Genomic DNA, 129,644 nt, shown 5'->3' on the forward strand with positions numbered 1-129,644 from the left:
AATGTTAAACGTCCATGTGATTCTGGTATTTGCAGATTCCAGAAACTCTTCCAGAAAAATAGTGTAGACAGGTCCCTTTAGCAGGAATTCTCAAAGTGAGTTCTTCAGTCTGTCACCTGTCAGGTTACGGAGGTAGTCTGGAAGGAGGTTTTTAAATTTTTGACCTATGTATGATGGTTTTTTTTGGAAGAGGGCTGTTCTGTGTTTTGGAAGGGTAAACCTTGAGGCATGGCGTTTGGCGTAATAGAGGACGTCCATGTGAGTCTGCAGGTGTAATTTGTCTACATGTAAGATCGCTTCATAGCTGATGTAGAGTGCAGGTACTGTAAGTATGCCTAAAGTCTGGTAGGCCTGTCGGCAGCTTTGCAGCAGCTCAAGGTTTGCAAGGGTCCTGAATGCCTTCTTTTGTAGTACAAGCACTCTCTTACGGTTCCCCTGATTTTGAGGCTATATCTAATGTGAGACTACTAATGCATAGTAGGCTACTTTTGTCGCTTCCAGAGTGCCAACCCATTTGATACGTTTAACAGCGTAGATACCTGTACTGATATTTCTACAAATGTCGTTTATGTGATCTGTCCAGGTGAGGCTGTTGTCTAGAGTTACACCTAAAACAGTCTGATTAAGCACTGATATATTGGGGATGCTTGCGGGTTGGACTTTTTTCTTGCTAAATTGCACTTGTGTAGTTTTGTCAGGATTTATCACTGTCATACTACTGTCACATTTGTTGAAGAAAATGGCGTTTTGTAGAGAAGAAACAGAGTTATTGTACAATTCTTCAGCTGAGCCATTTCTTATAAGGAGAGTTGTATCGTATGCATAAATTATGCAGCTGGTACTGTTGTTTTGAATTAGAGCTGAGAGATGTTAGTCAGCAGAATGAACAGATTGGGTCCCAGCACAGATCCCATTGGGACTCCTCTTGCAATTGGTTTAGGGTATAATCTGAACATGCTAGTGAGGCTAGATGACATATGCTGAATCTCCATAACATGTGTTCTTTCTTTTAGGTAGCTGTCAAACCACTTGTTTTCTAAGCCTCTTACTCCCAAAAAGCTGCAAGTGTTTTTGGAGATAAGGTTTTGTCCCAAACAGTCGAAGGCCTTGCTATAGAAATAATGCAGTTACAAATTGTCCTTCTTGTATACTGTAAATTATGGACTAGAATAGAATATATCTTTATTGAACATATTCTTAGAGAATAGAACAAAGGTCAGTGTTTATGTCACAATCAGTGTATGTAAATTACAAAAGCGCTTGTCCTCCACTGAAGGTACTCCTGGACACTGTAGTATGGATGCTCCAGCAGCCAGCTTCTTAAGGATGGCCTTGAAGTTCTTTGTTCTCTGGAAGCTTTCTTAGGTAGTCAGGTAGATTGTTAAAGAACATGGCTCCTTTATACGATGGTTTTTTCTCGAACAGAGTCAGATGATGAGGGTCAAGGAGGAAGTTGTTTCTATGTCTGGTGTTGTAGGGGTGGATGTCGCCAGTTCTTGCGTGCCCTGTTTTTGTGGCAAATAAGATCGTCTCTAGGATATAGAGTCCTATGATCGTCAGTATTCCTAGATGTCTGAAAGCTGCTCGGCATGAGTCCATTGGTCCTAATCCACTTAGAGTCCTGACAGCCTTTTTTGTATAACGAGCACCCTTTTAAGATTTCCAATTGTCGTACCTCCCCAGGCTATCAGTCCCATATCTGAGATGACATTCAAATAGGGAAAGGTATGCTGTCAAAGCTACTTGAGGGCTACTGATTTGTTTTATTCTTCTCACTGCATACAGGCTACTATTAAGTTTGTGGCAGAGTTGATTGATGTGAGGTTCCCATGAGAGGTTTTGATCAACAGTTAGACCAAGGTACTTTCCTGATTTAATTGTAGTTATTTCTGGGAGCCCGTCATAATTGGTTTGGGTTAGGTGTAAAGACTAGCTGTTGGGTCTTTGAGTCATTTAAGACTAAATCATTGAGGTGGCAGTATTGCTTAGCCACATTGTATGCAACAAAAGAGTCTATATCTAGCTGAGATTTGTTCTTATTTTGCTAAAATCAAAGCTGTGTCGTCAGCATACATTACAATTTCACAGTGGTTTTTGGAGATAATTGGGAAGTCATTTGTTTAGGAGAATGTACAAGACGGGTCCAAGCACGGAGCCTTGAGTACTCCTCTGCTTACTGGTATTGGCTTGGATTTTACTTTCGTCACAGTGTTTTTCTCCAAGTAAGTAAGTTCTACTACTTGTTCCCTGTTGCTCAAGTAGTCTGGTCTTAAACCAGTCAAGTTCCTTGTCAATGACTCCAAGAGAGTGTAACTTTTTCAGTATGAGTTCATGGTCAAGGCAGTCAAACGCTTTACTAAAATCCAAAAATATGCTTGTTGCAATTTTTCCTTTTTCCAGATTGTCGATGATTTCTTCAATTAGTTGAGCTATTGCTGTTGAAGTTGATCTGTCTTTTATAAAACCGTGTTGTCTAGGGGTGAGAAGATCGTACTGCTTGAGGTGGCTCAGTAGTCTATTTAGTATTACTCGCTCCAGTATTTTAGAAAAAGTAGAGATTTAGGGAAATTGGCCTGTAGCTGGTGGCTTCATTTGTTGCTCCCACATTTGAATTTCGGATAGATTTTTGCGAATTTTAGTTCATTTGGAAATATTCCTTGTGAAAGTGATTTATTTAATGATGTGAGTCAGTGGGGTGATTATTTCGTGTTTGCACTGTTTGATCAATTTTGATGAGATCTCATCCTCCCCTGCTGATGTGTTTTGCTTTTAAAGAGTCAATGATTTTTCCAATTTCTTGTTTGTTGGTTTCAAAGAAGGCTAGGTTTGGTGTTTGAAGTGTTTGGTTGTTATTGTTTGGTGCTATTACAGGTGTCGATGTTCCATTTCTGAGGAGTGTTCGGGTCAGCGACTGTAGCAAAGAAGTAATTTAAATGATTGGCAATAGTTATTGGAGAGGTCAACGATTTCTTCCTCTATTTTTAGGCATTATTCTAGTGGATTTTTTGAAGATTTTTCTTTTCTTTCATTATTTATTACATTCCACACAGCTTTTGATTTGTTGTCCGACTGTTCTATGAATGAAGAGTTGCACTGTTTACGAAGAGTTTTGAGTTTTATATCATAACATTTTTTCCTTCGAGCTGTTTCTTTTTTGTCATCAGGGTGGCCAGTAATGATTTGTTTATTCAGTGCTTTCTAAGTATGATAATTTTAGGGCCTGACTTTCATTGTCCCATATATTTTTGTAGGGGTTTTTCTTTTTCTTCTTACTATCTTGAGTGGACATGCTACTTGTTCAATGCAGTTTGAAAAATTCCACTAAATGCTTTATAAGCAGTTTCCACATTCTCGGTGAGAGTGACTTTAGTCCAGTCTTGGGATTCCAGATTGTGCTTCAATTCTTGCACTGTTTCTTGCATTAAACTGTCTTCTTTTTGTTTGGGTCAGTGGCTGTTTCGTAGAATCTGTGAGGAATCGTACATAGTTGGGCCCGTGTGGTCTGAGAGGCCTGTCTGTGTTATTTTGGTAGCTATTTCCGTTTCTTTTATGTTCGTATGCATATAAAATTTATAGAGGTCTGGCTATGATTTGTTATTCTGGTTGCGGGTAGATGAAGTCTGCTCAAGCCATGGCTAAGGAGCATTTCATCCAGGTTTCTTCTGTCATTGCTTTCAATAAGATTGTCTACATTCACGTCCCCCACACCAGTACCATGTCATTAATGGCTACAATTTTGTCAAGCTCAGCTGATAAAATGTCTATTGCATTTTCTAAGTTGCTGCAGGGTGGGTCTGTAGACGCTTAGCAGTTGTAAAAATCCTTGTCTCAGCTCAATTTTCAGGAGCATCGTTTCACAAATGAGTTCCGATGTATTGCTTGATATTGATACTACTGTAATCTTGTTTTTTAGTCTTAAGCTAGCAAAAACAGCCACTCCACCTTTCCGGTGTTGCTGTCTGGTAAAACCTCACCTAGTAGACTGTAGCCAGGGATTCTTGTGTTTTCCAACTTTTGACTACTTAAGAAGCCCGTGTTCTGTAAGAATTATTAAGTCTGGATTAGAGCTGTGTAGGAAGTGTGTCAGTCTCTCGATTTTGTTCTGAAGGCCATCAAATGTTTTGGTGAGCAATGATAAATTTGTGTTGTTTACTTTTTCCTGTTACTGGTTTTAATATTTGTACTATGGTTTTCACAATCTTTGTCTTGGTTTTTTCTAAAAAAGTGTGTTGTTGGTTTTGGAGCTTGACCTAGAAAAGCTGTGTGAGCATTGGTTACTTGCCTTAAGTGTTATTTGATGAGTTGTAGAACTAATTTGCATATTCCTTTTAAAGAATTCTATGTGTTCATTAAAGAAATCCTCTGTAGTCTGACTTGAAGGCCTTATGATGGCTGTTATTGGGGGTGATAGTTTCTTTGTAAAGTTTGCAGTACTGGTTGAAAGAAGGATGTTCTTTGTTGCTGTTGGAATGAATTGGTTGGGCTATTTCAGGGATGGGCTCACTGGGTAGGGTGCTCAGCCTGGGAGATGGATGCTTTCGTCTTCTGCACTTTAAGGGAGGCAATATATTTGGCTTTGGGATTAGTTTTGTGTTTGTGCCTTGGTATTTTCCTTTCAGAGGTTTTCTTCTTTGCCATTTCTAATTCTTAATAAATTCGTGATGGATGCTTCTAAGCTTGAGAATTTCTCTTCAAGTGAAGTGTGACTTTTTTTTAAACTGCCAATTTCTAGGAGAAGGGAGGGTGAGGGTGAGGTGGAAGGGGGGAAGGAGGAGTTGGTCTGATCAGTAGAGAGCTCAGTTTGGGTTTTCTACATTGCTATGTTGTGCTGTTGTGTGATTTCCATAAGATACTTGCGTTTTCAGCATTGCAATTTGTTTCTTTTGGTCTTTAATTTTTTATTTCGTACTCAAATATCACTTCAGAGAGTTTTTTGTCATTTTTCTTCAAAAATATCCTGTCTTCAATCATGCATTGTTTTTCTTTCGTTAGCTGTGTGATGGGTGCTTCAAGTTCGGATATTTTTCCTTGTAGTGACTCCATATTGGATATATGTTTTGATTCATTGTATTCCAGCTCCTCTATTTTGCTTCAAGGCTATTTAATTGGGCTAGCAGGGTACAATTTTCTTTTTTTAAGAATATTGTTTTCATGTAAAAGTGCAGATCCTATTTTAGCTGCCATTATTAAACTTTCTCCACTATTTTGCTCCTCATTTTCAACAAGACTTTGTTTCAAGTTCTTTAAGTGAGTCACATTGGGGAGTCATTTTGATGTTTGAAGTCTTATTTGAAGAAACAGGAGTGGATTCTCGGTTTTTCATGTAGGGAGTGAAAATCCACACAACTGCTACATTTCCAAGTTGTTGAATGTGTTTTTGGTCAAGTTTTTAAACTCTTTGTTTGAAAGACTCAACCAAGCTTATGGTGGCAAATAAAGTTGATGTTCCCTTTTGGAAGCCGTGTTGACAGTCGGTAATTAGGTCATGTTGTGTAATATGTGTCATTAACCTCTTCAATTCAATCTTTTCTATAATCTTTGAAAATGTAGAAATTAATGATATGGGTCTATAATTTTTGGGATCAGTTGTTGGCCCCTTTTTGTGCTTGGGGTATACCTTGGAGATTTTTAGTTTTGTAAGAAATTGGCCTAGGGAAAACAATTTATTTATGATTGATGTAAGAGGTTGAGTCAATTCTTCTGCGCAACGCTTCACAGTTTTTGAAGACAATTCATCTGTACCACTGGATGATTTATTTTTTAGGGTGTGTATTACTTGGTTTACTTCTTTCCATGTTGTGGGAGTCAGATGAACTGGTTGTATTAAAGGGGTGTTTAGATCCTCTCCTACTCTACAATCTCCCAATTGTTGGTTGTTTTGCTGTATTGTCAGTTCTGCTATTTGAGTAAAATAAATGTTTAGTTGATCAGCTACCTGAATAGGGTTGTCTACCACTCAATTGTTAATGCATATCTTAGGAAAGGTTTTACTAAGTTGTTTGGCATGGCTCTCTGTATTTATTAGGTCCCATACAGCTTTGGACTTGTGTCAGATTTTCCGGATATCTTCATTTTGTTGCAGTGCTTTTCGTTTATCGTACACCTTTTCCATATTTACCATAGTTTCTTTGTCTTGAGCCTTTCAAGTTATTTCATTTAGAGTTCTTAAGTAGGCAGCTTTCATCTCAGCCGATTCTTGGTCATAATAGTGAATTGGTTTACTCTTTTTTTCTTTGTGAGGCCAGGCAATGTCAAGGGCAGTTAGCAGTACTTCTTCAAATATATTGAATGCTGCCTCTGCATCTTCAGCATTGTGGACAGTATCCCAGTTTTTAATGGAAACCAGTGACAAGCTGGTTGAGGTTTCTCCTTCCCACTTGTCGCCGTAGAGTTTGTGTATTGGTATAATTTTTACTACAATCCACGCTGCACATTTGAGCTGTATGATCTGATAAGTCCAGTTTGTAAAATTGTTGCACTAAGGTCATGTTCTGGAATATTAGTGCATATACAGTCAATTGAAGTGCTTGTGTCAAGTGTAATGCGAGTTGGTGGTAAAGGGAGCCTTCTTATGTTTAGCGTTGCCAATATGTGGTTGGCGTGGTTGGGTTTTAGTCTATCAATATTTATATCTCCTTTTATAATAAACAACTTATTATGTGCTTGACTATGTTCCAGGATGTTTGATAGAATGTCCAAGCTAGTTTGAATGTTTACCGCAGGAGGGCGGTAAACACCTAGGAGGTAGAGATGCTTCCCTCTGATTGTTATGTGAGCCATTGCAGCCTCGAGTAGTTTTTCTTCATAGTAGCTTTTAGCTATGGTTCAAACACAAGATAAAAATAACTCAGTTCAAAAAAGTGGCATAAATCAGTGGCATAACTATGAGCTGATGAGGAGGATGGAACAGCCTCCACCAAAGCCCTCACACATCACATTATAACAGCAATCCAACCTGTTTGAATACAGCAGTTAAATATCTTACTTTGAATGAAGCCTATATACTCTATTTATATTTATATTTATTCCATACCTCCCCCCTTCAGCGTGTTATAGTCTTCAATCAGACTCATCCCCCAAAGCCAAGTGAGACATGGCTATCTAAGAGGACCATCACTTAGTGTGAGATATGGCTATCTCGTAAGAGCACGAGTTCTTGGTTGACCTAAATTCTTGACTGCTTATAGAGTAATGACTACTGGGGTTCCCTGAGGAGTCATTTGAAAAGAGCTTTAGTGAGTGGAAGTGATTACCAGAGAGCAGGGCCTATACGAGGTCATGCAACTCACCTTTTTCTGCCACATGCAGAAGTGAGATGAATTCAATGCTAATTACAAGCACCCACTGTTTTATTCCTTTCTTTACCCATTTATATGTCTACTTATTCTTAATTTTGTTTTGCTAGAGCAATGTAAAAATATTTCTACACATGTAACCAGTTAATCGTTACGCATCCAGATAATGTTCATGTAACACCAATAATGTAGTAATGCAGAACATGTTAAAATTATTTCTGTAAATGGTCTTGTTTGAAATATTTATGTCAAAAAGTCATCTGAAGTTGGTTCTTGCTAAATTGAAGCAGCACTGTCTTTCACATTTTCAGCTCATTTATCGATTTCTTAAATATTTGTTTTAAATATCATGATTTGAAGGCAATATTCAAATATGTTATAGAAATAAGAAAAAATAATATAAGGTTGTTGTCCCTTTTGAAATATCAATGTAATTAAAAAACACACACACACACGCACGCACGCACGCACGCACGCACGCACGCACGCACGCACGCACGCACGCACGCACGCACGCACGCACGCACGCACGCACGCACGCACGCACGCACGCACGCACACACACACACACACACACACACACACACACACAAAATATTATGGTACTTTTTACTTCTTATTAAAAAAAGGTTGAATACGGTTTATTGTGACAAAAAAAAGTGTCTATGGTGTTACAATCTAGCAAAAAGGTATCATTATTTTGAGTAAGACAGTTTTACATAAACAAACAATTGCATTGTATAAATGTCAGTTTATTTATCAAGTACAGACTCATAAAATGCATTAACACTTTGTACAAGATTATTGTTACGACAGTGAGAAGGCATATGCCTTGTCAACTTCTATACACATTCGTTAACACAACATTTTATCAGTTTTACATAATGAATGTACATTCAGGATCAACATCGCAACTCAATCCCAGTCACTAGACTAATGGTATAAATGTAAAAAATCTAATAATAGCGATGTAAAGCATTTTATTTTTTAGCATAATTAAGAAATTAAAAGTATATAAAGCATTCATTGTGCAACAATACAGAAATCCCACCTATAAGCAAAAACAATGACTGTTAGTTCGGTATGTAATAGAGAAAATCATGCTATACATAATACACATCTAACACTTCTTGATAGAACTTGCTTGTATTATTTGCTTGCAAGTACATTTTCTGCACATCAGTATCAGTATTTCTCGACTTCCTATCACTCTAAGAAACTCTTTTTGAGTAACTCTATGTTGTAGTAAATTAACTATTGCCTCTTGACAAATGTTAAATCTGTTGTAGCTTAAGGGAGTTTGGTGTCATTTAACAAATTTTGATACCACCCAATACTACCATTGGTTTTAAAAATGCCTAAGAAAGTTACACTGGTCACTCACATTGATGGGTTTAGTGCGGATACACTTATATAGCAAATTTCAATTATTTAAGTAGCCTTTTAGTCAGTTTTTCACAAACCTGACTTTATACGAAACCAATTATCTTATTTGAAAATTAAAGCCGTCATTTGCTAACAATGACAAATTTGAAAGTAAAATATGTTCATGTTAAGTCGAGCATATAATTAAATATGCTGAACTGAAATGTTACCACGTTCTTGGCCCACATTCACGACACTGCAAGACGCCAATGACAGTGCATGCGTAGAGTAGGAGTCACAGCGTTTGCCAACAGCTGACACAGATTTAAAATTTACAACCTACATTTGCTCATATAATTTTTTTATCAAGTTTATAAACTGTACATTTACCAAGAATATTACAGTAAAATTGTATTATTATGATTAGGAGGTTCAAAAAAAGTTGTTCATAGCGAATTTTGATTCTCAACCATTCTTAAGTTATATTAGAAATAAGTAAAAAAAACCAGTAATCTGGATACCTCCCTCATAGACATTAAACTGAATAATTAAGTATTTCAATGTAATGTCATAAATATAGAAATTAATTTGAAAAAAAAAACTTTTCTTTGGACTTAATTTGGCCAATTCTTACATTTAACCTATAATACTTTTCCAAAAGTAAACGTTTTATCCTTAAAAGAGCTGCCACAGTTTCAGCCCAAAAATACGAAAATTAAAACAGTCTTGATGAAGACCTCTAGCTAAAGCAACCAACTGTACACTATAAAGTTAAGTTGATTACAACTAATTTCTTATTTAACTTAAACACACTTACAAATCTGGATCGACATAGTGGCCAAATAAAATGAAACAAAAACAATCCCATATTTAAGAATGTTACTTACATTTAAACCCAATTTCACATTTCCACAGCTTCAGTAAGTGTTTTTGAAGTATACATGTAATACAAAAATGTCCACTAAAAATGCCCAAAGACCCATGTGGTGTCCAACACACCAATACTTAAAAATTTCAAAGTTACCAAAAGTGGGTAGTAGATATTGCCTAACTACTAAAACTAACTAAAAAAACTATTAATTTCCAATTTATTTACTCTCTAAAATATAAGTATGAGCAATAACTGTCCAATATAAAATAACTTTTGCTGAAACCAAGACTCAATTCGAATAAAAATAAATAAATTTCACTAAATTATATTTTACTTGATCCACTATTATGGAATGTCCACAATTATAGTTCAGTACATGGTTAGTAGTCCTATTAACTGAAAAATAGTCTATTCTTAACTTTCTTATGTGCAAGTACTTTTCTTTACTAAAATTTGAAACGTTAGCCAAAAGCTGTGGATACCAAACTTGAGCAAAACAAGTTTGTTGTTCTCCTAAGAAACAACCCAACGGGTCCCTATCACAAAAAACCTAAAAATCTTGTCCCATCCATCAACCAACTTCTACTTTTAACAGTTCCTTCACATACTTTGAATATAAGACACCAGAAAATCGTACCTGTAAACTCCAGCAACATTGTGAAGTACATAAATTAAAGTTCTTATTCCCAAACTCACCTTTCCCTTCAAATATATTCAACTTTATCACTTTTTATTAAATTTTACTGGTACCATTGCAACAATGTATATTTTTGAGTGGTATATTACTTATGATAAACAATCTGGCTGTAAAGTAGAATAAAATTACAACAAACTCATCAAACTAAATTCCTGTACATTAGGAAGACATTTAAAATAATTGTGATGTATTTGGCCACTATCTTGAAAATTCCTGTAAATCTAAAATTAATTAATTTACATCACATATGTCTAAAAATCAAAATTAATAAAGTTCTTTTACATTTTGTAAACAAAAGCTGCCACTGACATTTTTACGATTAAAATATACTACATTTTAAAGAAAGAGGAAAACTGAAGGAATGAATCATAACATCTGACTAACTATACAGCATCGTCAGGTGTTTTTTTCACAGTATATTTTATAAGACTGCATATATTATTTACTACATATGTAATAAACTATACAATTTTCCACAATTTATTATTGGTTTGAAGAAGTTAGTATTGTTTATTGTAAATACTACACTCGCAACTTTTCTTAATTGAGACATTACAAACCTCCCAAGTTAAATTTTGGCAAATTCAAACTTTTTAAATAATTTACTCGGATATTTCCATCAACAATCAATTAATAAACCAGGGTATACAAGTTTCTGGAAACATTTCCAGTGATTTTCAAACACAAGAAAATTAATTTTATATTAATTGTAACAAACTTTGGAAACAACTCTACCTAAAGAATAAATACATAAAAATAAAACAGAGAAAAAGAGAATAGTTTACTCAATGATATCTTCTATTGCAAAACTAAATAACTTAACAATGTTCAACATAGTCTAATGAAGTACACTATTTTTAAATTCTTTGATCTAGTGAAATGGCTGAAAAAGACATTCCTCAGATTACAATGTCTACAATAATAAAAACAATTAAAATATAATTTAATTAATTATAATTTATTATTTTCACTCAGTCTTGATTAAAATATGGCATCTGATATTGTAATGAAAAACACACTCAACATTATACTAGCATCACAGAATAATATATAATAGTAATAATTAGTATTTAATTTGAGCTATAACTAACATACAAAACTATATTGAGCCTAATGATAGAAATAACCAATTAACAAAAAATGATAGAGGAATGTGATATAATAACTTTACAAACTACAAGATTTTAGGATAAACTTGTACAAATTAGTAGTTCTGTAACAAACACTACAGTTTTTAAATTTTATAACTGTTAAATAAAAAATCAATATATACTAAAAGGTAAATAAAATACATTATTTTTAAATTTCCACTACTAACCTGATAACATCAGGGAACTATACTCATGTATTAAATTCATGTATTAATTCTAAAATGTTCATTAGTTTTTAAATAAAATAGTTTTGTTAAAGGATAACTGACCTGAAAAGCTAAAAATGAGGTGACTGATAAAGAACTTTTTATTGTATTACAAATCTAATTCATTGATTAAAAACATAAACAGTTTTAATATCACTACAGAGTAGACTAAAATATATTACATTTGATTGCTTTGGTCCAAAGTATGAAATTATTCAGATAAGAAGTTTTAAGTAAAAGGTCTTTTATTTGTCATTTTATGTTATACTCACCGGTTACCTTAAAAGTATACAATTAATTACATGAAAAATTAGGGGCGTGTGAAAAGTTTATAAAATATACACCAAAAAGAATCTAATAAAAACACGAATTATATTTTTGGTCAAGCAATTTTGACATATTATTATTATATTAGTCTTCAACTCAAAGATTAAATCATTTTCAAGTATAAATAGTTGAAAAAAATTATTCAAATACCTAACAAATAATTTAATATTTAGAGGTGATAAAATAACTAATTTTTTTACTTTCTTCAAAAATGTATTATGTAAGTCAAAGTTTGCGATGCAAATATTGGTTACAAAGTTGCCTATATCACGTAATATTCACTGAACCATATTAAATTAATTTCTGCAACATATCAGTCAAATGTAATAGTTTATTTCATTTTTACGTGATATTTTGCTTCTAATCTTTTTTTTATCAAATATAATATTGAGATTTTCTATTGAAAACACTATTGATGTTTTAATGATTGACACTGAAAATACGTCGAAGATAATACATCAGTTAAACAAAAATACTTCCTGAGCAAAATAGATCCTGATAGATAAATAGTTTCCATCCAAAAGCTGTCTAATCATTTACACATTTTTTAACAATAAAAAAATCGATTAAAATGCCATAAATATAATTTTTAAAGTTCACTTCATAAAAAACCATTCATATTTAAAATATGGGTTTGCCATTTCCCTTATTAATATATTGACAGATGCCAAATGATGACTAAACCTACAGGGTCAGTGTTTACTAAGCAGGTATGATAGTCACGCGATAGGTAGTGGACAGATCTACACAAGGGTTTTTATCTTCCTTATTGGTGATAGATCAAACTGGTTGGTACGATTTCCTTTGTTTGTTTGCATTTGGTAATAGTTTAGCATCTAAATATATTTGAATCGACTCGAGTAATTCAAACTTACTAAATAACAATATTCAACTTGGATGAAATAACAGATTACTATTAATATTCAATTCAACAACTGAGCCATTCACACACCCCTATGCAAAACTTAGTTCCTGGAAATCAAGTTATACCATCACAGTATAGGTATAGTACGAGTTGCTCCATAGTTTGTTTTTTACTGAGCCTCAAGCTATAGTCAATAGCTACAAGAGTATTTTATTCATCCTGAATATAGCATAACATCGCAACACTGATGTAAAAACAGGTTTAAAGGACTCTGGGCCAGAACCTGACTTACTCTAATTGTGTGAATTATTAATATTTATAATTCAGGATACACTAACAGTTCAATAATTTCATAAACCAAACTAAATGTGTAATGTCAATTTTTAAATAGATTTTACTCTTGATAACTCAAATCTCCAAAACACTAAATTTTTGTCACACATGGACCATTTCTTTCAAAATACCTTGATAGATAAGAAAAAGAACAAAAGGACAACTAAAAATCGTTTTAGGGTAGCATGAATATCTCCGCAATAACTTTAAAAATAGACAGGCCAAAATGAATGATGACATTCATACAAGCTTATCTACTGAAATAAAGAAAATGTTCACGATTTAGTCAAAAGGAGGTCGGTCATAAAAATACAAATCTGTTTTATCTCCATAGCTCAAAATGTGTTATTTCAATTTTTTAGCTTTCATTATATACCATACTATTTTTTTTTTTAGGTGAAACCATACATAATTCGAATTGTTAATATTCTCTTGAAATCCATGTTATCAAGAGTTGACTAAAAATTAAATTACTACATAATAATATCATGATTTTATTACAACCTTTTGACATTCTTCACCGGGTGTATAAGATCAGAAGATCACTTTTGTAAATCAAATGAATGCCTAAAACAATTTAATCTTGCATTTTACTATGTGATTACTCATTGAATGTTAAAAATAGTACAAAGTACGATGCAGTGCCTTTCCTAACAGTCCTTTAACACATTCATTGCTAAGTGGATACCCCTCTGGTGTTGAAGACGTCCTGCCGTATTGGCATGTCAGCTACTTTTGTGAGTTTTGTAACAACTTAGTACTATGTGTTCCTGTCATTTATTTTGTGAAATACAACAACAAAAATTAAATACCAAATAACATAAAGTGGAAGTGGGATACACTAAGGTTTGGAAAAGGAAAAACCCCACCAGTGTCAACATTGTCTACATTACAATGTATGTAGCCCTTTGTTCCAACGATGGCATCGAGATCAAATGAGCTCAAGGACAACCAACTACTTGACTGGAACTACCCAAAGGTCCCTCCTAGCAGTGAATGTGTTTATACTCTTTTAAAGGCTATTATAAAATCTTCAAGCTCAAAAATATATTTAAATTAATCGAGTTTCTAAAAATAAGGCTCCTCTAAGCAATAAAGAATAGTAAAATAATGATTATTTTAAATAAAACAACAGTAAACATACATTGTGAATGTAAAAGACTAATACATTTTGATTATTCATAACACATAATCTAAAATAGTTCAAAAAATCCATTTAAAATATAAATACGAAATAAATATTAAAGTAATACAGTGAGGTAATTAACTCTTATAAATATTTGTTTGTAATACACAATTAAACAACAAAACTATAATATTTGTATTGCGCCAGAAAACAATTGAGTATAATATTAAAAAACATAACATTGATCAAAAGTACAAATATATATGTTATATGTTTATTAAACATTTTCAAGACAGTGTCCATAAGGAAGAGAATCAACACTCTGAGTATAACATAAATATAACGTATTTTAGTACATTTAGGTACATTTATAAAACATATTTCATCATTTGTCCTAATAAAAAATGTACAAAACAAAAGTTGAAAGTGTCCATAACAGACTGTTTATGTACCTTATGTAAACAAGTATTTAGCAGCTTTGGGATATACTTGAGTAAACAAAACTGTGATGTGTAAGTAATATACAAAAAGTTGACTGCCCATCAATCAACATCAGTAGTAGTTATCAGGAACTTATGTAGTTTATCCCTTATTAAATTAAAATAACTATTTAAAAAGTCACATATAAAATGAAATTCTGTCTAACAGGAATAAAATTACGTGTATGTGTCCTTGTAACAGTAAAAGTCTTAAGTCAAGAAGTCAAGGTTTACTTCATTCATCTTGTAAAACCTGCTCCACGAAAACTTTAAAGAAACCAGTAATGAATATTTGCTTTATCAATGACAAAAATAAGCTCTGTATAGAAAACACATTATGTTCTGAAGCCTGGGTGACTATAATCTTTCATTTTACTAGTTACACAAAAAATGTGATAATTCGTTAAGTCAACATTATTAATTTACAAAAACTTTATGTTAGATGCACAGTACACTACTTGAATTAAGTATACTTATTTGTATGAGTACATATGCGCCTACCACACGCACACTCGTAACTTAAATTACTGAATATTAGCATACACAATTATTGGTGGTGTAAAGCCGTTGCAGAAAGTGAATTCAATTACAGCACATATTTATATAACTTTTATTTCCGATTTCTATTATAGAATACATAAATTTTCCAATAATGCTGCTTATTACTAATAATGAAATTTGATAATTGCAAAAATCCCTTAAAGGTTTTACAGCCCATGCTCGACTAATATCGTAAGAAGCAAAATCATATAACGGCTTTCTGTCTATGTTAGTAATATATAGATGAGCATTTTGACATTTTCTGACAGACACCAACATCATGTTCTTTTTTTTACTGTAAAGTAAAATTAGATAAAACAATTTTTTTTAAGTTGTACTCTTTTTTTGACTTTTTAATATACTCTTTACTGTAAACATACCTTAAGACCATTAAAAAACATTTTAACCTGAGTAATAATTTTGCAAGCGTAGGCAATGAAGGTAGTCACAGTCATAATGTAGTCTAACAGTTACATGTGGAGTCTGAACTCTACCATGAGGTTCTCCATTCCTTCACTTCTTGGTGACATCTTAGACCTTATCCATACATCATCCAAGGGGTTAGCATGGATATTAAGAGAACACAGTAACTAGTCATCTGATCAGTCACAGTCTTAAGTTAAAGGAGCCAATTATATGTTTTAACAAATCTCGGGACTCTACGGGGAATCAAGAACATTTTAAAGCCGTCATTTAAGCAAAAATTTCATATGGAAAGGAAAATCCAATTATAAAACACTTAATAGTCCCTTGTGAGCACCTAAGTGATACTTATACATGTATAACAGTTATTGAAATTCACTTACTGAACAACCGCAAACAAGCCAAACTGTACCTCACATACAGATAAACATTGGCAGTGTACTTGACTGCTTAGATTGCAGTAATAAATGCACAATGTCACATTGAGCACTAACCTGTATTGTGAAACACTTCTGGAAATCTCTTATATCAGGAGTATTCTAAGCATTCATATTTAAATGCACAAAGTAATCAATTTAAACTTTAAAAAAATTGATATATGACTTCAATGAAAAGTTTCCAAGGATTTCGGTTATAAATAAATGTTATTTTAACAACACACGAACTATACTGCAAAAATTACTGCAGTGAACAGTTATGAAAATAAATACTTAACTAATTTTTCAATATCCGATGACAAACTTGCTACAGGGAACCATAGGTTTGATCTATAACTATGATACGATAATCTATAACTTAGAACAGCATATTTAAAATTAAATATAAAGTAAAATGGTTTGGTCATCACATTTAAAAGCTACCTATACAGTATATGGTTTGTACATAAATTGTCATCGAGATGTAAAAAGTAGACAAATTATTAGAAAAGTTACAAAACACTGAGATTGTATCACCGAATGTTCTCTCACTATCTAGTCTGCGTCGTCCGAAGTCAGCTGGTGCAGATCTGCGTAGTTGGCGATTGCACGATGGAGGAATTCGTACTGAGCCTATAATAAAGGTGTAACCATTATTCAAAATTGAGTTGATTTTCACAGAATCCACATAAACATTACATTCTGAGATCCATATAGATTTTATTGTAACAACACCATTACTCAAGCGAATTAAGAACCAAAATGGAATGTTTTATTCTGGTATTTTTTAAAATATTTTGTTGTTATGTGTGTGTCACTAAATCTAAATTTCAAGTTTATATTATGATTAGATATCAAAGGTAAGTTAAACTCAACAACATTTCAAATTGGTAACAAAAATTCAGTTTTTAATGTATATTTGTTTTGGTTCTTACACTTCTTTACTCAATGATAGAAAATCATGAATTACACAGTTTACTAATTACCAATTTTACTATTGCACTTCAACAAGTTCATTAGAGTTCTTCCCAACCAAAAACATCAACTTCCAATTCAATTTCACAAGGTTTGTATTCTTTATAAAAAAAAAAAAAAAAAAAAAAAAAAAAAAAAAAAAAAAAAAAAAAAAAAAAAAAAAAAAAAAAAAAAAAAAAAAAAAAACAGAAAATAGTTGGTCATATTTCATTGCTATAAGTGCACTAAAAAAATATTAATTTGGTAGCTGTGACAAAATCATTGTATAGATATTTTTACAAGTCAGAGAAGAACAAAATCTATCACTTGTTTTTCACACATTCATTGCAACAATACATTTGTCAAAATTTCAGTCTTCCTCACTGGACAGCATAAATTTATGCAAAGGGAGGCAGATATATCTTCAGGGATATATCTTTAATACTACTAGTCATATCCTCTATCCTCTACTTTCAAATACGATGGAAATGGTAGATTATAACATGTGCTTCCAGAATTTGTAAAAACATATTTGTACTAATATTGTACTATGGTGTAAAACCAACATTTCAAAAATATCAATCACCTTACAAAAATTTGAGAAATAAACTAAAAATAAAAATTCACAATAATCTTTTACTGCCGAACAGCTGACGTCTGTGCATAGAATCAGTAGATACGCTGGTGTGTTGACGAATATAAATAGAGAATAAACAAATTTTAAGATTAATATCATTTTAAAAAACTATTTTAACACTGAATGTTTCTAAATAGTTAATTATACACAAAGAACTACAAAAACATGTTTTAGCGACCGGTAATTTGGGTACTGCCAATCAGTTGTCTGTGATTAGACGCTGCAGACTCTTGGTGATGCGCCAAAATAAACATAGAAAATACGAATTACAACCAAAATAATATTTGTAAAACTACGGTATTTTGTTAATTTGGTTATCTATCTACTTTTTTCATACAGTAATTAAAACAAAGACATGTGCCGGTATGCTCAAATTACAGGTAATTTCTGAGCAGAAAAAGTGAAATCTTTGAACAAATTTGTGCAATATTAAAGTGACGTTTTACTAAGGGTTAACATCAGAACGAAGCTGCTTTTTGAGCAAGTTTAAAAATATGTGTTACACATTAGTAAAGGCTGACAAGCCTTTTTCTGACAAGTAAAAACATGAATTCAAAAGGTCATTGAGGAGTAATATCCTCAAAATCAGCAAATTTTTCATTCACTCAGCTTGTCTCCAAATACATTTGAATGCCTAATATAAGAAATAAGCAATGACTGACATTATACACCAATTTGACAATGTCTACAGGACATTTGACTCATATTCAATTGCTTCGAATGAGTCAACAGAAAAACAACATGTAATGTATCCAGGAAACTTTTATAAAAAGTGAAAAAAATTACAATAAGAAAGTAGTTTTAGCTGTTATTTGCAAGAATCGGCTGATCATTGATCAGCAGTTAAACAGCATTAATGACGAAATTGGTGTATTTAAGTGAGGGATTGAGCTCAGTAAAACCTTTACTGTTTCGTTGTTATTTGTTGTAAACAACATAAATTTTGTATAAAAATGTTCACATGAAACTAACCCACCCGCATTCTCTTGTTTTTGAGTTATTAAAGTTTGAAAATTTTGTTGGCCGCTATTTTGAAAGTAGATGTCATATTTTTCTGAATCTTTGTATAGAAACAGGTCTTGGACTAGATTATTTCCTAAAAACACATACAGACAAACAGTCGATAAACAAAGCAACATAGGCTATACATTATATGCAATTTATTCTTAAAAAATTGACCTGACAAATCAAACTGTAAAGTTTGATAGAGTAATTCATGAACACCCTGTATAATGGAAACTACCTTTCATATTGTCAAAAACTTGCTGTCCAAAATTATATTTCCCACCATAATTATCCTACGCATAACAATATTCCAGTCCCTATGCACAGAACAACCTTGCTTCAAAACATCTTAGTCCTAAAACAGTCAGCTTTTTTTTAATGAATTGCATGACACATATATTATCTGCAGTGAAACTCTTATCTGAATAGCATAAATAATGACACTCACAAATGTCTGAATCATGCCCTGCCTCTGAGCACGTAGCTTGCGCGTCGTGGTGCACACATCGACACGGCGTTCCGTGCGCACCTGCTGCACTAGCACACTGAGCGCAACAAACATGGAGCTGCGGTCGGAACCACAGTGGCAGTGGACAACAATGGCAGAGGTGCCGGCGCCAGCCTGCGTCTGGTCTACTAGTTCTATCAGTCCCCTCGTCACCTCCGGTACCTCCCCTTCCACCGTCGGCCACCCGTTGTATTGGTATTGGGTCACCTGTTGCTTCTCCTCAGTCTGTAAACAAACATCCCCTTATTGTACGAGCTAGAGCTGGTATAGGTGCCAGGCCAAGAAGGCATTACAGGATGTGAGGAGGCAAGAAAGGGTTCAAGGTTCCTATTAACAGGTAGGTACCTCGATTATTTGGTTTGGAAATCCTTAGCTTTGGAAAGTGAATAAAACCTCATTGTGGAAAGAACATAGACTAAGACAGTCAAAACTGTTCCTTAGGATGGCCAGAAATAGGGAGGGACTCTTAGTGGGTCCGTCGAATAATGCTTTAATATTAAGAGTGCTTGACATTATGGGAGCATAGAAAAGAATTTGAATTTTGATCATAATAACAATTTTGTAAATAGTTATTTTTAGGTTTTTATCAATAAATATGCAAATTTTAACTAAATTGCCTGTTTAATAATTTTGTGTTTATCTCTTATAGCATAGTTATTGTTAAGTATTATTGCATTAAATAACTTGTTTTTTATTGCCTAATATGAAAAGGCTACTTTTATTGAACAATAATTATGTATATATTTTTTGGGCAATTTATACTCTATATTTGCCTTTATTTTACTAAACTGTATATACTACATTAATTCTATATCTCTTTCTGCGGCCTAGTGCCTACAATACCATTCCTTACTGGATTGAAATATTCACGTACAGTGACAGACCAATGAACCATTGTTTCCCGAATCAGCTGTTTACTGTACAACTCACCAACCAATCACAACGGTTGACTTATCAAGGCTCAATTGCCTACCTTGCAAGCGTAGGCACGCTTGCGTATTATACTCTCGGTCCCGCCTGGGGCACTTATGTACTCTCTAGCCACTGCTGACCATACTTACTCTCTCCCCCATGTGTTACTCTCTCACTTAAAATATTAGTTTATTTCTATTTGTTGTACATTTACATTAACATTAAAGTCAGTGCTCTGGATTGGCAATCTCTACCAGAACGTCTCTGCTCCCGGACACCCGCGTCTACCGTGCTCTACAGGACTGGCCACAGTGTTATGAACTATTCGTTTGCGGTCGTATTGTGCGTGAGTGAATCCGTGGAGGACATCTTCCGTCTTCACGCCTGCCGACAAGACAGCAGCCTATTTCCACACTTACTGATCACAACCTGGCCCTCAACAACAGCAGACTACGGTTAGGTACCTCTCATGAAAACAAAGGTAACTGTTTATTTTCTGCACTTTATTTGAATATGCACTGTTCATAAACTCATTATGTGTAACCTGGTGAACTCTTGTTAAAATCAGTGTGTTCGGCGTCTTCACTGCCTAGTGTGAAGTGGTCCTTCTTAATCGAGCCTCTAAAATATTATCTAACGGTTCTCATAACCAAAATTCATTCTTTTCAGTTATAATAAAAATTAGCTTTGAACGTAAACATATATTTTATAGTTGTCTTGGCGTTAAAGGAAAATTGTAGAGTTCATTAGCATCGTGCAAAGGTGTAATCTATTCAAAAGTTAAGGTGGAAGGAAGGATTCATAAAGTTTAATTCAAACCAATTTAGTGTCCATCAACAAATAGGACTTCTAGGAATAAAAACATTCATCTAATAATATTGCTACATATCTGCATATTAAAATGCAGTAGGTATTGGATAAAAACAAATAATTTCTTCAATATATCCTTGAAAGTAAAATTCACAGCTGATCTTCGTGGCCAGTGAGTAGATAATGTTCTTGCCACATCTCATTCTAATTCAATCAATCTCAGCTCAGCTGCCCTACAGTTCAGCAGCATTTCTTTTTTTAACCTCAAAGTCTATGTCATGTCTCTATTCTCATCTTGTGGATATGATTTGCCACGCGATAATGACTATCTTAATTGTGCTGTCAGTAATTGTAAGTTACATTACAATTGTGCGAGAGTTACTGAAATCATTGTGACAAATGGGTAATGCTCGCTGTGATACCTACTGTTGTACCTTGTGTAGAAATTTTTAAAAGGATGCTGGGAGCTTTTCAAGTGGTACTCCCACAACTGATTTGCAGGAACATTTGCAAGAAGTAAACATAATATTCCAGAGAAGTTTTATCAAAATATAGAGAAGAAAATTGAAAGGATTGTCAGTACTACAATTGAAAAACAGTTGAAGTTAAAAGTGATAAATTTAATGAATTTTAAATATCTGTTGACTTTTGTTCAGAAAAATTGATGATTCTGTTGAAAAATTAAAGTTTGTTGAAAATCGTATGAATTAAATAGAAAAACAAAACAAGGATTTAGTAGCTAAAAACTTAAAATTAGAAAATTAAGTTGAACAAATAAAAATTCAGTTTGAGGAGTTCCAGCAGTTTGGGCAGAACAGCAACATCCACATAGGTGGTGTGTATGAGTTGTCAGGTGAAAATGTTTTGAGTCTGGTATATAGTATGGCAATTGTTATTGATGAAACTATAGTCTTAAATCAGAACATCCAGGCCGCACACAGACTGCCATCCAAAAACACACAAAAGCCTCGCCCTATTGTCGTTCAATTTAGTAACCAGCAGAAACGGGACAGTGTTCTAAAAAAAAAGCAAAACAGTGCAAACTAAAGAGTACAGTATTTGTGAGGGATACACTGGAAACTATGGTGTATGTTAGTGAACATCTAACACCATACTTCAATAAACTATTCTATGAGTCAAGATTGGTAAAAGCTAAAATGAACTATCAGTACCAATGGACATCAAACTCAAAAATATTCATGAGATATTCATGAGAAAGAACAGAGACTCAAACGAATTAAAAATAGCCATCATACAGGATTTGGAAACATGTTATTGTTTTGGTTAATGCTAACTCAGTCATTGTAATCTGTGCCATCACTACTATACTTTTACTCTCATCTTTAACAACTACCACTATCTTTCTGCAAGCATTTTCATTACCTCAAGCAAAAGACTCTTATTGCCATGTTGCAGGAAATTAACAATTTTTTCTCACACGTTGTTTTGTCTCCTTTATTAAGGATTGCAGTTTGTGTTTTAATTTTTATATTTTAATATTTCTTGTTTTGGGAATCATTATATATTTTTATTTTATACATTGTTTTTTCTGATTGTAATAATGCATTTCTGTTTAAGCAAATGATGGAAATTTGATTTTTAATATGGTGTAACAGAATAATAATTTAATACGAAAAATTGGTTTGTATACTTAATTTTTATTGCGTTAGAAAATGTGTCTTAAATGTCCAAGCTGTAACTATATTTACACATAAAATTGAAGGTTAGTAATTTTTTCTGCAAATTGTTTTTAATATGTGCATATTAAATCATAATGGTTAAGTTACTAGTTTTTTTTTTTTCTTTTTTTTAATGTAAACATTTTTTTAATTATAAATAATGTGCAGTTCAGCACTTTTAGAGAACATTATTGATGTAAATCAATTGTATCATAAGAATGAGGGTTTATTATTGTGACCACAAATATTAGGAGTGTAAACAAAAATTTTGATTAATTTATTTGCAAATTTAAATTGCTTGCATGTAAAACCTCAAGTAATTGTATTGTCTTGAGGATTGGTGGGTAAGTGAGAAGGAAGCCGTTTTATATAACATAAATAGTTATCAAATATTTGCATCTCTGTGAGAAGTAGTGGTGTCATTGTTTATACACATCATTTTATAACATCGGTTCTGTGTGAATGTGATATACCTGGTTGTGATGTGGTTTTGGTCTCATGTCGTTTAAATAATATTTTTTTTATGTTTATATATTTATATATTATATATATATATTATATATTTTTATGTTTTTATGTTTATATATATTATATAATAATATTATATTAAGTTTATATTATATTATATATTATATGTTATTATGTTTGTGTTTTTATATATTATTGGTTATTATATTATATATATATATATTATATATTTTTATGTCTTAGGTTTATATCGTTGACATTTATCATTAGCAAGGGATGTTGTTCATAATTTGATGTGCTCGTTATCTAAAATTAAATGCAATAATATTTTAAATGTTTGGGTGGTTTTAATATTAACATTAAATCAGAAAATAGCCTTAGTGATGAATTTTTGGACTCAATGGCTAGTCTGATTGCAGCAACTTGTTGACTTGGGGGATACTAGAGGGCAGGGTATTTCTTCCTCATGTATAGATGGTTTAGTTTCAGGGTTTATGAAGCTCACAGGGTATCAGTGATTGAAACAAATGTAACTGACCATAAATCTGTGGTGTGTATTGTGAATTTCACTCAACTTGGAACTGCAGAAAGAATAGTTCATCATAGATATTTTATCTATTACAAACTTCTTAGTGTTAATATTTTAGAGACTGATTGGTGGGATATTTTGAAGATCACTGATGTTAATTTGGCATTGAATTTGATTTATGATACATTGTCTACTTTGATCGATAACAATAAACATACTAGTAACCTAACAAAAGTAAAAGTTAGACTCATTAAGTTCTTAGAAATAAATAGATTTTTTCTAAATTTAAATTTGGTTTTAGAGAGGGACTCAGTACAGAGCTGTCTGGCTTTACAGCATTTTTTATAAAGATGTACATAATGGTTTAAATATTTCTTGTAACAAAGTAGCAGGTTTATTTTTGGTTGTAAGTAAAGCCTTTGATACTGTTAATCATGGTTTGCTACTAGATAAATTGGAATCTGTTGGTATTCAAAGTGTTCCTTTGAATTGGTTTAAGACATTGACAGCAATTCGTCAAAATAAACAGTGGCAACAGCTATTTGGAATGTCCTACATTTTGGAGTCCCCCAGGGATCAGTTCTTGGGCCCATTTTGTTTTTAATCTTTGTTAATGACTTTTACTCTGGAAATTTCAATGGTAAGGTGACAGCATTTGCTGATGATACAACATTTTCTTATAGTGCATCAACTGTTGATGAATTATATTCAAGGATGCATGATGACCTAAATAAAATATCTATATGGTTTGCTTGAAATAAATTCTTATTGAATGTATCAAACACATTATATATGATGTTTTCTTTGTCCCAATCCAGTAATTTTGGCACATCCTTAAGAATATACTCAATAAACTGCAGCAAGGATCTATGTGATTGTAGCGTAAGTAATAAATGTAATCAGATTAAGTATCTAGGTTTGATTCTAGATGATAACTTATCGTAGAAACCACATGTAAGTTCTTTGTAAAGTCTCTACGGTCATCACTTAAGGCATTTTTCATTTGAAATAAGTTTGTCCTCCTTCAGTAATGAGATATGCTCATTTTTCTTTGATTAATTATAGGCTGGAGTATGGATTGTTGTTGTGTGGCAGTTCATATGTTTCAAATTTATCTAGTTTAACAGTCATTCAGAAAAAATTCACAGGATTGATATGTAATGATAACAGTAGAGAACATTCATTTCCACTTTTTGTTAGAAATTGTATTTTATCATTGAGATATTTATATGTTTTTAAAGTGTTGGTAATTTTTTTATATAAAGAAATAACAATGGACCTGCTATTGACAACTCTAGTTATACTACTAGATTCACTAATGAACAGTATTTGCGATTGATTACCGCTGTTCATTATTTCAGAAAAGTTTTGTGTTTTTAAGTTATAAGGTTTTAAATTTCTAAAATAATAATTTTAAAAGACATATTTTACGCTGAGCATTAATCATTTTGCTTTGATATTCATTTAACTTTTCGACTAAATGTTTAGTAAAAAAAGATTTGAGATAAAAAAAGATTTCAGAAGCAGCGACTTAGATAAATCGCAGTTAAACAATCGAACATTTGATTTGAACTTGTAAAGTTTTACTAAGCTATTAGAACTGGTCCTTTGTTTTGGTATTGCTATTACAATAATAATTTTTTTATATGATTTTTAAATGTGTTCAATAAAATATGTATTCTTTAAATGTGTTTGTTTAACTGCGATCTATCTAAGTCTGAAATCTTTTTTTATCTCAAATATTTTTTTACTAAACATTTAGTCGAAAAGTTAAATGAATATCAAAGCAAAATGATTAATGCTCAGCGTAAAATATGTCTAATATCAAAACACATACAAACTACACACATAACAAAACACTAACAACACATAAAACTACATTGATTAAACATGCTTTAAAGAGTTCATGCCACTGATGATGAAAACTTCCAGTCCACGTAGCTCCTGAACCATTAGAGATATTGAAAAACTCTCAATAGCAAAAATGTCTTATTTCTTAGAGTAAAATCTAGAAACAACATAAAAATACAGGGTGTTCCATAAAAGATTTTAAAGTTGGCCACCATATTGGAAAATGGCAGCCATCTTCAAAAAATTTGAAAGTGTATTCCTGAGTGAAACTTTAAAATTGAGCAAGTTCCCAAATTTAAAGTGTGCTAAGTCGTGTAATTAAAAAGTTAGCTATTGGATCTCACTTTAAAAAAACTCACCCCGTATATATATATCAGATTCTGATTCTGATGATTATATATATACGAGGGTCTTTCCAGAAAGTAAAGAACGATTGCGCATCACGGGCGGCGCAGTTCCCCCACCACCGCGGTAGATAGCTTGTTCGTTAGCCACAAGCCCTTCTGCCTCAGTGTGAGCTGAGTAGCGGTACCCGTGAGGTCACGTTTGCGTCTCCTGTGAAAGTTTAAAAATGGCGGCGTTAATTGAAAATCCCGCCAAGTGTGAACTGCGTAGTGTGATATACGGTTTCTGAATGCACAGAATGTTCGACCTATTGAAATTTATAGGCAAATTAAGGCAGTTTACGGTGACAATGCGATGAACGAGTCATCAGTGAGAAAATGGTGCATTCAATTTAAGGAAGGGTCGAACTAATGTGCACGACGAGGAACGAAAAGTGGAAGGCCGTCACTCGTTACTGACGAGTTGGCAGCGAAAGTTGATGGAAAAATTCAACAAAACCGTCGTTTCACTTTGAGTGGTCTAGTGGAATTTTTATTTTTTCCACAAATTTCAAGGTCGCTTTTGCACGAAATAGTGACTGAAACGTCTTGGTTATCAGAAAATGTGTGCTCGTTGGGTGCCTAAGATTCTTACTGATGTCCACAAGACTAAACGGATGGGAGCAGCTCTTGAGTTTTTGACTCAGTATGACGAAGAAGGGTGATTGCGTTTCTTGACCGCATCGTAACGGGTGACGAAACTTAGGGTTTCCTATCGAACCCCGAAACAAAGCTCCAGTCAATGGAATGGCAATCACTCGAATTCACCAAACAAAAAACAGGAAAGAAAAACCAAAATTTGAGAACACCAGGAAATTGGTGGCAACAGTTTTTTTGGGACCGAAAAGGCCTAATCCATGTGGAGTTTATGCCGAGAGGCGAAACAATCAACTCAGAGGCCTACATCGAGACCTTGCATCGGCTTCGCCGCGCTATTCAGAACAAACGACGCGGAATGCTGTCGTCGAAAGTGGTGCTGATCCACGACAATGCTCGGCCCTCATTGCAGTGCACGAACCAAAGCAGAACTCAATTCTTTCAAATGGCAAATCTTCGGACACCCTCCGTATAGTCCAGATCTGGCTCTGAGTGACTATCACTTGTTTCCAAAGTTGAAAGTGTTTTTTAGACGGATAAAACTTTTTGGGTGACGAAGACCTCAAAGAAGGAGTAATTAAAACGTGGCTTCATTCCTTGGCGGCAGAACAGTAATAACGACGGTATAGAAAAACTGGTGCCACGCTACAACAAGTGCCTTGACAGTTCCGGCGATTTTGTAGAAAAATAGAGTAAGTTTTATAAGTATTTATAAATAAATTTTCATGCTCTTATCTTTTGTTTTTATTGACTTTATAACAAAACGTTCTTTTACTTTCTGGAAGACCCTCGTATATATATATATATATATATTAAGACTGAAGGTTTGGTTGTTTGAGTAAAAGTATTGAAAACTTATACTTAGTTAGTCAGTAAAAATATTTTGTTCTTACTTTATAATGTAATTTTTTATATATTGAGTTGGATTTCTCTAATTGACATACGTTACTTTAATGGTTTAGAGTAGTTTCATTTTGTTTACAATTAAATTTGCTTGCATTTTCATATTGCTGTTGTAGAACTTGGGTTTGCTGCTTAGATTTCTTTCTTTCTTTTAATCAAGAAGCTGATGATGACTCCCACCCAACTGCAAGATATTTTTCTTATTGTGTTGGTATATTTTTCTCAAGCTGTATATTGCTATAATTACCTGTATTTGGATGAGAAAAATAAACAGATTTATTGTTATTATTATATTTATCGGGTAAGTTGAGAAAATGCTGACTGTGTATATGTGTGATGTGTATATTAGGAAATAATAATCCTACCTTGATGTTGGTAACGCAGAGCTCGCGGCGTGTGTAATACGGACAACTCTCACTCTGGATGTACTTGACCCTGATGTGATCGTGGGTGACCTCATCGTCTGGCCAGTACCTCGGACACTTGCGCAGTCCCTCCCCCAACTATAGACATAGACATCACTCACAATGTTACCATATATTACTATACTACATGTTAACAACTTAAATGTCCAAACTTTGAGGATTAGTTCTGGGGGTACAAATAAATTTAAATGACACACAGACGTAAATTCTAAAATGTTTCATTTCCCATGTTATTTTTTTATTTGTTTGTGTTTTTAACTTGAAAATCATTGGCTCAAAACACACATAGTTAGTATAACTTTGCCAGGACATTTACCTGGTCACAGCCTGTTGAAATGAATAATAAAAAACAAGCATGTGTAATCTACAACTTTCAATTTGGTCAATAAAAACTAAGGCTCAAACTTCTAAAAAAAAAACAACCTATTAGTTATTATTTTGTCTTGCTGTCTTCTTTCTTCTGGTACTCTTTACATGCCTCTCCTCTCTTTACAATATTTTTACATCCCATCAAGATCATTATCATTTTAATTTGTTGCAAGACCTGGCACTCTGCCATTTCTACTATGTACATAGTTTCTTTAACATATCTCTTTGCCATACTTTGTCCTAGTGTCTTCTATTTTCTGGTGTTCTTTACCAAACCTCTCCCACTCACAGACAAAAATGTTTTGACTAAACCTGGCTTAAATATTGTATACTCTCAAATCACTAATGTAAATTAGAAATAAGATTATAAAACCACTAAATTTTAAAAACACAGAGTAATATTTTCTATTGAACTATGTTAGTTACTGACACATGATAGAATACAATCTTGTGTCTCAAGCAATTTCTTTTCTACCTTTAAGCAGGATATACAGATGAAAACAAAAGATTAAAAGATTTTAGACCTATGTTATGTTTGCTTTATATGACCCCTAAAATTACTTTTAAACATTTAACTGCTTAATTTTTAAATTAATTTCAACACTACACACTGTGCAGAAATTGAAACAAACAAGTAACAATTTATATTAAACATGATTTTCAATGCTACCATTATTGAATTTAGTACCACTGTAAGAGATGTTTCCAGTTAGCGGTTTTTATCAAGTAACTGTGTATTAGCAGTTTTGATGAATTAATTGTGCATCAGCTGTTTTGATGAATTAATTGTGCATTAGCAGTTTTGATGAATTAATTGTGCATCAGCTGTTTTGATGAATTAATCGTGCATTAGCTGTTTTGAACAGTTTTAGTAGTGGATATCTGAATGGAAGTACTCTTCGGTAAGCTTGACTATTTGAATTTTCCCTCACATGTCAATATTGCTACAAACGCATTACATAACAGTGATGTTAGCTATTTATAAATTATGAGTTTAATACAAGAACGTTACCTTTATAATGGAATAAATCAAAAGAATTACTGTAATGTATTGGAATATGAGTCAGGGTTGCTTTCAAGATTGAGTTTTAATCAAATAATGAACTGAATGTCCACAAACAAATTTCTATTCAGTAACATTTGTCGTACCTACAACTACTCAATTTTAAACTATTAATTTCATTCATAAGATTTCCAGCATAATCACCAAACATGCAGTTCAATATGTTAAAATCTCAGCATGTTTAACTGAAATTATAGTTTTAAGCAAACAAGGAACCAATGTCAAGACTTCAATTACTTGTTCTTACTTCAGTTCCTTGTTAGATTCAAAATACTGTACTTATTAGGCATGAGAATTAGAATACGGTTGATAAAGTGTCAAAAGCTGTTACAAAGATCATTTATAGTTTGTTGATTCGAGAAATAACAATAATAATTGAGGATATTTACCATCCATTGAAGAATATTATCTACGCAAACAGTTTTGATCATGTTTACAAACATAATCAAATGAAAGATTGAAAAATTAATTGAAGATTAATGACGACTAACTCCTTTATTCAATTTTATATAACAAAGAATGAATTAAAGTATAGTATTCATAATCAACAGTACTATATTCATATACAAATAGCAACATACCATAAAACTAGAATTTAATATACATTAGTCAATAAAATAAAAAATTAATAAATAACTGAATATTGTTACTGAAGAGCTTATGCATAGCATAATATTCATCATTTGTGTACAATGCCAGGGTGACCAAGTAACATTTTAATACTATTTAAAGAAACAATACCAACATTTTTACTATGATTAAATGTTTTTGTATTAGTGTATGCAATGTTCTTCCCATATAAATTGTAAAATATTTAATACTTATACTTAATCGCATTTTGGAAAGTTCTATAACTAAATGCTGTGCTCATGACATATATACAGCAAAGACTATTAAAAAAAAGAAACTAGCTACACTATTATTAAAGTAAAAAATTGCTTACTTTGGGCAAATATTCATTTCTTACTTGCTACAATATATATATATATATATATATATATATATATATATATATATATATATATATATATATATATATATTTTTTATCAATAAATTTGACTGGAGCAATTGAGATTTGATTTGTTTTTTATTTAGTACACGTTTACGTTTGGAGAACATAAAATGCAATCATGAAAATTTCAATGTATCTTACATTATTATAAAGCTTGATATAGTCATCAATTCACTCTACTACTTATGAACCAGTCATCAGTGAGCTAGAATATGAAGTTTGGCATATAATAGGTCTTGAGGTTAAACCACCAGTAAAACGGCTTTACAAAAACACAAACCAGTACAAGCCCAGAGCTCAAGAGTCTCTGAGTCTAATCTTTATGATTCGTCTTCATGAACTCATTCATGTTCCGATTTATCAAAATTGTACACATCATATTAAATCAAAAAATCATCACTTCCAATCTCACTTATTCATCTTTAGAGTTTTAAACAGGGTTTCATTGTAAAAGATAAACTACAACTCCAGTTATCTACCTTTACATAACAATAAAAACATATGTCACTTATAATAATATTGTAATCACTATTTTAAAATATATAACTTTACATACTTCGTAAAATAACCACAATAAGGTCAAACACAGAATAATTGCAATAAATTGGAGGCCTTTAATACAAAAAAATTAAGTTTGGTATGCTGTAAATTTAATTAGAGCAAAAAATATGCTTATTAAAAAAAATATACTAAAGCTCCATAAAACTTATGAAAACATATGTAATACATTGAATACTCTTGTAACGTAACAAATCTACTCTTAGGACATTTCTTTTTAGTCTTGAACTCAATATTCACTATTCAATAAATATCCATAAATGTAATTTTTTTAGCTCACCTGTCTTAAAAAACTATTAAGACAAGTGGTTAGAAAAACGTTCACCTATATCTAATGAACATTTACTGAAATCGGCCTACATGTTCATGCCTAACTTTATACTGATGTACATGAATTACTGCAATTTGACAATCTGTTGGTTTCAGTGTCTACTTCAATAATTGTGTTGGGCAGCAACAGCTCTTGAGTTTGATATTTCCTACAAATTTAAATTAAGTACCGGTATTAATTTTTCAACAAACAGTAGCAGTTAATATTCAACTATCCATGACTATCACTGAGCTCTAGAATACCAATAACCTTAAATCGGACTGTCTGTAGAATACTTTTAGAGCTGGTAAAAAGTGCTGTAGTCTTACTATTTAATTGACTAATCACTTCCTATAATTCAATCTCCTGTCATACACATCAAATGTTTCCACAGCAGTTCATTACAGAAACACTGTGCAAAACCTTACTGCACAAAGACATTCAGATACTCTAAGTAAAAAAATTAAAATCAAATGAAGCATTGAGACTGCAACTTAATAATCGGATAGAAAAATGACTAGACCTTTGATGATTTTATTATAGTGTGTATGGTGAACCCTGCAAAAGGAATATTTTGAACAAGCCTGTTCCAATCCAGAACTGAAATTATACTAAGTATGGTATGAAATGTAAAAAAAAAAAAACATTCAAGTAGTTAGTTTTCATTTTAAGTATTGTATTACTTGAAAATAAAAAAATATATACGATAGGCAAATTAATATGATTTAAGTCCGGATTAATATGTGATTAGTCCATTTTGTCTTATTCATCAATATAGTTCATCTTGTAATATACAGAGTATCCATATATAAGATCCTTACTCAGAGCTGAGGTCCATAAGAGGAAGAATACAAACGTAACAAAGTAAAAAAGGAGACCGGTCCCCCCTACAAGAGTAGCTCCAATTTCAACTGATACAAATTTATCTTTCAGATAAATCACAATTTAAAAAAAATGAAATTAAGTTCTTTGAATTGTACCATACCAAACTTAAAATTGTCTCGATTACAGAACTGAACAAATCATGAATACAGTGAAAGCAGTGTCACTAACTTACATCTGAAAGCATGACTAGCGTGTTTATGCCTTGTTCGGATATCATTCTCCAGAAGTCGGCAACTGTGATCTCCAAGATGGGATCTTGAGTGATGATAAAGGACTCTGAGTTGTCGTATCCCTGCACAAACAACATCTGTGTCAACTGAATAAACTACTATGCCTTTAGGTTCCAACAATGGAAATAAGTTTAGTCTCAATAATAATACCTGATTAAGGGACAGACAAAGGAATGTAACATAATTCTAATTTATAAAAAAAACTTTTAAAAAAATCTATAAAAAAGTAAGCATGCTACAATCATGCTCACTTGCTGTAATTTGTTTCATCAATACCAATCAATCAATCATCTTCATTCGTTATAAGGACTCGAAGTTGTTAAAAGTCAAAATTCAGTCAGTTAAGACTAGGTCAAATCAATAATTAAAAAAAAACGCTGAGTTATATAACATGAATTATAACTTACTTTAAGTTAAAAATGATTCTAAATTATAAGCCACATAAATTCATCTTGTAAATTCATAATTTTAAGTAGCCTATGGTATACAAGATACAAAAACGGTACAAACTAAACCTTACACATTTCTAATAAATTAATTCCATATACTTTAAAATAAAAAGTAGTGGTTCTTTAATAGTGTATTCTATATTTATTCCAGCTGAGGCCAAATCATCAAGAGTTTTTTGTTAAGTAAAACAACTGCTACATTTTTAAAACCAAACCAAGTAAGTTCATATTTTAAGTTTGAATAAAAATAAAGATTAAATTGTCATGCTTTGGTTTGTTAACGAAAAGCTTTGCATAGATCTATGACTCCATGAGTGCCAAGTGCTTATTGAGGGGTGCATAGTCAATGCCACACATTTATGACAGGTCATCCCTCAGTGCCAAGCACTGTTTTGTTATATGTGTAGTGTTCCACAAAATAAGTCACAATTTTTCCAAAATAAACAATGCAATGATTTTTGTTTTATTATGTAGGGGGGAAAAGTAGAATATAACATTTATTTTAGTAATAAAATCTGTTTAAGTATTTAAACTGAACAAAAAAATACTAAAAGTTTAAAATTTTGAAATACAATAATTGTACTTTTATGAGCTTTATTTATTTGAATGCATCTTTTTTATTGTTGCTCATGTAAATAAGAACAAATGTACCAAATCTCAAAAATGTAAGTATATGTAGGGTATAACTAAGTTTAGGTTTTTATAATAGTACAAAATGTTTAAAATATACACCAGTATATAAGTCAACTCTCTATGTAGAAAATATCTTTTACCAGCTGTAACATATTAAACATTTAGTAACAGAATCGACCATAGGCACTCAAACACTTAATGTTAATCTACACAAACAAACATAAACATTTGTAAAAGATTATGTAAAAATATATAATTAATGTAACTGAAACATAAATAACATTGTTAATTAATAATAAATATTTTAATTAATTCAAAGTTATAGATCAAAAGTGTATGCCAAATTAAAAATTAAATTAAACCTACATAACCTGTAACTGTATTACCTTGCATTACAAAGGATACCATATTTCAGTAAAATGTCAAAGATTAATATGAACAGATTTTTTATTAACCCATTGGTGAATTTGCCCGAGCGTCACTCGTTGCGGGTGAGCAGGACTGAATAATCTCCCCCGAGCTGTACTCGTAGTGTACCAAACTCATTCTATTAATAATTTAGTACACATGTGCATTTTTGCCTATATCAATTCAAACATTCAGTCCTAGAGAGGTTAAGTTAATTGTTTCCTCAATGGGTTAATTGAGTAAACTACAGTCTGTTTTGGTAGTAAGTAAAAACTGACCTCAATGAAAGAAGCGTTGATGTACGTTGAATGTTCACGAGATGGAACAGGTGTGAGAATCACTCGATTCCTGTCATATGGTATAACAAATTCATTACGGTTTTTGACCGAGTTTTCCTCCCCACCTCCAACACTGTGTGATTTTCGCTCCTCCACCACTTGAATCATTTTCTGTAAAAAATTAAATATTATAAGACCATATGTTGTAGTTAAATATAACGATCATTGCCAGTGTAGTTAGTTTTAAGATCGAAACAGACATTGAACGATTCTGTATTGTATTGTAATAAAAAAATTCAAGTTTATTGAACTTTGGTAGTAAATTTTACTTAGTTTGGTCAGAAGTCAACCAGATCAGGACTGTATAAATTTGTACCAAAAGATCTGCTCTTAGCATCCTCTGCATGGATGTAGATTCTTCTATGTTCAGCTGCTTTGTTTGTAAGCTGATCTGTAAATGTATAATATTTTAGGAAATTGAATTGAATGTTATACAGGATATTTCAGACCACCCATCTATAAAATGTTTAACGGTCAAACAGTTAACTGCAGAGATTTAGTTTAAATGTATTATCCACTAAGTCATAAAGAATTTGTTTAAAGTAATTTCAACTTCTCTTAAAAATATAGAGTGTCTCAAAAGCTACTCTGGTCACATCTTCAAAATGACGATAATTACTACTATAAATGATTTCCATGTCTAGATACAAACTTAAACTAGACTCCCTAACACTTGTCTTCAGCCCTTTTAACAGACTATATGAAAGTAATTTACGCAGAATACTCATTTGAAATGAACTTGATAAAATAAAAAAAACAACTCCAATAAAACCTTAAGAAACAATTGCCATATTATTAGCCATTGGGGATAAGCAGTTTCAGCAAATGGCCAAGCATGTAGAATATTAAAGAAGAACTAACAAGAAAACTTAAGAGATTTTAACAATCAAATAAATGTCAACCAACAAAATTCATATACACACCATGTCACTAAGGTCTAAGCTGCCTTTGCCCCCTTCCCCCTTCTGGCCATAGCCTTCCTGTTTCATATGACACGTTGCAAAACCGCAGGAAGTGGCGACATTGATTTTCTTGTTTTAGTACAAAAAACATCATTGCAAACCTGGTCGTATGGACAGTTGCCGCACCCCACTTCCCCCCTCACCTTGCGGCATTCCAAATTGTTGTATCAGGTGATTCTTAGTACAAGGCTACGCGATGACGTCTCACTTAATTCCGATTGTTTACATCCATTTTGTTCTGCATTCGATTATTCTGTAAGTTTTTATTTTATTATTTTTGTACTCATCTCATCACTAGTAATTCTTCCATTACAGCTGGCAACACCGTGCTACAACCCAGGTTTGCAGTGATATGTCTCATATTAAAGTACGAGGTCTGTCCAAAAAGTATCCGACCGCCGACCAGTAGGCGGCCGTGGCGTAACCGACCAGCTCAAACCGGTTATTGGAGGGGAGGGGCGAGCCTACTCCTTCCCATATTAGGCATTGAATACGATCCGGTCACTCAGTGAGTCACAGCGCTCTGTTCCGTACAGTACTGCCATGTGTGTGCGTCGCATTTCAATATGACTGAACGTGTTGAGCAGCGCATTTGCATTAAATTTTGCCAAAAACTTGGCCATTCAGCATCAGAGACGATTACTATGATATGGAAAGTTTATGGTGATGTGTCTATGGGCGATACACAAATAAAAGAATGGTTTAGGCGGTTTAAAAATGGCCGCATATCAGTGGAGAGTGATGACCGATCTGGCAGGCCTTCAACGGCCAGAAACGCTGAAAATGTTGAATGTGTTCGTGCAGCAATTAATGAAAACCGTCGATTGACTGTCCGAGAGCTGGAAGAAGATTTAGGAATACCAAAATCGTCAGTTTGTAACATTTTACACAAAGATTTAAAAATGAACCGTGTTTCGGTAAAATTTGTTCCTCGGCTGCTGACAGAAGACCAAAAGAACTGTCGACTTGAAATCGCACAGGACAATCTGGATTTGATAAAAAGTGGGGGCTATTTAAAAAAGTTATTACTGGTGAGTCATGGGTTTATGGCTACGACCCTGAAACAAAGGCTCAAGCTTCACAGTGAAAAACTCGCGAAGAGCAACGGCCGAAAAAAGCAAGACAAAGTCGAAGCAATGTCAAGACAATGCTGACAGTTTTTTTTTGACCAGGACGGCGTTGTTCATCAAGAATATGCTCCAAGAGGCCACACAGTGAATAATGAGTATTATCTTGAGGTCCTAAGGTGGCTACGAGATGCAGTGCGAAGGAAACGACCTGAATTGTGGACAAGCCGTGACTGGATCCTGTACCACGACAACGTGCCAGCTCATTCCTCAAATCTTATTCAGCGTTTTTTGGTCAAACACGACATCAACCAACTACGACAGCCTCCCTACAGTCCTGACATAGCTCCTTGTGACTTCTGGTTATTTCCGAAATTAAAAATTCCTTTGAAAGGAAAGAGATTTAACGATGTTGAACAAATAAAACAAAATGCGATGAAGGACCTGTTAGCCATTCCGTAAAATGAATATAAGGAGTGTTTCCGGAAGTGGGAAGAGAGTTTGAATAAGGTAGTGGCTTGTGGAGGGGAGTACTTTGAAGGGGACCAGATTGCTGTTGCCACAGAGTAATGTCAGTTCATGCCAGACGTCAAGGTCGGATACTTTTTGGACACACCTCGTATCCCACTTTTGCCTGTGCTGGTGTGGTCATGACTTGCATCCTGTGCAGTGACAATGCCTAGGTTCATTTTCTCCTGTCCTGTCTGGACTCTAAGCAATTTTCCAGTATGTTTGACCCCTTTTCTTTCCCTTTTTTTTCTTGTATCTCTCATTTCATGTAATTATATCCTCACCTGACGAAGAAGCTAGATTTCAATCCTCGAAACATTGTATTGTAGATTTTGTAACATGTAACATGTCAGAAATCCCAGAATCCTTTCAAACCTTCCATCGTAATTAACAAACTTTAAACAAAGGATGTAGAATAAAGGTGATATAAAATCATAATCAGGTGATATAAAATTCATCAGCTGGCAAACAAATTGGTTTGATAGGGAGAATTTAGATTGGTAAAGACTGGAAACCAATGGGCTCTACATAAGTTCATTTAAGGTTATAATGCTGACCTGCAAAGTAACTAAAAACAACAATCTTACTGTATTCTACTGGTCAGATGAAAGTAATACCCTTTAGCTCAGCTAGAATCATGATAACTCACATAAAAGCATTTTATGTATAATTTACAACGTAAACTTACCTCGAATTCTTCTTCCATTTTTGATTTTTCTTTGCCATTATCAATTTGCCTTAATTTTTCTAACGATGATTTTAATTTTGAAGCTTTAATTTCTGTGTTTCCGAATTGTGCAACTTCTTGAAGTGCTCGATATACAAAAATATATTGTTTCTGTAAACAACATAAAACAGTAAGAACAGAACAAATTATGAATACATTTTGCAACACTTTATAATTGGTTTACATCAGTTAACAAATAACAGTTTTACATATTGAATAAAATACTTTTTTTCAAAAGCATTGGAAAAAAATGCACTATTTTATAAAGGTAATATCATTTAACTAATTGTATATGAACAAAAACATTATTGATGCATTAACACTAAAATTTGGAATTAAATAGAAAAATTTGATGTAGTTTAATATTGTTATACGTCATTTTCATATTTATTTCTCTAAAATAACCGATCCTATATTTAATAATAGGCAACCCTTCTATGTGGTTTCATATGACCGTCTCAGACGACAGCTCAGTAGAACTGCCACGGTTTCAAGTTTTAGTGCCTCGTATACAAAGTCTAGCAAACTTCAGTTTACTAAGTATTTCAAACTATTTATGCTTCAGTTAGACAGGGTCTATTTCATTCAGTATTTACAACTTTAGTCAACATGTTTTATTCATTTAAAACTTTACTCAACATGTTTTTATTCAACTGTTAATTGAATCCAAGTGGATGATTTAGATCCATTGAGCATTCAAGTAATAAGCCTACTTTTACTCAAACTGTGAAACAGTTTATATATATGTTTAAAAAGTAACCAGCAATCAAACATAAACATTAAAAATAATTGCGTAGCTTGAATATGTAAAATAGGTATGATTAAATGAAGCAGTGGTTGCTTGGCACATTTTATGAGCTTTAATGAAACAAAACAATAATATCATTAAATTTAAATTTTGATTCCTTAAACTAGCACAGTGGCCTTTCAATTTTAAACAGTGAATATTAAACTACAGCCGTAACTTTTATACTTTAATAATTTTCAACAGTATTAGTTTTTATAGGTCTAGTAAGAAACATATTGTATAAAAAAAATTATATTTCACAAACAGGACCTGTTTAAAATATGTTTCCACAGTTTACAGAAGCAAGGACTATGAATATAAATAAGAAAAAAATGCTAAAATTTACCAATGATTGGACTAGAAAATTTCTCTGGTGCCTAAGATCACAAACAGTATTGAAGATGGCTACTTGGCCTTCGGCCTCCAGCTGCTGTAGTAACGAGTCCAGTGCCACTAGAGTTCCCGTTCTTCCTACTCCGGCACTGTAATCACAGACAATCTGTTTGTCAAAGTAACAACTTTATTTCATACAATAATACACTATAGATATAATACACTTACTGGTATACAAGAGGTGCAAGGACAAGATTTCGAAAACTAGTTGTGTTTCGCACCAATTTTCAAGTAGTTACATTGAATACCTATATCAAAAAGGTTTTGTAATGTTTTAACCAGTAGTGTTTTACTGAGTATCTTAATCTTAACCAACATGTACTTAGGTAAGATCCATAATTTAATCAATAAAATGCTTGCCCTTGTTGTTAGTTGACCCGAGATAATTGTCTAGCTTCCAAATTGAATATAATTATTATAAAAAAAGACATGTGATGGGAAAAAACTTATTCTTGAATTTCCATGGAATTGTCCATTTAAAATCCCAATTAGTAAAGATTGTTTAAGGTTTCTCTAACAATTTGAATTAAATTTAAATTAATTTAACATCCTTATATGAACAGAGTATGTTATAACTTGGAGGAATTCTTGGGAGGCTTGTCTCTGACGGTGTAAGTTTATAAATTATATTTTTCAATATACATGTTAAGTGGTATTTTTTGGGAGCTGGTTAAATTTGAAACAGCATGTATAAATAATAATATATGCAATACAGTTTATAAATATTATATGTATATGATTATGACAATGTTCCATGCAGTGTTGTATTGTTAATGAACAATAAATATTTGATTTGATTTGAATAAATAGAAGGATATGGGTTATATAAACACACTAGACATTGAACTACAAGGCACAAACCTAATCTTCCTAAAATTGTTGTTATACAGTTATAATTTACAACACTGATTTTAATTTTGAATATAAATGCCATTTTATATTCGAAATTAAATTAAAAGTTATTAATATAAACAAAAAAAGGATTAATAAATTGATTGCTACAAGACTTTTTTAAGTATGAAAAAATTCTATATAGTAAAACATTTGAAATAGGTTTAATTAACTTTAGTTAGCAGATAAACATACTAAGATACAGTGAATAATGTATCAATATGGATAGTCATTGTCAAATGGTAGCAAAATAAAAGTTAAAAAACCGTTTTACATCTCAAATACGGTGAGAAAGATCAACCTATCCTGTTGTATTGAGAGAATCGTGTTTATCCCAAGTAACCACAGCCAGCATGTTATCATTGACCCACGGAATAATGAGCAAAGAGAAAACTGCCGAAAAGCATTTTTCGAGCTAAAGATCCTCACAGTAGTGGCACTCTATATACAAGAGGTCATCATCCACACAGTCCCCACACAACTGAGACATAGAGATATCCATCAATACTAGACTAGGCATGTCTCATCACCCCAGCATGTACGGATAAAAACCATCATACATTGGAGCAAAACTTTTCAACCTGCTACCAGAGGACCTGAAGAACACCCCACCCCAGAAAATGAAGAAACACCTAACCAACTGGCTGCTGAAGAATCCCTTCTACTCAGTGGAAGAATACCTGAGAGACAGGTACTTGTACTATCAGTAGTAAATTACTAAGCTAAAAATGCAGTAGTTAAATAATACTTGAAGTAAAATAAAGTATTTACTTTAACTTATAGTACCTTGTGTACCCTAAACGTCATAAAAGAATAAACATATCTTGTTAACATAATGAACTCAAACTGATAGCAATAGAAATTTGGTCACCTGCAGTGAACTAGGATTGGACCTTTCTCCAGAGAGTAAGCTTCGTTTACTCTCCTGATGAACTTTAGGATCCCTGAGGGGTGTTCTGGAGCTTGAAAGTCTTTCCACACCAAAAAGTGATATTGGATGATGCTCCTACTTTCCCTCTCTTTACTTCCCCCGGATGTTCGAACCATTTTTAGTTCTCTTATTATATAATCTGAAACATAAAAAATAAGTATTCATTTGAGCTATCATCCTGGGGATAGTAAATCATTAACCATGTATTTTCTTAATGCTACGCTTTCTAAATCTTGACTTACTACTTACATCAATTGATAAAACAAACAGCAGTTACTATATTTTACTACTCAATTATGAGCACTTGACATTGGAATAAAAATCTTGAAAACAGTCCATCCAATTAAATTGAAACACACGATAAGTTAAAACTTATTTAGTTACATCAAATGCCAAATATTTCTACTCTCTAAACAGAATTTAATTCAATACTGTAAAATTCATGTAAAGAGTTTGATTGCACAACCGCATTTCGAGTTTCGCTTTAAAATGAAGTTTATTACATTTAAAGTAATTCAAATTGGTTTTATTAATTTTTACAGTGTACATCATGATTGTAAACAACTCTAGAAAGTTTATCCCGTGGACCTACCTGAGTATCGCTTTTCCTGCACATGACTAATTGTTATATCACCGTATGTTTTTTCTCCTTCTGTTTTATCAGCCCAGTATTTGGCACATTTAGTTTTGCTATATTCCTCCAGATTTGTCAGCATCAAGATTAGCTCCAAATGCTGTTCCCAAATCATCCTCCAGAAATCACAGACTGTGTTATCCATCGGACCTGTCGACAAAGAATGATGATGAATTTCAAATCAAATATACTGCAAAGTGTTGAATAAGAAAACCACTGACCCAGAAATTTCTTACAGATATATTTTATTTCCAAACAAGACATATAAAGTTATAAGTTTAACTTAGAAATGTTCTTACGGTTAATATTACTTTATTCAAGTGTACAATAGTTGCACAAGTTTTGTGCAAAATGAAATGTAGATGGCTAAATTTAAAGATTTATATCCTAGGAAAGAAAATAAGTATGCAATAGTTACTGATTAAAGAATTAATTGGAACATAATATTCCATTAAACCGTGTTAAGATTAACTGTGGTTAAACGAAATTATTAATATTAAATTAAAACTAAATAAAATAAACTGAGGTTTTCTACAAAATTATTACTAACCAAAAGAATTACTACCAAACATACAATAATATATCTACATATATCACATTTACAATATATACAATTTTATTTTGAGAAAAGCAAGTGTTTACTTTTACGACACAGACTTACAAATATTTGGATAAATTAATTGAAAAACATGATTATATGATATATATAGAATACATATTGAGAAACAACTTTGTACCTTGAGCACAAATGAACTTTTTCCTTTCCTTGTATCCTACAACAAAGTTAGCATTGACGTAATCCGATCCAGCAATACTATCAATCTGAGCCAGTCGAACCCGTGTCTGGTCGTACGCTTTGATGTCAGGGTAACGGTTCTTGTACATGTTCTCCCGGGCCTCAGAGGCCCGGGTCGTTCTGTCAGGAAAACTGTCGGGTAACAGCTAAAACATAATTACATTCATATTTACATGGGGGATGTAAATAAAGCATTACAAAGCAATAATAGTTGAAATTTAAAAAGCAATATATTTATTAATGATTGATTTAAATAACTTTATTGATATGGTGTGCTTCAAACTGATTCCTCATAATTTAACCCTTTGGTTAAATTATACTATGGTACCAAATGATACCAAAGGACCAAGAAATTATCAACTTGCTGAAATTTAAAGAAGTTAAAACATATAAATCTTGTTATTACAATTACACAGGTTTATATCATTATAATAGCAAAAAGTTTACTTAAAGGTTAAAACAATCACCGAAATAGTTGTAAAAATTATTAAAATAAACCATCTATGATATTGTGACTAGACGTGTTAAAATGTTTTCCCAACAGCAAGCAACTAGTAGACATTGTCTACCTGAAACTTTCGACAACAGAAATGTCATGGTTTCATGATACTTTGATATATATTTTATTGAATAGTAATGCTTGGCATTTATGGTCCAAAATTATCGAGTTGCAAAACATAAGGTTTGACGCTTATACTAAACAGAGTAAAAGAGCAAGTTTATAAACTCTCATTTGATACAAGAAATTTCATGTGGAATGACATCACTGCATGCACAATTCCTTTCTCAAAAGAAACATTTTTCACTTATCACCGCTATATAAATTATTCAGTCCCATGTGAGTTTATTTGTAAAATTTGTTTGTACTGTAGACGTTGCAACTCAACTTTCACCCGTAAATGCTACTATAGCACCAAAAATACCTTAGAACGGTAGATTAATTTAAATGTATGTTTGTCCTACTCCATATTGCGAGTCAGTATTTTCTACTTTCTTTTTATAATTTTTGAGTTTTGATTTTAACGAATTACATCAATGTTTTCATTGTGAAAAATACAGGGTCATCGAAAAATAATGCCTAGATTTTAAATAACTGTCATAAAAAAAACTATTAAAGGTAATTTAAAGGTTGTAGTCTTAAAATGTGCGGAAAGAAATACATTTTTTTTTTCATACCTTAGTATGTTTCAATGTGAGCACCGTTCGTTGCCCTGCAGACATCAAGTCTGTAGTCAACTTCCTGCCACATGCGTCCAATCATATCTGGCGTAACAGTTAAGATTGCGAAAGAAATTCGCTCCCGAAGATGGTCCAAATCCCGAATCTTTTCTGCGTAAACTATATTTTTTATGTACCCCCAGAAAAAGAAATCCAAAGGGGTAAGATCAGGACTTCTAGGAGGCCATGAAATGGGGGCTGCTCTACCAGTCCAAACCGTTTGGGAAGCGTGCGTTTAGTGCAGCGCGTACCTCGCGATGGTAGTGAGGTGGAGCCCCATCTTGCATAAAAATGATTCGCTGTCCAGTCTGTTGTTCGATATCGTCTAATTGGGGGAACACAAACAGTCTAAGCATGTCCAGGTAAACTAGGCCTGTAATGGTGTGGCGCACCACACATTGAGTTTGGGAGAATCACGCACATACTCGTGGATTTCGTTTGGCTGTTGTGATCCCCATACACGGCAATTGTGACGATTTACACATCCATTTATGTGAAACGTAGCTTCATCACTAAACAACACTCTCTGTAGAAAATTTGGATTATCATCAATTTCATTTAACATAAAACTTGCAAATTCAGTTCGTTTAGGGCGGTCAGTAGGTTTTATTTGCTGTTTTATCTGAATTTTATACGCATGAAGTCTTAGCCGTTTGTGCAGTACATTTTGTATTGTTGTTTTTGGAATGTTTAGTTGAAGACTTCGTCGAGCAATGGATTTTTTTTTGGGCTCCTAACACAAGATTGCCGGATACGCTCAACATTCTCTTCTGATGTTCTTGGTCGGCGCCTGGTCTAGATTTTTTGCCGACGGTCCCTGTTTCCCTAAACTGGTTAAACCTTCGAACGATAGCTTTGTTATCAGGTGCTGTTTGACCCGGATATGTTCTCCGAAAGAGCCGCTGTACACTGACAATTGACTTTGACTCCGCGTACCAAATCACGCACTGTGCTTTTTTGTTGCACGGTCAACATCGTACTGAGCGGCGGCGCGTCTGTGGCCGGCTGACCTTGACGATTGCGCAGCTTGTCTGCGCATCACAAAGACAGGGAAATACAATCAGACGAACTAAAAACAAAACTTGCGTTCACCAGTTATCGTCCAGTGAAAGAATTACTCATTTAACATGAAAGGTTTTGATGTTATAATTTTATTAAATCTAGGCATTATTTTTCGATGACACTGTACAATCTACAGTTACATATGAATGTTATGATGAACTGAGTTTGTAATGATATAAACAATACAGTTTATAAATGTTTAAATAAACAACTTTACAATTACTCATAAAATAATAAGTTTAAAAATATAGCTTTCCATCTCTTTTCACAAAACACCTTATTGTATACTCTTTGTATATTTAAATTTTATACAAATTTATTGAATTTTTTATAAGGTTTCACTATTCGCAGCAACTAACAAAATGCTGATTTCACACCAAAAACTCATTCAACTACATATCAATGTTTTCCTTTATATTGAACAAAACATATATTATACTGTACATTTTACCTCAATAATTGACAATCTACGGATGTTTATATTGAAAGTAGTTTGACATTAACGGTTTTTTAACTGCCAGATCCAGAGTTAAATAAAACATATTTTTATATTTAATTAAAAAACACAGCTTCCAGAAACTAGCATCGGTACAGACCTCAAACTCATGCTGGAACCCGTAGTCAGAGTCTCGATGCCTCTCCAGGTATGCAGCTGGCAGCTGATTTGCCGGGATAGGAGCCATGTCTGGGGGGCTCGACGACACCGGAAGGTGACTGCCTCGTAACGATCTGCACAAGTGCCTGCAAAGTCATGGCTCGCTCCAGTCTCAAACTGATAGTCTTACTTCTAGTTCCACTACAGCGATATAACAATTACCACCGAAGTCATGGCTCGCCAGTCTCAAACTGATAGTCTTTTACAGTACCACAACAGTGATGTGTTGAAATTGAATCCTGAATCTACCGAATCTACAACAAAGATTTGGTTGCAAGAATCTATTGACATTCGAATTTGCGGTGATCCGCCACGTCATTAATTATTGAGTGATTGGGAGTACAAAAACTACCAATTGAAAAACGTGTTTTTTGCCATCCCTTGTGTTTTAAAACTGTAAGTACATAAACTAAATGAGAAATAATAGTACTTTTGTAAATAATATTTTGCTTGCAGTTAGCACGAATATTTCCTATATTTATTCTTGTATAGCATCGCTAGTCGGTTGAGTTTATTCGTGGACGATAGCTGCATTTATTACATAAATTACTGATCATGAAAATTTGATTTTGTTGTACTTTGTGTATGAAAATCCATAAATAGGTTAACTAATTAAAGAATTATCGTAGTTTTGTTAATCATATTTTACTTGTGGTTAATATTGTCTATATTTATATTCGTGCATCGCTGTGAGTTTGCTGTGTCTACTCTCACAGACGAGTGCTGATCGGCAGTATGCAAATTACTGATCACTAAAACGTGGCTTTTTTTTGTACTTTGTTTATGAAAATCCGTAGATAGATCACCAAATTATCACGCTTTTATAAATAATATTTTGAATGGAGTTTGTATTTTCTGTGTTCGTGTTTGTGCAATGCGACGCGTCTACTGCATCTCTATGGGGATTTCAGCTGCTCAACAGTCTTACGATCACTTATTTTTATTACTTCCCAATTTTGGTTCTTGTATAAATATATATTATGAATATATTTTTATCACGACTAGGGGTGGTTTGAAATTTTTCAAGATTTTAGTTTTAAAACCCATTTTATAAGCGATATAAATATATGTCCATATTTTTTCCAGATTAAAGACATATTCTGGGAGGCCATATTATAATCTATCACATTACCATAGTGAAGTAAAAGGTGGGGGATATTTCTTAGTTCTTCAAATATACTTATTTTTCTGAACTTCTGCAAATCCCTTTAGAATAGGAGGTATTCTTGGGTTACTACTTATGTTATCGGACAGTCTCCAAAGGTTTAAGAATGGCAAAAACTGGATTAGTGATGATTTTGTTTACATCATACTTAGACTTAAAAAATGTATTAGGATACAAAATTCGAGAATTGGGAATTGATTATTTTTAAGATTCGGAATCAGATTTGAGATTCAAAAATTCTGAATTCCCCCATCACTAAGTGATTTGCATAAGTCATGGCTCACTTCAGCCTGAAAACTGGGTAGTCTACAAGTAAACACTCTTAACTTATGTAATCAACAGATTTTTCTGTTATTACATAATTTTTAAAAGATTTGTGTTTAACCCTATCATTTTAATTCCCTAATATATATATATATATATATATATATATATATATATATATATATATATATATATATAGTACACAATTTAATTGAAATAAGAGACAGTAAGACTTGCCTTAGAGAGTTGCGAAGGGATATCTCCACACCCTGAGCTTCAGCAACTTGCTTGGTGTACTTCTGCAGAAGACAAAGTGACACTAGTAGTATAAGCACTACAAGGATCAGCACGATCATTACCTGCAATTTAAAACTGTCACTGTAGGGGATATTTTTTTTTAATCCTAGCATTAATTTTGATTAAAATTAATTTTAATACTGATTCATCACCTTATACAGTACATACATCTACTATCAAAAAAGTTATAATAACCTAAATATGACAAATTTAGCTGTCTGTTTATACCTTAAGCCAGCCAGTGGCAGTAGTTTAAGCTCATCATCATCATTATCAAAATGATAAGATCCTACCCAACTTGCCATATAAATGAAGGGATGAAACTTATTGTTAGCCATTTCAAAACTGTGATATGGATGATGGAAGTCATACTATCTGAATTAGTCCAAAGCATCTTTGGTTTCCCCAAAAGTGTAACGTTGTATGTTGTCATATACGAGGGTAATTCGGAAAGTAAGGTCCGATTCGCGTTAACCAGACTATCAGTAAACGAGCAGTGAAATGCGCATGCGCCCTGACTCCCGGCATGCATTGCGCGCAGGAACGACGCCATTTGCAGTGAAATCGTTGTAGTCTGCTGTTTTCTGTGCCTTTTTAAAATGTTTGACTGACTGTGAAATACGGTCTGTGATACGGGTTTTGATAGCAAAGAACGTTTAAGCAGCAGATATTCATCGACAGATAAATGAAGTGTACGGTCCAAATGCAATGAGTGACAGCAAAGTGCGGAAGTGGGTGAGAGGTTTTAAAGATGGACGGGAAAATGTCCATGACGAACCACGATCTGGTCGGCCGTCAGTGATCACCGAAGATTTGAAATGAAAATGAAATGAAAAAATGTCTTTATTGGAGGTGAAGTTAGGACTATAAAGTCCTCTCTACCATTAAGTCCTCTCTAGCTTTATTTGGTGAAAGCCGTTGATGAAAACATTTGTGAAGATCGGCGATTCACTGTTTCTTCATTAGCAATAAAGTTACCAAACGTGAGCACATTGTTTAAAATTGTTTCTGAAATTTTGGATGTTCGCAAATTGTGCTCACGTGGGGTTCCCAGGCTGCTTACTGAGGAACACAAACAAAGAAGAATGAGTATTGCTCTTGAATTTTTGATCCAATATCATCAGGAAGTTGATAACCTTTTAGACCACATTGTGACGGGTGACGAGACATGGGTTTCCCACATAACCCCAGAAACGAAACGCCAGTCGATGGAGTGGCGTCACTCGACGTCACCAGTTAAAGTGGTTAACAAGACTGGTTATCATCGCAGGCGGCCGACTTCTATGACACCGGCATTCAAAACTTGTAGATCGTTATTACAAGTGTTTGAACGAAAGTGGAAATTATGTAGAAAAATAGTGATTGATGTCAGGAATCAAATAAAACAAGTTTTTTGAAAAAATCTGTTGTGATTTTTTTTTTTCAATAAAAAAACGGACCTTACTTTCCGAATTACCCTCGTATAACCATGACACTGAAAGTCATGGAAGTCAACATTCTATGATACTTATTTTCTATGGTACTTCTTCATTGTATTATCAAACTATTGTTCAACAATGGGTGAGACCTCCAGCTTGGCTTTATTTGCAAATTGCCTTTCTAAAAACGGGAAAAATGGTGCCGGTTAGTAGAAGCACGCTATGTGGAGCTTGTCCCAAAAGAGTTACAGATAACTCTGGTGGAGTATTGTGTGAGGGAAATTGTATTGATTTTACTTGTGCTGGTAAAGAAATGAAAGTTTATTTATTTTCAAAAAGTGAGAAATCAAATTTTGTATATGACAAATATAAGCAGGATTCAGAACAACATGAAAGTGCTGCGAGTGTTTTTCATGCTAACAAGTGCAATGAGGAAGAAGACAGTAGTAGCAATAATCCTTGTGACTGTAATTTTCATATAAAAATTCTAACCAATCAGATTTTTGACTCAACAAAGAATCAACGTGAGCACTGTGAACCTTTAAATTTAGTGCAAGCTGTGTGCTCACATTTAGTGCACACATAAGCTGACTCTTAGTATAAAGTTGCCATAATAAATATCAGCTGAAAATTCACAAAACTGCTACATAACCCTTGATTCTTTTTTTTCTCCTCTTTTGCCAATAATATTGATGTCAATTTGATCCATGTAAATATAAGAAGTCTCAGAAGGAATTTTTATAATCTGTTGTCAGAAATCAATTGTATCTTAGTGAAGTTTGGATTGGGTCTGAAGAGCTAAATCTGTATAACATTCCAGGTTATAAAATCTCAGCAGCCTGCAATGACGAATACAGGACTGGGGGCATTATATGTTATGTGGATGACTGTATACAAGTGTATAAAGTAAACTTAAATATGGTATCTGCTGATATGCTAATCATTGACATTAAAGGCTTTAAATTGTATTTTAAACTAGTAAGTATTTATAGGTTACAAAGTTTTTCAGAAAATGATTTTACAAATGAATTATTGGATATCTTACCTAAACTCAGTAACAATATAATTTTAGTGGGCAACAGCCTAAAATTAACCTCCTGCCTTGGTTAATTAACGTCCTGGATGCCTGCGCAAGTACTTGTAATTACCGGAGTTTAATGGATGAGTGTGGTTTTCAGTCTTTGGTAAATACACCAACAAGAATTACAGATGGTTCACAGTCTTGTATCGATCATATGTTTATTAAAAATAGAAATTTAAATTGTTTTAAAATTGCAGTTTCTGATATCGATTTGACAGACCACTGTGTTTTGGGTTTACAATGGGAACAAACTGCAAGGCAAGTTCAATTAATCAAGATAATTTACACAATTAGAATAGCTTAGATTATAATTTAATTAGGGAAAAGCTTGGAATAACCAATTGGGAAATCTGCTACAAACACACAGATGTGAACTCTTGCTATGGTGTTTGCAATTGAATATTGTTGATACTATCTAGTAAATAGTAATAGCAAATATATTAATAGAGTCCAAAATTCTAAAAGCTAAGGCAATTAGTCCATAGATGACTGTTAAGTTATGAAACAAATCAGAAAAGAAAAAGAAACTATTCAGAACTTACTGAAAGAGGCCATATGATATCATATTTAAAAACTATTACACTAGATTCTGTACAAACCTAAAAAATGAAATTGACACTGAAAAACAACAGTATTATTCCAAAAAACTGAGAGATTGTAACAGTGATTCACAACAACAATGGAAAAATAATAAACAATTTGTCAGGAAGAAATATAAAAAGAAGTGTGGATGAGATAACCTTAGATAGCAGTTGTGTGGTATCTGACGTCAACATTATAGCAGATACGATAAACAATCTACCAGTTATCTCAGTTCAACCAGCTGACTATTATGGTCAAGGACACACAACAACACGCGGCACAAGCTACTTCGCAACAGTGCCACTACCTGCGCTAGTCCCACATGCAACTTGTAATCAGTCCTTCTTCATGTTTCCAATGAGAGAAACAGAAGTCGAAAATATTATAAAACAATTAAAAAATAAACGGTCAACTGGATACAACTCGTTCACAGCCAGACTCATTAAAGTAATTAAAATGTTTATCACACCAGTACTATCTCATTTTATAAATCTCAGCATATCTACTGAGACTTTCCCTGATAAATTAAAAAAGAGTATCGTTGTACCACTATTGAAAAAGAAAACTCCACACAATTAGGGAACCTTAGACCGATCAGCTTACATTCCATTTTCTCTAAAATATTTGAAAAAATAGTCAATTATGTTGTTAATTATCTCAATACAAACAACTTTATTAATACTAACCATTATGGATTCAGAAAATGAAAATCTACCAAAAAATGCGCTAATAAATTTTACTAATGTGATTTATTCAAATAAAATGAAAGCAATAAAGTTACAGGACTATTTATTGATTTCCATAAAGCCTTTAACTTGGTTACCCACAGAATTCTATGAAATAAACTTGAGTCAATAGGAATCAGAGTAATGGCCTTAAACTTGGTTAAAAGCTAGTTGACAAATAGGTATCAACAGGTAAAAATAGGGAGTTGTGTTAGTTCATCTCTGCTCATAAGTTCAGGCATACCTCAAGGTTCAGTTTGATCAGCAACTCTTTTTCTTATTTTTATCAACGACTTACTGGAGCAAACCTTTTTTGGTCAAATAAATGCATTTTCAGATGACATCGCAATTTTTTAATGGAGAAAAGGAAACAGAAACCCTGCATCAAAAAATAAACACTGACACATCTGTAATGTAACAATGGTACTGTAACAATAATATGGAGTTAAATGTAATCTAAACCAGATATATATAAAATTTGGTGTTACGTATCACCCACAGGGTTGCACACAAACTATTACTTGTGATTGTCAAATTATAGAACACATTAGCCACTTTAAGCATTTAGGAATCATTGTTGATACAAAATTAAACTGGAGAAAACATATTCATGAACTGAACTGTAAAATTAGATCTGCAGTAAGAACTTTCTACTTTTTAAGTAAATTTTGTGACACACACTTATTACGAAACCTTCACTTTCCACGAGTCCAATCAAGACTGCAATAAGAGCTAATATTTTAGGGGTGCTTACAAAAATCTAATTGATAAAATTCGAATTTCACAAAATCATACAGTTTGCATAATGATGCTAAATAAAAGACTCTTGAGTTAGGTCGTTCTCTCTATTCAATCCAATTAGAGCCCTGCTGATCCAACATTTATATGTGTACAAAGTACTTAAATTGTTCTCTATAACAAGTGGTAATGAAGATACAAACTTCCTAGTATATGGGACAAGGAACGTAGATAAACAAACTTTTTAGGGTACCAAAAGTAAAAAAAGAAATATTTAAACTCTGTTTTCAGTAAGTAGGCCTAAAATTCTTTAATACATTTACCATTAAATATTAGATCAAAAAATAAAATAAAAATGTTTTGCAATAGTTTATTTGATTGACTTCTTGAAAGAGATGATGTTGTTTTTTTTAATGGAATCATTAGATGAGGTAAAATACTTTTTTGCTTCTTTTTTGTTTTACTTTATATGTGGAATTTACTTGGTTTAAGACTCTGATTTTACAATGAAAATAACGTAGTACAATGCAATTAATGTTTTTTTTTGTCTAGGTTCGTATGTGTGAGGTTGAGTGAGTGAGATTGAATGTGAAATAATTTTTGTATATACTAATATGTAATCTATACATAAGAAAATGTGTATGGGTTGTGTTCACATTAAGTTTGTTTGAAAATTAATGGAATTGTTTTAGTTGTATAACGAAAGGATTTATTATGCTGATACTGTAGTTTTTGTTTCTAAATGTTAATTCTGATTGAGAAATTTACTGTAATTTCAGACATCTCAGAGAGTGGCCAGAATTATTTTAGTGACCTGAACTCAAAATGTACTGTATTAAGTAAGTATTGTTTAGTTTAACTAATCATGCAACTGGTTATGTAATTGGGTTATTCCTATGAATTTACCAGTGTAATGTTTGTACTTCTATTTATATGAAGGAATAATATCATTATTCATTATTCAAAGATATCTTAAGATTCTCACTTTGCCTTGCCTATGTAGTGTTTGCTATACCTTACAAACAATGAAAACAGAACTGTGCTCAGAAATGAAACTACCCTTACAATACAAGAAGTAACCATTTTATAAATTTACCTTCACATAACTAATCAAAAGTGAAAAATGTCCTCTGTATATTACTTATAGGTTAACCCTTATAACGTCACAGTCGCCGTATGGCGCATAGACAAACTATCTGCAAACGGCAAAGACGCGGTACGGCGCATCGACACAAAACTGTGTCTATAGCAAATTTAAGTTCCTTTTAAATCCGATCAATGTCACTAACGGTATGTGTCAACCATGTGTGTGGGTTATTGACCTATGTCAAGCGTCAAAATATAGCTGTCGCGTTACATTGTTTGAAACAATAGATGCGGTGTCTAGACACTCTCCCTGCCACACGGCACAGACGCCGTACAGCGCGCACGCTTTTGTTTGCAGTTTGGCTTCAGGTAGTGCATGTCTAACCATCGCTGAGTCGGTTTCCTTCGTTGTGTTTTCTGTTATATAAAAAGAACACTATTAGGTTAGTTGTATATTTACAATCATGCATTTCTTTTTTATATTTATCACAAGTGTAATTTATATAATTGTCTGGTAATGTTTATAGTTTAGCTAATAAAATTTTGTGTGCCTTTTATTTTGACTTTATTTATATCTACAATTTAATGTCCCATAAATATATGTACGTACAAGATAATTTTAAAATTTTTACTTTTTTATACTTACCATAATTATAGAAAGTAAAAATAAAAATGAACTTTACACATTTAAATTTTTTTTTTTTAATATTGTGCCGTTTGCTGGAAGTCGTGAAAAGATATACTGACGTTATAAGGGTTAATAAGTTGCCAATTAAAATGAAAAACATTAAGTAACTCATCGTTTGAATCAAAACTATAGAATTTCTTGCTAAGTAATGCTTTTTATTCAGTTTTTACAGGTTTTTATTGAGCCAATGGACTAAAAATGACCTTTTTTAACCAGTAATAAATAAATTTTAACATGATTTGTACTGACCTACCTATGTATTCACTTGAAATATTTTGTGTGCAATAAACTATTCTATTCTATTCTATTCATTGGGCACAGAACTTATAGAACTCTAACTTTTCTCTCGTTATCTAGACTGAAAAGTTATCGGAAATATCATAGATTGTGAAAAATTGATTTCATACATTATTTTATAAATCTACTTAACAACCTTATCACTGATCATGGATAGCCTGCCACTCCTTTTTTCAAATTTTAAAGTAATGAACCCATTGGCACACAACTCCTTTACATTTCAGTCTATAACTGGCTCATTGATCAGTAGCTGTTGCTGAATACTGCACCGATGTGTGGAACCTTACAAAAACAGCACGATATTCCCATTTAGTGTTTTCTTCAATTGCAACACGAATCATGCAAAGCTACATAAAATAAACTAGCATCCCTACAAACACGATTGGATGCTGACGAATCTGTTGTGTGCACCTGTTCATATAGACGCTACCTGCACTACATCTTGTGCAGTGAGGTAATGGTCGCTTTCCAAATATCTCCTACATATTTCACCGAATGTTCAGATAAAATTATCTACGAAAAACAAGTATGAAGTATACTCACCTCTAGTATGATTGTGAGAAATTGGGAAGACTCTGCAGCATGGAACACCTGCGGACCTGGCTGCAGTGTCTCGAAATAACTGCTGTAAGCTGGAATCAGCACTTCCTCCCCTCCAAACACTGTAATCACATCACATTTTGTATTTTTTTAATTTTCTATTCTATCCTTGCCAGTTAATAAATATAAATGACAGTGAATAGGGATATACAAAAGAACAAGATAGTGATAGCTCACCCACAATACTGACCACTGGTTAACAAATTGACTGCGATAGACACAGTTTGCTATTATTCTGGCTGTCTTGAATTCGGTACAATAGACAATAGACAAATTCTTTATTTACAAATCATCAAGAAATGTAATGGCGTCAAATATTACATGGTTAGTTTTTATTGAGAGTATTGCTCTTCTCTTTTCCAGTTCAGGAACTCATCCATGGTGTAGAATGGGCGGCTAGAGAGACATTCAATCAGTGCTGTCTTCAGTCTCTGTCCTTATAGCATTTTCATATCTTCAGGGAGATGGTTGAAGATTTTTCTGTCTATGTTGGATGGTTTCCTTTCAAATAGTGCAGTGTGATGTAATGGCAGGTGAAAATTTGAAGCATGGCGGGTGTTTTAGGTATGGAAGTCATGGCCTCGTTCCAATTGCTCTTTGTCAACATGGACTATGACTTCTCTGATGTATAGGCCGCTAATCGTTATGATTCCTGGTGAGGGAAGGCATCTCTGCAGCTTTCCCTTGGGCCAAGGCCAGACATGATCCTGACTGCTCTTTTCTGTAATAGCAGTATTCTATTCAAGTTTCCTGTAGTTGTGTCTCCCCAAACTGCAAGGCCGTCCCATAATTGTGACTCGAATAACGAACAATAGGCAATTTTTGTAGTTGCTTTATCACTGGCATGCTTTACTCTTTTTAAAACATATAGGCATGAATTTAGCTTTTTGGAGAGTATGTCAATGTCAATGTTCCATGATAAATTGCTGTCAATAATCATTCAGAGGAATTTTGTCTCACTTTTCATTGATACGTGAGGCAGGCCTGGAACTTCTTTTTGTCTCCTTCCTAAAGCTAATTGTTTGGTTTTTTCAGTGTCAACTACTAGATCATTTTCGTGGCAGTTGATAGGCCATGTTTAATGCAGTGTAGGAGTTAATGGCTAAGTTATTTGAGAGGATTCGGACACTAGAAGTGTTGTGCCATAGGCATACATCACTGGAGCACAGTACATGCCTTAACCCATTGCGGATCACTGACAAGCTGGGCTCGTCACGCGGCGGCCGGGCCTAACGGCATGATGACGAGCTCAGGTCGCAAAAGCGGTCTGCTTTTAAATTTCCCTCCAAATAGTTCTTTTAATGTCTGATAGATCGGGCGATCGTCTTCACTTGTCTAATAAGAGTGTTTAACAACGGTCTACGTTTAGAGTTTTCAAAAGTTTTATAAATATTCTACAGATCGCAGTTGTATGTTGAAGTTGAAAAATCATTCATATGAGTTTACTCTCTGCTTTTTAGCGCTTCTGATTGGGTGTTTTCCTAAGTTGTTATTATAATACTTTTGAGGTTAGTGACACAACTAAACGACGCAGACGTACATATTGGCGGGTTTAGTCTAGACAATGGCGCGGATGTTGTAATCGCTTCGCCCGAGCTGCTTTATTTAGACTATGATTCAGACATCATCCCTGCCACCCGGAACCTTGCTCGCGTGTTATCGTTCCTAAATCACGGATACCCCAGCAGGTCGTTACAACATGATAGTGTAAAACCAAAGCTAGGATATATTAGCTTACTTGTTATGTAATTTTCAAGTTTTTCAAGTTTGTAAAGGATCAGGTCATGCCCTAGGCAGTCAAAAGCTTTGCTGAAATCGAGCATAATGCCAGTGACCATGTTTTTTCCCTCCAAGTTATCAATAATGAATTCATGACTCATGTCGCAGTGAAGATGTTAAATCATCTACTCTATGTGTGGGAAAAGGATGGATCACATATCTCTTACAGCTCTCGAGGTCACATGGCAGAGTAAGACAAATGACATTATTTGCTTCAACACTGAACTTGTGAGACAAAGATTAACTTTGTAATTTATTGTCACGATACTTGGCCAACTTAGCAGCATAGAATACATTACATACAAATCAGTATCTCTTTTAAAGACTATATTGCGCCTTCATTGTCAGACAACTGCTCCTGTACCCTTCTTCATCATGTGAGCAGCACTCTCTGACAATATAGCAAGTTATGTACTGAACATCCAAATGAAACTTTCTAGTTTGTGTATTCTTATTGGAAAACAGAAAGTCTCCAGAACACAAATCAATTCATTTTAGATTAGATTTTTATTGCCGGAACATTTTACAACGCATCGCAAAACTCAATTTTTTACTTTTTACTTACTAAAATTTTGTCATACACACCACAAGAAATCTCATTCAAACATACAATTTATAAACTTACATTAATACATTCATTCACACTTCGAGGATTAATAATTATTTCCACTTCTTGTGATAGAATCCGTCAGTCTTTTTAATTGGTGATCTCCCAGTCATATGCTAAAAACTTGTCAACATTATAAGATGTTTGTGACACTCAAAAGCGTTTTAAACAAGTTTTTAACACGTTGGAGCATTTTTTATTGAATCTGGTAATTTGTTAACGAAATAAACACTTGCCACTGACGGCAAGCGTTCATAAACCACCGTTCTGTGTCTACCAGTTCGGAAGTTATATATGCCTCTAGTCTCATACAGTACACATGTATGTCTCGGCCATTCGTCATGGCACATTTAGACATACAAAACAGAGTTGTTTCCAAGATGTAGAGACTGGGCAGCGTCAACAGTTGCAAATATATGAAGGCTTCCTTGCACGACTCTCTAAATTTAAACAGAGCAATAATGCGGATTGCTTGCTTTTGCAGCTTGAATACTCTCATACATTGATTGTTTGCACAAGCTCCACACAACACCAGCCCGTAAGTGAAATGGGGGTAAATTAAGCCATAATACACCATCGTCAGACCTGTTTAGGGCAGTATTGGGTAGACCTCAAAACAATTGGCCTGAGGCCAATTTGGAGCAACCGTGATTGATATGATTATTCCAAGTCAACCCTTGATCTAGTAGTATATTCCCAGGAATTTCAAGCAGTAGACTTCTTCCAGCATGGTGCCAACCAACATAACAGCTTGCTCGTCATGTCTGCCTACTGATTGCAAAGCAAAATTTAAAAATTGGATTTTGCAGAATTTGTTTTAAGATTGAGGCTTTTGAAATGTTGGATGTAGTTGTTGATCTCACCAAAAGTAGGCTGTTCCAGAATCAATTTGATTTGCTAATGAAACAGAGAGTCGTGTCATCAACTTACTGCACAACACACTACTCCATTCCACAAAAAAGAGAATATCCTAAGTACAAAACCAAAGAATTAATCCAATGGCTCTCAACCTCAAAACAAATATTTCAGAGTCCTCAAAACATACTCAATGAGGGAAAACAAACACTATAAGATATATATATATATATATAAAAGACACCTATTTAGTTTAATGATTAGATTTTAAATGTTAATGCCTTTTTTTAGTATTTATACAGACTATATTAGAAAATTTATCAATGTTATATAATTCTGTTATTGTAATTTTTGAGCCTGTGTTTTACTTAACACAGTATATACCTGTTTTAATTTTTTATTTATTTAAATTTTAAAATAATATTTAAATTGTGGCGTGACTGTTTTGGCAGTTTCATATTTTGGGTACTAAATATGCCTTTTCTGCACTTCTGCTAGTTTTTATATTTTATTCATGACTTGTGTCGATGCTTGTGTAAGCTTTATGGCAATAAATGTATTCTTATTGTGTGGTCTGCACGCACAAGTGCATGTGTGTAATTTGTTAGCTTAGTCGTCAATTTGTTAATTAGATGTTATTCATGCGTTTACTCAATAAAATAAAAGAATTTTAATAATAACAAAAAGCACACAATTCAGCCAGATGACTATAAAATGTTACACAATATGGCTAGAGAGTGGAACACATTGAAACTGTAGCTGGTTATTAACTCAGCGTATACAAAATGTCAGTTCTCACTGAACTGTCAACTTACCGATGACCTCGACAAAGCCGGTGTAGTTGCTGTTAGTGTCCAGCTGACCGTCGTATAGTTGAGTGTCATAATCTGGCAAGGGAGTGGCGGTGGTGGGAGACCTCCGCTCTCTCAGTGAGGCGGAGTACAGTGAGGGAATGTCTGCTAACACTGGCGCTGTGGTGGGCTGCTCGGGGGTGGTGGGGGCTGCAGGTGCAGGCAGGGCTGTGGTGGGAGGCAGGGGTGAGGCCACTGTGGGTGGGCGCGGCCGTAAACCTACACATTGCTGACAGGCTGAGTGGTTGGTGGGGGAGACAATAGTGTGCCCGTCCCCTAAGAATATATCACTGCTCAAGGCGTCGCTGCAAAAACCAAGTGATACTTGAACAATTTTGCTTCCACACAGACCTCAATCAACAAATTGACTATAAAACATTAGCACGGCTTGAATGATAACGCAAGGTGATAAGTGTTTGTCAAAGCTAATTATGAAATTAATTTAGACCAAACTTCCTCCTTTTACCTCTTACAGATATAGCTTTACATGTAAAACAATTTAACTTAGTGGGTTTAGCTATAAAAAATAGAAAGAACAACAATAATTTAACCCATTTTCATGTGGCTGTTGTTATTGAATGGTTCCAACCCCCAAACAGTTAAGCAAAAGAGTGAATTGTTTCACTGAGTGGAGTAAACTAGTCTGTAAACTATAGGTTATTCCTTTTGATACTACCATATTATAACTACCTAAAATAACCAAGACATTTTTTATCCAGTGTAAAGTTGTAAAATGTAAAGTTTCATTTAAATTACCCAGAATTCACGTAATTTTTTTATAAAATCTATAATTTTATCTTACGAATTTGATTCACGCGCGTAAGAAAAATATGAACCCCCTTCATTATCAGTTTGTTTTCTAATACACATGTAAAATATTTAGAAATGTGTAGGTGACACTGTGCTGATTGTAAAAACTTAAATGTACAGGCTTATAAACTTCCAACAATACAAATGCTGATAATTTTTGCTCAAACACAATTCAATGATCAGTAAAGTATGTGTAGCATGCTTAATACTAAATTGTTTCATATAACTGCAAAGCATTTGATGGCCGGAAATGCAAAAAAAGTAAAGCATCAAAATCTGATATTTGAACCGTGGCGTGAAAGGGGTTAAATAAAGCCATGAAATATAAATGAACAAAAAAATGAATAAGTAAATGAATATTGGGGAAATTTATTTGTACTAAGTGTAAAGCCATACATAACAGTGACATACCTCTCGAACATGTCCGCTAGGTAGGTGCCTCCTCGTTTGTTGTAATGAACCTCCTGATAGCTGTATATGTGGGAGTCCTGAGGGGGTGGGAGGTCTGCTACACTCTGGTGCTGCTCTAGCTTCGTCACAAATACCCTGGAATCATCATATCTTTCACATCAACGAGTGACCGAGTAAGTAAAAAGTAAAGTAAAGTAGTCTTCTTTTAACAGGCAAAGTTAAGGCTTAGAAGCCCTCTCTAACACTTAGCCTGGGGGCCAACTTCTTAACCCTCCGGCTGGCAACGTTGTAAATTACGACTCATTTTTTCCCGCCGTGAACTGGCAGAGTCGTAATATACGACTCATTAAACATCGTCTACTAATTACGTCATAGTTCTGATAATTACCGCTCGAATCGCATAAAAGTTATATCACTTTAATCACAAGATCCCAAGCCTACTAATAATGTATTCACTTTTATATATATATATGAATATTTGTTATTTTACTGGCCGCTAAAAGCTCCCGACTACTTCCGCGTGACGCGACTCGGCAACTGTTAGTGCTTGTATATAGTCTTGTTTTTTTCAATTGTAATTTCATTTGTAAATAAAAGTGTTTATAACTATGTATTTTCTTTTTGTGCATGAGTAAGTGAACATTATGCATACTTTAGATTTTTAAATAAAATTAATTTTGAGTTTTTTTTTAATAACTTAATATAAAAAAGTGTTTTTTGAAAAAAAAAAGTTTTGAGTTCTGACCATCAAACATCCACTATTATTTAGGCAAGTCAAATTATAATTATAATTATATTGTACAACATATTCTGCAGAGTAATTTGATGTATAACACTTTTGTGTTTTTTCCAATAATTAATTGTACAGGATAAAAAATTAAAAACTCTGCACGAAGCTTCAAAACAGGGTGCCAGTCAAGGCTCAAATCCGCGCCAGCCGGAGGTTAAAGGTGACTTCCGAACCACCACCAGAAGGCGGGCTGCTTGCAAGGACAGGATCGCTCAGTGGTCACCCATCCAAGTAGCAGCCACGCTCGACATTGCTTGATCTGGTTACATTGCAATAACCGTTGTACCTGCTACGCTGCGCCTTTGGCATAAGTAAGAGGAGAGGCTAATCCACAAAACAATATTTTTAGTGCAATATAATTAATTTCCTTTTAATAAGAAAACAGTTATGTGTCAGAATCAGAACAGTGGTAATTCTCGTCGTGTGGTAACACTGAATGGCACTATGAGCCAATTTATTATATTTACAGTAGCATTTAAAATTAACATAAATTTATAACATAATCATTATTAGTATATGGTACTCTTTTGTAGAATGTTTCTATGTTATTCGTGTCGCTAATAATTTGTATATCTGTTAGCACATAAAATATCTCGACCCAGCACTAGAAGACATTTTTGTGTATACAATCGCCTTATGATTTACAGATGTTGTGCTTGTTGAATCATAGTTGTGATTTGTGTCCATCTTCATAATATGTTTAATTTGAACATAAAGTGCAAAATCACTTGATGTGTATCTGTAAAATGTGTACAGTAATAACATTCAAATTTGTAAAATGTAAAATTGGTTAAACTTCTCAGGTCGGGTGACCAGCACTGTATGTCATTACTACTTCTGTGTCAGCTCAGTAGTAGCATTTACCAAAATGTCTTCTCAGGTCAGGTGACCAGCACTGTAGGTCATTACTACTTCTGTGTCAACTCAGTAGTAGCATTTACCAAAATGTCTTCTCAGGTCAGGTGACCAGCACTGTAGGTCATTACTACTTCTGTGTCAACTCAGTAGTAGCATTTACCAAAATGTCTTCTCAGGTCAGGTGACCAGCACTGTAGGTCATTACTACTTCTGTGTCAACTCAGTAGTAGCATTTACCAAAATGTCTTCTCAGGTCAGGTGACCAGCACTGTAGGTCATTACTACTTCTGTGTCAGCTCAGTAGTAGCATTTACCAAAATGTCTTCTCAGGTCGGGTGACCAGCACTGTTGGTCATTACTACTTCTGTGTCAACTCAGTAGTAGCATTTACCAAAATGTCTTCTCAGGTCGGGTGACCAGCACTGTTGGTCATTACTACTTCTGTGTCAGCTCAGTAGTAGCATTTACCAAAATGTCTTCTCAGGTCGGGTGACCAGCACTGTTGGTCATTACTACTTCTGTGTCAGCTCAGTAGTAGCATTTACCAAAATGTCTTCTCAGGTCGGGTGACCAGCACTGTTGGTCATTACTACTTCTGTGTCAGCTCAGTAGTAGCATTTACCAAAATGTCTTCTCAGGTCGGGTGACCAGCACTGTTGGTCATTACTACTTCTGTGTCAGCTCAGTAGTAGCATTTACCAAAATGTCTTCTCAGGTCAGGTGACCAGCACTGTTGGTCATTACTACTTCTGTGTCAGCTCAGTAGTAGCATTTACCAAAATGTCTTCTCAGGTCGGGTGACCAGCACTGTAGGTCATTACTACTTCTGTGTCAACTCAGTAGTAGCATTTACCAAAATGTCTTCTCAGGTCAGGTGACCAGCACTGTAGGTCATTACTACTTCTGTGTCAACTCAGTAGTAGCATTTACCAAAATGTCTTCTCAGATCGGGTGACCAGCACTGTATGTCATTACTACTTCTGTGTCAGCTCAGTAGTAGCATTTACCAAAATGTCTTCTTAGGTCAGGTGACCAGCACTGTAGGTCATTACTACTTCTGTGTCAACTCAGTAGTAGCATTTACCAAAATGTCTTCTCAGATCGGGTGACCAGCACTGTATGTCATTACTACTTCTGTGTCAACTCAGTAGTAGCATTTACCAAAATGTCTTCTCAGGTCAGGTGACCAGCACTGTATGTCATTACTACTTCTGTGTCAGCTCAGTAGTAGCATTTACCAAAATGTCTTCTTAGGTCAGGTGACCAGCACTGTAGGTCATTACTACTTCTGTGTCAACTCAGTAGTAGCATTTACCAAAATGTCTTCTTAGGTCAGGTGACCAGCACTGTAGGTCATTACTACTTCTGTGTCAGCTCAGTAGTAGCATTTACCAAAATGTCTTCTTAGGTCAGGTGACCAGCACTGTAGGTCATTACTACTTCTGTGTCAGCTCAGTAGTAGCATTTACCAAAATGTCTTCTCAGGTCAGGTGACCAGCACTGTAGGTCATTACTACTTCTGTGTCAACTCAGTAGTAGCATTTACCAAAATGTCTTCTCAGATCGGGTGACCAGCACTGTATGTCATTACTACTTCTGTGTCAGCTCAGTAGTAGCATTTACCAAAATGTCTTCTTAGGTCAGGTGACCAGCACTGTAGGTCATTACTACTTCTGTGTCAGCTCAGTAGTAGCATTTACTAAAATGTCTTCTCAGGTCAGGTGACCAGCACTGTATGTCATTACTAGCTAAGGAGTAGCCATCAACCTACTCCTGTTGAAAGGTCTGTTGTTTTGTTGTATCAGTACTTATCATGACATAATAACCAGGACTGAGGAGAACCAATATGTCATTGGCAATTCATGGTTTCAGTTTTTTCACATGAGTTAGTTCCAAGAACCATAAATTTTAATGGACTAGCTAAAATTAAGGTTGTTTTGTACACAACAGACATTAAAAATACTCTGTACAAAACGGATCCATACTACTTGAGGAGGCTATTTGATTTCCAAAAATGTTAGCAAAACTCAAGTTGGGATCTACGTAACTTAGATTATCCATGAAGTACAGAATATTTGATTTTATGTGTCACATGGTTCCTCCATCATTGCACAATCCTATCCTATCAATTACATTAAACTTGTCTACACCAATATGATGCCAACAGCGATCTGTTGCGAACATTTACTATTCAGTTGCAGGTATTTCATAATGGTACAACAATTTTAGAACGTAAAATTCTTTAGTCAATCAAAATTTACAGTAGATCTTACTTCAACAGGATCATTATTAAAATTCCTTTCTCATTTATTTCACGGTGTGTTCAGTTTTGAGGTTATAAAAGGAGTGATAATATCACAACTGCCCAGTGTGAGATACACAGTGTGATCTGCTTTAGGAATGTAAGAGAGGTTAGTCCAATTGAAATTACAGGTAGATCATTGATGCTTATGTTAATGTCGTCAACTGACCTTCAGTCTGAAAACAATTCAAACAATCTAGTAGAGATGAAATAAGGTCATTGTACACCAAGAACATCTTAATCTGATGCATTATGATGTTCCCCTACCACTACCATCTTGGCCCATCAGTATGTTAATTGAGTAAAATGAAATTCCCCATACTAAGGAGAACCATATAGAAACTTTTTTGCAGTGAGTGGAAAGTCCCAAAAGGAACATTTTTGAGGGTTGGATATTGATTTTTCAAAATATTCTAACTGAAACATGTGTATTGTAATATATAGTTTTAAAGCTCCTTGAGCAAATATTTTGGTAAGAAGATATATTTAATTCCTTTCCTATTACTTTTTTACTCCTTAATTATGGGATTTAATCAGATTTAAAGAGTGACCATGTCCAAATCCAATAAAAAATAATAATATTATTATATGTGACACGTTATTTGAAGGCTATTAATAGGAGTTTTGGTGTGAACATTTGTAAACAGTATTTTAACACATTATAGTCAACAACAAAAATAAAGTGTAAATAGTGATTTTTAAAATTTATTATGTAGTGTAGTTACATCTGACGAAACCGTAACAAGAATATATTCTAATTTTTTTTGAGTTTTTAGATAAGAACTGTGTTATTTATCATCAGTGATTACTATGGAAATGAATTATAATTACAACATACTAAAAACATACCGTATGGCAAATGATTTAATTTGAGGCTCGTATATTGTGATTATGATTTATTGGTGGTGTTAAAGTTCACAAACAAAAATGTTATTTGTTTTGTTGCTTTTATTTTGTACTATACCAAGATTTCATTTACTTTATTGTAATCTCTCAAGTGAGTGGAGGAGAAGGATTACCTGAAGCAGCAGATACGGCCGTTCCTCTCAGAGACTCTAGGCATGAACAGTTTGAGCAGCCAGCGACCGTGTTCCTCCACCTTGCCCCAGTTGATGCTGCGGAGCTTCTCACGATCAGGGGTGGTGGGGGGCATATGACAGTGCTGCACCGCCTCTAGCCCTCCACCCCTGATCCTGGTCACCCCTGCCACCTTCACACTGCAACAACACAAAATGTCACTGCCCTGGTGTAATAAGTACAGATATGATCAACCAATAGTAATTAATAAGCTGAGACTTGGAAGTTAGTTGGCAATGTTTTCACATCCCTTCAGTGTCCTAATCCACTTGGAATTTTGTTGGAACAAAACAACATACTATTTAAATATGCCTCGGCTATTACAACGGGAGCAACATTAAAGGTATTTCATAAAAATATAACAACTGTTTTACATAAATTCAAGATGTGATCCTTCCAGCAGTCAACTCTGGACAACATAGGAATAACAGTGTACACAAACACAAAACAAGAAATGCCATAAAGTTCAATCCGCCATACCACCAAGGAAGCCTTCATACAAACGAGCCCTGTACTTTAACAAGCTGCCGAACAACTTTTAGCAACAGCCGACCTTCAAGAAAGCACTGAATGAATGGCTACAGGAGACACCCTTCAACACGGAGAAAGAATTCTATAATTCTAACTAATTGTTAGTTAAATCAAAACAAAATCTAATATTTGACATGATTACTGTTCTCTAAGATAATGACAATAAAGAATTATGTCTCATACACAAATTACCAATCACTAAAATGTGTTATTATCATACTTTCTGTATAAAAACAGACAGATAACCAAACTACAGTTTGTTTTATCTATATTCGTGGTTTTTCTATAATTATTTTCATGTATCTTATTACATACACAACATGAGATTGCACATTGGAAAAAAAAACCATATTAAAAATAGACAAGTAACATATGTATGTTCATGTATTTACTGCATATATTCCAGAATATACTTTCTTAATGATGTGCTCCAAATACTTGTTGTTATATGTTTGTATATGTATTGTATATGTATATGTTGTATACCTTAATGGCTGGCCACTCCAACCCATTAAGGTTTTTATTTGCTTGGATGATAACAAAACAAAATCATCTAGTGTATTATAATATTAGTTACAAATAAAACGGGAATATGATTGAATTCAGAATAAAGACCTCAATTTTGGTATCGGAATTGGAATAGAAATTCTTTTGTATCAGCTCATCCTTAGAAAAAGCCATAGCTATTATTCAAGAAAAAATCCTGAACTAATGTTTTGAATTGTAATACACAATTTGTCACCCCAAACACGAAATGGCACAACTGCTGTGATGTAAAGATCAAAAAAGTGTTCAGATTTTGAATTCAATCAGTCTAGAAAAAGTTAACCAAATGATATAATGACTCTATGAATGATATATACGAGGGCTATCCAGAAAGTAGATTACGTTTTGCTCTGTAGCTGCTAAGGGCATTTGTGGTCATTTTAACGATAGGACTTTTGCTCCATTCAGTGGCTATCCAGCTGTGCCAGTGAGAGGTACTGTCGCTCCTTGTTGTTTTACAATAGCAGTATAAAATGTGTAACCTAATTAAAATCCCATGAGTTGTAAAGTGCAGTCAGTAATACGGTTTTTGTTGGCTAATCACAATAAACCAATTCAGATTTATCGCCAACTCTGTGAAGTTTATGGGAAAATGTGATTGCTGAAGGTTGGAGTGCATTGGTGGTGATTTTAGGTTTACAAATTAATGTGCATGATGATGAACAAAGCGGGTGACCAAGCATTGTGACTGATGAAATTGTCTCTGTAAAGTTGATGAGAAGATTTAAGAAGACCGCCAATTAAAAAAACTAATCTCTCACTTAGGTTTCATCAAACCTCAAGGAGTTTGTAACACAAAATTGTTACGTCCTTCATTGACATTTTAGGACACTTACAAAAAAGATGATGACCAGCTTCTCAATCGAATCATTACAGGAGACGAGACGGGTAAAACATGTGAATTGCAAAACCAAATTTCAGTTTATGGAGTGGGGACACACACACTCCCCCAAAAACCAAGGGAAATGCATGCAGGATTGGCACGTAGGATTATGGCAACTGTGTTTTGGGATAGGAAAGAAGTTCTTGTTGATTTCTTTGAACGTGGCACAACCATAAATTTTGCGAGACATTGTGAAACCTTGCAAAAGTTACGAAGAGCAACTCAAAAAAAGCACAGAGGAAAGTTAAGTTCGAAAGTTTCGTATTTGCAAGACAACGCCCGACCACCCATAGCAAATCAGACTCGAGAAGTCCTGGATGCTTTTATTGAGAGGTATTTCCAAACTTACTTTAACAGTCCGAACCTTGCACCCAGCAACTACCACCTGTTTCCAGTAATGAATATCTGGATTGCGATGCAGTGCTTTGATGACGACATGGAACTGCGGGAGAGTGTGACTTACCTGGTTGAAGTCTCAAGCAGCAGAAGTTTATAACGATGGAATTTCAAAACTAGTTCCCCACTATGAAAGGTGCCTAAATTTGAATGGTGACTAAGTTGAAAAATCGTATTTTAGTGTCACTTTCAAATGTATATGATACAATTTTTTCTTGTACTTTGATTTTTATTTATTTCAAAACGTAATCTACTTTCTGGATAGCCCTGGTACACTATAAACGTATCCATTATTACAACTGTTTCTCATGGAAAAAGTTTATAATGAGGCATAATTTTGTTTTTATTCTCCTGACAAATTGTGTTTCAGCACTTATGCCACTGAAACACAACATAACAACAGCAACATTTTGGTTTGGGTGATGAATTGACCAATATTTTTGTTCCATAATGTAATCTGTATCTTGGGGGTCAAACTTGTCAACGCTAGTTTCTGTTCTAATGGTCATGGTATTAATACGGAAGTCCAATCTGATCAACTATTAGAACTATCGATATGTATTTATTTGTATCCGGATAATTCGTTTTAATTTACCACAACCCCTACCAGTTGTTAGATGACATATAATGACATGCACTCAAACTTCTGGTAACCTTCAATAGACAACTGATTTACCTGTAATTGGTATTAGGAGGGACCATATCGAAGCGTGCCGAGTGCAATATCTCATTTATATTTTTTGCTTTAGGCCCCCAAGTCACATGGTCCTCTACTCCTTTCTCATTACGGAATCTTGCAGATCCTTGGAGGACTACCTGCAAGAAGCCAACAACTTTAACTACAACTGTTCATGTTAACATTGCTGGGTTATGAGATCTTGTAGCAATGCACCATAACTATTAAAATAATAGTACACATTTACCTAAGCTATGCTTATACCATGTAGACTAATATGATGAACAAAGTTAGAGATGTTGTAAAAGTAAATTGAAAATTGTAACTTACGATTCTTTCAAGATTTTATTGCTAATCTTTAAGTTAACCATAACTTTATAAATATTGATGTAACCACACCAAAGTGAGTATCTCAGTCTTGTTAATGGAAATAATATGATCAATCTCTACTAATCCCCTTGATCAGTTTCATTAATCCTTTTAGTTTAATTAGCAAAAATTTAACAAAGCATATTTCACTGAGAATACAAAGTCACATCAATTACCATAAACGAAGTAGCATTTTATGAAAACTCTTAATTTTTGTTTCAAATTAAATTTGCTCTTAAACACTAACTATGAGACATTTAAATTTTGTTTATATTGCAACATCTAAAAATAGTTTTTTTATATTTCTTTGTATTTGATTTCGATATTTACAAGGAGAAAATATGAACCTCATTTTAAATTACTTTATTTTGTTTTAAGTTATATCGTAAATGCAAAATTTGTAGGTCTTATCTTGAAATATGTAGGACATATTGAGCTTATTTTACAGACTCATGCAAACGTGATACAGTATGCTGCTAACAATACATATGAAATGCAAAGGCTTCAAAATTATTTTTCCTGAATAGCATAGTCAATACCGAGTTGTTTTCTGTAATTTAAAAGCATCTGAATAGTCAGAAATAAAACAAATAGGATCATGATGTATACACTAGTCTATCAAAGTCCAGCGTATTGGACTGTGATGTTAAAATAGCTGTAGTTTCTCCTTGAATGTATAGTTATGTTTCATTTCTTCATCGGACATATTGTTTAAAAACTTACCCTCTGGTCTGAGAGCTTCTTAGTATACCAAGAAATGAATATCTTGTAATCAGGGTTGATTAGAGTGATTAAATACAGAATTAGTTAATAATGTGTAGAAATAATAATTCCTTAAAGCCAATAAATCAGATGTCTTGGTATACGAATCTTGCTTCTAACTACTCTTTTTTGCTATAATATGACACCATATACATGTTTACTTACCATTTTATTGGACCCAAAGCCAATCAACCATACCTCAAATGTGATTAAAACAATAGATAATAAGACTGTTTTGGTCCAAAGTCCACTAATCCATTATTTTGTTTGTGCCGTTCATGAACATGCCTTTTCTTTGTCACCTCATCTCCATACGTTTAAATTAACAATTGAAGAATCTCATAAAGGGAATTTTGATGGAATACACAAAATTTAATGTTTGCTCCCCTATTTACTAAATGCCACTAAAAAAATTAAGAATGTAAATATGGAGACACATCAAAAGCTGGAGACACTCTTCACAGGTGAACAATGGCAACTATCCCCTCTCCAGGAGTAGTATCAACTCCTGCACAACAAAATCCTCACCAACAACCACGCTAGGTGACTGTGAACATTAATTTCGGAGATGTTATACTATCTCGTATATATATATATGTGTGTGTGTGTGTGTGTTTATAAACTTGTATAGTACGTATATCTCCTGAAAGTTATTGGCAAGTCAATATCACCCATGTTGTTGATCTGGCTTATTCTATTTGTCTGCGGTGATTGTTTTTGTTAATATTATTTTGTTCTCTCTTAGTTTTTACGATGGTGACTTTAAGTAAACAACAATCAGCTATGAAATGTTGCTTACTACTTAGTAAAAATGCTACTGATAATAGTTTTAATGTTGAAAACAACTTTAAAAGATGATTCTGTTTTCTGAAATCTGATACTGTTGCAGACTTGGCATCAGATCTCAGATGCTGCACGTAAGAGGAAGGTGAACTGGAGGTAAATTCAACATTCGCACTGTATTGAGTGGTTGTCTCGTTTTAAAAATGATGATTTGACCATTGAATTCAAAACTCGTTCTTTATGAACATTAACTATCCAGGAAAGAACAGAATGAAACTGATCCAGACTTCCTCTTGATGATCATTGTTGGTAATAAGTCATGGTCTATTGAAACAAAGTAACAGTCAAAATGTTTTGATCATTGGAATTATCAATTTGGCTAATTGTGTAATGGAGAGTATTTTTAAGGAGATAAAGCAGTTTTGTAAAAGAAATTATATACATATGCTGTATTTACAGTGTGAGTTAAAAGTATGGATATGCTCTGTTTAGTTTTTGATGGATAAAGATGGAGGGTTGGATTCAGGACACCTTTCTAGGAAATAGAAGTGAACATTTTAGTCACTGTTACAACTTGCCATGGGATTTTGGGGAGGCGGCTCAAAATTTTTAAATATAATGACCCATTAAGTGGCACCTCACTTGAAAGGCCTTGATAAAAGATGAAAAACCGTGGAAACTGGAGCTTTCTATCTCAACCCAGAACAAAATGGCATACTATGGAGTGTGTCCATATTTTAACTCACACTGTTTATGTATATATATAGCTTTAACAAACATTTACTTGAAGTCTTTTGGGTAACCCCTTGTAATCAATGGGGAGGAAGAACCACTTTACTAAATTTTGTATTTTTTACAATAAAGATTTGAATAACAACCAAAAATAAAAATTAAAACTTTCGAAAATTGGGAATTACATATTTTTACCTTACAAGAGTACTTTGATGATTTAAAAATCGATCTATATAGCTTCTTTAGTCATTAAACCATACAAAATATAATTATATATATACTTTGATTTAAAGAAAAACTTCTGATCAAAAGAATGTTTAGTTAAAAATGGATTTATTAATAAAAGATACACAATATATTTAGTAAAGATACGTACATTGTAGTACACAATCTTCCCGTTGGGTTGCGATGGAGGTGTCCAGGTGACAAAAACAACACTAGAGCGTGTTATGTTGTCATATCTGCAGATGACAGTAACATTTTCTGGTGGGCCTGATACTGAAAATAAATCATTTTACTATTACACACAATATCAATAACTAAATATTTCTCATTGGATTAATTTTAAAACTTTAAAATATTCATAATTTAAAAAAATTAATTCAAATTATCTTAAGTTACAATGAAATGTAAGCGCAGAAATGTTTCCTCCATTTCTAATTACAGTAGTCTATATTGCATTTACTTGTACAAATATACTGAGTAAAAACCAAGATAAGCATGACTATGTCTGTGCATATTTGTATAATGTAATCACAAATACTACACAAGAAAGGGAAAGAAATATAACAGTAATTTCAAAAAAATACTTTGAGACCTAGATTCACCTGAACTCACAACCAAAACTGTATAAAACTATTAGGAGATAATAAACAATTATAACTAAAAATTACAAAATAATCCTTTCCTTGCAATTCTTTTTAAAAGTTGATGAAATCTACAGATAATAATCAAGTTGTATTAAGTTCAAAAATCTGTTTCAGATTATCTTGTAATTATAAACTAAAATTTGAGTTTAACTTACAATTACTAGTTCTTTAGTTTACCAATATGTCCACCAGGCTTCAGCCTATGGCCACTCACACAAAAGAGTCACAAACTAGACAATTAAATTAATTTAACAATTAAATTGTTATTTCTGTTACTAGTTTCAATGTAAATAAAGAAATAAAATTTAGTATTACTAGAGAATTTTCAATCAGAGAAAGCAAGAATAGTTGATATATAGTGACTTTTATTGTTTACTTTATTATGCAATAATGATTTTAACATATTTTTGTTAGTCAGATAAATAATATTTTTTCTTTAGTCCTTCCAATTCAATAAAAATATCTTTCATACAAAATCACAAACTTTTCTTTTTTGTCACACTTTGGTTGTACAATTTTTCCTCAAAACTCACAATCAAATTTTCATTGGGAGGGGGGAGTAGGATGCACCAATTTTTCTAAATCGAAGGATCCAAGAAAGTAAAATCCACCATAACTAACTGTCACCATTCATATGTACAGTATACGAAAAATATGAATGAACCATTACAACAAGGGCGCAGTGATATGGTCTCAAAAACAGAAATATTGTCATATGTAGCTGACAGCCCTATCAATATAATTGAGGCACACATGGCAGATGTAATCAAACTACACAAAAATAGAACAAAAATAGATTTTATTCGCAACATCTCGAGTGACTTCAACAGTCCTCATCAAATGACTGCTGGTGTAGCAAATCGTGTTTAGAAATCATTTTGAGAGGCCTAACATTTCACAGCTCCTCACCAATCACTTAGCCTTACGAGAGAATACCAATGATGCATCTGTGTTTAGCTTCATTACCAAAGACAGCAGAGTAACTGTGCCAGTGATATAAGTGCTCTTTCATATTCCAATAAAGTAAATAGTGCTAAAGTAGACTCCTCCTCAATAGAAAACAGATCAATGAACAGTTGTTATTTGATCAACAAGGAGTTAAATTTAAATCATTGTACTGACACAAGTGTCGCTAACATAGATAACATGGAAATTGACAGCCAAGAGTTTCTTTATAACAGCATTGGGGAATCAAGTTTTTTAGAACTAACGGAAAACACAACAAACATTACATAGAATCTTAAATGATCAGTCCAAATTATACATATCAGCATGAGAATAATTTAAAAGTATTCTTTCTTAATATTCAATATTCTTAATATAATTATAAAAAATAATAAAATAACAATTTTGGAAAATTTTTTTACACGATTTAAATAACCCTAAATTGGTTTGCCTCACGGAGCATTGGCTTAGGGGTGAGGAAGCATTGTTTGCCTATTCATCTGGATATCATTGTGCCAGTGCATACAGTACAAATAATCATATTGGGGGGGGGCTCACTTGCGTTTGTTCACAACTCATTAGTCAAGAGCCTGTGATATCATTTGTTTCTGCTCTGAATTCCATTTTGAAGTGTCCGCTTACTTCATAAATGAATTAAGCATCATAGTGGTGTCTATATATCACTCAACATTGGGCGATCCCAAAATTTTCATTAAATCTTTAGAAGATTTATTGAATTATTTTACGAATTGGAGCAACTACACTATAGTGATGGAAGGCGATCTAAACTACAAATTTGATGTAACAACCGATAGTGAAACTGCTCTTGCTCTCTAAAAATGTTAAGACAATAAAAATATAATTATTATTACCTGAATCACAGACCTACACGACATAATTGCCTGTACAATGCCTTTACAAATAACAGAATTTGTTTAGGTTATCCTACCTGTAAAATTATAGATTTTCCCTTTTCAGATCACAATGGTATTTTTGTGAATCTGGGGAGTATCACCAATTTCAAAAACCAAGAAAGTCAGTTAGATATGACTATTAGCCTGAAAATTGTTCTTAACACGTTCAATGCGGTTGCGGTAGATCTACTGCACGGGCTGCTGCCTCGCGCCAGGCGCGCATGACGTAGATCTACTGCACAGCGCCATTGTTTAGAGAAACCCAGTCAGTGTGCTCTCAGCACTCGTCGTGTATAGTTGTCCGTTTTGCCGCTCGTGGGGATATACTTTTCCCGCGTTTTTGTGGTCGCCGTTCTCAGTTAGCGTTTTGTGGTTAGTTTTTAGACTACTTCAAAATTTTACCGTTTTTGTTGTGTGTTATAGTGTTATTCTTATAATACAATAGACATGGATTTGCCTCCTGGAACTAGTGGAATCCAGAATAGACGTCAGTTTGTGGCTAATAGTGATTCTGATTATGGAAGACGACCCTGGTGTCCCTGGTTATGCTCCGGACCTCGACGATGAACAATACGAGACTGATGAGTCAGAGGTCGAACAGACCCAGACTATGACGTAAGACCACCACAATGGAGTCCTCAAACTATAGGTATGAAAGATGTACCGTTTACAAAAGAGGAAAAGTTTTTAGTCCCTTTGCCTAATGAGATTACCCCAATCAATTTTTTCTTGTTGCTGGTGGATGTGATTTTTTTGGAGGGCATTGTGGCTACTACGAATAGATACGCGTTGGAGTTATTCTGTGGACCTACTACAAACCCCAGGCTCACGAATCCATAAATGGAAAGACATTACCGTGAAGGATCTCAAATGTTTTATTGGCCTATTGCTGCACATGGGAATATATTACAATTACCCGAATACAAGACTATTGGAAAACTTGTAAGCTGTTTTCAACGTGCTTCCCCAAATTCATGGCCAGGGACAAATTCATGCTTATTTTGCGATGCATTAATTTTGAAAGGTACCCTAACCCAAACAACAGGAGCTTCTAAAAGTACAGTTTCTAATTGACTACTTCAACAATAAAATGGACTCAATTTATTATCCTCAAAAAAAAGTTGTGCATTGACGAGGGAATGGTTTTATGGAGGGGACGGTTGTACTTTAGGCAATATATAAAAGGGAAACGCCATAAGTACGGCATCAAACTGTACAGTTTGTGTGACCCCATGGCCTAATACTTCGTTTTTTTATGTATTTGCGGAGTTTTAGATGATTACGGTGGTAAGGGGCATGCAGCCAATGTTGTATTGAAGCTGATGCAAGGGAAACTCAATTGTGGCCACAGTTTATTTATGGATAATTATTATAATAGTTTTACTCTTGCCTCAAGCCTGCTCCGTAGGAATACATATTGCACTGGAACTCTTCGGCTGGACAGAAAATACGTATCTCCTGAAGTCAAATCGGCAACCCTGAAAAAGGGTGAAAACCATCGCCCGCTACGCCGAAAGTGTTGTTGTCGCCAAATGGAAAGACAAACGCGTTGTCTCTTACATATCCACTGAATTGAAAATGACATGGATGAATTCAATTAATCGAGGTGGTTTGGAGAGACTAAAACCACTACCAATTGTTCAATACAACCATTTTATGAAAGGCGTGGACCGCAGTGACCAAATGATGTCATATTAATCCTTGCGAAAGGAAAACACTGCGGTGGTATAAAAAGATTTTTGTCCACGTAATTCAGATGATGTTAGTGAATGCACACTATCTCTATAACGAAGTTCGCACATCAAGTGGGAGAAAACAAAATGCCATTGTAACGACTTCCGTCTGGAGGTTATTGACAAGCTACTCCCGGACGTTCCCGAGCCTCCTCGACCTCTGAAGCGCCGCCGCGTCCCCCCATGTACCCTCCACGGATTACAGAAAAAGTGGCTTGTGGAAAGAGAAGTAAACAAAAGAGGTGCAGAGTTTGCTATGCAAATGGCAGAAAGAAATACGTGATGTGGCAGTGTTTAGAATGTGATGGACAGCCTGGGTTGTGTGTCCCACATTGTTTTGACCAATTCCATGACTAATGAAGCGTACCTTGGGTGAGGATGGTTGGGTTGTAAATAGTAGTTTTTAGTGTTTTTTATCAATATATTTTTAGTTATACTAAGTGATTTGTTCCCAGTATTATTATATAAACAATCGTTAGTGGTCTGTTTTTCAAAAACAATAAGGAAAACGGTGCGCGCTTCGAAGAGAGACTGGCCCCAGGAGCGTGTGCGGTAGATCTACTGCACGTTTTCAAAATGGCGAAATTCGGCTCTTTTGGTGTTTGATGACCTTTCTGTACCAACCCGTGTCACAACAACTAAATTGGTAAGTGAATACTAATAAAAAAAAAATTAGCCTCTAGCAACATACATTACTTAATTTTTAGCAGCGAACGTGTTAATACGCTCACTGAATAACCTTAGCACAAAACTGGCCTCTTATGACAGGGACAATATAATCTTTTAAAGTCTTACTGGTATATGCAAAAGAAATTATTGTGTAACAATAGCAATAATTAAACCCATATTAAATTTTTTAAATGACAAGTGTACTTACTAACTGTAATGACTTGCTAAATGGTGCCTGATCTTATGAAATATTAGTTTTACTGACATTGTCTATTGCAATGTACATTGATAAAAGACAATAAAGACATTCTATTCTATTCTAATTTACGAAAACAACCATAGTTCACACCTACTTTTCAAGAAAATTTGGACTGTGCCTAACAAAGCTATATTATATTTTAAAAGACTACTACTGAATGTCAGAAATGATACTAGCACATCTCTACAGAAGAGGTTTGACTGCAAGAGATGTCTATTGGACTCTGATAAAACCAAGTGATGGATAAGTAACCTGTTCCTAGCCAAGCACTAATTCTTTTAACCTGTTGATTAGTGAGTTTTTTTTAGTGCGCATGGCTCAAAAAGTGAGTTTTTTTAACTTTTTAAATTTTTTGGATTTTCAAGTATAAAAGATCAAGGTCGGGATTTATACTGCTGTTTTGATCGTCAAAGTGAAACAGTTTAGGTTGAAACTTACGGGAGTCTGACGCATTAAGCCATTCAAATAAGTTTTGGGGGCCAATAAAATAATCTTCCTCCTCGCTGTCACTATAGTTATCACTGCTATCATCTTCCAGTTCAATAGACACATCACTTTCAGCTGTAGATAGGCCTACATCTGCGCCTAGGCTAACACGACGCGTTCACACTGTTAGGAAAGGCAAAGATCACTATCCAATTCTTCATCTTCACTACCCGAATCCAAAAAGAACTCGCGTATTTCATCATCGTTTAGATGGCTACGGCCAGCCATTGGCAACAAAATTAATTAGGTTTGTAATAAATCAGACTAATCACATGAGAAAAACAAAAACATAATCTCAAACACCGGTTTCAATGTCACGGCAAAAGGTAAACTACTGGTTCCCACGAAGCCACTTGTAGGGCTTTGTTACAGAACGAAACAAAACTGAACGCTCCTACGATCTAGCGGATACTCTGAGAATTAAATGGGCCAGTGATGTTCCGTAGTACTTACCACAGCTGCTAGATGTCTAGAAATCAATATCCTTACGAGTCGCAAGTATTGCGGTGAAACTAACCAGTAAAACTGTTCAAACCGCAACAGTTGCGTCGTTACTAAGCTATACCTTAGCTCACTGTGCCGCAGATGCTACGGCGCTACTAATGAACAGGTTAAAATGCAGCTTCAAATCACTAGTACATTACCAACCTCCGTCCATGGTAGTGCCATTGATGTATTCCGACCAGTTCCCGCACTGAAATGTGTATTCACTGCATGCCCTTCCCTGCAATCACAATGTACTCTCATTAACAACAAAATACTATGACTTGTATAAAAAATTGTAGTGCCTCTATAAAACACTAAATAAAAACATAATTTCACAATAACAATGGACTAACATAAATCATTTTATGAATTAAAATCAACAACAATGACACATATTTTATCTGGTAAAGACAAAATTTTTAATTCAAATATGTCCACTGTATACTTGTAAAACTAATGTAACTAGATAGTTTGAATTGATAACAATGTAGTAGAATTGATAAGAGATATAGTAGTAAAAAGTAAATTATATAACAGTATGTAATTATTTGTATAATAAATTTCACAAAATGAACTTTCTACTAAACAACTTGTCTTGCATTGAACAACTACAGGTATATTATTAAAATAAGCACCATTTTATGGATAAGGCTTTCATGAAGAAATTTTAAATGTCAAAACAGAGATATAGGTTCTTTTAAGTCAACTAAAGTACATTCTGAGTACAATTGCAATGAAAGTTACGTAACAGTTACAGACTTTTGTAAAATCTATTTTTATAAAAAAAAGCAGATTTTGTTATCAATAATGTATGTGATGGTTATTACAATTGATTCTTGGTTCCACCAGATCTTGGGAAAAGAAATAAGGAACTGATGGCAAAAATGTTGGTTCCATGATTCTGACCAGCTACTGTCTGGGCGAATTGTATTTTTTTCTTTGTGCCTCTATCATTCCTTCTACAACTTTATTTCTTACCACTGCAGCATGCCATGCCACAGTAGTTGGCCTTCCGTTCATCGATCCTGGCTAGATATTATTTTGTAAAACAATCACTTCATATTCCACATAATTTGTTTAACACTCTAATATGCCACAATAATGCTTTTGCTTGTGTCACATTTCCTGTTTGCCACACATTGCGGTACTTCTTAACATTCACTTGTTGGTAATCAGTTGACAACAGGATGTTGTTGCTAATTCAGGGTTCTTGTTCAGTAAAATTTGATTTTCCAAGGACGCTCTTGCACTAACAATACATCAGTAAAAATTTTGTCACTACTTATTAATGACTGAAATACTTTTATAGCACAAAATAACTGAAAATAAATTAATATGACTTGGAAACAACAGAAACACATTTTTTGGAGAGAGCTCAAAGGGTTATCAAAGGGACATATATTCATTTTCATCAAGAAAAGAATAGGTTTCAGATAATTACAATATGGAAATTCACATGATTTTGATATTGATATAAAAAACTGAAATTAGTTAAAATATATGTCAATTTGTAATCACAATACTGCTGTGCCATGCCCACTGTGATGTAGGTGTTAATGTCCAAGAGCTCAGTGAAGTTACTGAGAGCCAGTTAACAGGAAAGTATCATCAGCATACATGATGGGATAGCATACATTTCCGAGGTAGTTTGGAAGGTCTGAAGTGAATAGTACAAACAAAACTAAGCACTATACGGAAGCTTGAGTGATACCTCTTTTGACCATTTGTGGTTTTGATTTCACAATTCTTTCAGTCACATTCTGTACTTGTTGTTTAGTTTTAATTACATTTAGTAATATTTTTATTTAACCCTTTTACTGCCGACGTCCGACATATCGGACGTCGGCATTTTTGCCGAAAACGCCAACGTCCGATATGTCGGACGTCTGTTTTTTTTATTGTTACTGGCTACTGTTATGTTCAAATGCCGAAATATTCGGTATTTTGGTTGTTTAGGAGGACAGGATAATGAAAGAAGCCATTTGAAGAACTTTGGATTTCTATTTTCGTCGTCTTTGACTAGAATTGACGAACTACCTAGACAGCTGTCAAAACCAGATGATCGGGTTAGATTACTGAAATCTTCGTTCATTGTTGTTGTTTACAATGTTATCGAAAGTTTTTTGAAGTGTTACTTTTGTTGATCAAGGATAAAATGAGTAAAAGAGTTACATCTAACTCTCCTGTGAGTGAGGGAACAATAATTAACAGTCTAATCGATGGTGGTGTACAAGAGCAAGACGAACTGAGTGACGATTTCCTTCAGAATTTGTCAGATTCATATGCCGATATTAGTGTTAGGGCTATTGATGACAATCAAAGTGATGTGGATGACACTGATGACGATCCTGACTATCTTACCATCAGATAATGAGGAGTTATTAGATAGTGAGGGGGATGTGGCACAGATAAGTTTACCTTCAACTTCCACTGGTAGGCCTAGAGGAGGCCTACCAGTTTTGGGAAAATCCTCATAGTGCAGCTATGTTTCAAGGTAGCACCTTCAAATTTGGTATATGTTCTAAGCAATTGCTCTAGTTTATAATGATATCATGCTCAAAATTTTAGTATAATTTTAAAAATAAATTATCAGATGCCAAACACAATTTTTATTTTTTTATTTATTTTTTATTTACATAATTTTTAAAATTAAATAATGAGTTTGTTTCAAATTAAAATTTCTTTTTATTATTTAAAAAACAGCATTTAAATACGAGTAAATAAAGTAAAAATTCATGCAAATCTAATGAAAAATAAAAAAGATACAGCATTTTTTGTAAATGAATGCACAACAGCGATTTTCCCCCTTGGCAATTTTGACTGGTACGATAAAAAAATGGCCGGCAGTAAAAGGGTTAATTAAGCATATTAAAACTTTGTACCCTGGGCCCTTAATACATGTTTCGGCGTGGCTCCCTGGGGGTTTTATGATGCTTTTAAAAATTCTGTGTTATTACAGTAATTATGTTATAAACTCATACTATATATCATTTTAAAGATAGAGATACATACTTTTTTTAAATGTATACAAATATAAAGTTTATTTTCAAAATAAAATTATTACATACTATTGAATGTTATGTAAAAATTACAAAAAAAATTTTGCTACATAGCTTGTTAGTTCAAGTAGTTCGCCTTAGTGTGGTAATTTTTAAAGCACAATGGTCTGAATCAAATACATGATCTCGCACATTTTCGTTTAGATCGTTCATAAAATAAATATTTGGTCCCAGGTGTGTATTAAAATCATCGTCACTTTCCGACTCGGAGTCAAACAAAAGATCACGAATTGCATCACTTTTGATTTCATCACCCATATTATTTCAACTCGAAAATAATAAGTAAAGAATATAAAAGAAAATCAACGGAAAGTCGAGAAGAAAGAACAAAGCGAGTGAAAATACAAAACAAAACACACGGATAACCTCACATTGCTTGCATTTGCTTTTACTTCATTCAGTAAAAAACTAAAGTTCTGATTATTTACAAACAGTTAAATTCACATTTATAATACATTATAATAACATTTGCTTCAGTATTTATTGGCAAGATTTGTAGAAAACTTAGTAAGACATCACTAAGACTCACAACAACAAAAAACGTGAAACAGTACAAAGCAAACTGACAGTACCGACGATCAGCCGCGGTGCCTACGATCAGCTGTCTAGACTCGCTTGTAGTACGACGATAAATATACGTATTTCATTAATAAAACGTGACCCAGGGATCTCAAAACCAACAAATACGAACTTAGACAACCAATGAACATAATCAAAATGTTTGAATCCAAAAATAAGATGACTGAGCTAAATAATAAAATTAAATAACACGACCCAAGCTATACTCGGGCGCCGGTAGCACGCGCTGCCGATGCGGCCCGACCTATACTCGGGTTCAGGGTACAAAGTGTTAATTTTTATCAATGAGCGAACGAGAGAGATCAGCTGTTGTCCCTCTAATACTAATGCTAAATATATCACGGTCGAACCACCGCCCGTACCGCTTGCGCTGTTCGGCACCAGTGGGGTTGTATTTCTTGAACCGGTAGGTCATTGTCCCTCTGTCAACATGACCTACTCCTCATACATTACTCTTCTGTACCCTCTGCATACATTCACTTCTCTGCTCACTATCCCATTTCACCCTCTCAAGCATTCTCCTCTACTATTTTACCTATTTTGTTATACCCTGTTCACCCTTTATGTGCATATTCACGCCGTTGTGCATGCAAAATTGTATGTTTTCCCACGAACATAGACTATCCATCAGTGTGGAACTCTAGAGCCCCCCCCCCCCTTGGCACTTCTCTCTGGTCTCGTCTCCCTCAGATCTCGTGCGCTTGGTCCAGGAACTTCTCCTGTGTTGATACTTGGGAAAGACAACTTCTCTTGGTGAGTAATTGGCACATTCTATGAAATTTCCTATCCTTAAATTGTCTGCTTTAAAGTTGTTGAAAGCTGGAGACCCCGACTGGTCCTTTGAGCGTTTAAGAAAATAATTATTATCAAATAATTGATTGATTCATTTTATTCCTTTTCTCTACGCAACATTGTTTCGTCCTCCGGGCTGGATGTCTCTCTTTCTTGAACATAACACTTGTTTTAATTCAACTAGTTTCTCCCTTCCTGTAAGATAGCTTTGAAACCACTTCCCTCAAATCCCAGGCATTCAAAGGCTTTGCTGAGGTCAAGAAAGACACTTTTGACAGGTTATTAATTAGCTGTTCAATTAAGGTCAATAAATGCACTGTGGTTGATTTTCCAGTTAAAATCCATATTGCATTGCAGGTAACATCAGTATGTAAGAACTTCTCTTTGGAATGAATTATTCACCTGAGTATTATTTGTTTTTATTTTTTTATGTTAGTCTGGTGTAATATTTTCTCAGCTGCAGTTGTGAAAAATATATTAAAATGTCCATTTACTTTCTCAAGATCAATAACAATTTATCCTGTAACTTCCATCTGCCATGTACAACTTAGTATAATGTTGTTGAATTGTATAATGTATATCTATAATAATATTTATAATGTAGAATTATAACTTGTTAGTATAATTTTTAAATATAAAATTATAATACTATCATTAAATAAATAACACAAAGACAAAACTCCTTGATACAGTTATAAAAAATAAAACCCTCCGATATCTTGAATCAAATTGAATATTAAATTACTATTAGTATTAACAGAAATATTGTAATTTGGTTTACTCACCCTGATGAGGTAGGTGGTTGCCGAGGACAGCTTATCAAAGACGAACATATTCTGACTGTCGGCTGACTGGATGCTAATAGTGTTGAGCCGAGTGGTGTTGTTAGTCAGTTCCAGCTCGTAGAAGTGCACATGGTCTTCCACTTCTACCGATGGCAGTTCCCATCCCACATTGATGAAATCCGCTCCACCCGCCTTGAACTTGAGCACTGGTACTATGTCTGGATCTGTATAACCAAGAATACAGTCATTCTTCAGTCATATTTCTAAGAATACTGTTTAACAGACTCTCATAGAAGTTAGACCCACTTAGTTTGACACATACAGAAGATACGTTCTTACTATGGTGAATTATGGTATGGAAGAAATCAAACAAAACAATTTCGATAGTCTTAACAGAAATCCTAAAATGCAGTTTTTACACTTGCACCAGTAGGCGCCTTAGCTTCCTCTTAAACAGAGGTTTCCTATTTTCAAAACGCAAGTCTATGGGCAGCTTGTTGAACCGATTACCCCCGACCTCAGATTGCAGAGCTTTGTAAGCCTGGAGCCTGTGCTGCACAGATCTAAACGCATCCCGCCCTCTGGTATTGTGCTCATGAACGTCCCTGCCCCGCATCACCTCACATTTGTCACGACAGTAAAAGACGGTCTCGTATATGTAGAGGGCTGGGAAGGTTAACAAATCAAGTTCTCTAAAAAAATCCCTACAGGATTCTCTAATTCCTATTTTTGCCATGACTCATACTGCTTCCTTCTGAAGGACAAAACACCTCTAGAAATGGACATTAGCACATCCTCCCCAAAATGTCATGCCGTATGATGTGTGTGGGTACACTAGGCCATATTAGGCCATTTTCAATAGGTGTATTCCACAAAATTCTGCCAATTTCCTCAAAGCATAGATGCCTGAGGACAATCTAGTACAGACAACGTCCACATGTTTTTTCAAACCTGGTGCTGAAAACTTCATCAATAACCATGTCATTCACTACAACTGATGGACCGGGTTCATGGGGCGCTCTGCGCCCTGTAAAAGGGATGAAGTTTAATTTTGAATAATTTTTTTGTAGATTTACATCTGATAAAAATTGAAGACATGAATTTGAGTTTACAAAGCAATCAATTTCCAGGCATTTGCCCTGGAAACAGAGGGTAGTATCGTCTGCGTACTGAACCATTTGACCAGAGGATATAGATGACCAAAGATCATTTAACTTATATAAACTAAAAAAAGCACATAATGCATGGCAGACTGTTTGAACTGTATGCTGTTGTACCTTTCTTTAGCGTCCGTAGAAAGTCTGGATAAGTATAATCCTTGCCCTGACCAATGGCATTCGCTGCGTTCAGTTTCACTTTATAACTTGTGTCAGGTTCCAGGTTCTTTATAATGTAGCTGGTGTTGGTAACTTTCACTCGCTCTCTAGTAAATGTCCATTCATTTGTTCCATTTTTCATAAACTGAAAAATAACAATAAAAGTAAGAATTTAATTAGCTACACATATTTTAAAATGTAGGCTAACCATACTGTGTAATGCCTGCCTGACCAGTTTTTGAATATAATAATTTCTACCATTCTACAAATGAATATTTAGTAAAGCCGTGAATACACAGGGTTGTCAGAGGAGGGACAAGATAAATAATAAAAGAGTGTAAAAACTTAATACATACATTTAAACAACATTAGTGGTGAACTCACCAAAGTAAAAAAAACTCACTGAATATTATGAATAAAGTCTCTTTTCAACTATACTGTATATGTATGTAATTAAAAATATTACTTTATAGTTAAGAAACAAATATTAATTTTTAAACATCATGAATATAGAACGTAGCATTTTTCATCCTAGAGTGCTGGCATTCAAATTAATTTTTTGTGGTTAGTTAGGAATAAAAGTAATTTTATTTGTATTATCAAATTCAAATAACAAAAATTAATTCTATTCTTAAAAAATAATTATTAACATTGAAAACATTAACATTAACAGTCACTATAGAATTTGTGATCTTACATGAGAATAAACATACCCATTCTCACATATGTTGAAGCAAGTTTTATTTTCTTAATTTTATAAACAATTACTTCAGTCAATACAATTCTGAGCAATTGCATTATTGTAAGCTGTTTTATTCACTTATAATTAAGTAATTGCTTGAAAATATCCAAGTAGGATTAGTTGCTTGATTTTATTTACACCACCCATTGCAATAGGTGATAGCATGGTAGTGCCAGAGAGTATGGAGAGAGTCAAGTAACTATTTTATGGATTGATTGAGTAAACATATGTTAAGTTTTATTCAAAACCAATACAGCACACAATATGTATTGACATATTTCAATTTGTATTTTATGTTTTCATCCTGCTGTTCTCAAAATATAATTCATGTGTGTATGGCCTTTTAAAAGATATTTTTATAACATAATTTTAGTTCAATTGGTAGATTACTAATACAATATTTCAAATTAGTAGGCTTTGAAAAAGGCCAACAACAAAATATTTGGGCAAATTGTAATTAATGTATGGAGTTCAAAGTAAAATCATTAGTTGGACAATTCATGGAATTGATTTTAAGAATTTACTACTCTTTTGAGGACATTTTCATGTAGGTACATGTTCCAATATACAGTGGAGTCCTGCTAATCCAAACTAATTGGAACTGAACCCAGTTCGGATTACACGATTGTTCGGATTAGGCTATATCACAGGAAATCACGGTTTTAAGCAGGAAAATGGGTCCATTGTATTATAAAGTTATCAATATTGTATATAAAAACACGTTTTATGATTTTTGTACTGTACTTCATGTGGCAAATGTGTTGGACTCCAAATACTAAGCACAGTTAGTAAGTTACAGCACATTGTAGCTCACGTTTGTAACACACATTGGACATGTATAAGTGCTACTAAGAAGTACTCCCCTACCCTCGGCACGCCAAAAATACACACACTGACTACTAGAAGAGCTGGACACTGCACTGTAGTCTGCAGTGTGTCGTCTATTGTCTCAGTGCAAACACTAATAATAATAATAATAATAATAATAATAATAATATTTTATTGCCATACAAAATTTTTACATTCATCGACAAAGTCAAAGTACAGCCAGTAGCCAAGTCAAACTTAGTTTACTAATCAAAATGTTAGTGTATATAAACTAATTTACCATAAACTATTATCATAAACTATTACAAAATAAAAAATTACATAAAGTATTTTTGGTTAAAAACCAATACAAGGTACAGCAAAAAATTCTTCAATTGAATAAAAAGGATTGGCTAGAAGCCAACTATAGAGCCTATTACAAAAAACATTTCTTGAATATTTATTTACTAACTGAGACAACTTATTATAAATTTTCAATGATAAAACCTGGTGACTATTAACTGATTTATCTAGCCTACAGAAATTAATTGTAGTAAGCCTACTTGCCTTACTCCTCGTATTATAATTGTGACTGGCATACTTTATAGTACTAGGGTTGCAAAAGGTATACAAAACCAAGTCATACACAAACAAATTAATAATAGTTTGAATTTTTGACTTAATAAATAATGGTCTACAATGTTCTAAAAAATTGGCACCACAAATGATTCTGATAACTTTTTTTTGCAAAATTAATATTTCATTTATCCTGCTGCAGTTTCCGTAAAATATTAAACCGTACCTAAGAATTGACTGAAAGTAAGAAAAATACGCGGATCTAATATAATTTTGTTCAATACGGCTAGTAAGCCTTTTCATTAAGAAGATAACCCTAGACAATTTTGAGCTAATATAATCAATGTGAGGTCCCCAAGATAGAGTTTTATCAATTTGTACTCCCAAAAACTTTACTTGATTAGAAAATTGATCAAAATTGGTATTAATATTAATATCAAAAGGTCTTAAAGTAAAAATTATGTTTTGGGTTTTTTCTTCATTCAAAAGAAAACCGTTTGCCTTAAACCAACCCGATGCCCTATCTAAAGCACTTTGTGCCAAGACATTAAGAGTATCGATATTTGAATTGATGTTAACAAATGTTGTATCGTCTGCATACAGGATTGTTTTACAATTTATAAAAGCTGGTAGGTCATTAATAGAAATTAAAAAGAGCAAAGGACCTAAAACCGATCCCTGAGGGACACCATATTTAACTGAAACCTCCTTTGACCAATCGCCATTTACTAAAACCTTCTGCTTACGCTCAAAAAGGTATGATCTAAAAAATTCCATCTGCAAATTAAGAACTCCATAGTATTTCAATTTGAACAATAATTCTGAGTGATTCACACAGTCAAAGGCTTTGCTCAAGTCACAAAGAGTAGCCCGAGCAAAACCCTTACTTTCAAACGCTAGTAGCACTTCATGCACCAGCTTATCTATGGCATCTACTGTGGACTTACCTTTTCTAAAACCAAACTGAGAAAGACTTAAAAGATTGTTTTTTTCAAAATAACTACTTAACTGATCAAAAACTAAAAGTTCAAATACTTTGGATATTACAGGAATAACTGAAATTGGCCTGTAGCTCTCAGGTTTTTCCTTTGATCCTTTTTTAAACACTGGACTAATCCTTGAAATTTTTAATTCATTAGGAAATATTCCTTCTGAGAGACAAAGGTTAAAGCAGCAGGATAACGGTATAGATAGGTTATAAATGATTTTCTTTAACAAATTATTAGACATTAGGTATACATCATTACAATCAGAGTTTTTTAAACGCTTAGTTGCTTCAATTACATCGAGTGGTGTTATAGTATTCCATGTGAATTGTACATTCGGGACAGGTATACCAGTGGATGCAAGCAACTGCTCAGAGCTAGTAGGAGGAAAGCCTATGCTGTTTTTAATGGTCTCGACCGAATTAAGGAAACAATTATTAAAAGTATCGGGGCATATTAATGAATTTTTAAGACTTACATTGCTATCACTATTATTGCTTTTAATAATATTCCATGCTGTTCTACACTTTTACTACTCCCTTCTATGACACTTGTGTTATATTTAATTTTGGCTTCTTTAATGCTTTTTCTGTAATGGTGCTTTAAGTCATTGTATGTCTGTTTGATTGCATGGGAATTCCTGATGTTATTTTTTACTAAACTGTCTAAGAAAATTAATCTATTTTTCATGACAGCTAATTCATTATTGAACCAAAGGTTATTACTTTTTTTATAATTATTGGTATTTACTTTTACTGGTTTAGAGAGATAGTTAATGTTATTTGTTAATATATTTAAAATTATGGAACAGACATTCTGAGCGTCAAAAACATTAGGGCTCATAATATTATTCCAATCATAGCACCCCAATCTGTCTGCTAACTCGCATATTTTTTGTTTTGGCAAGATAATTTTAAAAAGAGGCATACTACACGATACGTTAGATTGATTAGGATTGATATTCATTTTAAGTGTAAGACCACAGTGGTCTGAAAACGGAAAATTAAAAATACTACAACTAAGATTATTATTTTTATGGGAATTTACAAGAATATTGTCTAAACAGTTATTTCCTCGGGTAGGCTGACTATTTAGGTGATAAAAGTTATACTGTCGCAAAAGATTAAGAAATTGCTTAGAAAAATTACTACCCTTAGTTACATCAAAATTACAATTAAAATCTCCCCCAATCACAGTTGTGTAATTAGACCATTTTATAAAGAATTGCAGTAATTCCTCAAAAGAATCAAGAAAGATATGTGGGTTACCTGATGGAGAGTGATAAACATTTACAACAATCAATTTCAGATTATCGATAAAGATAGCAGCCACCTCCAAATCCAACTCAGAACAAAATTGCTTTACGTCACATTTTCTTACATTAAAATTTGCATGTGTAAAAATTAGAGAACCGCCTCTAATATGGTCAGTTCTACAGTATGCGCTTTTACAAAGATAACCATCAGGCAGAACTGAGAAAATTTCTTCTTCTTTAAGCCAGTGCTCAGATAAACCAATTACGTTTATATTGTTAGTTGTTAAAAAAGATTCTAAGATTAAATTTTTGTTGTTAAGCCCTTGGATGTTTAAAAATAAAAAATATAGTGTCATGTCCTCAGTCGTATTTGCCGATGGCAGTCCCTGTATTGCAGGCTTACTACTTTTGATTGGATTAAATACCCTGCTTACCTATGGTTAATGGCAGAGACATACTTGAATGATTAAGTTGGACAATATTATCTACACTACATTCTTCTACTTCTATTACACACTCATTTACACTGGACTGACTTTCAACACTGCACAGGACACTTGGACACTGGTATGAAGACTGTAGAGATGTTGGTTCACAGACGATGGGGCTGACAGGACAGGGAGTAGATGTGTTAGTGCCCGTCATCAGCACCCGCTCCCGTGAATCACCAGCTGGTAACTGAGATGCAATTAGGCTCTTCAGGGTCTCCACGAATTTATCATGCGCAAGTCCCCTCCATAGACTTCTTCTTGCCTGTTGATTGTACGTGATAATTTTCACATTGGCCCCAGTTACTTTGTGAAATTTTATGATATTTGTAATGAAATGTTGTGGTTCAATAAGGTCACGGACACACCCCATCGCAGAGCAGATCAGAGTAGATAACCCACTGGATTTGAAATCGTTTTGAAGTTGATCAAAAGCCGCATCATAGTCAGCCAACGTGGGCTTGCCAAAGTATCTGCTTTTCGTTACTAAGCTGTAAATAGTAGGTCCATTTATAGGATTTTGCCTGGCCAAATTGTTGTATATGAGGTCAGAAATTTGCGGACGTCCAAATTTCTTCCTAAAAGCCACAGCCACTCCGGCAGACATATGTTTTGGGTCTTGAAAGTCTGATGATATAGTGTGAGCAAATGCAGTGGATTTAGTGTCCGTGACTTCCCCAAAAACAACCCTCATGTCAGATTCCACAACAGTTATTCCACTTGTTTTTGGTAATAAAGGTGAGCAAGTAGAGTTTAAGGTAGATTGACTTTTTCTGCTAGTTGTGGTAATGATTTTAACTATCATTTCGGCTACTCTTAATTTTCCTCTCTTGTTCAGGTGTAAGCCGTGATTAGTAAAGAGGTGGCGAGGTAGATGATGAAGCGGAAGAACAAGACAGTTGTTCTTGGCAGCAATAACTTCAATTTCCCTATTAATTTTGGAAATTTTTAAATCTAAATTTAAATTAGGCTGGTCGTGCCTCATTGGCAGCATCGCAAGAATCAGGTTTAAGTTATTTGATTTTGTTAGGAACTCCTGAACCTCATTCAGGAAACGTTCTGTGCCCATAGCCTCCATATTGTTTGTTCCAGCTATGATAAGGACACTGTCTTCTTTTGTTAAGTCTTTACTCAGATCCATGAAATCCTCCACCACGCCACCAAATCTTGCTCCTGGCCGAACACAAGAGAATGCATTCACTGAAGATCTTTGCTCAACCAAGTGACCTAGATTTTTTCCGTGACTATCAGCCAGTATGAGAAGTCGGTTTTTAAATGAGTCAGCTGACAAGGATGTGGATTTGGTTTTATGAGGTCCAATTTTTGATGGTGTCATCCATGTATTAGTGTTGGTACATACCTTCAATGAAGGAAGACAGTGCATACAACCTTTAGTTTTGTTTCTGAGGTCTTGGATTTCACCCTCTAGCCCTTTGTAATCATTTTGTAAACAAATAATTACACTGTTAAGATTTAAAATTTCACTTTTAGCACTGTTCAACTCCTGTAAAAGTATTTGTTTTTGAAAGTCTGATGTAACATTATTTGGCAAATCACAGTTGTTCGTTCCAGGATTAACTCTTTCTTCCAATAAATTTGTTTTTCCCAACTGACTGCGCTCTTCAATTAAACTTTTTTCCAAGCTGATACATCTATCTGTTAGTGCTTGCAATTGATAATTTAAATCTATGTCCTGTGTAGTATTGACACCTGCATCACTCTTGGTTACATCTTGAAATGAGGTAGGAGTACATTTTTTCATCAAAGGGGTTGATGGGATTTCCTCCACATTACTTATTTTAGACATATTAAAACTGTTATTTTGGGATTTCCTTGAGGGTTTTATTTTGTTTTTACTTTTAAATTCTTCTTCAATTTCATTTATTGCTATTTTGAGGTCCTCACTCATTTTCTTAACACTTAGAAGTTTATTTTTGTGCTCAATATAGCTACTCAGTTCACTATATCTACACTTTCCTCGTTCCTTTGATCCATAGAATACTACATTATATATTTGAGATTTCCCTTTATTTTCTATCCCATCAATGATTGCTGGCCAAGACGGATGTGTTTACTATAATTAAGACGGCAATTGTACTATAATTAATTGTTAACACACACACCAAAGTTGAAGAACTTAATTTGAAAAATAGAGAAGTTACAGCATTTTATCGAAAACCTTGTAAAGTCCACATTTTACAGTAAAATTCAATAAGACACATTTTGGTCAGTTTAATTCAAAATCACTTTATTTACACGTGTTGTTTAGCCCAATGTATAAAATTGTTTGTTGAAATAGTAAAGAAAGTAGGTTACATAAAATTAAAATTAATTATTTACAATATAGGGTGCATAATTTTAAAAATTTTTTTAAACTTGTGTTTGCCGAAGCACAAAGTATGAATCCCCCTCTTTTACTCATGGTCAAATCTGTTTACAATAATCACAAAACTAATAATAATATAAGCAAACTGAAATAAACTAAAGAAAAGCACGAATAATTCTCATTAAAACATAACCTAGCAACAATGTATTACCACAGCAACCAAAGACGCTCACTGAATGATTGGACGTAAATGAGGTTGAAAACAGCTGATATACGTCATCACATGTTGAGAATAGAGTAAAAAAGATTTTATTGTATCAATAGTAGTAGTGTCCAGATAAAGTATGCAAAGTTTAGTGGCATTTGGTCAATAATTAAAACTACAATATAACAAAAACCTGACGAGCGCCCCCAGCGCATGTCGGCATTTCTGTAAAACCTAGTGACGTGCGCTCGCGGCATTTCTCGAATAAACAGTGACGAGCGCTCGCGGCGCACGTCGGCATTAAAAGGGTTAAAGAAAAGTTAGACGCGCTTCGCGCAGTCACTCAAGAGTTGATGGAGTCTGAGGAGGAAGGAAGTAACGACGAGAACCTGTGTTGGTGCCACACGCAGACGGTGCATCAGAGCTTGACCTTCCACTATGATACCTAGAGCAATAGGCTACTGCTACACCTGCTGATATCATGTTGATGATACAATGGCAAAAATACGTGTGATCTAATAATTCAGCGAGACAAAAGACAATTACTAAGTTCATGTCTTTTAACAATTAAAATTGTACTCTACAATAATACCAGTACAGTACATCCAGTTATTGTTTGATTTACTATAAGTTTCAACTTGGTACTTTATTTAAACTTCATTATTTATGTCATGTACTGTACCATACGCAATTCGTCCTAATAAAACTGTACGCGTACTTAATGAAAGTTTTTAATTATTTTACGATGCACCCATTTAGGTAAATATTTGCTATAACTGTGCATTATCGTTATAAATATATATAAGCATTTCTTCCTGGACGTGTTCGGATTAAACATGTTCGGATTAGCGGGACTCCGTTGTACTCTACTTGTGTTTGACATGGTTGGATGGAAACACAGTAACATATATAATTACACTCATAATTAATTACACATCCAATACTAATCAAAACTTACCATGATATTATATTCCTTTATAGGTGAGTTGCCGTTATTGACTGTCCAATTGAGAAAAATTCTATGAGCACCAACGACCTTGACCACATCTATGGCCACTTGAGGAGCATCTGGAATAACAGTAGAGAATAAAAATTTTCTTGTAATAAAAAACCAGAAATTGGAAAGGACCAAATAGGATGTCAATATTAGAAACATTTAACGTGAAGAACAATATATTACAAGAGTTATGATAGCTAAGCAACAATTTGCTATAGACTTTACTTTAGCAATGTACTTGCTTGTATATTAACCTCTAAGGCCCTCTTCATACAGTTGTTATTCAGTTGGTTTGGCTCAAAATATAACAGTAAATATAAATAATATAACAAAATATAACAGTTTGATTACTAGTGGCAAGCGTAGCTTAGTCATAAAGGCTATAAGTAATGGAGTAAAATGGGGAAAAAAGCCATTACAATCATTTTAATCTTCAAAGTAGAACATTAGTTACAGAATACTTTAAAACAGAAAATAATATGACGGTTCATGGGATGTATGTTTTCAAACAATTTTGTCCATAAAAAGCAAACTTCTGAAACTGGAATTGGTAGGAGACAATCATAAATATGTAACACGAAATTGCAATAATGTAACAATAAGCACCCAAACCTTACGACTTTTTAAAAAGAAACTCAAGTATGTTGGATCAAAATTTTATTACAATCTTCCTATAGAAATTAAATCAAAGACTACATAAAATAAATTTGAGATAAAATTTAAAATGTTTCTCATCAACAAAGGCATATATTCCTTTCACGAATTGCAAGTAGTAATTCTAGAAGTGGGTAGCCCATAATTAATAGTTTTCTCCCCAAAACTGTTTTAATTATTGTAATAATTTTATTACTTACTCTAATTTCTGTGATATATAAATATGTTTATTTTTTATCAAGTATTCATCAGAATACAAAAGCTGAAATGCTGTATGCATGTTTATATGTAGTTCAACAATAACACTAGAGAACTGAACAAAGTTGTAAAACGTCATGTTCAAATGATCATGAAATAAAAAAATGCAAAAAAACCATTTTACGGACAAGAGTAATCAATATATGATCAAAGAAAAACTTTGGGGAAAAACAACTGGCATGTTTTATGGACATAAAATAAATGTACATATTAAAAATGTGATTTTTCGAGCTTTTGGGGAAGAAAGTCATATCTAAAAATTAGGTAATTGAAAATTTTAAATTCTATTGTTGAGAAATAGTATTTCTGGATTTGACTTGCAATTTTGTATAATTGTACAACATTTTTAAGTTTGAGACTAGAAATAACATATGCGCAATTTAAAATCATTTGTTTTAAGCTCACTGAAACACACTATTTCACATTGTCTTAACTACAAAGTCGTATAACCTACTAAGGAATAAATCAGTAAATTTACACATACAAAATTAGGCTATTCTTCATATCAAGAAAACAATTTACATATAATAAGCAAGTTTTTGTTTGAATAATTTAAAAATATATCTTTAAAGTTTAATCTAAAGAAAGGAGTAGGCAAATAACATATTTAATAAATATAAAACATTAATGAATATTTTAAAGAATACTAAAATTATGCATGCAATATTACGCAGAGAATAATTATAACAAAAATAAAAATATTAAAAACAAATTAATAAATAACATAAATGACAAAAGTTTTATAAAGTTTGTAGTTTAGACCCTCTCTCGCCATATTTCATGTTTATATTCTTTAGTTTATAGCTACATTTGGATGATTTTGTATATATGAAAAATATACCAGTGTAACTTTTCATTTTCAGTACACGTTATACAACTTTACTCAAGACACAAACAGAATAATCAATGGATTGGATTAAAAGGGAAGAGATAAACAAATTTTTTTTATTATTAGTTTTTATCTTGAATAAAATAAAATCACCTAAAACAAAGACGTGGACTGGAGCTGAGACTATGCCTTGAGCGCTGAGAACTGAGCAGTGATAAGTATCGTTGTCTTGAGTAGTCAGTCTGCTCAGAGGTAGCACAGTTTCCAGAAAAGTTTCATTCCCGAACACAACTTTCCACCTAAAACAAATACAGTTATCAGCACAGTGAATAAGGTTAACTTGTTTAAACACAGCCTCACTTCAGTTTGTACAGAGATTACATGGCTGTTTTAAAGTGGTAAGGAGCAACGGAGGAGAACCATAAAGTGTATCCACACTAATCTTACTGCCATTTATTCACACTTCTCAACTATGGTCTTAGTAATATCAAACCATCACCAGTATTTTTACTTCATCTAAAGCTATATTGGCAGTCAGTGATTATGTGTTCTCTTTCCAAATACTCCAAAAGTTGAATTTGAATACATTTCTCCATTATTTAACTATGTTTGATAGTAAAGCTATGGGTCTAAAGTTACTCATTACTGTTTTCGCTCCAGATTTGAATATTAGAATGACTTTTGCAATGTTAAAAATATCAGGACATTTTCCAGAACGAATACTAACATTTATTATATGCGTCAGGGGCTCTATTAGATAATAAATTGAATCCTAGAGTAATTTTGTTGGGATATCATCCCAGTCCCACACAGATCTTCTACTCACAGATTTAACAACATTAAAAGTGGTCAGTAACTGCTGATTCAAAGACACATGAACTAATAAAGATATGATACTTGAGTTTTATATAGCAATGATCTAAACAAGTTTCACTAAGTGGATGTTTAACCACATCTGATGCAGTTCACGAAACCTGCCTCATCTAATACATCTCGATACTTTTCTTCTAGAGAACCTGAAGTCGGATTAAAAGTGTCACAATTTATATTACCTGTCAAAATACGAAAAACATTATCCTGTATATTAGAATTACAAAATTCACCAATCCCCTCAACGAATTACAGCAAACTGGAACTAGGGCTACGGTAAACGGCGAGTAACTGACAAGGCAGGCCGCCCCAGTCTAAGCTTAGAGCCAAACCTGTGGCTACCCCTCCCGTGAGCAACTGATTACAGGTGGAGACTGATATTGTACTGAAAATATAAATAACAAGTCCATCATTCTGGATCAGACCATTGTATGATCTGTAGCAACTGAACCCATCTATGTTCATTAGACCGGAGTCATCTAACAGGCCTCAGTGAGGACCACACAATGTATCTTAAGTTCCATAGATTGTAACAATATTAAAAATGAATCAACGTTTTTATAATAACTTCTGATGTTCCGGTGTACCAATCTTTATTTATACTCTACACTTTCATTTTTTCCCTCATGACATTTAGTTTTGAGCTTCCTCACATCAGCCACCGATTCACACTTTATCAACAAGCTACTTTCATCACCTAAAAATCTGAACCTCTTATCGCCCATCCAGCTCAGTACATAACCAACAACAACTCAACTAACTAACAACTCAATTAACTAGAGACTGAATAACACTTTTGCAGAGTAACGAGTACCAAGTTTTATTCGGCTCAATTTTTTTCAACCGAGTACTCGGCCGAGTAACTCAGTTCTATCAAATTCCCATTTCGCGCACGTAAACAAATACAAACAGGTTTGCGCCGGTCAAGAAGCAGGCTCGCGTTGCTACACCCCTCTCTCCGCCCGCGCCTTTCAACTACCAGTCACTTGATAATTTGCAAACAAATACTTCACGTTGCACGTCATAGTAGATAAATAATTGAAAAAGTTTTTAATTAACGATTGACTGTGGGTAGTGCCTGATCAGTGATTTTGAAAATGAAACTTTGCGGGAAATATCTCAAAATCGTGAGCCAGTAGCATCAACTTCATCGTCGCAATCGAATGCAATGAAAATACAGCAAATGAGACATAACTGATTCACGTGCTAAAGAAATTCACAAAGCTGTAGTGGAGATGATTGCGGTAGATAACCAACCGATAGCTATGTTGGGAAATAATGTGTTCCAAAGATTAATGAATACCTTAAAACCCAAATACCAAATTCCTAGTAAAAAGTACATGAGCGAGGTTGTCATACCAGAAGTTTACACCACAGTAAAAAACGTAATAAGAGTGGAACTCGCAAAAGTTTTTAATCTAGCATTTTTTATTTCATTAAGGTTAGACATCATTACCTTAAAGAACCAACTGTTTCCTACACCTAAGATATGATAATAAAAGATTGAGTTCAATTCCCACAACACCATAACGAGTTATCCAAGACCAAACTATGTGAAATACAATCGAAAGCCTTGGATAAATCAATTAAAGTGGCACACTGTACAGCTTTGTTTTCTAAACTTAAGATTACGTCATCAACAACAGATTCAACTGCCATTACAGTGCTACAACCAGGCATGAAACCTAACTGTTCATCATATAAAAGATAATCAAACAAGAAAAAATCATAAAGTTGCTCCTTATACAATACTCAAAGATTTTACCAATGAAGAGACCAAAGATATAGGGTGGTAGCTAGATGGCTCTAACTTGTCTCCTTTCTTATATATAGGAATTATTTTACCAGCTTGAGAGCATTTTGAAAAACACCTTGTTCTAACATCTTATTGTATTAATATATTAGAGGATCTATAAAAACAAAAATGATTTTTTAACTAAGAAAATTTGAAACCCATAAAAATCTTCACTCTTGGATGAACTAAGTTTAGATATACACAGTTCAATATCCTATTTACAATTTTTCTCCATGCAAATTTTTCTCTTAAGAAAAACTTATCAAGAAAATTATTTAGCAGTTGTAAAACCTCACCATTATTTTCAATAATATTCTTATTGAACTCATCTGACACACCTACAAAATAGTCACGAAACTTTTGAGAATTTATATTAGATTGCTGTCTCAGGGTCAAACTCTCTAAACACACCATGCAGCTTTACATTTAAAATTAATAATAAATCTAATAAAATCAAGGATTGTTTTACAAATATTTTTGTGGATAACACACCAAATTTCAAAAGCCCTATATTAACCCTTTTAACCCCAGCCATTTTTCCATGGACTTGCCAGAAAGCCTATGGCGATAAGGGACCGTAGTGCAGAATTGAGGGAAAATTCATCTAGTTTTCTTATTTTTGAAGATAATTTTTAGGTTTTTGTTTTTAAATTGTTCACAAATAAGTGTACTATTAGATGTAATAGTTAAAAAGTACTTTTACAGAATGATTTGTTTTTTTTAGCGTATTTATACATTAATTTTTTTTAATTTTTTTTATTTTTTATACTTTGGACATACATAAACGGTAGAAAAAAAAATTGTAGCCCCTGAAAAATGAAGCAATTTTGTTGTACACATATTTCTTACTACACACACAAAATTTTAAGAACTTTCCTTGATAAATGCAGGAGATATATCCAATTAATTGTATTGCTGCATAAGCACTTCTTCATATATTTCCACATACACGTCAGTAGAAGTATACAGATATGTTTACTTGTTTTTGCACTTTTGAAATAATAACAATTGTAAAATAACACAAACTAATTGTAATGGTTTGTAAGACTAAAACTTGTTTAATTTTTCAAAAAAGTAAAAGAAATAATATTTACAATATATACATTTTATGGTACTTTGGGAATGGGGTCAGATTCCGTTATATGCCCCCAACGCTTAAACCTTTTTCAATGAACTTAGAACGTTATAAAACGATGTAGTTGAATAACAGAACTAACATTCCATTAATCAACAAGCATTTCCAGGTATTGTGATCGGTATTTTTGTCGCTGTTATCTTATCTTTCTCGAGAATCCCGATTACGACAGGCCGCGCGGCGGGACTCTGCAATCACTTATCTACTAGACCGCTCGACTTTGACCTCTGTCTGAGGATGGGGAGGGGTTTGCGATAAGACAATTCCTGTTTTATATTGACGAAATATTGTTTCTACGCTAATCTAGTAATCAGTAGAAGCAAAATGTCAAATAACGATTCATGTATGGGTGTGGTCGGTATAATCCCAAAGTACCAGTGTTTATCAAAGTGTTTTCACTCACTGGTAACTTTTCTCTACGACGTTTACTCATGTTTTTTTACTAATAATACAATAAATCACACGAAAAACAACCGCTTTCAATTACGCAAACTAATTGAGGTTATAAGTCAGCATACAACAACAATGCAACTGAAGTCGTCTGACAACTGACATCGACAAATAAACTACGCTCAATGACGACGAAATACGATGCCAATTGGAAGGTTTATTGTTTTTGCATGTAGCCCGTTTCTTCACCGACTACTATACCGAAACTGATGGCATTTGGACATATTATTAGCCAGCTACATTAAATTCTCGAGACGTCCGGTATATCGGACGTTGGGCATTTTAGCTAGACCACCTCTGTCCGATATACCGGACGCCGGGGCTAAAAGGGTTAAAGAAATGGCACTGGGATTAGAAACAATAGGTTTAACTCAAAATTTAGAGCAGATTTAGACATCTGCCTGCCTCTAAACAGCTTCTATCACTGCAAGTCGGAGGGTTAATACTTGTCTAAACATTAACTGGTATGAAAATATCTATAGCATAACTGGCCTAAAAATGTTAATATTAATTAATAACAAGACCACATACACATGACTTTCTCAGTCTCTCACTCAAATTTTTTCAAGTTACAAAAGAATTTGAGTTACATTTTAGAACTTCACAAAATTTACCTTGGCTCTTCAATTGACTGGTTAGCTTTTCGCCACTCCACTTGATAAATAGGATAACCAGTGAATGAACAGGACAGGTTACCACTACCGCCTATCTTCGCCCTCACGTCCTTGGTAGATACCACTTGACCTGGAACTGTTTTATCCATAATAAGTATTACTGGTCAACTTCATAACAATTACTAATAATTACTAATATATTCAAGTTTACAGCTTAAATTTAGTTAAAAAGTGATAAAGCTAAATGTTATGTCTGCAGACTAACAAAAGGCTGAACTGGAGCAGTACAGTATTTGTCCGCCCTTAAAGGCAGAACATCATGGATCGATTGAGACTAAAGCAACTTATACAAAAAAAACCAAAGAATATTACACATTCAAAATTAAAATGGATTCTTAATTAAAACTTAAGTTAGTTTTTAGGTTGCCGCCAGTCACATTAGTTTTTGTTGGCTTGACTACTTCCACACGCAAGTTACAAAATTAGTTTTTGTTGGCTTGACCACTTCCACGTGCAAGTTACAACATTAGTTTTTGTTGGCTTGACCACTTCCACACGCAAGTTACAACATTAGTTTTTGTTGGCTTCACTACTTCCACACGCAAGTTACAACATTAGTTTTTGTTGGCTTGACTACTTCCACACGCAAGTTACAACATTAGTTTTTGTTGCCTTGACCACTTCCACACACAAGTTACAACATTAGTTTTTGTTGGCTTCACTACTTCCACACGCAAGTTACAACATTAGTTTTTGTTGGCTTGACTACTTCCACACGCAAGTTACAACATTAGTTTTTGTTGGCTTGACCACTTCCACACGCAAGTTACAACATTAGTTTTTGTTGGCTTGACCACTTCCACACGCGCAATCAGCATGCCATCTCAACAGTCAAAGCGGGTACACTCGCTCGTGAAAGACAACATCTGAGCACACATTGTTTCTTTACTAAACTTTTTTAAAAACATAAAATGCTTTTATATATATTAGACCAATATAGTCAATAATAAAAAATAATGTTTGAAAAATACTGTTAGGAATAAAATTAAAATTCTGGACAGTAGTAAGTTTTTAAAATGTATTATTTAGCGCACAAAGGGTTACATATTATTATTCAGAGTAAACAAGATTTTTAACATAACATAAATTAGGGATTGATTGTATTATTAGTACGTATTCATTAATTGGAAACCCAATAATCGAAAGTCTTCACAAAGTGGAAATGTGTTATTTGTCACATTGAACATTATCATCAACTAGTGACTTACAATTGGTCATACTTTTACTATAGAGTTACATGACCCAGCCTCAGTCAGAATATCTCCATGTATAGTCACAATGCAAGTGTCAAATAAACTAAATAGGAACCAACAGTTGACTGTAAAACAGAAACACAATAAGGACTAAATATAGCAAGCAATTGTATCAATCCTTTTAACATGTTGACTGCGGCAGACACCCTAGTGTCCTTGCTGTATTATTAGAATACTTATCATCACTCAAGATCGAGCCGCATTGAAGATGTTAACTTCACAAAATACTAAATTATGCACCAGAACTATGAACTCACTTGTGAGATCCAATGGAATGATCTGAGATGCCTGATCTTCGAACCACTCAAATGAAGAGGCATGGCACGTGTAGTTGCCTATGTCATCCAGAGTAGCACACTGTATTGTTAGGGTGCTTACAACAGATTCCCCCGACTCTCTTGCTATCACTTTTAACCTGAAACACATAAACCGTTTGTTACGTAATTAAATTTGGGACAGTTATTTCAACAAAGTATTTGATCATAATTATTGTTTTAAAATTACACATAGTAAAGTGTATTTAACATGTTTACACAAACTTTCACAACTAATGTCAGGTACCCAGTACGGTACACACCGGGCTTTCGTAAAGCACGTCATGCGCCCAATAAGGTACACGTTGCTATTGTTATAGCGTTTTTATTGTTTGTTACATGTGATTCCGTGTTTAAATAAATACCTTAGACTATACACACTAATATAGTTATGTTTTGGTTAACCCTTTTAAGGCCGGCGGCTGTAATAGGCACCCATGGTCAAAGGCCCACTGTTTAATAATGACATGTCTGTTCAAGGCCAGGGTGTTTCACAGCTGGTGAGCAGTTTTAGAAAAATATTCATAGGAACGTTATTTTTTCATCATTAACTAATATTTTTTTTAGTAATTTAAAATTAAATTATCTGTTAAGAAAAAAATACATTTACCCCTAAATATTGTAAAAAAAATTAAAACTTACAAAAAGAAGTATTTTGAATTTTTTATTTTTTACGTTTCAGGAGATTTTAAAAATATTTAACTATTATAGAATACTTTTAAACCTATATATTTTCAAACTACAGCTAATTATGACTAAAATTACTAATTTTGAAGTGCCTAACTTGATGTGACATGAAGTTGTAGAACATAAAATAAAAGTCGACACTATGTTGATTTTGGTTTAAAGTAAAGGAACCGTGTAAAATCCTTTCATACTTAGTATGGTAAAAAACTGTTAAAATGAACTTCATAAGACACACACACATAATCCTAATAAGAATAAATCAACATAAAAATTATATTTTCCAAGACTGATTGGACGACTTAACAACGATGTTACCCAAAACATATAGGATGAATTCCTCTTAAGCACTTTTTACAACAGTACCTTGATCTCTTTCTGGGACTACCATTAGCAGTACTGACAGGGCTACAAACAGAACAATTTTTTTCCAATCTTCCAGGTAAGTGGTCGATTCCATATTCTTGTTCGATACTATCTCCACCTCCCATAGGCCTAGCATTACCGTTACGTGATGCCAGCCACTGCCAATTCATCAATGATTTCTGTAGTATAATCATATCTATACAAAAAACCACAAGAGAGTGCAGTTGAGGGAGGAGCCTATTTTGCCCGTGACCTTGGAGCGGCCAACGAGAACTGAGCGACGTTGCCAAACTTGTTCCCCGCTGTAACCACAAGCCGCGCGAGTCCAGCGTTCTTAAAATACTTAACCGTTACGCTCGAAAGAAATGTTAGAGCTGTCTTGAATTAATTAACTACGTATTACAAAAAGGAATTTTATGGTCATTTAAAAAAAATACATCTCTGTAGCTTATTTCCATGTTGAGTTAAATGGATTGAAATAAATTATTGTATTATATTACTCATATACGAAGATCGTAGGATTAAAATCTTTAGCTGAAATATAAATTAAAAGAAAACATAAAAATACCGCAAAAACGTTAATTTCCCGTATTTAACAGTTAGATAATGCCATTATCACTGATATATAATAAGGCATTACATGTTTGCATAGTATAATCATGTTATGTTAAATGGATTTTCAATTTGGTAAGAAAGTTATCAAATACATCTGAAATATATGTTCTTTTCCATAAATATACTTATTCGGTACATAACGGTGGGAATTGTTGCCGCAACGGTTTTGTTACGCACTTCATTAATAAACTATACAAGTAATTTAAATATAATATAGCAAACTGTCAACGCATTTTAAATATTGTTTTTCAATTATACTGATAAGTTTTAAATGATCAGTATCAGTGTTAGTTGTGACAGCGCAGCGGTTTATCAGCCACAATGCGTCATCCGTGCCGGGCGGCAGCGGCAGTTGTGTGGCAACATCGCGCAGGCCAGTCCATTCTATTGGTCACCGCCAACTGCACTCTCTGTTGGTTCCTTGTATAGACAGTATTTTACCACCATTATTTTCTTTGTACAAAAGATAAATGTTTAAAACGTTTCTGGCCATAATATTAAAAGTTATCTTGTGCCAGTACTTCAGGGTCCTTCGCTCGTCCATGTAACAATACAACATTTCATCAGAAGTGTCAATCCCTCCCATGTACATGTTGTATTTATCAATCATATCTGGTTTTTTACTTTCTATAAAACTGTCATTCCTTCTCTTTGTCTTGTCAACTGTATTAGCCTTATATTTAGTTGACAGCAAAATTACTGGATTTTTCTGGCTTTTTCTGTCAGTAACTAAGCATAAGTAAACTTTTGTTTCTCATGTAGCACTGTTGACCAACACCTAAATTTTCTTTTATCATGTTTGGGATCTCTTGCCTGTTCCTTCTTACAGTGCCAGTGGTTTCTTTGGAAAATAAATACCTTGCCAAGGGAATAGACATAAAAAACTTATCGACATATATGTGGTAACCTTTGTTTAGATATTGACCCATTTCCATCAACTTGACAACTCTATAGGCCAAACCTTGCTGATTGTTCTCGTTCAACTCATCATCTTTTTTGCCTTTATAACAGAAGAATCCAAGACAATAGTTGGAGACTGCATCACACATCATCCACAACTTGATTCCCCACTTGTGATGATGTTTGTTAGGGAGGTACTGAGTCATTGAAGTGTGGCATTTGGTTCCGATCAAACTCTCGTCCACGTATAATTCTCGATGTGGTACATAATGCTGTCTGAATACCCTATGTTCAACTAACATAGAGAACCTAGCGCACGGATCGTAATTGGACTCACCTGGCTTAGCGAAGGCACTGGAATTGGTCATATGAAAGAATTGTAAAATAGTTTCAAAACGGTTACTACTGAACATCTCTCCGAACCAGGAAGGGCATTGACTTTTACTTTTCGTCCTCCAGTAACTATCAATTGTAGGCCTTTTATTTAGGCCAATGTTTAGGATGACGGCTAAGAAAGCTTTTATTTCAATCAAAGTAACTGGTGACCATGTTAGAGAAGATGGTGTCAAGTTCTGGATGTAATTACTCACATACAAGTTTGTCTGGGTGACAAATGTTGTCAGCAAAGTTTGCGTGAAAACAAGTTGAAATAATCAACAGGCCTTGCATTGTTAGGAGGACAATGTCTAGGACCGGGTTACTCAAAAACTTCATGACCTGGAAAAAAATAGAATACCTGGATAATTTTCTTCTGAAAATATTTTCCATCCTGCCGCAACGTCGGATTCACCTATAGGCCACTGCACATTGTAAATATCTTTGTCATCATCATCATTTGCACGCCTTCGCCTACGTGTAGGCTGAGCATTTTCAACATCGTTTGTATTGGATAGGTTTGTCGATCGTGGTCTACCTCTAGGCCTACGCCTACCTAAGGAGGTTGATGGCTGGGGTTCTGGATCATCCTCAAACTCATCCTCTTCATGTACTTCTACATTTTCCTCTGGGACAAAATCTGGATCCTCGTCCGTGTCATCAACAGGTTCATACTCATTCTCAACTTCACCAGAATCATCTTCAAATAACTCATTTACTACAGTTGAGTCATCATCAATAAACCTAACACCACTATTGGCTATGCTGTTTATCAGAGTATTTTCACTTGTCGGTGATCTCTCCCGGGGACGTTTACTCATCTTAAGTTTAAAACTAACACTATAATATAATAATGATTAAAATATATTTAGTTTTTAGCCATAAACAACAACATAACCATGAACTAGACGTCCAAACAATTACGACAACAAGGAGTGCCGGTGTCAAACCAGCTGTCTGTTATGTCAACTAAATGCACAGATATAAAATAGAAATATTGACAAAAGTGGCAGTGTGTGCCGTTATTCATGAAGCCCATATATCCCTCTACACAAGGATATCATGTTTTGTGGCATTTGGAAAAAAAAACAAGCCAGTAAATGGGAAAAATGGATGATGCCTATTACGGCCGTTGACAGCGAGCGCAATTATGGCCACAGGGGGCTATTATGGCCACCAGCCTTGAACGCAATTTTGACCACGGGTGCCTATTATGGCCGCCGGCCTTAAAAGGGTTAATAATTTAAGGGTTAATTAGTTGTTACTGAAACAAAAATGACATTACATATCCACCACAGCCAACAAAAAAAAAAGGGAAGAAATCACTCCAACACAAAACATACAACAGTATTGGCAGTATCTGATATAAAAGTGGTTACATGCCAAAAAAACAAAAACAATGGCATGTAAACTGCACTCATTCAGAAACCGTTTCTTGTGTACGAGTTAATAAGTAGTTTCTTGGTTCTTCATACCTGTCATCCTCGGTAATGTTGTAGCCTCTAAACGTCCACCAGACTAATGAGTCTAAAGGCCGCACTTCACACTCCAGAGAAGCATTGTCACAAAGTCTCATGTCGCTTACTCCGGATATCCTCACAATTTCCACTCTCCCCTCCTCTGAAACAATTACCGTGTCATCCTCAGTAATATTCTATCCTTTAAACGGCACCAAACTGAAAACTCTGACTGGGTTTTACAGCTTTCCCCATTCCAAAAATGACCTCAAAATTTTATCTAAACAGTAGAAATGGTACTCAGTAGTGTGGCATTAGAAAGAAACCACTTTTAAGGATTATAAGTATCAAAGCCATTAATCAAACTATTCCTTTACAATAATTCCAGATTTGAAATTTGTTTAACACATTACCAATTTAAGACAACAACATAAACTGCCAAAAATAGTGGTACCAAAAATCATACCGTGACGTAGTTGTTGTACTCTTGCCTGATAGATAACAGTACAGCCAGCCAATGTTTCTTGGTCTGATGATCGCAAAGAGGAGGCTCACAGCTGTAGTCAGTGTGGTGTAAAATTACATGTTTTCATAGCAATGAAAGTAAAATATTTTTCACCTACGTCATTGTAAATTACGGAAATATTTTTTCTCACAAACATTTTTTTAACTTAAATACTATACTTCTTTATATATTTTACATGAGTCTATGTAGTACCTATGTAGCCATTATATATCATGGAACTATTCTGATGTAATTATAACTTCTTTAGATTTAGACTTTTTTTATGAATTAGGCTACATAAAAACAAAACTACATGTTAAAACAACAAACACAATGAGCTATATAAATTTTTCAAGTCAAGCCATCCAATGTATATAAAACAGTCTATTCCAAAAAGTTTATCTACACGAGCGAAGAAGCTATGCAATGATAGACTTCTTAAATTACAATGAAAAACTAAGCAACATTTTTAAACATTTAAATAACCCAGAAAATTTTTTTAAATCAAATACACAAACTAAAACATCCACCAAGTAGCTTAAATTATAAAAGACAAACAAAGTTTATTACACAATTTTTCTTGGGCTAAAGAAAATTATCAGTATTATGAAAATTGCCCGTAATTTCCTCTCCAGATAGATACCCAACATTTTAAGGCTAAAGCACATAGAGTGAGATTTTGCAAACCTCAAAATTTGAAAAACAAACTTGTCCAACCTAAACTACCTAAAGTACAACAACCTGTTACTAATGAATGTAAACCGTGCAACAAACCATGTTGCAGTCCTTGCAAAGTTATGAAAAATTGAATTAACTTGCTCTAGGCAACAAATTCTAAAGCAGCATAACTGGTTACAACCAGTATCTTGTTACAAACAGTACATTGGGCAAACACCTAATCACCTTCAGAATAAAAGGGCACAGATTTGATATTTTTTCATAAACACAAGGAGAAGCCATTGGCCAAACATGCTGCTGAGCACAAAAAAGACTAAATTAAAGAGCGTTATGATCTTAAAAGGATTAATAAGGTCTGCCTTGTCCTGAAGAAAATTTTAATAGGTTAATAGCTGCTGTATATCCCAATATATATTTTACAGTGTTATAATGAATTTAAAAAAACTTAAAATGTAATTTGGTGAAGTTTCATTTAATTATATCTCATATAGAATTTAAGCTATTACAATTCGTAAAACTAGACGAACCATGGAAAAAATTCCTACGTGCTAAAATGTTATTAAATATTAGCCAATGGGTTAGAAAACCATTTATTACGTATGCTTTAATTCAATCCCACATACCTTATGATAAAATATTTACATCCAAGAAAAATGTATATACTATTTTGCTTCAGCAAAAAAGGCATTGAGAATCATATTTAATTTAAATAGAAGATAATTTGTAAATTAAATATTTCCAAGTCTGGAATTTTTATGGTTTATAGTGTATACATATATACTTTTCTATATGTATATGAAACTATCAAGTTTGTTTATGGAAACAACACAGTGTGAATGACACAAAACACCAATACAACACAAGAGCTCATAGAATTGTTGAGTATCACAAATATTAGAGATTTTTAAGAAAAAAAAACTACTTTTAAGGGTTATCCATTTTTTACTGTTGACTGAAACAAAAATGCCTTAAAACTTTTAGAATTAAAGAATATTTTGTTAAAATCTTCATTTTATTCCTTGGAGGAGTTTTCAGTGAGCAATATATGAACAAAATGTTAAATATTTAGGACATATAATTATTATCTCTTTGTTTTATTTTCTGACTAATAAAAGATATTTCAGGGGGTAGATAAGTATATACATATATTAAATAGAATGATCTGATTTGATATTATCATCTAACTTTTAAGGTATGATGTTCCTTGGCATTTCTTAGTCAGTGACTGTCATCGGAAGAAAACCCTATTTTCAAACATTACTCCGTCAACTACACTATACATGAAAGTTGTAGCCAATCCTCAAGAAGGACGTCATTTGAAACCATTACTTGAGCAACATTTGTAAAAATGATTTGAATATCAGGATTGTAGGAGAAATATAGGTGACACGTGAGTACACTCTAGTGTTGTACTGCATAAGATTAACATCGGAAATTTGAATAATATTGGAGTGGAGCCCTGACTTTGGAAAGCACACCTGTTTCTTGTTGAACACCCATCAGGTTGCATGAGCAAGTTGTGTGTACATACTTACTTATTGTGTGTACTTGGTTTTAATATTTTTTGTGTATACATGGAGATCCTAGATTTCAGGAGTCAAGTCTGAAACAGCATCAGATTTCAGATGCTGCACGTAAGAGGAAGGTCAACTGGAGCAAAACTCAACATTCGCATCGTATCACCCGTTCCCACCATAGTTGGTTTATGTGTAAAAGATTTCTTTTTACTATGATTATCACTGATTAAAGCCAGAACAATTTCTTCATCTGTGAAAATTATGTTGTTCATTACAACCATTTAGATATTACCCTTCTATTCATGCTACTTGACTGCACTCAAGGAGAACTTAATTTTTCTTTGAGGGAGTGAAAATATCCCTCGTCATTAGGGATTCATGTGAGTGTGTGTGGAGATCGTACCCACTAAACCTGAACCTCATCTTGCTCCTATTCATTTAGAACTGAAACTATGTAATGAAACATTACTTCAGTTCTAATGGGATTCTGTGACAATGAGTCATAGTTGCAGCTTGTCTGGCTTATTGCTGACTTTCTTGGAGAATTAGGAGAAAAGTAACACTGCTAAGTTTGTTGTATTTAGATATAACTCATTTACTGGAACAGTTAAAACTAGGACAATTAATCTGAAGGTGGTTAAGAGGGCACTAACTGTATGAATAAACAGATAACTAATACGTGTTCATACATCTATTTTATGAATATTGATCATCTGTTTCATGAAAATCAGCTGTTCATACAACTGCAACAATTACAATTTCTTGAAAGAATGTTGATTGTTCAAATAAAAGTTCTTTGAATATCACTAAGAAAATTTTCCTTGGTGCAAGACAACATGCTAATAAACATGCTATTTGTCTTAAACAATTACAAGAGTATTATTGTTTAACTCTTTTAAGAACGTCCCTATTTTGGGAGTAATTTACAAAAAGGGCATATTTTAAATGGGTACTCAGTGACTTGAAGAATATTTTTCAGCTATAGATTTAGTTGAAACATTTTAGGCCCTATTTTAATTTTTCGCCATAAGCTATAGAATAGGTTTAAAACAAATACTGTTTGACTTGAAGTTTAAAAAAATAAATAGTGGGGGTAAAAGAATTCTTCTTTTTTATTTGATCTCTTATAATAATTATTGAACATAGTTTTATAACATTTTTATACAACACAACCTAATAATAAACAAAATTTATATATTAGCTAAATGAAACAAAATTTAAGTGATATTTGAATACAGTAGTTTAATTATAAAGGTGGACTTTTTCTAATTTTTACAAATTGCAAAATATTATATGTGTCCAATGCATACATTCTGGTCACATATATTTATTTAGCAGCGATATATGTAAGGTGAAACTTCACTATGTGGAGCTTGTTGGAATTGTAAACCGCTAATTTTAAAAACTAGTTACGAGTGCCTATTACAACCATCAGATGTGAATGTAAATATACAACTCTGGTTGTCTGATATGGCAATGTTGTGATAGGCCTTATGAGGTTTTAATTAAAACTTCCTCTAAAGCCAATGTATTTCCACAATGGCTGGTAAGTCAATGTTGTTGACATAGATGGTGCATTTCCAAAAGTACCATGAAGCTGACAAGGTAGGTCTGCAGGTGAAACTTCCCTATACCATTTCAAGAGGCTATCAAGATAGGGCTGTCTGTGGTTATTTAAAAATCTACTCAAGTTTCAGCACAAATTGTAAAACTCTGTCTGAGGGTATATTTTCACAAGAAGATGATTTTCACAATATTATGCTGTTTAGAAAAAAGGGCCACTGATTTTATGTTTTATTGCAAGAAAATTGTAATAGAAATATATTTTAGGCTATGATTGTGTTTTGACATGAATTCATCCAGCTATACTGTGGTTAACCAAAAAAATATCCCTCTAGATGGTAACCAATATTATTACTATTAAAATGAATGTACAGTCTCACAAACCCATCCCATTTCTGATAAATACCAATATTACACATACAATACTGTAATTATTTCTTGCTGCAAGTCAGTTCCCTACATTTAAATGACTATTTCGATATTGTTAGTCCATTTTAATTGTTTTAGGTTCCAATTTATTTTGAATCAGCTTTAAGTTTGATGAGCTAAGTAATAAGAATAGGCCCTTTTACTTACATAAAATCAAAAAGATAGACACTGAGAACCATCTGTTGCTGATTTTTCATTAAAATATAAAGGTGTTATACTATAAACACCTTTAACAATTTACCAGCAGAAGACACATGAAATAAACATCAGGTTATTCTTCTTCTATGGTGCGGCCTATTGCCATCACTTAAGCCTCGAAGGCCTTTTGCGCACCCCGGAAGCACACTATGAGGCCTACAAGTCTATGATTTCAGCAGTTCCACAAACCACTGAAAACAGCCTAACAGGTCCACCTGGGAAAATCCACCACCCTTGTCCAAACTACCAAAGATGGAATACCGCTCCCTAGCTATTGCAGGACAATCAAAGAGCAGGTATTCAGCAGTTTCCTCTTGCTCATCACACATTCTACAGAGCGGATCGTCCCAAAGGATGCCGACTCTGAAGATGCTTCCTCAGGTGACCATGTCCCGTAATCAGACCTATAACCTGAGAAGTCATCTATCTACTTAGTGAAAGATGGTCAGACGCCACTCTGGAGGAAGGTCACTGTACCATTCTGCTCATTCTTATACCTGGATGCAACCTCCACCTTCTCTCATGTTCAGCACAAACCCATTTCGAGACAGCCCCAAGGGATTCACATCTTGAAATACTGCAGAATGGTTGAGGACCCGTCATAATTGATGATGAGTCCCGGTTGGCCAGGGTATCAGCTCTTTCATTCCCAGGGATCCCCTCATGACCAGGAACCCAACAAAGTCATATTGTTGATTATTCTAAGTTCTTAGCCTTACGCTTATGGTTTCAGTTGACAAAATAAAAATGATTCTCCACGAGGGCAAAATATTTCAAGAAGATAACTTATTGTGTAAGAAATGATTTGAACCTGAAGATTTTTGATGTTATTAAAGGTTATTGTTCATGGTTTAGTATTGATAAACTATCTAAAGAGCTATAGTAATGTTAATAACTTATACGTTTGTCTTTTGAGTGTAATGATATTGAATTATTGTTTGCAGCCTATAGTTGTATCACTAGTGTTGTAAGTTACAGTAATCTTTCTTATAAGCTACGGTATCTTTAGTATAATATTAGCATACATCTTTAATCTTCAGTAATTCTAACACTATTTTTTTCTTATCTGTTCCAACTCATTTTAACTAATTATTATCACTAGGCCCTAGTCTATATTCTTGCATTATACAATTCTTGGAAGTAGAACACTGTTATCTAGTTTCACTATCAAATTATGATAAGCCTATATAGAATATTCAGCATTTTATCTTAATTATGGATTCACAATAACTTAATAAGTAGAACGTTATAGTTTGTTCTTTCCTTTGCATACTACATAGCCTAGTTGAAGGGAAAGTGTTGTGATGGTCAAAAAATAAATGTTTTGTAGAAATATCCACTTAAATGACCCGTCCCAACCCACAAGTGAAATGTTTTTGTGTGAACATTTTTGTTCATACATGTGTGTGTTCATACTTGGGTATATGTATGCATTCATAGATAAAAATAGCTGTTCAAAATATTGAAAAAATTCACAATAATTTACACACACCTAATAGCATATCAATAGAGGTGTGTTTGTTTAGTTGACTCTCAAAATTACTATGGCAATGTCATTTTGGTTGTTTAGTTTAAATTAATAGTATACGTGAGGGACTGAGGCTACCATTTGGATTACGAAGTTTAGCACATATTAATTCCTGAGTTTTTTGCACTGGCCCAGAGCTACAAACTGCTATTTGCCATTTTAATTTAAAAAAACAAAAGCATGGGTTACGCGATCCTATATCTTATTATTTGAAATTAAATAGCTAACAATAGTAGGCTATTAAGAATCAGCCTAAATTAAATTATTATTTTTGGTAGAAATTCAATAAGCAAATAATTGAAAAAACTACCTACTTAAATTAATTCCAGAAATGTGGGTGTATCGAAGAAGTATTTATATACGTCGTTAAACTTTGGCTACGATAATTCTTTTACTGAACACCAGATACACTAACCTAACTGTCCCATCGTTAACTTCATCCAGTGAAGGGAAGAGATTTTATTTGATTCATAAATAATTTGACTGTACATTCCAAATATAATTATATAATTTAATTAAAACATTAACAACGGAAACAGTGCAGATAGCCAATTTTAAGTCATATTCCCTACAAACCCATCTTAAAAACACCACATGTGGTACCACACTGAATAATAAAATCTCAGGTTAAGGTCAGTACAACTTAGACTTGAATTTACAGTGAAATCCCAGTTAATTAGGAGAAAATTGATATATTAGAATAATGGCAGTATTCAGAGACATTAACCAACCTTACATGCACAGTCAATTTCACACTAGTTTACTTAAAACTATTGTTTTCCATGTAAACAGCAGCACAACGCATAACATATAGTTATTAGTTTACTACCTACTTACCCTCAGCTTGGAGAGATAATCCTAGGAGAGTTGTTGATATACAAAACCAAAAGACTGACACTAGAGCTTGACACTTTAACATGGCGCGGTACCGGCTTTTGTTCTAACAATAAAAAAACTGGATATATACTCTCTTAAAAACTTCTATTACACAAAACCATTGTTGATTACTCTTAATTTATCAGCTACGATATTGGTGGCATCTTCAACACCACCAACACACCTAACAATCATAACAAAACTAATCCTGTCAGCCATGTACATACTTTGGTGTCAATGAGTTTCTTATTCTTCCATATTTTTATCCAATGCAGACTAAAGAGAACCGCTGTACAACAATCCAATAACATACTATGTAATATCATAAACGTAACACTTTCACAACCTGAGCCTGGCAAAAAATTATAGGAGTTTCATTTCTTTATTGAAATATTTTTAATCTCATTAACAAGATTTATCTACTTTTTATAAAAACTTAGCAAAATGTTTACTTAAGTGATTCTTTAAAACATTAAGTTATATTTTATAGCTATTACACAATATATTTTTAATTGCCCAGATTTACACCTATGCCTTTGAATATGATAATGATATAAAATAATACCTGGGTAAAAGAAACTCCTTCAAGGGGGGCTGCAACACCGTTTTAACAGTTCGTCGGAAGTTTCAAGCTTATTGCCTTCTTCCTTTTCATCGCAATGTACAAGTTCGAGGAATTTTTGACAACATTTTATTTATTTACAATCTGTTCAATTTGAGAAGTACAATAAGTAAATATTATATACAGAAACGACATTAACAATTAAAATTGAGTTAGATGTCAACCATTGTTAACACTAACATAGTTTATTCAAGAACCTTAAAGGAAGATCCAGGATGGCAGTTCGGTGGTGTCTGTACACGTTTTTAGAATTATCAAGTAGATTTACCGCAAGGTAGATTGGATGATCTTCTATTCTTGAAAGATAAATGCGACTGAATTTGGTTATTACTTGATTGGTTGTTGGAATGTTCAAAAACGTTTTATTGGATACATACCATGACGCTTTTGCAATTTTTCTTAACAATTTTGATTGATACTGTTGTAGTATCTCCAGATTTGAGTTGCTTGCTGTGCCCCATAACTGCACACCATGTGTCCATATAGGTTTTAGGATAGTTTTGTATTTTGTTCTTCAAACTGAGTTTTGATTTAGATCGTAGTAGCCAATTCATTTTATTTGTTTTTTAATTCAGCTGTTGTCTCCTTGTACAAATGTGGGATTTCCATGTAAGCCTTCAGTCTAAGCGCATGCCCACATATTTACTTAAGTTGGAGTAAATGAACGTTATTCAATGTAACTGGAGGACAAGAATTTTGATTTATCGTAAACGTTATGTGAGCTGATTTATTTTCGTTAATCTTGATTCTCCATGTCTTAAACCAATTACTAATTGTATCTAAGCTCTGTTGTAAATAATGGGATGCTCGAACACAATCTTTATTAACTGACAAAATTGCAGTATCATCTGCTAAAGTTGCAATTTGAGTATGTTCATTTTCTGGGAGGTCAGCGGTATATAGTAAGTATAAAAATGGACCAAGTACATTTCCTTGAGGAACTCCGGATTCTATTGAATGTAGCTGAGTAAGAACATCATGGTATTTTATTTGAAAAGATTGGTTTGAAAGATAGGATTTTAGTATTGAAAAACAGAGTGAGGCAAAAACTCTCTAATTTTGTATAATAGACCAATATGCCACACCTTATCAAACGCTTCACTGACACCTAAAAAGGTAGCCAAACAATAACTTTTATTTTTTTAAGCACTCCCGTATCATTTCAACTATTCTATGGACTTGTTGTATTGTGCCATGTTTTCGCATAAACCCAAATATATGAGCAGGTACTACAGAATCTTCATCGATTAATGATTGTAGTCTTCTCAGAAGAAGCTTTTCAAACAGTTTTGAAACAATAGGTAAGAAGCTTATTGGTCTGTACGAGATCAGCTGGGTGAGGGGCTTCATTGGCTTTGGGATGACAATTAGCTGGGCTCTTTTATTGAACGGGTATGTGTTCTAGTCTCAGTATGGCGTTAAATAAGAATGTTAAGAATATAATAGCGTTTCTTGGAAGTTCTTTCAGTAATTTTCCAGTAATAGAGTCATAGCCAGGAGACTTATGAGGATTGAGATTGTGAGTTATAACTGAGCGAACTTCAGATGGTTTGAATTTTCGTAACGGGAAATCGACTTGAAGTGGAGAATCTAAATTCCTGCGTATTTCCTCTTAGTTGTATAAAAAGTCGTCATTTGATTTGAAAACATTCTGCAAATGCCTCACACTTTTCAATATTACTTTTCGCCCAATTCCCATCAGGTTCTAAAATAAGGGAAAAGGATTTCTTAGGCTGCTTAATTCTTTTAGTTAATTTCCATAACGAATATTCTGTAGCTTCGATTGCTGAGAGAGACTGGGTATACTCTTCAAACCACTGGTTTGTTATGTTAAACAATAATCTTTTCAGATGTTGAGCTGCCCTGTTGAAGTTTGCCTTATCATTTGGATTTCTACTGTTTTGCCATATTCTTCTTAATCTTCCTTTCTCAGCGGTTTTTTTTCTTGATGTAGTTAGGGTAAGGGTAGTATAACCCTGTCTTGCCAACTTTTGAAGAACTTTGTAAGGGAGAAGCCACTTTGGCATAACATTGCAAACAATCAATAAAGTAGTCTGTTGCATTTTCTAAATCCTCAACACTTTTCAACGAAATGTTCAAATTCAAATTTTCATTTAATGAATCACGAAATTGAACCCCAGTTAGTAAATTTGTTATGTAACATTTGACTCGACTTTTGTTAAATACTTCTGTTTTTAAATTAAGCATAATAATTGGTGAATGATCAGAAGATAGATCAAGGCAAGATTTGATAACTGTGTAGTTTTGATTAATACCTTTTGTAACAAAAAAATCTAACAAATCTGAAATTTGTATCATATCAGATGGCCAGTATGTAGGTTCACCCGTATAAAAATAACTGTAATGATTATCATTTAGAACCCTTAATAGTTGTCGTCCTATAGGAGTGGCCAAACGAGAACCCCATTCTGGGTGTTTCGCGTTGTAATCACCTCCTGCTATAAATTTATTTCCCAATGTAGTGAAAAACTGTTCAAATTGTTGTTTGGGTATAACACATCTGGGGGGACAATAAATTGCTGAAAATGTAATAGGGCTTAACCAATCTTCGAGTACAATGCTGGAAGCTTGAAGATTCTCTCTAAAGCTGGGTAATTCAAAATGTTTAATTGAGTTCGAGGAATGGTCAACTTTTGTTGTATTCTATGTTGATGACAGTGTGTCAGTAAGACTGTCAGTGCTAATATAAATAACGCCTGTATAAACTCAGTCAGGTTATAATACGGCTTTGTAACTAAGTAACTATTTAGTTTGATATGAGTATTTTTATATTCAGTATTTTAAGTTTTTCTGACAGCTTATTAAATTGTTTTATTCCTATAACATTTAGAATTTTACTAGTTATTTGGATTATATAATGAGATACATTTTAATTTGTGTTTATTCTATCATTTTGACAAAGAAGAGTAATTTTAAAAGTGTTAAAGCTTATAAATGTGTAAGGAATATTATTCCGTGGATACAGTTTTTAAGAAAAAGATAAATCTTTTATTTCAACAGGCAAAGTTAGGACCTAATATCTATTTCTTACTTTTGACTTATATTTCATAAAAGTAAATAAACTAAACTTGTGCATACAGGTTCCTACAACGGGTTCCTACAATTTCTTCATATGAGTAGTCTATTTACAAACACGGCCAGGTCCATTTTACAAAAATTTTCAGGAGAGAGCAAAAACTGTTTCATAATGATTCAACATACTATTAAAGCTGGTTTTTTTTGTATGAGTTGAGATCTATGACCGAAATTAAAATTATACATGATGTATTACAACAAACAAGTGGCTTATTAGATATTTAGAAAATAAAAATGGACGTGGCCAGGTTTGTAACCAACTTTTGGACCTGGCCGTGTTTGTAACAAATTCAGGCTCTTTATCAAACTTATTTAACTAGGAGCATTTTGTGTTAATATTGTAACTAACATGAGTGTGTTTAGGCGTTTAATTAAAACAAAACCCAAAATCAATAGTTCAATTGAATTTTAATATCAAAGTTAATAAAATTGTTTTTAAGAAAATACATTACTGACAATACATTAAAAAAGAATCAAAATAAAAAACAAAGCACTAATTTCTTGAGTCAATGGTTAATAGAATAGATTGACCTTAAGTAGGCCTATTAAAGTCTGCGCTGCCATCGTTCACAATTTCTATTAATTCTTCTTCATGTTCGTTATCACCATACATTCACATTCGTTTTGGAATTCATGGGGTTTTTCGGGAAGTCCATCATTTTTGTCAATAATGTCCTTGTACCACTGTAATGATCCTATCTCATGCCATTGATTTCCATAGTGATTTTGTAGAAGCGTTTGAACGTCCTTCAACTTTGCTGATTGGACCTTCACTCCAATCTTGAACTGAACAGGATTGATCGTTGACAGGTTCTTGCCTGGTTTGTTAACCTTAAGAGCTTGAGCAGTGTCATGTAAGTACGTCATCTCACCTTGTACCTTTATACATTTGGGCTTTCTGTGTTTAGTCAGAACTAGTCTTCTTATACGAGATATTTTAAAATGGAGGTCCTTAGTATCTTTAATATACTCCTTTGTCTGTGTTTTCCAGTCAAAGTTTTCCCAATGTTCTCCCAGCTTTTTCACTGTACCATGACCTGAAAATTATTCATGGTATTCTTCAACTTTGACAATCTTCTCTTTCTTGTTTATTTCTCTTTCAATGCCACCAAAAACCCTGTCACTGGGCATAAATGAATGGCCTGTAATGGGATATATAATTTCCATCCTATTTATATTTGCTGGGCTGCGGTTAAACCAAAATAAACACATGGTCAAAACAATACTGTTCTTATTTTGTCCACCGCAGCCGTCAGCTACCAAACGTATGGTATGAACACTGTCAAATTCTCCTTCTGTTAGCTTACTATCAAGCTCATGGAAGACTGCTGATGCAACCTCATTGGATGACTTGCACATTTCATTTTCAGTCCATGTGTAAATAGAAACTTTATTTTTGTCGAGAGCATTCTTGCCACAAGATGTTCCAGATACTACTGTTAAATTATAACAATAGAGTTGTCGTGAATAATAACAAATCTGATCTGGCAACTTGGGCAGAGGTAAATTTTTCTGCATATCGAAAGATATTATGTACAAACCTGGATCCTGTTGTTTCAAACGTGTAAAAAATGCTTTGGCTACTGTCTTATGGAGAGTCAGCTGAGTTTTTAGAGAACCTAGCTTTACTTCCTCTTTTTCTCTTTTAATTGTCTCACTTAGCTCAAGACAAGTAGAGCATACGTCTGTAGAAGGTGTTATAAAACTTAAATTAAACTTTGAAACAAAGATGCTTCTAAACAGAGACTGAGTTACTTTTTTTTCATGTTCAACAGAATTCTGATACATCCTCCACATTTTTGCGATACTTAGATCTGAATCAAGGTACATTCGTCTGCTGTTTTTTCGAGAGTAATGTGATTCGAGTCCATTAAATTGTTTAATAAAGCCAATAACAGATTCATTTTTAGCTTTGTACTTGGAGTCTTTCCGGAAACCTCCTCTTGTTTCGACTGGTATATCAGACCCTTCCTTTTTAAAACGAGTAAAAACACCTTCTACTCTGTGCTTGGTTATTCCAAGAATTCCCAAAAATGCTCTTCTGCAAACTTCAATTCGGTTTCCAACTTGGTTTTTACAAAGTATTTATATTTAATGGTTTTCTTACCTCTGTCCCCAGATCTAGGGCGGTATCGGACTGGTGTTGAGACACTGCAGTATTTTAAGATGAAAGCATCCTGGCTCATCTTAGTTCTTACGGTATAAAATGCAGCATGAAACTCCTTAATGTCTACCATTGTCAGTAGGCTGCAGTTCAGACACTTTCCTCTGTGACCACACGTTGGGTAGTTTGGCATGGCCTTTGGGCTGTACCTAAAAAATACAACAACATTTTTAGAAATGTTATCATAACAATTGACGGTTATGTTAACTAACATAATTTTAGGAGTAAAAATTAGGATTACACTATTTAGGTCATATTATTACTATGATGTTTAACTGTATAACGATGAAGTCACTAACCTATAAAATAAGTTTCTTACCTTTGCAGTTTCTGTTTGGTAACTTTCCAATTCTCTGGTTGTCTCTGCTTTTTTCTTGCATTTTCAGGTGAACATAAATCAACATTAACTTCCATCTCTTAATAGTCTAATGTACCATTAATTAAATTCATGAAATAAAAGATGCTTTCTGGAGTAACGGTATCACAGTGACAGCAGAAAGAAAACACTGACTACTGTCTGAGGGCACGTGACTGGAATACAGCTCACCGATTGGCTCTTGTGGACGTGGCCGTATATGTAACCAAGTGCGTTTGGACCTGGCCGACTTTGTAACTCACTCAGATTTTAAAATGCATTTTTAACACATATCTGGCCGTTTTTGATATGAATAGACGTCAGTATCTGATTCCCAATGAAATATACCATAATATCAAATACTAAACTCATGTTGTGAAAAAAATGGACGTGGCCGTGTTTGTAACTAGGCTACTCATATGATGTTATGTCAATAAAAGCTCGTATTTCTGCGGAAACACTACTATGTAGAAGTACTTACACAAATTAATATTCGCCAATGGCTCAGTTCTTAGTAGTTAGGACAACGCTGTTCTGGCCATTAACTACAACTTATTCAGTTCAGCCACTAACAAGGGACAGCATTCACTGAATGTGGTGGAGGGAGAAACGTAATTTTACAACCGGCATACAGTATCTATGAAATATTAGTTGAAAACTGCACTCCTGTGGTGAGGCATTTGCTGATCATATGAGGCAGAGCGAGCGCTACAACGCTCATTAAATATGAACTTCAAATTATTTACAGCACATGTTGCCTATTCTTTATTTCCTATATGAACGGTTTGGTTTACTCACTACTAATAGAGAAACTTACAATGGCAATGTTAAGCATCTTTATTGAATGCACTATTGCAAAGTTAATAACTTTATTAACTTATAAAGTTTTAAAGCAATTTACAAGACATGTTTTAATAAAAGAATCAAGCTAGATTCGGAATCGAATTCAATTTCGGATTCAATAGGAAGATGTCCTATATCATCAACTTGATATTCTGTTGCTTTCAAGTTAATAAAAAAGTTATGATACACTGGTGGTATGAATTTTAAAAGATCCAGCATGTCCTGTTTTTTTAAATTTACTCACGAGCCTTTTGTAGGAGTACAACTTTTCTTCAGGGTAAACTTTAACGACAAGATTTGTCTATCCTTTCTTGTGCTTTTGCAACGTATCCTTGTATTTTATTGCAAATGGTGCAACTTTTTTCTACCATGACCTACTGCATTTTAACTAACTGGAACTTTTTGTGAGTTTACTTTCCTTCTTGTAATTGCTTTTTCTAAACGTAGATTGGGCAAGAACTCATCAGTACACATTTGGCAAATTATATGTTTCTTCTTCATTCTTCAACCTGCCATTATTTCGTACCATTGCTGTAGAATGTAAATTGTTTTGCATTTAGTTGTTTTGTTAACAGAATTCTGAGTCATTCGATAAGTAATAAAAATGACAGCTACGTATGATTTTCCTCATAAAAATTATGAAAGGGAATTAACATAACAAGACTAAAGAATAATATGTACATTTCCTATTTACGACCATCGCCTGCGTGTCTATTTTACATAAAACAATTTTTAATTTTTAGAATCGGATTATGATTGGCGTACATTTAGCAATACCGATGAAAAGTAAATTTGCATTTTTGTAGAGAGGGGACACAATATATAACGTACCGGTATGTGTTACTGTGCGGGTATGAGTTTGGTTTGCATCGATACAACCACCATCAGCTGATTATTAAGGTTTTTTTTACTAAAGTAAAAACTTTTGTAAACAGTTCAATTCGATAACAGATGTTTCTGATTATTAAACTTAAGGAAGTAGAGATGGAAAATGTCGTTGTTTAGCTGCAACGCGTTGCGACGTTATTCTGCCAACCGATAACAGGTTGCGGCAACGTGTTATTTTAGCAACTGTTATCGGCTGACCGTTGCGCCTCGTCTATCCATTGCGCAACGTTGGTTCAATAACGTTTTTCCCAGTGGCTGTTACCTATAGAACGTTACTGAAATACCGTTACTAAAACATGGACCCACCATTCAGTTAACGGACTTTGTTACTATTATTAAGTGTACAAAATTCGTCATTTAGCTGCTTAGTCTAGTTACTATAATTTATTTTGAGATAATTAAAAAGTATCTTTTGGTTCAATTAAGTACAAAATACAGAATCGGGTTTTTATTGTTTGAATGTAAACATTTCACAGCGCCATTGTACATTTACACTATAGATAAACATTAAAATATTCAAACTGAAAATGAAATATTTTTAGTGTATTAAATATAATTTACACTAGGGATTACTTTATAAAAGCTATAGACAAAATAATACAAACCAAATAAAACGTTTCTGTAAATATTATTATATTAAATGAACACACCCTAGGCTTTTTTTATAAAAGTAAATTATATACAAGACTAAAAGTTCTTTAAAATACATTTATCTTAAAAAATAACGTGTTTTAATTGCCCAAATTGGTATTTACACGGAAAATTGACAGTAAAATAAAACCGTTAAATACGTGTTAGTTACACTACTAGTATGTAAATGAAGAATACATTAAATGGATACATTACATCTAAAATATAATTATTACGAATGTGAAATACATATTTGATTATAAAATATATTGAAATAATTATAGCCTACAACTTAAGTAAGATTTTGTAAGTGTAAAAGTAAAAAACGTTGGACAGTGATATTTAGCTATAAAAAATGTACTGCTGTGATGTATACATACATATTTAACTGATAACTTATATTAACTACAACAAATAGTAACACAAATGACGTTTATAATTGCAAAATGTATACATAAAAAACTATTTATCACAATATAAACAAAATGGTTAACACTGCTATTTCTAATTAAATCATATAGGAACACTTTATAAATTACAAATATATACATACATAAACATATTGTTCAAATGTACATTACAATTACACTGTCAAATATTGTACTTTAGATTAAATGAAGATACACGAATGTATGGAGATTCAAAGACACAATTAAGCATATTTAGAAAATAAAATGGGCAATATAACCAAACTGTACACTATGGCTTCATATAAGATTAATTGCAAGAAAATGAATTACATAATTTCATATATTTAACTTGCAGAACTTATATATAACTTAAATTTTTTGATTTCTATTTACTGTAGAAGATTTAGATTTCCATTCAAAAACAGCAACTGCTCTGCTCGTTTTGAACTCAGTCTTGATCGGCGTTCTGTCAAAAAAATTTCCTGCTTTAGAAAAAAGTCGTTCACATGGGACGTGATGTATGCCATGACGTTAAATTTTTAATTTCACCAATTTGCTCATAATAGGGTATACATGTTGATTCTCTTTCCACCAGCCCCATAGGGATCTTTTTTTCCGTCCTAGATAGCTGTCATCTAAGTACCGGTTTCAACTCGACAATTGCAGCGGAGGTCTTCGTACCTGAAACCAATTCCTTCATAGCAGTGAACTCCCAAAAAGCTTACAACGCGTTAAAGTTAAACAAAAAGTAAATACGTGTAGTTACAAGTAAAAACCCTAATTTAATTTATTGAAAATTCTAAATTTATGAATAAAAATTTTAAAGCGGTTACCTGTAGGTTTTCCTCCTTGGCAATTATGTTGTCAACGTCCTCCCAGACGGAAAATTTTGCGGAATCTACGTTGCCATCTTTGTTTTGAGTGTTACCAATTTCTTCATCATCTGCTGTGCAAGGTTTGCCATGTGTCTCTGTCCAGATTGCAGCTAAAAGTTCTGTACATGTTTTTTTGATCAATTGCTTTGCAGTTTCGTCTTTGAAGACAGCAAGTTTGAATCTGGGATCTAAAAGAGTAGCAAGTGCTATTGTTTTGCTGTGTTCAACATTTTCCATGCGTTTCTCGAGACCATGCAGCAGTTCATTAATAATATTTTGAATAACTGGTTTGAATGGCTCCTTTTGCATTTTTTTTACACACGGACATCAGGCCTCTTGTTAGGGGTATCACTTGGCTACCTGTCACGTAGCGTTCCCCACTAATCTGTGAAGTGACCTCCTCAAAAGGACGTAAGATTGTGCTTAGCTCTTTGCATAATCCCCACTCTTCCTCTGACAAAACAGGTAAATTTTTATTTATTAAAAGCGATAGTAGTTTTTACCGCGTCCTGCAGCTCTACAAATCTGGAAACCATATAAAATGTAGAGTTCCATCTCGTTGAAACCTCTTGAATAAGTTTTTTTTTGGCTCAAGGCCCATATTTTTCTGGGATATCAACAGTTTTTTCAGTTGCATTTGTGCTCCTTTTAAAAAAAGTCACTATCAATTTTATTTTGTCAATTAACATTTTACCAGCTTTAACGCATCCTGAAGAATCAAGTTTAAGGTATGGGCAAAACAACCAAAGTGCTTCAATTTCAAGTCCTTTTGTACCGCCCCTTTGATGTTACTGGCATTGTCTGATACTACGACTAAAATCTTATCAAATAAATGAAATTTGTCAACAATAGTTTTGATCTCTTTTGCTAGATTAGCACTTGTGTGAGAATCAGACATTTTAGAACATTCCAAACAATATTGACTTTATTTCATAATTTTCTGAAATGTAATGGACAGTTACACCCAAATAACTTTCAACATTTGTAGAAGTCCAGGTATCAGTGGTTAGACATACACTTTGTACTGAGTTTTAACTCATTCCGAACAAAATTCAAGCATCTCTCATGTTCAGCTGGAATCATACTATTGGAAATTGTTTTTCTACTTGGCAATTTTATATGCGGGATTCAAAGCCGACACAAAGTTAACAAAACCTCTGTCTTCGACAATTGAAAATGGCTGAAAGTCAGTAATAAACAACTGTAAGAGAAGTTTATCGAGTTTTTTACGTTGAGTCTCACTCAGCTTTTTAGATTGGGGTAAAAATGATCTAATACTTGACTGGTTACCGTCACTAGAAGATGAAAAATATGCACTTAGTGGATTTGAATTGGTTAGCGCTTCTGAACTTGGTTGTTTCGGTTCATTACGTAAAATTGATGTAGAGCCTATTGTAGAGTTTTTAGTAGAAATTAAAGCTGTCGTAGGGCTTGGCAAGTTAGTTGAAGTTTTATCTTTTTTTGGTAAATTTACAGTAGGATGGCGCTTTTCAATGTGGTGTCTAAGATTAGTTTATAGTTGACTTATAATTTAATACTTGCCCACATAAATCGCACTTAGCAGTTTTTATGTCAGCGTCAAACCACAGTATAGTATGTCCACAAGTAACTGGTTTTTTGCTTCTTGTTACCACTCATTTTTAATATAAATTAATTACAATGTAGATATTTATAAATAATAAAAACAGTAAACACAAATTAAACGTGTTTATTTCACATAACTTAATCACTCTACAATTATTTGTCAAGAATTATTTTAAAAGAAAACATTAAGAAATATAGTTATTTTAAATAAAAATTTAAACCACATATAGTTTTAATAAGGCAGAGAGATTACACTGTATGTTGCTCTTGAACAAATTAAAACAATTGTACTGCGGGTGTGGGAATGGGATCATAATAGAATAAAACAAAGTGAATAATCAGGTCAGGTTTTCATGTCCGAACAGGCACCATCCCCTCCCCCAAGCCGCAATGTCGCGTCTCCAGTATTTTGATTATTTTACTTTACTATATTATCGTTACGGGTGTGGTGTTGTAATAACAGATCAAGCTGCTGTTGTCATTGTCAAGCCGTAGATAGATTCCCGGCAATGAAATAATTGTCATCCTTACAACTCTGTTGTTTGTCATAACACCGTTGCTCAAATAACAGGTGAAGAGTTTCCAGTCTGCCGCTATTGACTGTTACCAGCACAGGCGCTTACGTTGCCGGCAACGAAACGAATGAATTCATTGTTCGTTGTCATCCTGTTATAACAGGGAGTTTCTGATAACACGTTGCGGGGATAACTGTTGCCGCGCGGCAACACTGTTATTTATCCTGTTATGTTAAATAACGCCCATCTCTATAAGGAAGTGATGTGATGTAACAATGAAAGTTAAGGTTGTTCTGTTAAATTTGAGTTGCTGATTGCCCAGTTAAATCATAAATTTATTTTCTTTATTGTGTTTTAAAGTAATAATAAGTTAACTTGTGAGGTTGTACATTTAAGCGGAAAGTTAGGTCCGATATTTCAATATGCTTTATTTAGAGGATTATTTAGAAAGTAAGTCTTTTAGTACTAATTTAGACGAGTATGATCAAATTCTGTGATAAATGTTTTCACAAGTAAACATTTTACTATTGGCTATAATTTTGTTTTTGCTTTCCGGTCAGAAAGACCATAATTTAAGATTAGAAAATATAGTCAAGGCAATATTTATTCTGTATTTTTAACAGAAAATTGAGGATCTTAAAAGACATATCATCTGCATTATAGAAATGAAAAAAAAATCATTGACGTTTGCAAATTTGGTTTAATTAGCACATACTGTTGGGGAATACCAAAAGAAAGCAGATGATTTGAACTTTCCAAAGTTGCTAGAATGGTTAAGTTGTAATTCATATTTTAGTTACTTGATAATGTTTGTTTTTTTTTTTGTCAAAAGGAAAATGCTTAACTAGTAAAGGCTGCAGTATAAGCGCCGGAACACTAGGAACACTAGAATGATCGGTTATATTGAATCTTCAGTTAGAACTGTTTAAATGCTGTCAGACATGTTTACCCTGTTAAGTAATTGTAAGTACGGGTAGGGTACGATAAGCGGACCCTGTTTTTTATATTGAAGAATGTAATCATCAATACCTATATTCGCATCTCAAATCCTAGATTATAAATCGATATAAAAGTATCTGTAGTCCTCAATAACAATCATATGTTTTAAATTAAAATATGAATTTAATATTTACAGTGATGAAACAAATTAACCAAAATTAGGAAAACTGAAGACGACCATATTTGCTCCTCTCAAAGTTACAGTTGTTTCTTTCCCACAAATTTCACACAATGAGTTTTTCGTTACAAGTCCAACGTGTTGAAGCCACGAAAAACAGAATAGAATAACTTTATTGATCTCAAGGACATAAACATGCATCAGATCTTGTCAGTCATGCTACAGATAAAACTACTATACTAAAGATAAACAACATAAAACAATAAGTACATGTCTTATCATTTTTCAAAACAATGTTGTGTAGTTTTCTAAAAATTGACTGCCATTTTTAATAATCAAATATTACTTATGTAAAATTGAAATATTACCTTACGTGTATTATTTGAAAGTGTTTACAGCTGTTGATATAGATTATAGTTAATTGTTCAAAATCAGTATCGATTGGTTATATCGATGATTATGATTAAGTAATATCGTTTGCCAATTTCGATATAAAAAAACCGGGTCCGCTTATCGTACCCTACCCGTAAGTACTACGTTGCTCAAACGAAACATGTCAGGTGTCTGCCACACCCACCATGACATCTTACGAGCCGGCTGTAGTGAAACAACGTTGAGTTTTAAGTACATAAGTACAATTTTCAACTTCATGCTTTTTTATATCCTTTTCTTATAGCCTTTATGATAAGTACCAAATTATTTATGAAAATTATGTAGAAAAGTAGCTTATAAGTTGTACTATTTAAAACAACAAAATTATTTTAAAGATACATTGAGTGGTTGTTGTATAAAAACGCCCCTTACCTTCCGACCAATCCTCGCATCAAAGATACATATTGGGAAACTATTTTTTGGTTCAGTATTCTTTTTAAAATTTAACCTGTCTTTAATATTCAACCAGCTAGTTTTGAGTCTAATGCAGCCTTATTTTTGCTGTTTATACAGGCCTAGCTTTTCTCTGTTATGAACATTGACACACAACATTCTATCCTTAGGAAGGTTTACTTCTGGCTGGTTTATACCTGTCATTAGAAATTACTCTGGGGAATAGAAAAACAACGAAACTTACATCTTGACATCGAACACAATGTCACAAAACAATAATTTTTCAGGAGAGCACTTTTTAAAAACGCACAAAGTATGTAACACTTGTGTATTATACTTATATTATATTATAATACTTTATTAGGAATTTCATTATGACATTCTTATGCATTGCTTTTGGTACTTCATATTATATAAAATTACTGTTTGCAACGTCATAAGTCATTCCTAAACATTTTAAATCAATTATAATTTTGATGTAATACAATATAATCAGGACGTAGTGTATTATATTTCTAAGGATTTAACCTGTTGACAAGTGCAGCAAAACATACACAAATGAGTGCGCACGGCATTTGCCGTTTGGTCCCGTATGAGGGAGCACGGCATTTTCCGTTGCAGACTAATGACTGTCAGTTCGTTCTCACTGACTTATTGTGACGTCTAGCGGGGATTTTTGGAACTTTTCAGTTGTTCCTAATAGTGTCGCTGTACAGTGTTGCTAGTCCTGTATCGTGGTGGCACCTGGTGATAACTTTAAAAACTATTTTACGGAGGCGGGACACAAGACCCGCTACGCCTCCAAGGTCGCCATTTTATAAGGCCACTCCCCCAGAATGACACAAAGAAGTGTCAACTACTCAGGCAGTGCTATGTGTGCATGCAAACACACCACTCGAACTGGTCAAAGAAGAAAAGTAACTAACTATGAATGTTTAACATGTAAGGTCGCCCATTGTATATATCCTTGTTTTGAGCAGTATCACACACTAGCAAAGTTTTAAAACAAGGTTATTGCTTTTAACAATCTACAATGTATTTTTATATACATTTAAACTATAATAAACAAGTTTATTAACATTTAAAAGTTTTTTTTGTTTTACTCCCTAAAAGTCTGTCACTGGTCAATGAGGCACTCAGTATGGACCGTCATAGCGGCACGGCAAATGCCGTGCGCACTCGTCAACAGGTTAAGAGGTGTAAAACACCATGTGCACATAGCGTTCTTCTACTTCTAAGTAATCTAGAGGATAAAACATTACAAAGTATTTTGCCATAGTGACTTCAACAATAAAAGGTTATTCTGCCTTTTTTTCACAAGTTCACACCAGAAGTCAACAGAGTAGTTCATGTTGTATGCGCTAAATTGCTCAGAAGTATACATCACTATATCCATATGGCGTTCTCCCAACTAAAGTACATAGTGTTATTTCCTACTGCATAATTTCACTATTAATAATGAATGACATAGTGTTCCATACTACTATATAGAGCGACAAATGATCATCATGGACATAGTATTAACTCAATTTCATAAAAAATGAACATAGCGTTCTTTACGTCCAGAGTACAGAATTGTATTGTTATATTTTTTTGTTTTATTTTGAAATACCCACCAAATGCCAATTGCAGTTACCCCAATATTGTAATTACAATGCTATATGCTAACTACACCAACCGATGTTATTTATTATTTAAATCTTAAAATTGAAAAAACATCGAATATGCAAAGGAGGCCTAAACCTGTTTAAATAGTTTTATGCAAGATTTCAGCCATAACCCAATAACAAGGTACATGCTTCGTTTGACGTAGAAAAATTAATTCTTCAGCAGTGAACTGTAAATATTTTTACATTAAATTTCTGAAACGTTTTGTGTGCATAAAGATTACTTTCCTTAACATGATTGCACTTAAATAATGATTTGAAATATCATATCATTATAATAGCTACTATTCAAAGTTCTCCTTTCTATTGTTACTTAATTGCATGTAAGAACAATCATAGTAAAGAATTTTGAAACCACAGTTTTAATATTCACTGTTGTGTATTTCAAAATATCTTAAAATCTACATTTCTACATTTTACTTATGGACCTATCGTGTGTTCTAGTGATAGAGCATCTGCCACAGGAGTTGAGAGATAGATTTACCGATATGAGGGAAATGGATTTACAAGTTCAAAGTAAGTGATTAAATTTTACTTTTATCATGTTACTAGACAAAATAATCATTTGTAAGTTTTTGTAGGCTTGATGTACATTTATATCACTGATTTTTTTCAGATCATGAAGATGTATAAGCATGTAATAAGACTAAAAGTTTCTGGTATTGATAGCTATATTTAAGTGGGGGTTTGCAGATGAAAATATTTCAACACTCCGTATTTGGAATAAATTTGCTTAAAATTAGCATTCCAGGCTGCAAAGATTGAAAAATATAGATTGGAAAGTTCTATGTTAAAAATCAGTGCCAAAATTAGATTATCACATCTAATTGTGTTGTGATACCTAGCTTACTGGAAAAGGGCAGTCTTAGTTTCCATTATGTACCACACGGCCTAATTTCAAATTAATCAATATTATTTTATTATTCTACTCAAATTCAAATGACAAAACATTCATATACAGATGCCACAAAGAACCACAAGTTAATGCATAATTACATTATATACTAAAATCTTATATATTTTTCTGACAGTTATAGGTATTTTGTTTAATTGTTTTTAATTTTCATACAATATAAGTAGTGTTAGTTAGATAAGAGGTCGGAGGCAAACAATTTATATAACACAAATACGTGTTTTATAAAACATTATCTGACAACTGCTGAGTAAAGTATGTTACACTGAATTTAACAGTAGTAATATTTAGCAGTCTTTGCCCTTTCATTTCAATTTTTTATATCTTTGAATCAATGACAGTTCATCTATTGCTGTCAGTAACTAATCGGCTAGAACAAGTTTCTTGTTTACTTTGGTTTATAACGAATTAAAAATTTGACTCATAGCTGTTTATAGTTATTTATTGGTTTAATTGTTTCAATGATTATTAGATCAGATTAATAATACAAATATAAACAATACTGTGTTATTGCTTTGGTTTAAATTCCTGATTTCTTTTGTATAAGAGTATGACCTGTAACACAAAATTTGTTTCGGCAGTATATTGTTTTAGTTGTTTCCTTGTCAAATGTTGCAGTGCAAAAGATGCAGAGTGGTTCTGTTGCAACGGAATATCAATTTGCAAATTAAAACTTGGCGTTGTGTCCGATTTATTCCCTTTGAGTTTTATGGAGCCTGCACCATAGACTTCATGATTTGTATAGGTGCCGCGGAGCCTGCTCTAGGCTAAATTCCATAACATGTACTAGAAGCTCTTTATGGGCTCCTTACGTAACATTTACTTTAACCGGAAGGTCATTTTGCAGCACTTAAAAGATGCATTTCATGTATGCAAGCACGAATATGTCTGACCTGACGTTATGTGCTGCCACTGTGCACTTGCAGACACAAGCTGTTCGCTTTTTACCTATAGTCAACTAACTTGTTTGTATGTAATGGACCATCCCTTTCCAAGTCATTGCCAATACACACATTCTTGACACGGAAGTCATCATTAAACCGTACCGACTTCATCCTGGCTTAGTTGGTCACAGTAGTCGAACATGGTGTGCGTGATCAAGCTATCACTTGTTGGTGTAGCTTTCAAGTAACTGACAGCTAGGATAAGGTGTGCGGCTTGTTTAACTTCGTACTGTTCAGTGGTATTTAAGAAGATAATGTGATCACTTCCGCCTGCTCACACAAGTACAGACAGGATGCTGTACGTGCTGTGTTTGGACATCTGACACACACATGATAAATGATTTATTTTCTATAATGCTGGCCAGTTACCAGTATATGGTGAACATGAGTTCAATATTCCTTTTTTATACAAAGTAAAAAGAATGCCCACATTAGCTCTGAACAAAGATAACATAATAAGCTCTGGAACATCTTTTGCTATTTAATTAAAATAAATATAAAAGTTAATTGCATAGCATTTGCACAAAATGTCACAATAACACATATCTTCATATATAACGGTGAAACAAAGAAAACAATCCGCAAGTAAATACTACACTAACATTCACAATATGGAATGGAGACAAAGAGATAAAAAAAGTGAAAATGAATGTAATTTGAGGAGAAAGTGTTAATATTATTACTCTGTTTTATATGATGGGAATATTATTACTCTGTTTTATATGATGGGGTAACTGATTAAAATATTAAGAACCACTGTAACAATAAGCTTGCCAAAAAGTAACTTTATTACCTTATGGAATTATAAGAATTTGTTTTGTGAGTTTCTAGTTTTATAAAAGAGATCGTTGGTACATTGATTACCACTTCTGATATAAAAGCCTCAGTACTTTAAACACATACAGATGTTGGACTGAATGATTCATAGATAGTGATTTTGTGTGACTTTGTTTCTCTATTAGGTATTTAAACGCTTTTCCCCAACAAATAATTTCATATTGAAGCCGAGAATGAATTAAGGCAAAGTAAAGTGTTCGCAACAGGGGTGGGTCACACATACGAGGTGTGTTAGAAAAATAATGAGACTGATTTCATACTAACCAAAGTTTTTATTATTTTCAAACAACAATGTTATCCCCTTCAAAGTAGTTTCCTTGGGCAGCTATACATCGGCGGAGTCGTCGTTCCCACTCTTGGTAGCAGCGCTGGAAGTCTTCAATTGGTATGGCTTTTAACTGGTCGGTCACAGTCTTTTGAATGTTCTCCAGAGTTCCAAAATGACGTCCTTTTAGGACATGTTTCAATTTCGTGAAGAGGAAAAAGTCACAAGGACTTAAATCAGGTGAATAGGGGGGTTGAGGAACAACAGTAATGCGTTTTGAGTTCAAAAATTCAC

General features: G+C 33.7%; 3 protein-coding genes across 4 annotated transcripts in view; 1 reads left to right on the top strand and 2 right to left on the bottom strand.

Moving 5' to 3' along the window:
• Positions 1-15,309: 15,309 nt before the first annotated feature.
• Positions 15,310-111,033, bottom strand: LOC124368777 (tyrosine-protein phosphatase 69D). 2 transcript variants are annotated; one of them, XM_046826137.1, is made up of 27 exons: positions 110,762-111,033; positions 103,525-103,669; positions 99,053-99,210; positions 97,483-97,618; positions 92,772-92,917; positions 90,839-90,948; positions 82,457-82,640; positions 81,180-81,403; positions 76,127-76,202; positions 69,980-70,101; positions 66,958-67,097; positions 63,868-64,065; positions 58,899-59,033; positions 57,642-57,982; positions 53,529-53,647; positions 46,311-46,432; positions 44,586-44,718; positions 41,651-41,855; positions 40,872-41,063; positions 40,220-40,418; positions 38,411-38,546; positions 37,239-37,388; positions 33,952-34,122; positions 32,126-32,245; positions 27,696-27,833; positions 19,139-19,423; positions 15,310-16,727 (listed from the first exon to the last, which is right to left on the bottom strand). In XM_046826137.1, the coding sequence occupies exons 1-27, from the start codon at positions 110,841-110,843 to the stop codon at positions 16,650-16,652; spliced, it is 4,245 nt and encodes a 1,414-aa protein (XP_046682093.1). In that variant the 5' UTR covers positions 110,844-111,033; the 3' UTR covers positions 15,310-16,649. The 2 variants fall into 2 exon arrangements, with proteins under 2 accessions (XP_046682093.1, XP_046682092.1); XM_046826136.1 differs by having other exon boundaries at positions 44,586-44,730.
• A 5,200-nt stretch (positions 111,034-116,233) lies between these two features.
• LOC124368489 lies at positions 116,234-117,194 on the bottom strand. Its single transcript, XM_046825735.1, has 2 exons — positions 117,002-117,194; positions 116,234-116,831 (listed from the first exon to the last, which is right to left on the bottom strand). The coding sequence occupies exons 1-2, from the start codon at positions 117,094-117,096 to the stop codon at positions 116,531-116,533; spliced, it is 396 nt and encodes a 131-aa protein (XP_046681691.1). The 5' UTR covers positions 117,097-117,194; the 3' UTR covers positions 116,234-116,530.
• Positions 117,195-123,040: 5,846 nt separating this feature from the next.
• The window catches only part of LOC124368778 (inhibitor of growth protein 3-like), a 24,575-nt gene continuing 17,971 nt past the window's right edge, over positions 123,041-129,644 (top strand). The window contains exons 1-2 of the mRNA XM_046826138.1: positions 123,041-123,232; positions 126,836-126,907. Coding sequence (XP_046682094.1) covers positions 123,205-123,232; positions 126,836-126,907 — 100 coding nt within the window. The 5' untranslated portion in view covers positions 123,041-123,204. The remainder of the gene's footprint in view (positions 123,233-126,835; positions 126,908-129,644) is intronic.

The sequence above is a fragment of the Homalodisca vitripennis genome, chromosome X (assembly GCF_021130785.1).
Source record: "Homalodisca vitripennis isolate AUS2020 chromosome X, UT_GWSS_2.1, whole genome shotgun sequence".
Classification (NCBI taxonomy): Eukaryota; Metazoa; Arthropoda; class Insecta; order Hemiptera; family Cicadellidae; genus Homalodisca; species Homalodisca vitripennis.

Bases quoted from the DNA above. Each gene is read 5' to 3' on its own strand.
- LOC124368777 (XM_046826136.1), bottom strand. From the start codon at position 110,843: ATGTTAAAGTGTCAAGCTCTAGTGTCAGTCTTTTGGTTTTGTATATCA. The intron at 76,203-81,179 runs GTGAGTAAACCA...TTGTGATTGCAG, and splicing joins CAACCACCTACCTCATCAGG to GGAAGGGCATGCAGTGAATA. The intron at 37,389-38,410 runs GTAAATTTTAGC...TGTTGTTTACAG, and splicing joins ATTTTCTAGTCCAATCATTG to AAACAATATATTTTTGTATA.
- LOC124368489 (XM_046825735.1), bottom strand. From the start codon at position 117,096: ATGGAAGTTAATGTTGATTTATGTTCACCTGAAAATGCAAGAAAAAAG. The intron at 116,832-117,001 runs GTAAGAAACTTA...TGTATTTTTTAG, and splicing joins ACCAAACAGAAACTGCAAAG to GTACAGCCCAAAGGCCATGC.